The 141,647-nt window shown below is 32.7% G+C and overlaps 15 protein-coding genes, 3 long non-coding RNA genes and 1 pseudogene across 31 annotated transcripts; 8 read left to right on the forward strand and 11 right to left on the reverse strand.

The window, feature by feature from the left end:
* Positions 1-1,351: 1,351 nt before the first annotated feature.
* Positions 1,352-3,366, forward strand: LOC107947145 (dof zinc finger protein DOF4.6). 7 transcript variants are annotated; one of them, XM_041083600.1, is made up of 4 exons: positions 1,436-1,667; positions 2,055-2,844; positions 2,962-3,014; positions 3,096-3,366. In XM_041083600.1, exons 1-3 carry the CDS (start codon positions 1,644-1,646, stop codon positions 2,994-2,996), a joined length of 849 nt encoding a protein of 282 aa, XP_040939534.1. In that variant the 5' UTR covers positions 1,436-1,643; the 3' UTR covers positions 2,997-3,014; positions 3,096-3,366. The 7 variants fall into 7 exon arrangements, 5 of the variants coding, with proteins under 5 accessions (XP_040939532.1, XP_040939534.1, XP_040939535.1 ...); XM_041083601.1 differs by having other exon boundaries at positions 3,106-3,366; XM_041083599.1 differs by having other exon boundaries at positions 2,962-3,366.
* Positions 3,367-5,000: 1,634 nt separating this feature from the next.
* Positions 5,001-8,419, reverse strand: LOC107947144 (ORM1-like protein 2). Its single transcript, XM_016881711.2, has 3 exons — positions 7,702-8,419; positions 6,079-6,227; positions 5,001-5,364 (listed from the first exon to the last, which is right to left on the reverse strand). The coding sequence occupies exons 1-3, from the start codon at positions 7,876-7,878 to the stop codon at positions 5,226-5,228; spliced, it is 465 nt and encodes a 154-aa protein (XP_016737200.1). The 5' UTR covers positions 7,879-8,419; the 3' UTR covers positions 5,001-5,225.
* Positions 8,420-9,143: 724 nt separating this feature from the next.
* LOC107947146 (BTB/POZ domain-containing protein At3g05675) lies at positions 9,144-11,405 on the reverse strand. 3 transcript variants are annotated; one of them, XM_016881713.2, is made up of 2 exons: positions 11,145-11,405; positions 9,144-10,519 (listed from the first exon to the last, which is right to left on the reverse strand). In XM_016881713.2, the coding sequence occupies exons 1-2, from the start codon at positions 11,177-11,179 to the stop codon at positions 9,256-9,258; spliced, it is 1,299 nt and encodes a 432-aa protein (XP_016737202.1). In that variant the 5' UTR covers positions 11,180-11,405; the 3' UTR covers positions 9,144-9,255. The 3 variants fall into 3 exon arrangements, with proteins under 3 accessions (XP_016737202.1, XP_016737203.1, XP_016737204.1); XM_016881714.2 differs by having other exon boundaries at positions 9,144-10,597; positions 11,145-11,297; XM_016881715.2 differs by having other exon boundaries at positions 9,144-10,635; positions 11,145-11,281.
* A 972-nt stretch (positions 11,406-12,377) lies between these two features.
* Positions 12,378-14,973, forward strand: LOC107947150 (zinc finger HIT domain-containing protein 2). The gene is made up of 5 exons (XM_016881718.2): positions 12,378-12,701; positions 12,801-12,873; positions 12,991-13,150; positions 13,269-13,310; positions 13,865-14,973. Exons 1-5 carry the CDS (start codon positions 12,622-12,624, stop codon positions 14,722-14,724), a joined length of 1,215 nt encoding a protein of 404 aa, XP_016737207.1. The 5' UTR covers positions 12,378-12,621; the 3' UTR covers positions 14,725-14,973.
* Positions 14,974-15,375: 402 nt separating this feature from the next.
* Positions 15,376-18,466, forward strand: LOC107947148 (plant UBX domain-containing protein 10). The gene is made up of 4 exons (XM_041083603.1): positions 15,376-16,394; positions 17,197-17,367; positions 17,601-17,804; positions 17,978-18,466. The coding sequence occupies exons 1-4, from the start codon at positions 15,618-15,620 to the stop codon at positions 18,203-18,205; spliced, it is 1,380 nt and encodes a 459-aa protein (XP_040939537.1). The 5' UTR covers positions 15,376-15,617; the 3' UTR covers positions 18,206-18,466.
* Positions 18,467-27,187: 8,721 nt separating this feature from the next.
* On the forward strand, positions 27,188-30,906 carry LOC107947152 (serine/threonine-protein kinase WNK8). The gene is made up of 7 exons (XM_016881720.2): positions 27,188-27,853; positions 28,482-28,519; positions 28,620-28,847; positions 28,935-29,155; positions 29,270-29,427; positions 29,511-29,886; positions 29,982-30,906. The coding sequence occupies exons 1-7, from the start codon at positions 27,794-27,796 to the stop codon at positions 30,722-30,724; spliced, it is 1,824 nt and encodes a 607-aa protein (XP_016737209.1). The 5' UTR covers positions 27,188-27,793; the 3' UTR covers positions 30,725-30,906.
* A 1,181-nt stretch (positions 30,907-32,087) lies between these two features.
* LOC107947154 (protein yippee-like At4g27745) lies at positions 32,088-33,757 on the reverse strand. Of its 2 annotated transcripts, none has more exons than XM_016881724.2 (4): positions 33,604-33,757; positions 32,934-32,995; positions 32,709-32,834; positions 32,088-32,507 (listed from the first exon to the last, which is right to left on the reverse strand). In XM_016881724.2, the coding sequence occupies exons 3-4, from the start codon at positions 32,799-32,801 to the stop codon at positions 32,280-32,282; spliced, it is 321 nt and encodes a 106-aa protein (XP_016737213.1). In that variant the 5' UTR covers positions 32,802-32,834; positions 32,934-32,995; positions 33,604-33,757; the 3' UTR covers positions 32,088-32,279. The 2 variants fall into 2 exon arrangements, with proteins under 2 accessions (XP_016737213.1, XP_016737214.1); XM_016881725.2 differs by lacking the exon at positions 33,604-33,757 and adding an exon at positions 33,327-33,577.
* A 1,207-nt stretch (positions 33,758-34,964) lies between these two features.
* On the forward strand, positions 34,965-39,793 carry LOC107947151 (N6-adenosine-methyltransferase MT-A70-like). The gene is made up of 7 exons (XM_016881719.2): positions 34,965-36,095; positions 36,203-36,301; positions 36,588-36,671; positions 36,779-37,107; positions 38,599-38,815; positions 39,053-39,132; positions 39,346-39,793. The coding sequence occupies exons 1-7, from the start codon at positions 35,061-35,063 to the stop codon at positions 39,605-39,607; spliced, it is 2,106 nt and encodes a 701-aa protein (XP_016737208.1). The 5' UTR covers positions 34,965-35,060; the 3' UTR covers positions 39,608-39,793.
* A 1,254-nt stretch (positions 39,794-41,047) lies between these two features.
* Positions 41,048-43,602, reverse strand: LOC107947153 (MYG1 protein). The gene is made up of 7 exons (XM_016881723.2): positions 43,253-43,602; positions 42,820-42,966; positions 42,555-42,653; positions 42,197-42,388; positions 41,917-42,036; positions 41,542-41,613; positions 41,048-41,389 (listed from the first exon to the last, which is right to left on the reverse strand). The coding sequence occupies exons 1-7, from the start codon at positions 43,511-43,513 to the stop codon at positions 41,165-41,167; spliced, it is 1,116 nt and encodes a 371-aa protein (XP_016737212.2). The 5' UTR covers positions 43,514-43,602; the 3' UTR covers positions 41,048-41,164.
* Positions 43,603-51,186: 7,584 nt separating this feature from the next.
* Positions 51,187-52,734, forward strand: LOC121211162 (uncharacterized). Its single transcript, XM_041083604.1, has 3 exons — positions 51,187-51,673; positions 51,793-52,171; positions 52,300-52,734. Exons 1-3 carry the CDS (start codon positions 51,293-51,295, stop codon positions 52,500-52,502), a joined length of 963 nt encoding a protein of 320 aa, XP_040939538.1. The 5' UTR covers positions 51,187-51,292; the 3' UTR covers positions 52,503-52,734.
* A 35-nt stretch (positions 52,735-52,769) lies between these two features.
* On the reverse strand, positions 52,770-55,269 carry LOC121211161 (outer mitochondrial transmembrane helix translocase-like; annotated as a pseudogene).
* Positions 55,270-55,576: 307 nt separating this feature from the next.
* On the reverse strand, positions 55,577-63,202 carry LOC107947162 (serine/threonine-protein kinase BLUS1). 5 transcript variants are annotated; one of them, XR_005906525.1, is made up of 22 exons: positions 62,821-63,202; positions 61,087-61,341; positions 60,877-61,001; positions 60,743-60,787; positions 60,173-60,254; positions 59,977-60,045; positions 59,653-59,823; positions 59,496-59,561; positions 59,269-59,337; positions 59,065-59,136; positions 58,578-58,915; positions 57,991-58,124; positions 57,773-57,867; positions 57,666-57,704; positions 57,515-57,574; positions 56,944-57,045; positions 56,799-56,850; positions 56,651-56,706; positions 56,502-56,566; positions 56,352-56,403; positions 55,968-56,101; positions 55,577-55,872 (listed from the first exon to the last, which is right to left on the reverse strand). XR_005906525.1 is itself a non-coding variant. In XM_016881733.2 (21 exons), the coding sequence occupies exons 1-21, from the start codon at positions 62,980-62,982 to the stop codon at positions 56,054-56,056; spliced, it is 2,154 nt and encodes a 717-aa protein (XP_016737222.2). In that variant the 5' UTR covers positions 62,983-63,202; the 3' UTR covers positions 55,577-56,053. The 5 variants fall into 5 exon arrangements, 2 of the variants coding, with proteins under 2 accessions (XP_016737222.2, XP_016737221.2); XM_016881733.2 differs by having other exon boundaries at positions 55,577-56,101; positions 59,068-59,136; XM_016881732.2 differs by having other exon boundaries at positions 55,577-56,101.
* A 901-nt stretch (positions 63,203-64,103) lies between these two features.
* On the reverse strand, positions 64,104-64,856 carry LOC107947161 (uncharacterized). Its single transcript, XM_016881730.2, has one exon. The coding sequence runs from the start codon at positions 64,854-64,856 to the stop codon at positions 64,104-64,106; it is 753 nt and encodes a 250-aa protein (XP_016737219.2).
* A 1,172-nt stretch (positions 64,857-66,028) lies between these two features.
* Positions 66,029-70,492, reverse strand: LOC107947160 (rab GTPase-activating protein 22). Its single transcript, XM_016881729.2, has 5 exons — positions 69,654-70,492; positions 68,667-68,802; positions 68,476-68,525; positions 67,747-67,800; positions 66,029-67,604 (listed from the first exon to the last, which is right to left on the reverse strand). The coding sequence occupies exons 1-5, from the start codon at positions 69,863-69,865 to the stop codon at positions 66,341-66,343; spliced, it is 1,716 nt and encodes a 571-aa protein (XP_016737218.2). The 5' UTR covers positions 69,866-70,492; the 3' UTR covers positions 66,029-66,340.
* A 16,480-nt stretch (positions 70,493-86,972) lies between these two features.
* On the forward strand, positions 86,973-89,706 carry LOC121211163 (methionine gamma-lyase). Its single transcript, XM_041083605.1, has 3 exons — positions 86,973-87,610; positions 87,685-88,086; positions 89,043-89,706. Exons 1-3 carry the CDS (start codon positions 87,232-87,234, stop codon positions 89,618-89,620), a joined length of 1,359 nt encoding a protein of 452 aa, XP_040939539.1. The 5' UTR covers positions 86,973-87,231; the 3' UTR covers positions 89,621-89,706.
* Positions 89,707-95,930: 6,224 nt separating this feature from the next.
* Positions 95,931-96,913, reverse strand: LOC121211164 (uncharacterized). Its single transcript, XR_005906526.1, has 2 exons — positions 96,627-96,913; positions 95,931-96,460 (listed from the first exon to the last, which is right to left on the reverse strand). It is a non-coding gene; the product is annotated as an uncharacterized lncRNA (long non-coding RNA).
* A 3,682-nt stretch (positions 96,914-100,595) lies between these two features.
* On the forward strand, positions 100,596-101,438 carry LOC121211165 (uncharacterized). The gene is made up of 2 exons (XR_005906527.1): positions 100,596-100,775; positions 101,072-101,438. It is a non-coding gene; the product is annotated as an uncharacterized lncRNA (long non-coding RNA).
* A 17,720-nt stretch (positions 101,439-119,158) lies between these two features.
* Positions 119,159-120,116, reverse strand: LOC121211166 (uncharacterized). Its single transcript, XR_005906528.1, has 2 exons — positions 119,792-120,116; positions 119,159-119,487 (listed from the first exon to the last, which is right to left on the reverse strand). It is a non-coding gene; the product is annotated as an uncharacterized lncRNA (long non-coding RNA).
* Positions 120,117-132,788: 12,672 nt separating this feature from the next.
* On the reverse strand, positions 132,789-135,042 carry LOC107947155 (cytochrome P450 78A9). The gene is made up of 2 exons (XM_016881726.2): positions 133,994-135,042; positions 132,789-133,752 (listed from the first exon to the last, which is right to left on the reverse strand). Exons 1-2 carry the CDS (start codon positions 134,963-134,965, stop codon positions 133,132-133,134), a joined length of 1,593 nt encoding a protein of 530 aa, XP_016737215.2. The 5' UTR covers positions 134,966-135,042; the 3' UTR covers positions 132,789-133,131.
* Positions 135,043-141,647: the final 6,605 nt, after the last annotated feature.

The following is a 141,647-nucleotide window of genomic DNA, read 5'->3' on the forward strand; positions in this document are numbered from 1 at the left end:
TTTTAAATTTCGAATAAAATTTATTTGATACATTCATATTAGCACGCGGTTGATTAGAGTGTAGTAAAATATTAAAAATAAATAAATATTAAGAATATGGTCATGTAATTAATTAAGTTTTAATTCTATTAACATAAATATTATTATTTAATTTTTTTAATTTTTAAATAAAAAAACATACTTAAACCCAATTGAATCCATACCTCCATGATTATTACGGTGAATAATAAACAAAAAAAACTCTCTTTAAAATATATATATATAAATCATTTGTTGCTTGATTGTGTAAAAAAATATCCATACTTGGTAAGCAGCACAAATGTAGGTTAATTAATGAGGCAATAAAATTAGCAAAGTACATAAATTTGAATAGATGTAGGCATGGCCCTGTCGTTGGTGAGTGATGAAGCAAATTGGTGGTGCAAGAGCTAATTAACAACTCATATTAGCAATACCAATTACTAAGATTAGCACCAAAATTAATGTGGATCCTGACTCAGTTTTACGTGCATGCTAGCTAGCAACCTATATATCCACACACCCACATTGCTCAAATAAATTAAAAAGCTGCCCCTTATTTACATATTTATGCTTAAATTATTTACGTTTGGTACTCTTTCTCAACTAAAGTGGTGTCAATATTCCATTACAATGCATATTTTTAATGGACCAATCCTCCAAACTGCATTTAAATCAGTTCCTACCCAAATTTAGGTAAAAGAATTATAAAAATATTGTATTAATAATTATATTATATTTTATCTCTTTTATTTAAAATGGGCAGAGATGAATATTCGTTTTTGTATGCTTAGATCTGCTATTGAAAGTGAATAAATTAGTTTTTGTACGCTAGATTGAAGAACAAACTTTATACTGTTAAAAAATAACGTGACTAACGAAATAACTAGATAGTTACATATAGCATGTCACATATACCTTATACGGACTTATTAAGACCAAATTTTAATAATAAAATAGATAAATTTTTTAATAAAATATTATTCTAGTATATAAAAATTAATCCTTAATGATCTTTTAAATAACATCAATTTCAAAATTCGTAATTTAGTCGGAATTTTCATTTTCCTATTTCTTCACACAAAATCATTTCATTAAATATAGGCTTTTAAAGCTTTAACCTCAACCAGCAATAAATTCATCAACTTTCTGTTTGTCATTTGCTTTCATTTTCTTTCTTCCTATTTAGTCAAACCTAATTCAATGAGAACAAAAATAAATAAAGAAAACATTTAAGGATGAAATTATGTATATGATGATATGTAAAATTAACATGCACACATAAGCCACTCACCTTCTTTTATATATATAAAAATAAATAATGAATGTATTTGCAGAAACAAATATTCCCACTTAGTATAGTTTATACTTTATATTTTATTATACAAAACGTCCCATCTCTTGTTTCTCTTCTCTCTCTTATACACGCACAAGCCATAAAGCAAGGCGATATACATTGTACATATACATAGAAACCCCCTCAAAAAACCACCCAACATTTCATTTTCTCTGCTTTTCAAACCAGTTTCGAGACCAAAAACAGAAGCTGTCTCACTATTTTTTTTCCTCTTATATTGAAGATATAATACTGTTCATTTTTCTTTCCTCCTCTTTCAGTTTCATCCATGGATACTGCTCAATGGCCACAGGTAGAGAAAGATCTATCACCTGGCTAGCTTATCTGATCTTCTTCTTCTCTTTATCAAACTTTTTGGGCTTTTTTTTTTCTTGTTTTCTTTTCCTTTTTGTTTTCAAAGTTGCAAAAGATGGTTTTTCATGGCTATAGATAATCGTTGAAAGTCCCCACTCAAATTGGATTTAGTTTTTATCATTTGTTCTTCAACATTTTGCACTTTATCTTTCTCTTTTGCTGATATATCAATATGTAATAAAAAGTAAAGTAACCTTTTTTTTTTTATAAGTTTATCTCTGGCTTTGTTATAAACTTATAATCTTGGAAAGTGTAAATCAGTTAACTCCATTGGTTTTTTCCATTTGTCTGCTCATCTTCATCTTTGTTTGATTGATGTTTGTAGGAGATAGTGGTGAAACCAATAGAAGAGATAGTCACAAATACATGTCCAAAGCCAACAGGTTTAGAGAGGAAAATAAGACCTCAAAAAGAACAAGCTTTGAACTGTCCAAGGTGCAATTCAACAAACACCAAATTCTGCTACTACAACAATTACAGTCTCACTCAACCTAGGTACTTTTGCAAGACTTGTAGAAGGTATTGGACTGAAGGTGGTTCCCTTAGAAACATCCCTGTTGGTGGTGGTTCAAGGAAGAACAAGAGATCATCTTCGTCATCCTCTTCTTCTATTTCTACTTCTTTAACATCATCCAAAAAGCTACCTGGTTTGGTTACACCACCTAGCTTATCCCAGTGTTCTACTCAAAACCCTAAGATCCATGATGGTCAAGATCTCAACCTAGCTTTCCCTACAGCTAGTCAAGGCTATAGGAGTCTCTCTGAATTGGTTCAACTTCCCTTAGAAAACAATAATAAGAGCCAAATCCCTAGCTCTTCTTCTTCATCACCTACTACTTCTCAACTTTCAGCTTTGGAGTTGCTAACTGGAATCACTTCCAGGGGGTTTAATTCTTTCATCCCCATGCCTGTTCCAGATCCAAACACAGTGTATACACCTGGTAATTTTCCCATGCAAGATTTTAAACCAACACTGAATTTCTCCTTGGATGGACTTGGAAATGGATATGGGAGTCTCCATGGTGTTCAAGAGACAACTGGGAGGCTTTTGTTTCCATTTGAAGATCTGAAACAAGTTTCCACTACAACTGATATTGATCAACATAAAGACCAAGGTGATTCAACTGGTTATTGGACTGGTATGTTAGGTGGTGGATCATGGTAATTAAACAAGATGGAAAAAAATTAATATGGGTTTTTCTTTTTCTCTTTTTTACTGTTTTTTTGTTAAGGTGGGGGTGACTTGTTTGGATTTCTTCATTACTAACAGAAGATGAAATACATGGTTTTCCTTGATCTCTCTCTCTCTCTCTATATATATGATCACTTCTTTTTTTTTTAATTAATTATGGTGGGAAATTTGAAGCTTATTTTAGGTTGGCTTCACTGAGGGCATACTAGAAGAAGATATCAAGCTAAGCAAAGATCCTTTTTTAGGGTAAAAAAAGTGTAATGGTTCAAAAGAAAGCAGAAGGGCAACCCTATGAATCCATTGGTTGGCTTGGTACAAGTACAAAAAAAATGTATAATTTTCAAAGTTTGTAAGGGATTCCTGGCTAGAGCAAAAAAAGGACTCTTAATTTGTTCATAAAGTTTTTTTAATTTTGATTTTAGTAAACAAATTGTTGAGTCTCTCATATTTGATATTTGTTGCTGCAATGGTGACTTTAAATTCTCTCTCCCCCCATATCCCCTCTTTTATATCATATGTATATAGGAGAGAAGCTTAGAAAGATGAACTGTATATATATATGCCAGGTAAGAAATCTGATCCTCCCCACATGCCATTGTAAATTTTCGTGTTACCATGTAAAACTATATACATATAAACTTGCTTCAATCCAAACAAAAGCTTACCTACTGATATTCTATACGAAAAACCCACAAATTTTAGACCCATTTCCATCGTTGCTTCAATGCCACCCTCTTTCCCTTTCCTTTTTTTTTTTTTTGGAATTGAAAGATTGAGAAAGATCTGACAAAGCCTCCTTCCTTTCGGTCATGAAAATGGACCCACAAACATTCCCCTCGACAAGTGTGTCGAAGAATAATACACCCCCCACCTCCCCCACTAAGGTTTTCGATCAATCCAGATCTACACCACCCTTTTTTTATTATATAAATATATGTATGTATGTAGGTTCGATTTTGTTGTTTGCTGTAATCCACCTTTAAGTTTGTGTATAATATCTGACAGATAGTGTGTTTAAGTTAAAGCCTGTATCAACCACCCTTTTTGACTCTTGAGTTCAGTTTCTCTTTGTTTTCTCAAGTTAATGGCTTGTTCATCACGGGCTGTTTATGGAAACCATAATAATCATGTAGTCTTTTATATTAACATTTTAGTCTAAACAACAAGAATGCCTGATGAAAAAACATTTTTGCTTAAACAAGAAATGGGGAGCTTTCAGATTCAAATGGTTTCTTTACACACGGAAGCTATTTGTGGAAAACATCATGTGGCAAAAAAAATGTGCAAAAATGGTAAGATTATGAAAAAGGGTTTTGCAATTTAGACAAAACCCAGTTCTATTTTATGTATTAAAAATGGATATTCGAGTTCATGTAGTATAGCATAAATCAAGTGATTAAAATATCTAAAAATTTACTTGAATATTCTAAATCTAATGATCGACTTTAATTATAGAACCATTAAAATATTAAAGAGAAGTAGTACGATAATAGTGTTATTAAATTCGTGTATCATGTGTTTAACTTAACTTCATTGATCCATCCATGATGTCTGAACTAAAAGAACTTTTTTTTTTGGATTAAAAAAATGAAAACCTTTTTTTTCTGTAAATGTTTGCGTCTGGGAATGGGGAAAATTTAGAACATTAGGTGGGATGCAAACACATGGAAATTAACGTGTCGTGGAATTCGTTAAGTAATGGGGGTGGATTCCTTCAGACATGATCTACCCGAACCAGGAGTTTTTGCCTGTACTTATTTAGCTTGTGATTCAAGTTACTATGTGTTTCACTCAAAGGCCTTGGGTGGACTACGAAGTGACTGACCCACTGCCGACATGCGCATGTCTTTCAACTGTAAGCCTGATTGGAAATCTTTCCCTTTTTAAAAAATTTATTGTGAATGTTATAGTTTGAAGAATAATGAATCCGAAACTGATACCAACAAAACAAAAGTTCTTTGTCACTCTACCTGTAGTTCACAAAAATGGCCATATCTTGGTTTCCAACAAAGTTGGAGGCTAATAAAAAAGATTTATGGCTTAAGCTGAGAGCAATATAAGGCAAGAAGATGATCTATATAGCTTGCAAAGAGAGAAAGTAAATAGTATATATGAATGTATTTTTCCCTGGCTTAAAGGAAGGGAAGGTATATTTTCTTAACCTGATTAAAGAGAAATGAGAATGCCCTTTTCAGTTTTCATTATCTGTACAGGGATATTACATTTATATTTGGAAATTGGGATCACCCCAGAATAATGAAACTTAGTACTTGAAAAACCAGACATGAATTCCTTGGCAGTTGTTCAATGCTCACCATTGATTCCGAATATACGGACCTTGTGCATGTTGGGGAACTTTGCAACCACCAGCACAAATACGGCCAACGTATTGAAGAAGAGCATTGGGTTTTGATAATCTGTTGTATGTGAGGCGATAAGGTACCTGGAAAATAAAATGTAGGGTAAATACCAAGATAAAAGAAAATATTAGAGTTCTTGTATAATGTCTTGCGATGCATCACTTCGATATTACTCTTATCTAAGGTTTCAGAGTCCTAAAATGTCTCCATTTAAGAGCTGATTAATAAATATGGCAGCAGGAAACAGCTAGTTTAATATGCAGAAAAGTACTGTCTAGTTTAATGAATCAACTGCTGAATGATATGGAAAAGAATCCATAAGCAATTAGTAACAAACAGAAATTAGTAACTGTTTTTCTTCCATATAAACGTATGCATGTAGAAAAGCACATAATGTATAATTGGGTATAAGTGCGATACCCATGGAGATTCATCTTCTTCGCAGAAGGAAGTCATTGATAACAAGGAGGTGGATGACCCAGCTGGAAGGGTAGAATACGGTTTAAATCAATTGCATGTGAGGAAACTATCTTTTATTAACTGATTCTTTGAATAACGTAAATTGACTACATCCATAGGTCGTAACAAGAGGCATTCATGAGCGCGGCAAAGGTTGAATGCAACTCACTAAGTATCTAACAGAAGGCATGCACCTTAATCAAATAAAACATAACGGAGACCCACCTCGTTGCATCTTATACGCTTTAGTTAAGTGAATCATCCATGAATTAAAAAGCCGCCATATTTTTATTTCCAATATTCAGTATAGGTTTATATAGAAGAAAGTGAAAACTTACAGCACAACAGGTACAACAGTCAAAAACTTCCTGTTCCGTGTCAGTTGCTTGCCATTGTCTATTTGCTCCCACCAAGTCAAACCGTTGTAGATACCTTGGTCATCAGCAAACGGTGTTCCCTTCTTCCAGTGAAAGAAGTGATATGTGACCTGAGGCAAGAATATGCAAATCCATGCACAACATACTCATTAAGCATAGAATAAAGAGCTGAAAATTTGAATACTATACCATTTATTAGTGTTATAGTGAAGAGTAAAGAATAATCATTTCTTGACCCTGTCTTATGGTATAACAATAACAAGCAAATCTCTGACCGGATATCATAATTAGTAATCACCTGAAAATGTCTAACAAATTGTTTCACGTTGATAAACAGGAAATTGTTATTTAGACATCTAGTAATTAAACTCAAAGGAACGAACTCTGACCAACTGTATAGGTGATATCTGAGCCTTGCTTCACTCAAGGAAAAGAAACAAATAGAACTATCAAAGGGGGCATGCCAAACATTAACAAAAGCAGTAATCACAACTATACTAGTTTTAGCTCATTCTATTTGCTACCAAGCGAGTACATCATTAAGACCTAAAATTTTAGATTTCCATTCATTCATGCGTATCAAACCATCAAGAAAGCTAGAAAAATATTACAGCAGAATCATGAAAAGTGAAGACACTTAGCAACAGCACCAGATGTTGTCTAATCAAATCTCGGAGGGATGCCTTACTTTAAAAATGTAAAGGTCAATTAGCCCTTTAATACCAGCTAAAAAGGTTGACAAACAACCAATTTAGAATCAAGAATCCTAAGCATTCCAGTTTGAGAAAGTAGGCTATTATTCTCAACATTCTCACAACCACGTGGGCCTAGAATACCAAAGAAAAAACAGACAACAGTCCATCTGTTGTAGACATTTAATTTAGTATATGATATAGCATTTCAAGCCAATTTGATATAGTTGATACACTGAATTCCCAAAAGAAAATTCAGTTTATAAATTGAAAAGTGAGGGAAAAAGGGGCTTTAAAGAGTTCCAGACCCGCTTATTCGCTCATTCAGTTGTGGCTTGTGCTGAAAATTTTCACCTCCTTAACTAAGTTTAAACCTCCAAATCTTCAATAAGCTTAGAGATATAGCCTATATAGGCATCTAAAAGGCCAATAAACTGATGACAACAACGCATAATCAATTCACAAACACAAGAAACAGAAAGAATTAATACTATCAACATATTATTCAAGTAGTTGTAATCATAGACATAGATTTCGACCAAGCACTAGCACCAACAAACTCATAATTCAAGCTTTCTACAATTCATCTATACAAGAAGCTATTTGGGGAACCCGCCAAATCTATCTAGTCAAGCAATATAGCAAAGCTGGTCCAGAATAATAATCCCCAAAAATTTTAACCAACGCAGGGGAAAAAAAACTAATTTCGTCGTTGCTATAGCTAAAGCTCAAGAAATCATCAAACCCTTAATTCAATCCAAAACCCCCCATCAACAAAAAAACAATCCCAAAAGCCGATCAAATTAAAACCCAGATAGGAAACGCAACAAAAACCAAGAAAAATATAACTTTTATGAATCGAAATCAAAAGGGGGAAAAAAGGCGAGCTTACAAAGAAATGCGCGAGATGAACAATTGTCCAAGCGGTTCCAGCAGAGGTGCCAAAGAGAGATAAAACGAGGAGCCATGAAATGAAAACCATCAAGATATAAGTGGTCCAAACCCCTGGGTACGTGAACCACTCCGTATTCTTGTTCAGATCTGTCGTTGGCACCGCTCTCACGTACATATTTCACTTTTTTGCTCTTCTCTTCTTCTTCTTCTTGTTTCACAAGTTTTCCTTCTTTTCTTAAACAAGCAGAGGTTGATTCAAGGGTTTATTGTTACAACTTTGAATTTTCTTTGTTGTTGAACAAAGGAAGGCTTAATTTCAAGGCCAAGGATGATGATCGAGGGAGACGTAGGATGATGATTATGATGATGATGATATTGTCTTTATTGACGGTGCGGGTTTGGGTTTTTTTTTTCTTTTTTAACCTATTTATAAAGCTCCCTCGATCTGAACCATCCTTTGTATTTTCTACGGCCTAGCCTGGCTGCTTGTCGTTGTCGAATTATTTTGCTACATTACATATTTCGGAGGAATTTTCGGCAAATTTTCTTTTTGTAGATAATGTATAAATATACATTGTTGGTTTAATAAAATGTAGGCAAGGAATGTTCCATACATTTGTATTTTTTCCTATGAAAATATTAGTGCTCAGATGCAAGATTTAATGGTGAAGATGGCGGGTGGTGATTGATGATACATAGTGATGCTGTAAGTTAAGAATTTAAGAAGTTGGACAGAGTTTCGATATATATCTCAAAATTTACCGCTTTTTGGTAGTCGAACCGTAATAGAGAGACTTGATACAGGTCCTTTTTGCATAATTATCCATAAAAGTTGGGTTACTTTTAAAATTGAAAAAAACCAAAAGAAAAAACTTCATCCAAAGTATGGATAGAAGTGACATGATATGCCTTAAAAAATCGATTTTGAAATGGCGAGATGTGACATAATATGATTGCATCCGTTCGAGGGTCAATCTTGTCCAAGACGAGCTCCTTCGACCGTTATTGTAAATCAGTAAAAGAAACCCCTCTACGTTGTAATTTATGACCATAACAAGATGTTATGTGGTATGAAGTTCGATCATTTATGTGTTGAAAATCATTCTCGTTCTTCATACCAGAACGATCTACAATTAATATTGAACGAGTAAATGTCGGAACCACAGGCAAGGAAACACGATGAGTTGGATCATGCAGGTGGACGGTTGGTTGTTGGTGTTTGAACTTAGGAAGAAACAAGTTCTCTAAGCATAAAAAGATATGTCATATGTCGGTTCATCTAACCTCAGACAACAAACAAGAACATGGCACTATTTTCTTTGTAGTCTGGTAGTTGCCAAACCAATACCAACCGTCGATGATCTGTTTACTTTGCCCTGCAATGGCGGCGCAAGCACCTCAAAACTACATGGATATGATCATGTGAAGGGGGCAAAAAAATCAGATGAAATTAAGGATCATATAGAGCTTTTGATGGAGTCTGAGTTACATGAAATGGGGATTGTCACCATCTATTCATTTCACAAGTTCAAATCATACAAATTCTAAGAAATCAAAGGCTAATAGTGGTATTGCCAACTCTATCCAAGCCTTCCATTAATCTTCTCTTTGCTGACTTGGTTCTGTAACACCATACCTCGAATGCCTCGCTCAAGTCAGGATACTTAAGCTGCTCGGTTTTCATCCAATCCGTCAGAATATCTGCTTGATCGTTAGATGGCAATGCTAGCACTAACAAAACGATCGCCCCCTCGATACTTTGGCACAAGTCTTCATCCATCTTGTAAGGGAAATCCGTATCCTCGTCAGCTTTTGCGTCCAGGAGAGGCTTTATCTTCCTTATATAGGGTAGCCATGTCTTCAGCAATTGGACTCGACACGGTGCAGGGAGAATCACGTTTCCATAGCCAACAGCTTCCAGAACTTTCCCGGTCACTTCTATAAGCTTCACCTTCAAAACCCACATTGCATTATCAAGTTTCTTGTCTTCAACTATCTCCAAAATCTTTCTAGACATCCCACCCCAACTACAAACAAAGTCCTTCATTAAATCCATTTTGGGGAGTATGTTACACATCCACTCGACATCCGAAAGGCACTGTAAAATTCTAGTCTCAGCAATCTCGGCTGTGATGTCGGGAACAAGAAGAAAGGAAGACAACTCGTTTTCAAACAATGAACAAACTTGGGAAAGACCTGATTTTACTACTGATTTTACTTCATCATCTGCTGTAACTAATGGGGTGTCTTCATCTCCTCCAAGCATGAACTCCACTTGTTCCTGTGCAGATGTTTTAAGCTCGTCTCCAAAGGGTGGACAAGATCCACCTATTGATGTGGCGAACCGAACTGCAGAAATAAACACATTCTTGGTAGCACTTAAATCCACTGGTTGGATCCTTGCCAATATCGGCATTGCTACCGGCCCCAGTTCCGAGACTTCTTTTACAATTTGTTCCTCTTCCTTATCCTCCCAAGGAACAGCCTCCAAATACTGGATGCAGCAGTTTGTAACGTCTTCACAACGGAATGCAATTGCCAATCGTAGAACAGCGAGAGCAGATTGAACCGAGTCCAAGGAATCCAAAAGTGAATCGGTGGGGAGATACAGTAATCTCAAAAGGTTAACATGATGATCATAAGTGGAGTCCGAGCAATGAATCTCGATGCAGGAGCCCGAGCCAGGATTAGAGAGCTGATCCGCAAAGAACCTGCTTTTACTTACGAGAACAGATGAGTGGGAGTAGAACCATTCAGGCCTTCCTTCGCTGTTTCTCAAGCGTAAAACGACATCACTCGTACCTTTGTCACCGAAACTGCAAGGCTTGGCTACTGCAGTTAGGTCCATGTGCAGAGATAATGAAAATGATATTCATGCTTCACAATTCACACACCTGAAGAAAGCATTATTGGAACTTAAGTTCCGGAAGAACTGACACGAATTCCGGAAGTATGAGAATAGGTCTATCTTCCTCTATCAAAACATATGCTTCTTTGCCCCAACACAATACAAAATCATAGTATCCGACAGAGCACAACTAACAATAATCTAAACAGGAAATTATGAAACTGTTTGGTTCTTGAGACATTGACGCAAGAATTAATACCATAGCCTAGAAAGGAAACCAGTTCATCATTTTTTTAAAAAGAGAAATATAATAAATTTTAGGCTTTTTAGCTATCACTGAGAAGATGCAAAATTAGAAATTTAAGCATCATATTTAATCAATATCAGAACACAGAACATAGATTACTCTTTTCTTAATCCCCAAACCAATAAAACATAGAACATAACATTCAAAATCAATATTTTTCCTAGGAAACCAAGAATAAGACAATAGCAAATCAATAAGCAATTAAAAACATAATTAATATCACATTAATGGGGAAAAAAGCTTCATAAATGATAAAATCTGAATTAAGGGAAATAAAAAAACTGACCTTTTCAAACACCCATATTGCATTGAGAGCAGCATAAATTTATCCCAACTTCAACATAACAAATCTGGTGTTAAGTAAAGAACATAGAACAGCAGCTCTTTCTCTCCCTTTGGGTCTGGAAAGTGAGTTCTGATTCAGGTAATAAAATGAAAAAGCATGGACAAACCCAAAGCACCTTTTAAGACAAGTTTCTGAAATGACGCATCTAGCCTCGTGCTTTGCATTGTTAGAACTTGACAAGTGGCTGGTGGGTGATGGGGTACCTTACACTTTTGGGGGCATTGTAGTTTTAACAAACATATAAGGGCAAGAATGTAATATCATGGCACATTTAACTATGGTATGTGACAAATGATTGGTTGAGAGGTGATTTTTTTTTTTGTGGTTTGATGGATTAGATCTTAGACATTGAACATCAACAACATCATGGTAAAGTTAATATTTTTACATTTACGGATTTTTTTAATAGTAACATTATTTAGTTTAATATTTATAATGATTAAATACATAAAAAATTAATATTTTTAAATATTGTATTTAAATTTTGTGAATGAAAAATTAATAGTAGAAGAAATTTGTTTTTATTTATAAATTTAAATTCAATTTAACTTTAAATTTATCCGAATTCAACCTAAATTTAGTGAAGTAATTGTATGAATTTCCCAACATTACAAATTTATTATGATGATGATATTTCAGTTCAGTACCTTTTGGAAGAGGATAGGAGGATCAGATATCAAGATCCGATATATATTTTTTCATTAATTTTGTTGGCTCAACTTGTACAAGTTGCAAGTTTATGCACAATTATTTAATGCCATAGGCCAATTAACCATAAAAAAAAACTGAATAAAAGTAACATGAATAATACAAATTTTTAATCGGATTAGTTAATTATTAAAAATAATGTAATATAATATTTTTTTGAAAGGATATTTGTCTATCTTAGTGAAATTAAAGATTAGGAAGGCCACTTGCGCAAGTTGTAGCTATGATTAACCAATAGCAATCTAGAAAAGGAAAAAAGCTGCCTACATTCCAAAGTGAGTGTCACTGTGATTAAAACAAAAGCTAAAACCAAGTTATGTCTTGTCTTCACTCTTACATTTTGTTTCGCTGCAAATTCCACGAATATAGATAGATATTTTGGTCTCGCACTCAATATTTGTTATATGAATACGACCCGCCCAAATGTCAATAAATACCACCTCTGCCAGTCAAATGGCCTAAGGTTGCCAGTCAAATAACCATTGCAGTAAGGATTTGGAAACACATGATTGCATCACTTACTTTATGGGGCCTTTTGAGTGATGGTGGTGACGGGGGAAATGCATTGTGGGCTGGTATTTGAAATAGAGCCCAATCAAAACTTTCTGAATCTTTCTAGGGTTTTCGAGCCTTTTTTTTTTGTTTTATTCAGTTTATGCAAATAAATCAAAAGGGTTTCTGATTTGAATCAGTTTGGGTTATTTGAAAGATGGCGGAAACGATACGTACATCAGAAAAACCTTCTAATTCCTCCTCGTTGAATCCTCCTTCCCGTATCATCTGCCATGTGTATGTTCTTCTTCCTTTTATTCTTCATTTTTTTGTGAATTTCAGATTATTTGTCCAATATTTATTTATTTTTCTCAAGTTTCAACTGATTTTGCACAGTTGTCAGAAGCAATTCTCGCAATACACTTGCCCTCGATGTAACTCACGCTACTGCTCTCTTCCTTGTTACAAGGTAAGGCCTCAATTTCACGCTTTCTTCAATCAGAAATTGATTTTTTTTCTTTTTTTGTTTAGTTTGATCTGAAATGAAACAAAAAAGTTCTTTTTTGTGTGAATTTTTTTTTTACAGTCTCATAGCATTCGCTGTACCGAATCATTCATGCGAGAAAATGTAGTCGAGGAGCTGCGCCATCTTCAATCAGACGATCAAACTAAACGGAAAATGCTTGAAATTCTGAAACGTTTCCATTCCGAGGACGAAACCGAACCTTTAGATGAAGATGTTGATGGTATTTTCCTTGATTTTGAAGTACCTATATATATATTTGCTTTGTTTGTTTGCCTAATATAAGCCTTGATTGAATTACTGTATCAATGACAAATGTAATCTGATTTTTTTTATGGCAGACTCAATTCTTTCGGATGACACTATTCGGAAGATTTTGTCAGGTAATCTTTGGTTCAAATTCTATGTATTAATTACGGTGAAAGTACTTGTCAAGTCCCTCTATTATAGGGTTAGATCAAATTAGTCCACTTATTATTAAATGGATCAATTTAATCATTATACTATTAAGAAGAATTAAATAAGGCTCATTAGTGACATAGTTATCATTTAATGTTTAAAAAAATTGTCATGAAAATTATTTTTTCATTTGCAGCTCAACTCCAAATAGAAGATTCCCTTTTTAAAACCATAAGAAGATTTCAAAATCTTAACTCTTTTAAATTATACACGACATTTTTTAAGCTTTGAATGTTAACTTTGTTGAAATTTGGTTTTATTTGATTCTTTTTAGTAGTACAGGAACTAAATTGATCTGTTTAATAATAGAGGGATAAATTTGTTTAGGTCCCTTTAATAGAGGGACCTGCCAAGTACATTCCCCTTTCAATGACTTCGGTATGCCTTTCGTTCATCCAATGTTTACATTGATTTGTCTTATGAATTTTGTGTTATTATATGCTTGAACATAAATTTTTGTTGTTTCTTTTTTATGTAGGAGGTGAAGTTAATATCAATGATTTATCCCTTGAAGAGAAGAAACGGTTCCAAAGAGCTTTGGCAGCTGGAGAATTGAGTAAGATGATTGAGCCGTGGGATCCTTGGTGGTTAAAGCCTGCTGCCAGAACAATCTGTTTAAGCAAGGATGGAGCTCAACTTATACAACCTATGGCCAATCGAGAAGATCTTGAAAGCGACCAACCAAGCGATATTCCTTGTGGCCCCAAAACTCCACTTCCTTCGCTTCGTAAGCTCATTTCTACGGAACCATCTCCGCTCTTAGCTGTTCATTTGGTTGATATCATATATAGTTACTGCTTCACTCTTCGTGTCTACAATGGAGATTGGCAATCGGATGCTGTAGGTTCAGCAATGATGGTATTGAGTATATCATCTGTATTAGGTCAAGCTGGACAGCCTGAGACTGTGCAGGAAGCTCTGTGTTATTGCTTGGAGCAAACCTGCTCTCCGGCTTACCGGCACATTGGTGGTTTGCAATTTGGATTGGCACTTGTTGATGACATAACAAACCTACTTTCCCTTGGAAGTCCTGCATTGATCTGTATGCTTTGCGATCTACAAAGGATGATTATGGCTGCGGAAAGGGAGTTGAAATCCGAGAAACAAAGAAAGCTGAGGAAGTCCGAAACGAAAAGCAAGCTGAAACTTGCTGAGAGGAAGGTTTATTTCATAATGTGTTGGGTCCATGAGCAACCGAACAAAGCATTGTCTTCTTTGGCAGCCATTGTGAGTGCAGAAAAGAGTTCGTTGATGGAATATGGAGGCAATAAAAGTTTTCCCAGAACAGAGAAGAATGTAGCAGGAAACAAGGGCAAAGCCTTGATAGAGGAAATGTAAGGGTGTTAGTTGCTAAAATAACCCTTTTTTAACAATTTTCAATATGGGAATTTTGTTGTTGTACATGTACATGAACATTTCTGATGTATATTTAATTCATATCTTAGAGGGATACTAACTAAAACAGAGTATCAGTATCCATCCATGTAGGTGTTCCATAATGTGCTTTTAGCTTAGCATTCCCAATTGATATACTCTGTTTTAAAAATGCGATGGTAAATATATTAGAAAGTAATATAGATTGAAAAAGCCTATTTGTTGTTGCGCAATAAAAGGAAAGCAGCGAACGACGTCGTTGCGAAATCTATTAATTTCACGGCGCATTATTCATTTCAGGCGGTTTTAAAAGGTCTAATTCTGCCACCTAACCTTTTACTCTTCGGGTTTTAGAAATTTAGTCCTTGCCCCTGGTCTTTCATTCTTTGTACATTTTTCCAACTACCATCTGTTTTTAGCTTGTACCAACCAACCTTCGGACTCTCCCAATACAACACCATTTCATGCTTCAGTAGGATTCTGGCTTCCTTGAAGGTGAAAAAACTCCTTTTAAGTGTGCAAAATAACTAAAATTAAAAAGTCCAAAGAGTACAGGGACTAGATACAGAATTAAACCTTTTAAAAAGAATCAAAAGCCAATGGTAGTTACGTAATTTCGGACAAGTCTGTCGTCCGATTATCTGTTACGATCCCCTAAAGCATTTGAACCCGATCTTCTTCAATCCATAAACCCTTCGCTCTCTATTTTCCCCTTAAACCAACCATCCAAATAAATAGAAATTAAAAGAGAAAACCCGAAGAAAATTCCCTTGCCTCGGATTGTTTTTCGTCCTTCCTTTCTCTGTCAGAAAGAAAGGAAAAACCCTAATATTTTTCATCTTGTAAATTCTCGAGAAATGGTTGATGTAGCCGATAAATTGGCATGTTTTCAAGCGGTGACGGGCCTTGAAGATCCCGATTTGTGTACGGAAATCCTCCAGGCTCATGGTTGGGACCTCGAACTGGCTATCTCTTCTTTCACCTCTTCCAATCAATCCTCTGCTTCCACAATTACGTCCGATTCTGACCCTCGCGATTCTCTTGACCCCACCCAAACCGCATCCAGTTCGGGTCTCGTTCCCGCTCCCAACCCCAGCATAGCTTGGAAACTCGTTACATTGCCCTTCTCTGTGATATCCGGTAGCCTCGGGTTAGTCTCTGGAGCTGTCGGGCTTGGATTATGGGCCGCCGGCGGAGTTCTTTCGTATTCCCTTGGGATGATCGGCCTGGGACAGGGGCGGGGCGGGGAATCATCGGCACGATTGGTCTCTGTCTCAGCTGCGGCTTCTGAAGCTATGGAATTCGTGGCGGCATTTGAGAGAGACTACCCGACGACTAGGCCGAATTTCGTCGGTGAGGGTTTCATGGACGCCTTGCAGAGGTCAAGGAACTCCTTTAAGCTGTTGTTTGTGTACTTGCACTCGCCGGACCACCCGGATTCTCCTGTATTCTGTGAAAGGACCTTGTGTTCCGAGGCAGTGGCTGCCTTTGTGAATGAGAATTTTGTGGCGTGGGGCGCCGACATTAGGGCTAGTGAGGGTTTTAAAATGAGTAATAGCTTGAAGGCATCTAGGTTCCCATTTTGTGCCGTGGTTATGCCTACTACGAACCAGAGGATTGCACTCCTTCAACAGGTATCAACACTGTGATTCTGACTTCTATTTTGAATTGTTAATAATGCAATAAGTTAATGTTTTTGGGAACCCAAAATCAATTAGATATCCTTTTGGCAAAAGCAGAAACTGAAAATGACATATTATCGTTCATGCTTTAGATATTTTTTCGTAAATTTTTGTGCAGTGAACCACATGTTAAATGGGTAAAACTCAGGGATTTCATTCTAATTCTTTGTCATTGTGCTTCTGCTGAGCAGAAAGTTTAGATGTAAGCTCTTGCTAGTTTTGTTTTGCTTGTTGGTAAATGCCTTTGAATATGGATTTTTGGGTGGGCACTGAAGTTTTGACATGGCGAATAGCTAGGCGTATGAGTTCTTTTTTAAAGCCTGAAAATGCTGAATAAGTCATATTCTAAATGATTTATTAAACAAAAGCTTATCTGATTTTCAGTACGCCTACCAGTTCTTTATAGTTTGTTATAAGGCACTTGTGACTTATATCATGCTACAATTGGGCTTTGCCTTTTTAGTTTCTTTACATTAAGATGCAGCTTTTGCTCGAATTGTGCCTTCATTCCTGTTTCTCATATTAAATTCATTTGACTATTGTTTTTAGTGGATTGATTGGACTCTTTAATAGCACTCCTGTTTCTCATATTTTTAACTTTAGGTCAGCATAAAATAACGGAGCTAAACCGGCCAGTCAGACCAGTTCAACTGTGAACTGGTGGCCTATCTAGCCCAGTACATTATAACTTTTCTGAGCCAATAAAACCGGTTTAATTGGTGATCTTGCATGGTGATGCTCTCTTTCTTCACAGGTTGAGGGACCAACATCTCCAGAAGAAATGCTCACGATGCTGCAGAAAGTGCTTGAAGAAAGTTCTCCTGTTCTTGTTGCTGCAAGACTGGATGCAGAAGAGAGAAGAAACAACATGCGTTTGAGGGAGGAGCAAGATGCTGCTTACAGAGCAGCACTTGAAGCTGATCAAGTAGGCTGCTTTTAATTTTAAATTAGTGGCTTTAATACAGTTTACTACATATTTGGCTAGATGGCATACTCTAGTTTCTTTTTCCTCATTACTGCCATTATATTCCAAGAAGACTGAAAAAGGATAATAATAATCCCTTTTTTGCTTACTAAATGTATTTGTGCTTTAAAAAGCACCGTTGGAATGATAAAATAATAGCCTGACTAATCTTTTCATTTTATTCATGACATTAGGCTAGAGAACGCCAGAGGAGAGAGGAGCAAGAACGTCTGGAAAGGGAGGCCGCCGAAGCTGAGCAGAAACGGAAGGAAGAAGAAGAAGCTCATGAAAGAGCAGCACGTGAAGCTGCTGAAAAAGAGGCTGCCCGGGCTAGAATGCGAGAACAAAAAGCCTTATCACTTGGTGATGAACCTGAGAAAGGACCAAGTGTTACACAGGTAATTTCATTTTTCTTGCTTTCTTTATGGTTTAGGCACTTTTATTATCTCACTTCTAATGATCATTCATTCTTCATCATCCTTGCATTTTCCACTTTTCTCCATTGGCATGCCTAATACTTATCCGTTGCCAAATTAAAATTAAACATATGCATGTTGTGTTGGGAAAACAGGTATTGGTACGGTTTCCCACGGGTGAACGCAAAGAAAGGAGATTTCACAGCACGGCAACAATCCAATCAGTTTATGACTATGTTGATTCATTGGGTTGCTTAGAAGTTGAGGATTACAGCCTTGTGTCCAACTTTCCTAGAGTTACATATGGTCGAGATAAGCAATCCTTGAGCTTGAAAGAAGCAGGATTACATCCTCAGGCCAGCCTTTTTGTGGAGCTAAACTAGTCTGAACTGAATTAGGGTTGATACTTGTCATGTTGTATGATCTTAAAAGTTTTCTGCAATTACTGAAGTAAATATTTTTAATATGCTTCTTGTTTCTAGTTTCAACATAATCAGCGAACCATAATTTGAGATAAAGATAGCAGGGACTCTGAATTCTATAAGATTCGCTCGATCAACCAAATGGCCAAATTTTTCATTTCAATCCACCACTAGTATGTAGAATTATTAAAAGTTTAAAGAAATGTTCATGTATTTTTATTTATTTAGTTTTTGATTTTTTAGATTTCAATTAAACATGCAGTGCTTTACCTAATTCCATTTATCAAATAATTATTTTTTTATTATGTCGTTTTATTTATTTTTATAAGATTTATTTGTTCTAAAATTACTTATAACATTTATGTTCTTGTAACAATCTCAGATATTAAGTTTGTAGCTCATTTTCTATATCTCAAGTTAGTTAACTTATCGTCTTTTTAAAAATATATATATGTATCTTTATTGAGAAGTCACAATTCCTTTAAATACAAAATGAGAAATGTAAAAGCATTAGAAATCGATCAATAAAATCGTTGCGAGTGTTCCCGCCTGTAATCCAGGTGACGCGGGTTCGATCCCCGGAAACGGCGTATTTTGCCGAAATTATGGACCTTTTATTATTTCTAGAAATTTGCACATCCGTTATTATGAGGGAAACAAAATTGAAAATATGAAACGCCTCTAAATAAAATAATAATAATAAAGCAAATAAAATTATGATGGTCAAAGAAAGTCATTGAGAGAGCAAGCAAATATAATTATGATTTGTCATACACTAAATATAAAAAAGTAATTACGAGAGCAAATAAAATTAGAATGCATTGGGCTGTTGATATCTCCATAACGTGTATAAACAATTTCAGTCGGTTTTCATCTGACAAGATAATTTCTATTTTCACATTAAAAAAAATTATTTTTAATTTTGTGCTTTGATTCGAATCGTTAGATCTACACTGGAACCAGTTCATGATACGTGACTAGCGAAGAAAATCGTTTGGTTGAAAGTTAGAAATGATAAAGATCCATCTATCCAAAAACAAATGTATGAATTTAGTCTAGGATTTATTACTATAAATATTACAAATTGGGTCGATTTTTAAAATTTTAATTTTCTACTATACAAGAAATTTGTTTTTGAACCGGATTTTTTTCCAATAACTTGAATATACATCACACATAACTTGAATATACATCACACATTCAAAAATACTAAAATGAGTTATATTTTGCTCTTGACCAAAAATCAATTGTAATGAGGAGTATTTATCATAACTTATTGATATGATGCGTACAAGTATCGATTCATATAAAATATTATATCCTTATACAAAAAATTTTGTTCTCAAAAGATATGGTTTACTACTAATTAGAGGCATTTAATTATTAATTATGCTAAACCATATATATGTATAAACAACGGACTTTTGCAATCATTGAAAGCCTAAGCAATAAACTCACAAACATTAGCAAAAATTGTCTCTATTATATAATCTAAAAGTTTTATTCTTAGACAAATTATTAAACAATTGCACAATTTGATAACTCACGTATGTTCAATTTGGAGATGCATCTATTAAAATAATAGCAAAACATCCACTTTTTTTTTTATAATGGACCCATATTTCTTTCAGAAAGACTAGAGATTTAATCTCAACATTTATTAGTGAGGTTCTAATAATTCATATCTTTTTAAAATCAGTCACAATTAATCATTAATTAAAATTAATAAAAAAATATTAGTCAAATATGAAATATTAAAAAAATAAACTATATATAAAATTTGTAACACCCCCTAACCCCAAACCGTTACAGGAACGAGGTTATGAGACATTACCAGACATATCAGAAAACTTACGAATAATTTACAATTAATATAACTTTCATAGTATAATATAATAATTAAGTCCCTATCTTGAACTCTCGAAGTTCAAACACGTATTAAAAGTAGAACGGGACTTGTTCGAGTATTCCAAATTTTTTTATAAAAATTTCGGCAGCATTTCTGCTTATTTTTACTTAAACCTCCTGCAAATTCAAACCAAAACAACCAACACCAATATTTCACATTCATATACTAATATTTATATTATTAACAAAATTTTAATTTAATAACTATTATAACATCATTCAAAATTGATTAAAAACTTCATTCATTTAACAACTTGATGTTCATGTATCAAAATATCATGTACTTTCCTTACCCTTTCATTTAACCATCTAAATTTTATAATTCATCCTTCACTACCCAAAGTAATATACATATTCAAGTGACTAAATAACACCTATGTACATGCCACCTTTACCCAAAAGAAAAATATACATCACCAAGTTTGTGTTGGAGTCGGGATTGTTCTGGATGCTGAGCCGGGACACTTGACTTCTACTAACCTGTGCACGGAAACAACCGTACGCTGAGTATGGATATACTCAGTGGTATTACTATAATCCAAGACTATTTAACATTAATAAATTACAAACATCAATTATTTACCCTGTTAACAAATAATCTCATTTTCAAAATTTCATTTCAATTATTTACCCTATTAACAAAGCTCGGACTATGAAAGATACGCGGATTTCCACCCAAACACACCAGAATATCCAACCCAAACACACCCGGAATATTGTAAATCTTCCATAACACACCAGTATAATATATCCTCCCAAACACACCAATAAGGCATTAAATGCCTATTCGGATAAACCGAAGAATATAATAACAGAAACATCTTCTCGGCCGAACTACAATCTCTTCATCACATCACAAATCCAATGGCATGCCATTTGTATCGAATCTAGTCCGACAAGTTAATAGGGTATTATTTTACTTTTTCTAATTTCAATTTCACATACTTACCTCAAGTCTTATTTACCATGCATAACAATTAAAATTTCAGCAATCAATAATAATTAAAATTCGAATTATAGTAATACACACCATAATTCTCCCGTTTTAGTCCTCGATGACTTTCTCCTTTCCTTTCGATGCTGATGCTTCAGGTTATTTGTTGGCTACGAAAATAATAATTTATAATCATCAATACAACATGATTCAATTTAATTCATGAGCCTAAACATGCAAATTTAACCATTTTTAATGTATATATATAATTTCACCATTAAGCTGTCTACTTGAGTCATTGTTACTAAATTATTTATATCTTGAGCTACAAAACTCCAAATTAATATCCGTAAATTTTCCTTAAAACTAGACTCATATATCTTCTAACCATAAAATTTCCAGAATTTTTGGTCTAGCCATTTAGTACAGTTTATTCATTAAATACTCCCCTGTTATTTCATTTGACAGTTCTGACCTCTTTCTACTAAAAATAAATTATCTCATTGTACAGAACTCGAATAAGGTTCTTGTTTATTTATTTTGAAACTAGATTCATTAAGGAGTTCACATATATAAATTACACTCAATAATAATTTTTGTACAATTTTTAATGATTTTCCAAAGTTAAAACAGGGCATCTCGAAATCACCCCGAACCAGTATTACAAAATTTCAAATATCTCTTGATTCATCAATTAATTGCTTACACTGTTTCTACTATAAGAAACTAGACTCAATAAGCTTTTATTCCATTTTTTGTTCATCCTCTAGTTCAATTTATAAAATTTTTAGTGAATTTTCAAAGTCAGACCATTGCTACTTCCCAAAACTGTTTTGATGTAAAATGTTAATAACCAAATTTATAACACCAATTCACACCTTATTCCTATTCAAATTTCATTTAAACTCAAATTTAACTATTAAATTTTCAACATGTTTTCTTAATTCTGAATTTTCCTCAATTTAGTCCCTAAAACACAAAACTTATAGCTTACTTTGCAATTCAATCCTTATATCTGTTCTAACTTGAATTTCATTCAATTAAACCCCTATTTCATCATTTTATCCAACATGAACTTTGTTTAAAAACCTAAGAACTTCCAAACTAACAACTTAATTTCATCAAAAACTTGTTTTAAGACTTCTAAAATATCAAAATTATGAGAAAAGGACTTGATTGAGCTTACCAATTAACTCCAAGCTTCATAAACCCTATTTCCCCTTTTCTTTCTTCTTTCTCCCCTGTTTCTTCTCTGTTTTCGTTTTCATTTCCTTTTCTTTTAACTTATTTGTTTCTTTTATATATAATAATATAATATAATATAATATACTTAATTATTAAATAAATATATATATTTTAATCAATAAAATCTTTGATATATTCCACGTTAAACCGCCTCAGTTATAGGAAATGGTTTAATTTCCTCTTAAGTCCTTCTAATTTTTCTTTAATCTATAATTAAACTTTTACCCTTATTCAATTTAATCCTTTTTACTAATTACTCTAAATTAAGCTAAATTTACTTAATTAAAACCTAATTAAACACACTACTAGACTCATAAATATTTTTAATAATTATTTTCGAACTTATTTCACTAAGACGGAGGCCCGGTAACACACTTTTCTGGTGCCCACGGATTTTAGGTCGTTACAAAATTTGCATATTGATATTTAAGATTTTGGATGAAAAATCGAGAATAAATTTAATTGTCGATTTGAGAAGGCAATCACTTTTTTTTTTTTGTGAAAAAGGATGCAATCACTTTTAAACAAGATAAACGATATTTTATATAGAGTTGTTATAAAATATAATTTAAAATTCTTGGAACAGTTAAATCGTTAAAAGTGAAGATAGCAAGTGAAAGTTATTGGTTTAAATACCTTAACTTGCATTAATATTTTCTTTTTCCTCTTTGGCGCTGCCAATTGGTTTTATAATTTTTTTCGCATGTGATATCAAATATTGTGGATTAGACGAGCGACAAGATGTTGAGGTTGGCTTCTAAGTAATCAAGTTTGATCCTTTTTGAGGCTTCTTATAGAGAATTTCTTTTACTTCTTTTGCCTAGTTTTGGAGTGATTTATTGAGAAAATTAAAAAATGGTTAAAAATAGGACGGATTAAGAAATGGCTTAAAATAATGATGGAACGTGTGAAAAAGGAACTCGAGTATTGTGCTGATAATGTGTTATGAAATAAATATCAAAGAATGTAAAAGAATAAAGAAATTGAGAGAGTAAAAGAGAATGTATTTTTATCGATCAATCAAGTTTTTTATAATATTTCTTCAAATTCTATATTTATAGATATAAAAAGTATAAACAAAATAAATTTCTACTTTTAATGAATTAAAGTCGTAAAATACATCAAACTTATATTGATCTTGATGGATATCCACTTACTGATAAGATATTCATAACAATAATTTATTTATTTATATTTTTTTCTATTTTTGCTTAATTTTTTTAGGCTTAATCTATAAGTTGGTATATAAACTATACAATTTTTTCCTTGTTAGTATTTAAACTTTTTTTGTCGCAAGTGGTACCTAAACTATCTTTTTTCCTAAATTGGTACCTCAATTAGTCAAACTGTTAAGTCTATTTTAAAAGAGGCTTAACTCACAAATTGGTATCTAAACTATGCCTTGTTTTTTTCCATTTCGGTACCTAAACATTTTTTTTGTCACAAGCGATAACTAAACTATTTTTTTTTCTAAATTGGTACCTCTGTTAGTTTAATTGTTAGTTAAACTGTTAAATTTTAAGAAAAAAGATAATCGATTAAAAATTGATGTAACAAGAAAGATAAAAAAAATTCTTATATATATATATCTTTTATTTTTTCAAAATTAAACCAATGATTGAACCAATCAAGCCACCAATTATTGGTTTGATCAGTTCGCCCAGTTTAGTTAAATAAATTATTAAAGATTTGTAAAATATTAAAAAATAAAAAAAGAGAAAATTAGTTCAATTGCTTTTTTTAGCTTGGTTCAATCGATTTGTGTCGATTCACAAGTCAATCGATTCAATCTCGATATGTTCTCTATCTAACTTTTCGACCTCTTCAAGTAGAACAAGCAAACAATGAAGTTCAAAATAGAATAAATTGCTAATGCCTCTACTTCAAAAGGGAAATTTTCGAGCATTGTTAGATAATATAAAAGATGAAGAAAGAAAGAAAAAAGAAAAGAAAGGAGAGATAATGTAAAATACAAAAAGGAAAATAAAAAAAAATTAAAAGTAGTTTTTTAGGTTTATATATATCACGATTATTTATTGATTGTAATTTTTGTAAAGGAAATTAAATTTGGTATAAAAATAAATAATAAAAAAATAATTTAGATATCGAATTTAAAAAAAAATTAAATATTAATGAGTGGGTTAAGCTCTTTTTGAAATCGATTAAATGGTTGACTAACGAATGTATTTTCTTTTTTAAGTACAGAGAATTTGGTTAAGTTTAAAAATATGGACCCGTGACGGTGATCGACAAAGCGCAGTAAAGCAAAGCAAGAACAATTGATGCCAAAAAAGGTAGAAGAAAAAGAAAAAAACTCAGATTTCCAACTGGGTGGAGCGGGGGATCCTTTTTCTACTTTCTTTCAAAAACCGAACTTTATGGTTTGCCACGCGCGCAATCTCACTCGTTTCACGGGCCTTTCGCTTTTGCCTTTTTAACCATATGCACCAGTAACCGCCATTGTCTTTTCTTTTTCTTTTTCATATAAAAATTATTAAAAAAGATAAAACTTATTAACAATTTATTTAAAATATTAAAAATATAGAAAATTATTTAAAGGTTTGGAGCCTTTGATTCCGGTAACAAGAAAATAAAAAGTCTGAAGTATATGAAGGAAATTGATGTTTTATTATATTTACAAGTATTCTATATTTTTATAAAATTGTAGAAATTTTTAAAATTTATTTAAGCTTTTAAAAATAATTTGAATATTATAAATAATTCTAAAAAATTTTAAATATTACTCCTTCTATATTTTTAAAATTTACAAGTTTTTATCATTGTAATAATTCTTATATAACTTTCTAACAGTTTTAAATATTTTTAATAAATTTTCTATAATTTCTAAAAAATATATAATATTTTTTTATTTTTTTCCTATATTTTTTATAATTTTCTAAATTTTTATAATGCTTTAATTTTTAACCTTAAATGCTGAAAAATCCTCATAAAATAATTATAAAATCAATAAAATTAGCACATCATCATTTTTTTCATGTCAAACGCTATGTTATCCTGTCACATTATTATTTTCTCTCATTAGCCATCATATTATCATTTAACGATCATAATAATTTTAATAAAAAATTATATTTCAATAACTTGATTGATTACTAATTTTCGATTAAAATAATAATTTTCAATTAAAAATTTAATTAATTTTTAATTATTTGACAAGAGTTTTTTAAACATTTAAACCTTTTAAAAAAAGATATAATCACTTTTAATTATATATTGGTTAAAATGAATTTATATGATTATTTAATTAAATTGATATTGGACTAAAAGCAGTAAATAACCCTACTACTTATTAATTAATTTAGATTAATAGTCTACATAATGTATATAAAAGTAAAATAAAAAATAAAAATCACTTAAGCTTAAATAAATTTTTAGACTTATAATTTAAATCGGGTTTAAATAAGTATAGAATATATTAATATCATGTTTAAGTCTAGTTTAATTTTGACTAAACTCAACTTATGAATACCTTTAACTGTAAACATTATATAGTAGTAGTATGATACTATCTGCGAGGCAAATCAAAGGAACAAACCCCTTCGCAGCCTCCTATGCCAAGTTAGCTAGATGATTTGCATGTTTGTTGCCTTCTCTAAGAACATAACTCACTTCAACAATTCAACTCGCATGCTAATCAACAATGAGTCATGGGATTCCAAGATTCTTGGCCAACCTTAACCTAACAACACCTTCAAAACTCCTAAAAAATTAATTTTAAATGTTGTATTTTTTATTAAACCTGAAATTAAAATTTGTATTTATGTTAAATTATACTTTTTATTATGATTTAAATTATTTAATTTTAAATTACATTTTTATCGATAATTCAATAATATAAAATTAATATACATTAATATTCAACATTTAAATATATTCATTCAATTAAAAATTAAACAGATAAATCATATATAGTACATGTAAATTTAAAAATTAATAAATATAAAATGAAAATACATTAAAATTTTACTTATATCTATAAGTCTCATAACTAAATAAAATTTTTATTTGAAAAGCAACAAATCATGAGTGTATTTTTTGTAAATATTTTATAAAATCACAAAAAAAAACCTCAAAACGAATCTACAAATGGTAAAACTTGAACCTAGAACATTAAATTCTCAAAATTTTAATTTTATCATTTCAATTAAAATTTTATTTGTAAATTATATATTTATACATTTTTTTTCACGCACATCGTGTCAACTTCTCATAATTTAATTTATATGAAAATCTATAGATAAAAGTATTAGAGAAGCCTATACTTAGGGGTGGATTGCATTTCGATTCCTCTATTAAAAAATAGGTAAATTAGCCCTTATATATATATATTATTTTTTAAGGTATCTACGGAGCGAGTCTAATAACTAATGGGAGAAGACGTTGGTCATGAGTTTTAAAACTGTTCCATACCTAGGGCGAAGATCAAACCCTCACTATAACTAAAATATCATTTTGATTTCTTAAAAATTTTCTTAACAATAATTCTAATAAAATTAAATTTATATTTTTTAACTAGGCAAAAAATATAAAAAAAGTTACATTTTTAAATTAATTAACTACAGGGAATTCCTGATGCGTTTAGCAAATCTATAATTCTATATATATTTTACTTTAATTTAAAAAATTAAGGAAAATATTCCTTGGTAACAAAGAATTCTATATATCTCCTGCAACTTGCAACTTGGTGTATAGCAATTAAAATCCCGTGAAACGGAAAAATTAGTAGTAATTGATTCCTTTTAAAAAACTTCAACCTCAGACACACGCTCCTAAATATGCGCGTGTGATTCTTCTACTTCCTTATCCCTACATGCCGTTGCCGATAATGATACATCCGTTTATGTCCTTTTAAATTAAATTACTTCCCTAGGCCTTTTTCTTTTCTCTCTCTCTCTCTCTCTCTCTCTCTCTCTCTTTTTGATAAAACTCATCTCTTTTAATCCTTAGGACTCCAAATTTCCCAGTGATTAGGATTCTTGGTGTCTCAGAAAAATTCAGAAATCTCTTGAAACCTAAAGCAATTAGGTAATAATTACAATGCGGATAGCATTATGCGGGGAGAATTTGGGATTGGTATAAAAATGAAGAGAAAATCGAATCCAGGGAGAAATAGCTTTATGGAATTGGAATATCCGGAGACTGAAGAAGATATGTGTTTGTTCGTTGCCTTCGGATGCCGGTTCCGATTCCGATCGGCATTCGATTCCTACTCTGTGGCTTGTGAAGCGTTCTCTGAAAAACGACAGCAGATTCTCTCCTCTTCTTCTTCTTTGCATCTAATCGGTGTCAAGCTTCATCTCGAATAGCGTTTTCTGCAATTTTTTTTTTCTTTTGGAGTTTTTCTTGTTTTTCTTTTTTTTTCGAGGGTCTTCTTTTTGGCTGTTGTTGTTGGAATTATCGATCGGGTTGCGGCGGCGGTTGGTTCTTTGTACATAGAAACAATGGAGGTGGCTGATGACTGTGATTTCGCTGAGAAAGATCCGTCGGGTCGGTATGTGAGGGTATGTTTTCTGGCTCCGAATCCTGTTTATATATATTGTTCGGTTTCTCTTTGTTAGGGTTAGTATCTGTTTGGTTGGCAAGAAACTTGGAAGGGAGCTATTAAACTTATATTTCTCGAATTCTAATAGAAATTGTGGGACTTTTTAATATAATAATCAAATACTGCGTGCTGTTTAGGCGTAATTTAGTAAAAATATTGTCAAATTGCGGTCCAAGGTGAGATTGTCATCAATTTCTTAGCAACCAAACAGCGTCAAGTTTGAGTAATGGAATCAATTGTCTAGAATTTAACCAACTTTGGTTATAGCTTAGCTTCTACTTAGCTAATAATTTGTAAATATTTCTTCTTTAGCTATTTTTACCGCTCTTGTAAGATTACTTTTTCTTGCTCTAGTCATTGTTGAGAAAAAAGGGAATTAATTGCTTGTTGTACTCCCATTTCAGTGAACAATATTAAGCATGATATTTATGCATGATCAACCAAAATGCCGATGTTATTCAAGATATTCTGAAATTATTTATATTTTCTAAAATAGTTTGTTTCATTACAACGTAAATTAGTTTGCACTTTTGAACCTAGTGTTACAATTTTCATTTTTTTCATTTGCTTTATTTTTATTTCCTCAGTATGATGAGGTCCTAGGGAGGGGAGCATTCAAGACTGTGTATGGTTCCAACACCTATCTTCTTTGAATTTGAATAACTTCGATAGGACTGTCTGTTTGATTGTTTTTCCTGGTTTGGCTGCTACATTGTTGTTTGTAGTTACAAGGGATTTGATGAGGCTGATGGAATAGAGGTTGCATGGAACCAAATCAATGTTGAAGATGTGTTGCAGAAGCCTGAGCAGCTGGAAAGACTATATTCAGAGGTTCATCTTCTGAAGTCACTGAAGCATGTAAACATTATCAAGTTCTACGATTCCTGGGTGGATGATAAAAACAAGACCATCAACATGATAACTGAGTTGTTCACTTCGGGGAGTTTGAGGCAGTGAGTTTTGTGAATTTTTCTTTTCCCATTCTTTTCTGCTTGGTGTTGTCATTCATCTCTGATATGCTGAGATTTGCTTTCCTTTAGATACCGTAAGAAGCATAAGAATGTTGAGGTGAAGGCTATTAAGAGCTGGGCACGGCAAATCCTTAGAGGCTTACACTATCTGCATAGTCACAATCCTCCAATCATTCATAGAGATTTAAAATGCGATAATATATTTGTTAATGGAAATAATGGAGAAGTGAAGATTGGAGATCTTGGATTGGCAACTGTCTTGCAGCAGCCCACCGCCCGAAGTGTAATTGGTACTTCATTTTCCCAAAAATTAGTAACAGTGACTTCATCTAAAACCATTTTGGCCTTAGCGGGGAGAAAAACCAATTTTGGTTGAAACTTGTAATGCTTTGTTATTTGTGCAGGCACTCCTGAATTCATGGCTCCAGAGCTTTATGATGAGGAGTATAATGAGCTTGTCGACATATATTCTTTTGGTCTGTGCATATTGGAGATGGTTACTTGTGAATATCCATATAATGAATGCAAAAATCCAGCACAAATATACAAGAAAGTTACCTCTGTAAGACAACCATCTTCAATACTTAACTTCTCCATAATCCTTTCAAGCGGTCATTTAACCTCTCTCAATGTCATTCACTGCAGGGTATTAAACCCGCTTCCCTTGGTAGAGTGAATGATCCACAAATTAAGCAGTTTATTGAGAAGTGTCTTCTTCCAGCATCTATGAGATTGCCAGCTGCGGAACTCTTGAAAGATCCATTCCTTTTGGCTGAAACTCCCAAGGAGCCTGCGAGTGGTCCACCAGTGAACTTGATCCAGACTGAACCTCATCTGATGGAAATAGATCTCAACTGCAAAATGCTTATGGTCAAACCTTCTACTGAAAGCATCAAAGAAACTCCTCGGTTCTCAGCTCTGGAGCTACAGTCTTTCACTCAGAATAATGAATTTAGGTTGAAAGGGGAGAAGAATGACGATAATACAATTTCATTGACCTTGCGCATTGCTGATCAATGTGGTAAGAAATCTGCTATATAAAGTGTCTTACTCTCTTCTTTTTGTTTGGAAAAAATAAAATAAAAAAGAATTATGTATCGGTTTGTCTTTGAACAGGTCGAGCAAGGAATATCCACTTTTCATTTTATCTGGATTCAGATACTGCTATTTCAATTGCTGAGGAGATGGTTCAACAACTTGATTTGTCAAATGAAGATGTAACTGTCATTGCAGAGTTGATTGATAGCATGATCGTGAAGCTTGTTCCCTGCTGGAAACCTTCAGTTGGAAGCATTTCATGCCTACAAGATTGCTTATGCTACCCAAGTCAGGCCACTATTAAGACGGTTGGTGAACAAGAAGTTTTCCCACGGTTGGCTGTTCTTAACTGTCAAGACACCGAAGAATCTTTTGGTTCAGATATATCAGCTGAATCTAATGGAATGGTGGCCTCAGATGGGAGTAACAACAAACCAATGGGATCTTCTGATCACAGTTATGTTGAGTGCCATAACGGTTTGAACGCATATGATTTTGGTTTAGATATTGGGGCTTATAACCATAAAGATACCAGTGACGAGAAAAACCTTGGGGAATATATAGCGATAAAACATTCCGCAAAGAACTCTGACACGTCCTTAATGGATTCTTGTTCATTTGCTTCACAAGACATTAGCTTGTCAAGCATCGGCTCTCTATCCCTTGCAGACAAGGACAAGTTGGAAGAGATGAAATCGGAGCTTGATGCAATAGATTCACAGTACCAGCAATGTTTCCAAGAGCTCTTAAGGATGAGAGAAGAAGCAATGGAAAGCGCCAGGAAGAGGTGGATATCAAAGAAGAAAGTATCTGTGATGTGATGTACAATATCTTTTACTTGCTAACCATCAAGTTTTTTCTCCTCTTCCCTTAGCTTATGATAGTTGCTTTTTTTTTTTCGGCTGTTGTTTGCATTGGAAGATCATTTTCTTTGACAAAATTTCATTTATTTGGTTTATTTTCAGATATGGGATTGAATCTATGATTTTAGTTCATTGGTTAACCATAGTGGTTCCTCTTTTGATCATTATTGAGACTTTTGACTCTAATTGGCCTTTAAGTTTTATGGATAAAGACTAAAATGTGCACACTTTTTTTACTTGATTGAATGATGCTTCCATGTGATATGCAGTTGCCAAATTTCAATCTATTTTTTCTCTAAAAAACAATGAAAAAAGACAGAACGACCGACAGCCATTGACTGGGAAAATTTAGGCCCCTTCTGTTACAAGATAAAAACGACAAATCATGGTGCTCTGGTCCTCATTGAAAGGGAACTACTATTTAAATGTGAAGCACACCATTGCAGAGTTCATTGATCGTTATTATCCAAGAAGTAAATAATTTTGCCTCGTAATTATATATGTTCTCATGATGGACAGAATTATTGCCTATTTCCCATTTTCCCTATTTTTTCTCAATTATTGAGCTTCAATTATGAGATTGTTCTGTACCAAAATAGTGCTCTAATTTCTCAATCTTCCAAATATTTTAGCAGATTTTTTAAAGGACATAGCTATAGTCAATATCCTATCCCACCCTCAAAACCAGAGACAGTAGGGACAAACAACAGATTGACCACACTTTTGGATCTTCCATACAATACAAAATACAAGAACACCAGGGTAAACCACCAGCCACCATATAATGCTTATCTTCCGCTCTGTAATCTTTCATCTCAAGATCAATGCTCCATTAACTGAATCACTTCTTCCACTTTTATTACTAAACTAGAGATTTATCATTAATATTCATATTAACCGAAAAGTTCGAACCTCAGATACTTCGAGAATCTATATATACACTTCAGAACATTTAAAGCACCACTGAAAACAAGTAAACATCAATGTTTGAGCAAGTCAATCTTGATGGCAGACACTTTAATATTCGATTGACAGTTTCTTTCTACAGTAGATGATATCTCACCGGTTACAGTAATCAGCTATATCGGATCAGTTATTTCGCATGCATTCACGTTTCCATGTTTGGACAAAGAAATATATCCTAGTCCCTAGAGGGTTGTACAAAAATGGTGACAACTGCGAATAGTCTGGCAAAATCATATAAGACATCCTGTTGAAAAGCGACTTGCAGATAAATCAGAAGAACAAACGGTATGTTAATCCATGATCCAAATATGTTAGAAATGCAGATTCAATCGTGTCCCGATATACAAGCACGTAATAAGAGAATCCATTCACAATTTATTAACAAAATGAATAACATCCGGTACGATATCCACACAAGGCACACAACAAGAATGCACAGGAAGAGCAATACGTGAAGAGCGTTCAACCAGGAATAGAAGAAAAACACAGAAAGCCATCCATTTACTTGCTAGATCAGAAGAAATTGTTCGGAAATTTTACATTGGTACTACCAGTTCTCTTTGACAATTTTCGACTTCTCAAGAATGAATTTCCCTTCCTTGTACTTCTGAGTTTCCTCATAAGCCCGCTCGTATTTCCAACCCAATACCTCTCGACAATCGCGACAGTAAACATCAGCCACTGTGTGAAGACCAGTCATCAGTTGTCTATCCTCCTTAGGACCCACCATCACGTTCATTGCGTGGGAGAATAAAAAAGCTCGACCGTTTCTCCCCTGAAATTCACATTGTTAACGAACCTTTTGGAACATATATCTATAGAATGCTTTCAGCAAAACAAATATTAATGAACCTAAAGCAACATATAGTCGCAACATCGAAATGACAGAAAACACAGTTAATCAAACATTTAAAAGGTAAATGATATCATAAGCATTTATCAATAAATCCAGCAACATTAGCATCAAAATCCCAACCTGAAAAGACTTGGATATAACATCGTCGTGAAGGGCAACTTGGTTTCTGCAATTGCAGCAACTGTACAACCTTGGTCCAACTATTTCCGTCATAGTGGCAATAACTTATCGAAACTCAACTTGTTGCTACTCATCACAAATCATAGGAAGAGAATAAAAAATCAATGTTCAATCTAAAGCCAATAAATATCACAAGAAAGATAGCAAAATTAATCAAAAGCTTACCTTGAGTATACCAATAAACAATATAATATACACTGCCAATCAACTTTTGTTTGAGAAAACAACTGCATCATAGCCAAAACAGAGTACTTGAAATATCAAACGAAGCAATATTCAGAATCCAATAATGAAAACAAGTCAAGCTGACCAAAGAAAAGCTCATATTCAAAGAACAAGTAAAAAACTGTTGAACCCTGTAATTGGAAAGAGCAAAAAGATGAGAAGAAGACCATGAAAAGATCAACTAAACAAAATAATGAAAACCCAGTAATCCAAAGAAAGCTAAATAATTTGTAGACAATGAGATGATGTAATGCAAGCAGTGAAAGAAGAACAAAAAAAAGGGATCAAGAGAAAGGGTAATTAAAACCAATAATCGAAACAAGTTAAGCTCACCAAAGAAAAGCCCAGATATTCACAAGTAAAAAGAAGATAAACCCTGTAATTGAAAGAACTAAAAGAAGAGAATTGCATAAAAAAGATCAACGAAAACAAAATATAAAAGAAAACCCAGTTATCAGAAGAAATGAAAAGAAAACCCCGTTAGTTTAAGACAACGAATAGTGTAATGCAATCAGTGAAAAAAGCAAGAAACAAGGAGACAGGCGTTGGTATTTCTTTTATTATTATGTTTTTTTTTTGTTTTTAATTATAAAGTGTTGGGTTCTCAAACCTGGATAGAGTTCCATGATTTTATGTATTGATGGTTGTCTCAGAAGCAGAGAGTTGAGGTTTTTCCTGAGTTTGGTGGGTTTATTAGCACTTTTCTATGAATAGAAGACGACAAATAACAATGGAGGTTTCGGTAATTCGGTTCATCAATTGACATGGGACTGTCCTAAATTACTAATCTGCCATTTCCATTTTCTTGTCTACCAAACACTTAACTACAGTAATTTACAATACCAAAGTCATTAGGTTCTAAACTAATATTATGTAGAAGAAAGAAGAGGAAAATTTATATCTTACATTTTATTTTTAATTTTTAAGCATTTTATCTCATTTATGCAAAAGTCAATTTTTAAATGTAAATTTTTTATAAGATAATATAATATTAAAATAAATAAAATCAAATTAATTAAAAATATTCCATGTTAAGTGATAAGTAGTTATTATCTACTTATCATATTTCAAATTTTTTTATAAAAAAAATTATATCGAATTGTTTTTATTTTGCATTATCAAACATGTATAAAATTTTAAATCATTGAAATTTTTAATTTTTTATTTTGTTAACCATTTATCAAACAAAATCTCAGTTAGAAAAAGACTAAAATATTTCTTTATTGTCTATGCTAATATTAAACCCTTTGATTGAGTTGTTTTCATGAGTACTCATTTGGAAAAATATTAAAATACATCTTTATGTAAAAAGCAAGTTATTTATACTAATATTAAGCCCTTGATTAAATTAGTATCACGGAATACTAACTCAATTGAGAAAAAAATTAAAATATCTCTTCATATACAAAATAAATTATAATATTATGAGAGTATTTTTATCTTTTTACATTTTATAAATTAATAAAAATTCAATCTTAGTAAAATTTAAGCTCATGATATTATACCTTTCAAACATTTAATTTTATCATTTTTTTTAACTGAAGTAGTATTTAATATTTATATAAACTTTTAATAAGTATATCTATGAAATGATTTATTTTTAAGTGTGCAATATATAAATAATATGAAATAAATAATAAAAAGAGAAAATAACAAAAAAAATAGGAAAACATACTAAATAAGTTAATTAATTATTCAAATATGTATGGTTTTAAATATATGTGTTTTAATATGGAATTAGTTATATTATAACAATATTTTAATTTGACACGTTTAATTATTTAATTTAATTCAAATAATTTCATTTCACTCGACTCGATTCGAAAAAATTTCAAATCAAATTAGAATAATAAAATAATAGTATCAACTTGAATTTTTTTACTTAAATCAATTTCATTAAATCACCTAAACATAATATTTTGTTATAGAGTATATCAATTTAATCCTAATATTAAAAAATTTCAGTGGTAAACCGGTAAACAAGTGCCCAACATCCTAAAATCCCCGGCCCGACCGCTTTACACATTTAAACCCCAACCAGCACTAAAAAAACACACAAATATAGCCATGGAGAGCAACTCAGGCGGCGAAGACACCGTAGCAACCATCAAATCAATTCGGACCCAACTCGAAACCCGAATCCAAGACCAACATGCCACCCACCTCGACCTCCTTGCCTCCCTCCAAACTCTGGATCCTAACATCGTTCCCACCCTCGATCTTTCCCTCCGTTTCGTCTCCGCCTTCAACCGCCGCTCTTTCTCTCCCACTCCTCCACTCCCCACGCCTAAAAAGATCTCCCACCCGCCCCAACACCCGCCCACCCACTCTGTACCCGATCCGAAACAGCTCGCCCTTGTTAAACCTGAAGGAGGCGACAAGTTCGCTGACGAGAGCGGCAACCCATTGTTGATGATGAGAGCCATGGTGGCTGAGTGTTTACTTCAGAGAGTACCGTTTAAAGCGATCGATTCGTCTACGGTTTTGAGGAAGTTAGAGAACGACGAGAATATAACTACGGCGGAGAAGGCTGCGATGCGTGAACTGGGAGGCGATTCTGGGGCCATTCTCGCGGTGGAAATGGCTTTGAGGTCAATGGCAGAGGATAACGGCGGCCTTGAGATCGAAGAGTTTGTGGTCGGCGGCAAAAGCAGAGTTATGGTACTTAGCATCGACCGAACACGGTTAGTTCGAGAATTACCCGAAGAACCTCAAAATCATCAAAAAAGAGAAAGGATAAACAACGTTAACGAAAGTGAGAACTTGAAAATGAATAGTAACAGCAATAACGAGTGGCTAGCACCGAGACCAATGAGTGAAATTTGGATGGGAGGGGGAGACCCTGGCATGATGTATCCGCCGGGTGGCCCAATGGCAGGCCCTAGAGGTTGGGGAATGGGGATGATGGGAAGGCCACCGATGGCACCAAACAGTGGCCTTTTGCCGTCACAGAGACAGAGTACTGAGGAAGATGATTTGAAGGATTTGGAAGCCTTGTTGAATAAGAAATCGTTTAAGGAAATGCAGAAATCAAAGACGGGTGAGGAGATTTTGAATATAATTAATCGCCCAACTGCTAGGGAAACAGCTGTGGCTGCTAAGGTACATTACATTGAAGTTCGTCAATATATATATATATACACTTTTTAAAGTTTTCATTTTCTTCTTGTTTGTTTGGTTGATGATTGTGTTCAAATAACTGGGTATAGTTTAAAAGCAAAGGAGGTTCTCAAGTGAGGGAATATTGTTCAGCTTTAACCAAGGAGGATTGTCGAAGACAATCTGGCTCATTTCTTGCCTGTAAGAAGGTATTAAAGCAACAATTTAAACTGCATCATACACTTCCATATATCTTGACAGTTTAGCAATGTCCTTTGATATATTCATTAGCTTGAAAGGTTGCATCATTGAGCTTTAACCTATAGTGTTATTGTTGGTTTCATGGTAATGGTTGTTGCTGTATATAGCTATGTTTTATGTGGTGCTATCATTTGAACTTCCACAAATCATTTGTAGCTTTTAGAAGTATCCTTTTAGTATTCCTGATTTGCCTATTTGCAATGTTGTTTTACTGGCTTTTATAACTTTTTTCAGGTGCATTTTAAGCGGATAATTGCTCCTCATACAGACATCAGTTTAGGGGATTGTTCATTTCTAGATACCTGCCGGCATATGAAGGTAATTTTTCTATAATAAATAGATCAATCTTTTACTACCTTTCTTTCTGTTGTCATCTTATTACAACTAGTACTTGAGAGTAATGCCAATTCAATCATGTTTGATAGACATGCAAATATGTCCACTACGAGCTTGACCAAACACAAGATGATCTTGGTCCTGAGAAACCTTTGAAGCCTCCACGTGCTGAGTATTGTTCGGAAGTGGAATTAGGTGAACCACAATGGATTAATTGTGATATCAGGAATTTTAGAATGGACATTTTGGGGCAGTTCGGTGTTATTATGGCAGATCCACCATGGGATATTCATATGGAGTTACCTTATGGAACAATGGCTGATGATGAGATGCGCAACCTTAACGTTCCTGCATTGCAGACTGATGGTCTGATATTTCTTTGGGTCACTGGGCGTGCAATGGAGCTAGGACGGGAATGGTGCGTGCTTTATTTTGAATGTTAATTAATTAAAGGGTAAATTACACCAACAGTCACTCAACTTTAGGGTAACTAACAAAATAGTGACCTAGATTTCATTTCAGTCACTAAACATTTGAAAAATAACAAAACAATCACTAACGTTATAAAAAAGTGACAAAACAGTCACTGACTAATGGTTTCCGTTAGTGTCTTAACAGAACCGCTGATGTGGCAAGTTAACTAGCTGACGTGGCCAGTTAACTAGCTGATGTGGCCAGTTAACTTGCCACATGGGATAAAGAAGTTAAAAAAAAACCTAGAAAAATCCCTTTAACAGAGAAGAAGAAGCAGCAGCAGCAGAAGAAGATTAAAGAGCTAAGTGAAAGTCTTCAAGTCATTGCAAAAGAGAAAGATGATTTTGCTTTCATTGTAAATCTAAGTCAGGAATGATGATATAGAGCCTGAAAGACCTAAAACCACATGTTTTGTTGATGCATCTGAAATACGTGGTCGAGACCAAGATAAAAACACCATTACCAGCATGTTGCTAAGCGAAAATGGTCAAGAAAGGGGAATCCATATAATCTCCATCGTGGGGATGGGAGGGATAGGGAAAACAACTTTAGCCCAAATAGTTTACAACGATAGAGCCTATTTTCAGAAGAAACTATGGGCGTGTGTTTCAGATCCCTTTGATGAGACAAGGATTGCAAAAGCAATTCTTGAAGCTCTAACGGGTATTCCGTTGGGTTTGCGTGAGTTGAACACTGTACTAGAGAAAATCCATGAATCTATTGTGGGAAAAAGGTTCCTACTTGTTCTTGATGATGTCTGGACAGAAGATGAGAGGAAGTGGCAATCATTGAAATGCTGTCTTAAAAGTAGTGCCTCCCCAGGAAGCAAAATCTTGGTCACCACACGCATGTTGCTACTGTAATGGGTTGTACCCGATTATTCAATTTGGGGAAGTTGTCTGAAGAGTGTTGGTCCTTATTCAGTCAGGTAGCATTTTCTGGATGGAATCACAGAGCGCGTCAGATTTTGGCAGACATTGGTAAGAAAATTGCAGATAAGTGCAACGGTTTGCCTCTTGCAGCAAAAACACTCGGAGGTCTCTTAGGAAAGTTTCTTCTTCTTCTGCTGCTGCTGCTTTTTCTTCTTCTTCTTCTCTGTTAAAAGGGGGTTTTTTTAGGTTTTTTTTTCAATTTTTTCATCCAACGTGGCAAGTTAACTGGCCACGTCAGCTAGTTAACTTGCCACATCAGCGGTTCAGTTAACACACTAACGGAAACCGTTAGTTAGTGACTGTTTTGTCACTTTTTTATAACGTTAGTGACTGTTTTGTTATTTTTCAAAAGTTGGGTGACTAAAATGAAACTTAGTTGACTATTTTGTTAGCTACCCTAAAGTAGTTGAGTGACTGTTGGTGTAATTTACCTTTAATTAAAATTATGTAATAACTGAAAGTTTTTTATTCATATATGTTAAAAGTAATCATGCTTCTTGCAGTTTGGAACAATGGGGTTACAAGCGGTGTGAGGAGATTATTTGGGTGAAAACAAATCAACTTCAGCGAATAATTAGAACAGGAAGAACAGGTCATTGGTTAAATCATAGTAAGGAGCATTGCCTTGTAGGAATCAAGGGAAATCCAGAAATAAATAAGAACATTGATACCGATGTCATTGTTGCCGAGGTTCGAGAGACTAGTCGCAAGCCAGATGAGGTTTGTGGACAATTTGGCTACCCCATTTTACATCTATCTGTTTACACTTTTTGATGTCAGAAATGTTAGCTTAAGGATGCTGATGGCCATGCATTCTGATTTTGAAATTTTTTATGTTGTTGCTTCTTTCATTATCATTTCAGTACATAAAAGGTCTCTCTTCATTGCTTTATGTTTTTGCAATGTCCCTGTCATGTATTTCAAGAACTTATCTTAACTGGAAACTTAACTATGCAGATGTACCCGATGCTGGAGAGGATCAGTCCAAGGACAAGGAAGCTTGAACTATTTGCTCGCATGCATAATACTCATGCAGGGTATGGTATTTTGAACCATTTTTCATACTTCAAAATTGTTCTCATATATTATCATCTCAAAATAGATGAAGGACCTTGACGGTCTCTAAGCTTAAATAAATTTTACATTTGTTATTGTCAGTACCTAATGTTGAATTCCCTTATTTAATATATTCTTGGGAATCCACAATTTTCTACTGCTAAGCAATCTCCTTTATCCTTATTTTCCATCAGATGGATATCGCTTGGGAATCAGTTAAATGGGGTTAGACTGGTTGATGAAGGCCTAAGAGCAAGGTACAAGGCTGCCTACCCACATGTAGAAGTACAACCTCTCTCTCCTCCCAAAGCTTCTGCCATGGAACTAGACTCTACTTCTGCTAGAAGTCCCTTTGCAACAGAGTCAAGATCACAATTTGCGGATCCAGCTGCTCCCGATGCTGGCCATGCTCCCGAAGAGAGGGCAATGGCTGTAGATACTGATATGACCACCTGAAAACCTGACCTACCTTGGTTAATTCCCAGATACTAGTTCAAGGGCCGATGTACCATTACTTAATAGTTCTTTTGTTTCTTTTGTAATGATTCTACTGTATCAGTCCCATTTTACTGTTTTTAGTTAATTTTTGACTCGGGTTCATTTGTAATGATTTTCTGGTAAAACATCGAATTATTAGTTTCAGTCTATTGTAATGTTTTTATCTGACTTGATATGATATCTACCCTCGAATAATTGAAACTCGCGTATGGTTAATCCATGTAAGAGGTGGCTGAAAACAAAATCAAGCTTAACATTCGTCTTAAAAAATGGATTGAAATAGAGGCTGAACCCACTTTCGACATTAGACTTCTGATGTCTGCAATCAAAAGAGGCACCAATAAGGTAAAGCTAAGAAAAAATTACCAAATTTTGTACTTCAAACCAGACTCATTATCCTCTTCCCCGTTCTCATCAGACCTTGCTGTCCAGCTAATCTTGAACTTTCTATTTTCTAACATCCTCCAAAGCTGCATTTCTAAACCCGCCCAATATCAATGTCGCCGGAAGCCATCTGATGCCAGATCCTTCCGTGCTCCTCAGGCATTTTGATACCAACCAAGAAGGCTCCACCACGGTAACGGACTAAAGCACTCATCTTCCACCATTCTTTAACATCTCCCTAACCTTCTTATGACCCAAGTCCCACAAGTAGCCCAATTAGCACTTAAATTCAGCGGCTTGAATATAGTTAACCTCATCGATGACAGCGACCTCTTCAAGTTTTTCTTTCCCCATTTTTTAGACCCCATTAATTGTCTCTACTTAGCGCATTACAAACAAATCATTCATGAAATTACCTAAATTGCGTTCGTTGATTCCGTAGTCAGAAGTTCTCACCACCATCTGAGCATATACACAGATTCCGTCAGGAGGGAAATGGCAATCAAACAATGCTACAGAAGATTCAAGAGGTGGATTCCTCCAGGGCCATGTTCCATGCTGATGATTACAAAGTCGTAGCCAGAGTGCGATCTTGGCCATAGCTGGGGAGGAGAGGAAGAAGATATTTGCGAAGAAGGGATTTGAGAGAGGATGAGGAGGGAAAAGAAGGATTAAGGGAGCTTTTGGGAGGGCAGAGGGTGGGGAATTTGGAGGATAGGAAAGAAACTTGTTTCCAAGGGAAAGATTGGGGGTAGCACTGGCAGCGGAGGCAGCAGTGTATGTTATGTTGGCCATGGGCCACAGTGGTGGGGAGCTTCGGGGTTGATGAAAAACGTTTTTCTGTTTAACCTTTATAGAAGTTTAAAGTTCGTAGTGGTAAGAAACATACGAGAGTGGGATTTCCTTTGGCTCACTCATTTATAGGAAAATAAAGGAAGAAAAACCTTCAGGTTTCATGACATCCTAAAAGTTTTAATTTTTTTCTAAAGACAAACTAAAAATGCAGTCGTCACATGAATCAAATAGCACTTAATAGAAACAAAAAACTTGGGAAATGATCCAAATCCTGTGTTATAGAATGATGTAAAAGATACAAAGTCAAATGAAAGAAATAGAAGCAATCTCCCAAGATTACATCTTTAGAGAAGTTCTTGCCATCACTAGAGCACCCTCATCAGTTTGATTTCCACCGATAAACCCACTCATGTGGACAAAGACACAGCCGGAAATTCTTGTCTCCTTTGAGAGCTCATCGTCCCTCAAACCTCGCCACTGTGCTGGGAGGGGCTTCCGGCTCTCAAAACTATCAGGAGATACTGATACTGCCTGCACTCGCCATTGTTTGCCCCGTTCATCCTGTGTCATGATTACAATAAGAATCTATCTCAAACTCTAGAAAAGAGGAACAATAACTGCGACATATCCATTTGCCTGACACTAGTATCCAATCTAGGGCTAACACATTAGAAAAATTGTTTGAAAGGAAGATTGGTCTACTAAATGCATACCTCATAAAGAACATATTTAATAAGAGGCTCAACCTTCAGCTCTGCCTCAAGCTCAAATAAGTGAAGCTTCCACTGTTGGATGTGAAATGAAATCAGACTTAGTTGTAAATAAAATGATGTACGATGGTAAGTCAACAATAAGCTGCAGTCATTTGCAACAATATATTCATCTCGCAAACTAATGAAAGTAGCAAAGGTTATTTGATGAAAGTTCAAACCAATTGAATAAACCAAAATGAGTATATTTATAAACTAGCAATTCTTTCCTCTTGAGAAGAGTTGCATAAACAAAAAAATCTATAACATACACTTCGGCAGGGCTAGTTGAAGAAGAACATAACAGTAAGAAGAGAGTAAATTAGAAAATCTACTTACAGGGCAAAACCTTTTCAAAACCATAATTTCACCACTAGGATCTATGTCAAATCTCTCCGCAATGCACTCCATTACAATTGACCTTGCTGGTAGCCATGATCTTGCATGAAATTGGACACTCTGAGAATTGAAGAAGGCCATCAGAATATTAAAATACGAAGAATGATACAGTACATACTTTAATAAATTCGCAAGGAAATGACCAAAAAACAGAAATCCATATCGAAGACCATACTAATAATTGTATATTTAGGTATGTTTAATTTTGACAGAGCCTTACCTCTAAGAACTCACTACCAGCTAGAGCCATTGCTCGTTGGAAAGCCTCATTCTCCTTCTCAGGTGATTGATCAGGATCTGTCCAGTCTAGATTTAATCTTCCAACTCTAGAAGATAAGTGTGTATTGTTCACATATTTAGGTGGCTTATCAGTATCAAACTGGTTGATTCCATTGTCAATCGCATCAATTGCCTGGTAGAAGCAAAAAAAGAATTGAACATCCAAGTTATAATCCCTTAACTAAAGCATAGGAAAAGGAAAACCAAGAAAATAGCAGTTCCTAGTCTACTTCCATGCAAGCTCAGGAAGTCGTGGAACTCGAACCCTTTTAAAACATAAGAACCAAAGTTGTAAGTACCTCCACGAAGCTTTTGTAAATGGCCAGAAATAATCTATGCACATCCGGGTGGTCTTCTCCAAGCTGAAGCTCTTTAGCTATTATCTCCTTGCCAAAATGCTAAATACAGGGAAAACCGCTAATAAGGAAGAAATAGAATAACCTACCAAAACACGTCATTGCTCATATTATACTCTGCCAACTTGTATCAGGCCACAATACACAAAAGGCAAAAGGAGAGAACTATAAGAAGAATCTTCAATTGCCCTATAGAATAAATGAATACCTTATAAACAAGTCCAGCACTGCTAAGCTTTGTATTAAATCCATGTCCAAAAACCTCCTCAAACCCCTTCTGGTGATGATCATACCGGTCATGATTAGGATCATAGACGCCTCCAACATCAAGCACAGCATCAAGCCCCTCCAATACCTGAAAAGTCAGATAAATCTTATAAACAATCTTCAAAGAGGAATCATTAAGACCAAACGAGAACAAATAAACTACACGAATCCCATAATAAACCACCTACATCTCCAATCGGTTCTAGATTTCAAGCTTTCTAATTTATAGCCAACGCTTGCAGCAAACAACGATAAAGCTAACTTTATAAAGAAGCACATATTTAGACCCAAAGAAAACCCATTTCATAATTTCCATTTCTTCTAACTTTGCTATAATATTAAGCAATCACACAAAAAAAGGGGGGGGAACTAACCTTGGGATCTCGGGTACGGATAATCTCGGAGTTGGAGAACTTGTCAGTGAGACGAATCATGAAGCAGCCGAGGGCCTCGTCGCAGTGGAAGCTGCCATTGTGAGTGCCGACGCGCTTAAAAGGAGCGTGGTTAGGGGAGGAAGTGGAGTAAGAAGGAGAAGAAACCCTAATAACGTTATAGGTAGCCATGAGAGGGCGAGAGAGGGTTTTGGGCAAGTTGAAAATTTTCTGGTTAAACCCTCCCCTTGTAATTGCCCACATGCCTTTAACTGCCCATTTTTCTCCAATACCTCCTTTAGTTTATACACTCTGACAAAAACGGCACCATTTCCACGGATTCCTATTCCCATTATATATTTTGGATTTTCAGTGTTTTTTTTTTCTAATATAATTTGGACTACACTTAAGCGTGAATTTAGATGATTAGTATAAAAATAATAGTGAAAATGATATTAGATATTATAATAATATTTTAACATAAGATAAAAAAATAAGTTAAATACATTGTACTTAATTACTCCTCCAGACCCACTTTGAATAAGGTTTCAATTTGAAATTTTACTGAAAGGATAATGATTTTTTTGGGTACAAAAGATGATTCAAAATTAAATTAATTTTGAAGAAGATAAAAGGGTTTAGAGACATCCAACTCTTTTACTGCTGGATGTGATTTTACAAACTTAAATAATCATTAAGTTAACCATATATTTAAATAAAAAATATAAACTATATAAATAGTTACTAAATTATACTCGTGATCTTGTTTTAGTCTTTTTAACTTTAAAAATTTTCAATTTAAATACTAACATTTGAGTTCTTTCATATTTTGATCACTCATCATTAAATTGGTATCGAAAATCTTTTTTAACTCGTATGATAACACATTTATTTCTCAATACTTACATATTTTATCAATTTGATCATAATTCTAAATAATTTAATAAATTTAATCATTCACATTTATAAATTCTATTAATTTGCTCCTCAAATTTCCTAACAAAGCTTCCAGCTTTTAAAACAGATACATTTTACATTTATAGATTATAAACCCCCAAAAAAAACAACATTTCATTGATATACATCTAGCCTGTGCAGTTTATTCTACTAATTGAATATATCAATTAATTGATGCACAAATTTAATTGTATATATCAATTAATATATATTGTATGATTTTTTATAAATTTTATAATTGATATTATAATTAAGTTTAAATCATTTTATATATTTGTAATTCAATATCTTATTTGATAAAATTAATATCTTAAATCATTATTATATGTTTATGGTATATATAATTTCCTAGATTAACCATATATAAAAAAATGTTTATAAAATCTATTAATTTTTTATTTATGAGATCTATTTGTAATAAATATTTTTTTTGAAAAAGTGTTTCTAATTTTTTTTTACTTTCTTTTAGAAACTTTTTTAGTTTTTTTCTAAGTTTAATTTTTATGAATCTAGTTTGAAAATATTTTGTTTACCTATTTTAAATTTTAAATTCAAGTATGGTACTTAAAAATTAAATTATTTTTTGAGAATAATAGTTGGATGGGTATTAGCCTGCTTTATTCATTAAAAAAAATTTAAAATCCACATTTATAAACTACAAAATAATTATATATTTTTTGATCAATGCATGTATCTAGTCCGTGCATTGCATGAGTATATTTTATTACATGAGATATAAAAAGGTATCTTTGTTTTTTTGATGTCCATTGTATTGCTTACAAATCATATACCTTGGGTTAAGTGATAAAAAAAAAATTTAAGTTCGAGTATGGTAAATTAGTTGGATATGTAATGCCTCTGTTTTAAAAACTGAAAGCTTTGGTTAGGAAGTTTAAGGAAGTTTTAAAAACTGAAAGCTTTGGTTAGGAAGTTTAAGGATCAAATTGATAAAATTTTTAAATGTGAAGAATTAAATTTATTAAATTATTTAAAATTAGGAACAAATTGATAGAATATGTAAGTAATGAATACTAAATATATTATTATGTCAATTAGAAGAAGACTTTTTGTTATCAATTTAACGGCGATAATTAAAATAGGGACGAATTCAAACATTAGTGCCTAAGTTAAAATTTTTTAAAGTTGAGTGACTAAAACAGGAATATAGACATAGTTGGGTAACTATCTATTTATATAGTTTACCCTAAATAAAAAAAATTATGAATGAAATGTAAAGTTAGACGACCACAACTTATTCTGGATCGGGTTTGAGTTTAAAATTTTTAATCTCGATGTAACGCCCCCTTACCCGAGACCGTCGCCGGAGTCGAGCACAAGGCATTACTAAACTTATTTGAGCACTTAAACAAATTCGGACAAGCTGTCCAATTGCGTCATAGTTGCTTAAAAATTCATATCTCGAGTTCCGAAACTCGGAATCAAATTCCGTAAATTTTTCCTTAAACTAGACTCATATATCTATCTACTAATTTTTTTCTAGAATTTTTGGTCAGGCCAATTAGTACAGTTTATTAGTTAAAGTCTCCCCTGTTTTAGGGTTCGACTGCTCTGACCTCTGTGTATTACGAATCAGATATCTCCCTATACAGAGTTTCAATAACTATTCCGTTTGTTTCTAATAAAACTAGACTCAATAAGGAATCTGTACATATAAAGCATAACTTCTAATTATCTTTGTACAATTTATGGTGAATTTCCAAAGTCAGAACAGGGGATCCAGAAATCGCTCTGGCCCTGTTTCAGAAAAATTTAAACTTCTCATAAAATATAACTCATATACCTGTTTTGTTCCATCCATATGAAAATAGACTAATAATTCTTCAATTCTATATTTTATTCATCATCTAATTGTATCTCTACTATTTTAATGATTTTTCAAACTCACATTTGAATCTATTTTATGGTAAATTTTGCCTATTTCATGGTTTCCATGGATTAGCTAGCAATTTAGCATACATAACACCAAATATGATCATGATTAGCCATTCCAATGGCTAATCATTACCAAGCATTTCCATACCACTCAATATCCATATCATAAGACCATATATACAAAATGATTGTAACGCTATACATGTCATACTCAAAATATACAAGCCATTATGCCAAGATGGTATACGGATAGTGTGAGTGGGCCTCCGACCGTTCCCGATTTCCGAGCTGGCTTGTCAAAACTATAAGGAATGAAAAGGAGGGAGTGAGCATAAATGCTTAGTAAGTCCATATGAAATTAATAAGCAATTACCAACATGCTTTTAAGATAAAACACCACAATTGTACAATTATACATACTCAACTTAAACTGTTTTATCGAGATACATTTACTAAATAATTTATTTCTGGAGCTACGAAACTTCAAATTAAGTTCTGTTAATTTTCGTTGAAACTAGATTCATATACCTTTCTCCCATAAAATTTCCAGAATTTTTGGTTTAGCCATTTAGTACAGTTTATTCATTAAAGTTTCCTCTGTTTCGCTGTCCAACAGTTCTGATCTCTCTTCACTAAAAATTATTTATCTCATAATTCGGGACTTGGATGATGTTCCAGTCTATCCCTCTTGAAAATAGACTCGATAAGGATTTTAAATATATAAATTAAAACTCATAATTATTTTTTTACAATTTCTAATGATTTTCTAAAATCAGAACAGGGGATCTCGAAGTCATTCAAACTCTGTCTCACAACAATTTAAATATCTTATAACATAAAATCCAATTGCATGCACCGTTTCCTCTATATGAAACTAGACTCATCAGGATTTAATCTCATATTTTATTCAGCCCTTAACTCAATTTCCACAATTTATGGTGAATTTCAAAAGATACACTACTGCAGTAACCCAAAACTGCCAAGGCCATATTTATCCATTCACCGCTATTATTCACTAAATACATACAATATCATTTCATCCATCATGGTAAGAACACATAATTATGCTTCATAAACATAGATCCATAATCTCAATGTCATCAAGTATCAAGAACTTATTCCAAATCGTGTCATTTTCATAGTATTCACCAATTCTTAATCTTTTCGGGCCATTTTACATTTTCGTTCATAATCAAATTAGGGAACGATTATGGAATTGAGTACCTCATTATCACAATGCCATAGTAAAACTATGGTCTTGCACATAGTCACATATCACATACCGAGGCCATAGCCCAGCTATGGTCTTACACGGATCACATATCACACTGATGCCATATCCCAGATATGGTCTTATACAGTAGCACATATCACACCGATGCCATATCCCGGATATGGTCTTATACGGAAGCACATATCACATTTCTCCGAAGCCATAGCCTAGCTATGGTCTTATACGAAAATCACATTTCACATGCTGCCATGGTCCAACCATGGTCTTTTCCGTCAATTCGTCTTAGCCACTGAATGAAAGTACTCAAGTCCGTTGTTCCATTTAATTTGTACTTTTATTCAAATATCATTTTACAATTATCACAGTTTAATGACATTTTATATGCAATAATATACTATATCATTCATGAAATTTTCATTTCAAAACATTAAATTACACATTGCATTATTAAAAATCATATGAACTTACCTCGATATAAAATATTAGCAATCGAGCCTATTCCTCGTAAACTTTATTTTTCCCTCGATCACGACTTGAATCTCGTTTCTCTTGATCTATAATATAAATTATTTCTACTCATTAGTATTTATTTGATTTCTATTTCACTTCACAATTTATGCTGTTCAAATTTCAAAATTGCACTTTTACCCTAAAATTTACAGTTTTTACAATTTAGTCCCTGCTCAATTCATCCATCAATTGAACTAATTTTTTTCTCAATTAACACTTTTATTTTATCATTATAAACTAATTCACAACCTTTGATATTCTGAATTTCAACATCAACATCTAATTCACAACTTTTCACAATTAGGTCCTAAATACCATTTTCTATCAAAATGACTTAATAAAACAACCTTAATATGAAATTTGAACTTAAATTTCATAATAATTCATCATATACTGCCCTTACTCAGCCAGGGTAACTTCCAATTTCACCCACCAAATCAAAAACTAATGAATTAGATGATTGGACCTAATTGCAAAAGTCTTAAAAATACAAAAAAATAAGAAAAGGGCAAGAAATAGACTCACATGCAATGAAATTGTGCAAAACCAGCTTAAAAGCTCTCTCCCATGGCTGTCTGGCCGAAATTATGAGAAGAATGGCCTAGAAATCTCTTTCAATTTCAATTTATTTGTTTAATTTTGTAAAATTTACCATTTTACCCTTAGCTCACCTGATTCCAGATTTTTTTTCCTTGCTTATGCCGCCTCATCCTTTCCCTTTTGGCTAATTTTCCTTTTAAGTCCTCCCTCATTTAACACTTGAGCTATTTAATCATTTTATCAAGTTTTGTACCTTTTTCAATTTAGTCATTTTTAATTAATTGACTATCCAAACGTTAAAATTTTCTAACGAAACTTTAATACTAACTTATTTACACTCCATAAATATTTTTAAAAATATTTATGGCTCGAATTATGCATTCGAGGTCTTGATACCTCGTTTTAGACCCAATTTACTTATTAAATTCTTTTCTCTCTCTTTTTTTTAACACAAAGTTCACTAATTCAAAATTCTTCTAAATTCACACTTGACTCATAATTATTAATTTATTAAATTTTCAAACATACTTGTCGGATTTAGTGATCTCAAATCACTGTTCCGATATCACTGAAATTTGGGCCGTTACACTCGATCCAACTAATTTTATTGTTTTAAAAAATAATTTTATATTAATAATTATACAATTAAATTTAAATAAAAAATATATACTATCTCTTAAATAATATAATAGGTCATTTAAGTAGATTGGTCCAGCTCGAATCCAAGTCCAAAAGTTTATTTAGAATTAAGTATCAACTCAGCCCATAAATACCATCAATAAAAAAGTAATCTACAAGTCTTTGTATCATAGAGTGAAATGTATTTAATATTTATATTTTTAAAATGAGAAAAGATCCTTGAAGACGAATAAAATTATAATTATTTTAATAGGATAAAAATATTAATGTTATGAAATAGATTAAATGGTGTGATATTAAATTTAAAATATAACGTTTAATTTACTGTACTTTAAAATATTTGTTGCATTTAATAACACTAGTTTTTATTATTTACATTTTTGTCAAATTAGTCCATATTTTTTAGTTAAATTTTGGTTCTTAGCCTTTATAGAATAGTCAATTTTTTTTAATAAAGATATTGACTAAAACATTAAATTTTTAAACATGACAGCCCGCATGGCAATCGACATGTACTCCGTACTAATATTTTTTAATTACTTTTTAAGAATATTTTTATAATTTTAAAATTATTTATTGACGTAATATATCAAATAGTGCCGTGTTACAGGAAGTACATGTGGATTACTACATAGGTTCCCATACCAAAATCACTAAAATGTTGGTGTTTTAATCAACTTTTTCATATAAAAAATAATTTAACTCTTTCTGAAAGGTTAGTGACCAAATTTTGTTAAAAAATAAATAAATATCAAATTGATAAAAGATGTGAATCAATGATAATGTATGAAATTGGGCTGACTTAAATGTAATGGTACAAACTTTTTAATCAATAATGGGTAGGGTGAACATTACATGTCATATAAAAATATCATATCACATTTTAAATTAATGTCCCGTCATACAATTTTTCATTTTAAATTATGTCGCATAAAGTCTGAGCATTATTTTATCAATTAAATTAATAATTTTAGAAATGAAAAAAGAATTTATCTATGTGATCTTGACAGTTTAAAAGTGCAATTGTAATGTTTTAAAGTTTGAAGATTAATTTTGAACGAGAATCATAATTGGAGGATGCTCAATACAATTAATGTTAGGCATAATGAAAAAATTACTCTTAATGTTTACATCTTTTGTCAAATTGACCATTATTTTTTTGAGCTAAATTTGACCCTCAACCATTTAAAAAGAGTCAAATTTGACCATCAACCTTTTAAAAAAAAGTCAAATTGCTATTTTAAAAAAAATAAAAAAATTAAATTTTCAAATGTGACAACTCACATGACAATCCATATATACTTCATATATATATTTTTAATTTTTATGATTTTTTATACTTTATATTTTATATTTTTTTGAATTTTAAAATTTTAAATATTTTATAATTTTTAAATTATTTGTTGGTGGCATATAAAACAAATAATGCCATGCCAACATGAAATATACATGGACTACCACACGGGTTTCCACACTAACATAGTTAAAAAAATAATGTTTTAATTTGTATTTTCGTTAAAAAAATGATTTAACTCTTTTTGAAAGGTTAATGGTCAAATTTAGCTCAAAAAAAGAATAAGGGTCAAATTGATAAAAGATGAAAATATTGAGAGCTAAATGTTTGGGTTTGTAATTGCTTTGTTTGGATAAATAATTGTGTTACAAAAAAACTGGTTAATGAAAATTTAAAAATTAACAAGTAATTACCAAAGAAGAGTAATTATATTAAAAATAAATAATATAAAAAATAATATGGATATAATTATATTTGTAAAATAATATAAACATTTTTAATAAAATATTTTTTTAAATATATATTACACTTAAATAAAAATAATTTTGAAGTTTAAGCTTTTATTTTGCAGTGGAATCATATGTATTAAATAAAATAAAATTAGATTGGTTTTGAAAAAAATTAAACTATTAAAATTCCCTCTTAAAATTACTCATAAATATTAAAAAATTCAAGATATTTACTTAAACAAATAAATTATTTTCTTAAATTTTGAAAACCTTAATACAAATTTTCCAAGTTTTTCACTCACACACACCCTAAAAGCACAGCTACCCCCCCCCCCAAAGGATCATAATGCAATCTGTATTAGAATATAGGGACCTGTAAAGTATTTTTACCGAAAATAAGTGATTAAAACATCAATAGGAACCGCAAAAAAAAAAAATCAGGGGCCAGAACCGGAGGCCCGAAGGGTGAGAGGGAAAGGATAACAATCGCATTTGCACAGAATCCAGGCGCTGCAATCCCTGCATCAATGCCCTCAGCAATCACCTCCACTTTGCTTCTCTCTTCAAAACCCATATTCCTATTCAAAAATCCCTTCTACTTAGCACCTTCAACATGTCCAAAAGGCCCCATTTCTCCTCAGCTAAAGCCTCTCACGTTGAAATGCAGCGGTAACTCGGAGGAGCAAGAAACAAGCAATGGCTTGAAGGATGCCCTTTCTGGTATCCTTGGCAAGCAGGTTGAGGAACTCTTGAACCGAGAAGAGAATAAGGGTTTGCTTGATGGATTGGAGAAGGCTTCAGAGAGAGTAGAGATTGCTAAGAGACAACTTGCAGAGATTGAAAAACAAGAACTTGAAGCTCGGTTATTGAGAAATTACATTGACCAATTAGAATCCAGGGCCTCCGAGGTGAGCTTCTTCTCTAATTATGGGAAACTTTTCATATGATTATCTAATTAACTCATAGGGATATTTTCCATGATGGGACTATGTAACTATTGATGAGTAAATTCTGGTGAAAATTCAAGATTGCAGAAACTCAGCAGGAGATTTCACAAGCACGGGCCATGATTGAAGAAGCAGAACGCTCACTTGGACCTAATGAAGCTAATTATGGAGATGGAAACGCTTTCAGCAGCCAAGAAGATGGTGAAGAAGGAATTGATACTGATAAAGAGAGAGTAGAGTCATTAAAAGCAGCTTTGATATCTGCAATTGTTGGCACCCTTGCTGGATTCCCCATCTCCCTAACCCAAGTTTCCAGCACCACTCAGCTGCTGCTCCCTTTATCACTCAATTTCATCAGCTGTGCATTGTTTGGGGTCACTTTTCGCTATGCAGTTAGGAGGGACTTGGACAATTTTCAGCTCAAGACCGGCACATATGCAGCTTTCGGTTTTGTGAAAGGTATATATAACTGCAATCAGGTGCTGCTAGACACAAATCTTTATGCGTATAGTCCGTAGAATAGGATATATGCAAACATAGAGCACATTGTTCAGGTTTGATATGTAAAGTAATAATTGAAAATGCAGGTCTTGGTACATTGGGAGGAGGGACTCCTCTGGAACTGGATCCTGGAAGCTTCTTGTCTCATGCTGTTGATGGTGCAGTTTATGTATCCCAGAATCATCTCGTTTTTTTATTTGCTGCTGTTGGCTTGGATTTTTGCATTAAGATGAGGATTTTAAGTCCTTTTCCCATGAAAAGATCAGCTCCGAGGACGGATACAAGGTGATCAGAAATTTCAAATGGATGAGAATCAGTATTTATGGCTCATTTTGACTGCATTCTATATCATACTTGGATTACAATCCCCCCCCCCCCAACCCCCAATGGGAACATGAGATAGTTCATTATTAGCTATACTTGTAATAAACTTAACATAGTGGCTGCCGAAGTGTATGGTAAACCTAATCGATTGTTTACATAAAGAGTTTCAAGATGCTGGTTAATTCAAAACCATTCAATTCAGGGGTCTTTGCTCCCATGGTGACATCTCCTATTCCATTTAAGATCTCATGCTTTTATATAAAATGTATTCTTCTGTTCAATTCCAAATATGGCCACAGTGGAACACTCCTCCACACCCACAAACATTTCAGAACAATGAATCCAAGTCAAGTATCAAGTTTATAAGCCTAGTACATTTCTGAATTTTCTATTCACTGAATAACACTATAACTTAAACAGCGAGGAGTGGCTTAGGCTCTTACTCAAGGTTAGTATTCAAGAATATCAAAATTTGCATGTGCTCCATCACAACTCAATCCAGTAACCAATTGATTGCATTCAACTTATGTTGATGAACAAGAGCTATACCCATTGTGCTCATCAACACCGATGCTTGTTTTCATGGAAGCAGATAAAGCTTTCTCAAAGTCCAACTGCGACAATGGTCTTGGTGCCTGTAACTACACACCAAAAACACCAGCTAGTTAAGACAGATTGCTATTGCACAAGTCGCAACGAAACATGAAAGAGCATACTGCTAATCTTCTAAAGTAAAGATCTTATGTGAATTTAACAAGCAACTTTCACCAAAAGAAACCCAATGATTTGGTGATTAACTGATAAAGATTCTCATATCTATAAAGAGTAAAACAAGTGATTTATCTGTACTTACTTGACGTGTCTTTTTAGCCTTCTCCTCATTTAAGAGATCCCTGAGAGGAATATATGCTGCTTGTTTGCAGAGCTCAAATAAATCAGAACCAGTGTAACCTTCACATAATCTAGCTATGAGGTACAAATCAATAGCGTCCTCCACTCTTTCATTCTTCAATATCACCTTCAATATCTTTTCTCGATCATCACAGTCAGGCTTTCCAATTTCAAAAACCTGGGAGAAACGCCTAAGAATTGCCTCATCAAGCTCTGCTGGACGATTAGTTGCACCAAGTACCATAACTCGAGCATTCTCTGAATGCAAGTTAATAGAAAATTCAACTTCATAGCTATATACAAAAGTTAGAATGCTGAATATCAACATACACTAATTATTTAAAGCTATACTACTACATGCCCATATCTTTTCCAAACTGATTGATCACTTCTGTATGAAGAACACAAGAAACGTCACTATATAACAGTGTTAAACAGTTTTAAAATATAAATCTGACAAAACACCCCACTTGATGTGACACACATGCTTTTCTAATACCTAAGAAATTGATTTAAATACGTAATGACGCTAAAAATCAAGGTATGAGGCAAAAGGAAAACCATCTTGAATTAAAATGTAAAAACCATTCTTCTAATATTGTAGTTTTGACAGTACAATGTATATGTTAATTCAATGGTTAGCTACACGGTAGGAAAGTGTATATAACACCTGACCATTGGATTAACAAATTTTGTATCCTTAACCCTTCTAATTCAATCGTGTTTTATACCGATAATGTAAGTTAGAAAAGGACATTTAATTTGTCGTACATTCACAGATTAAAAGTTAGTTCATAATTAAGGTAATAACAAAGAATACTCACGATCGGTGGTAAAACCATCCCACAAGGCCATGAACTCAGTTTTCATAATAGCCATTGCCTCATGGTCCGTGGCTCGTCGTTGCCCCAGAAAACTATCCACTTCGTCGATAAATATAATAGCCGGTTGCAGCTTATAAGCCAAACTAAAGACAGCAGCCACTGCAATAATATAACATAATGGCATTAATATAATCTTAGAAGTTAGAAATGTGTCTAACAAGGATTAAACGAAATCCCACTGTTCATACCTAGTTTTTGGGCGTCACCGAACCATTTACTCATCAAATTAGAAACTCTGACATTAATAAAAACAGCCTCAGATTCTTTTGCAATGGCTTTGGCAAGCATGGTTTTCCCGGTCCCTGGTGGTCCGTACAAAAGCACCCCTTTTTGGGGACCCAAAAGTTTGCCATAAGCAAAAAGCTCAGGCCTCTTAAGAGGAAGAATAACCAACTCATATAGTGCTTTTTTTATTCTATCAACCCACCAACAGAGTCGAATTCTACGTCTATGTGATCTGGGTTCACCACATCACCCACTATCACATCCTGCATTTTATGGGGAAAAAACAATGACTTCGAGAATATAAAAGGGGTTTTGCCCAATCTATATGTAATTATAAACGATGATTTTGTTTTTTTTTTCTTTTTGAAGTACCTCGTAAGGGTCAGTGTGGATGAGGGGGCGACCAAGGCGTTTGGAGATGGCATTTTTGTTCGCAATCGATTTCTTAGAGGCATCACGATTTGGGTTTAGTTGTTTGAGGCCGGCGAGGACCAGGCAACAGAAAGCGATGCTGGCTGCATATAAGAGTAGGTCTTGTAACAAGCTTCTATCCGAACGACGGCCGGGGGCCATGGTTGTTGCTTGCCCCTCTGTAGGCCACCGCCAAAATTGTTGGAAATTGTGAAGGGAAATGTAGAGGAAGGGAAGAAGCGTTGCCGTTATGTCCGTTTGCAGTGCACAACAACGCCGATGGTGAAATGGGTTAATGAATGTTGGAACTGTTTGGCGCGCTACTATAGGGCACAGGGACCAATTGTCTCATTGGGCTGTGGCCCTACAACTTTCTGTAGTCATTAAAATCTGGGTCAATGTTCAGCTCTTTAGAGTCTTTATATAGGCTGATGAAAATTTCCTTTTAAAAGAGACACGTTTCAAGGATCAAAATAGCCCCGGCCCTAAAATAGCCATCTCAGTGACTGTCAAAGGAGATCATATTAGATATTTCTTTTCTTTTTTTAATTTTATATTGTTTGAAAAAGAGAGAAGATAACACTGACTGAAAAAATAAATCTTTAAAAAATGTTGGCAATGGCATTCATAGTCCTAAAAATTACAATGTCGAAATATATTATAAATATAGAAAAAGATATACTATACTGGTTCAACATCCCATGATAGCTTCGAATAAACACCAACTTGGTTGTTCAAATAACTTAATATGAAACTCAGCTTTTTCTGGACACAACCAAAACTCATAAATCTAACCTTTCTATGCTACTTCCATGATTCTGGCTCTGGAACTGGAACATCATTTTTTTTTACATGAAATATTCAAGTACAAGCATCCTCATGCACCCATAATATTTGCTTATTTGTCATTGAAGAAGCTGAAATCTGCAAAGGGATGTATCAGATCAAAGCCTTCTACTGTTCTAAGGTTGTCGATGGCTCATAGGCATTAGGCAAACAATGGCGGAATACAACTTCACCTGCCTACTTTACATCTTTTGCCCAATTATACATTGGGAGTTCACTGTACAGTGGTTGTCACAGCGTTCTTGGATAACCTTCCCTTCTAATCCCACTCTTCCCCACCAGACATCAACCTAAGTTGTTGTTGCAACTGCATAATGATAATGAAACTATCAGAGCCGATGGATAGCTTTTCCTTCTTCGCATTTTCGATTATTAACGAAAATATTGAGAAAGAACAGATGAATCAAGTTTCGAGCAATGGAAAGGGGTGGAATGCTTAAACTAGGTCCAGAATCAACATCAGATCTTGAGTGTATCCTACTCGCACACGACCATGAAATAAAGAAGAGGCAACATAAAGCCTGAAAATGTAATTAGGTATCCATCATGCAACTCACTTGATCGTATTTTAACTTTTCAGCAGTCAATTCATCAGTCAAACTCATCATTCTGCAACAAGTGTTCAAGGAAGAGAGTATCAGAAGAAACTTGTATACGTAGGAGGGAAAGAATGGCTTCCACTTGGTAACAGATTGCCAACAACTAACCTCGACTGTAGCTCTGAGATCTTGCCAAGCAGTAAACGCTCCCTCTCAGAGGCTGCTGTTTTCACCTATTCACAAAGAAGACCAGATAAGGAAGGAAGAATAACCTGCTAGATATTAGTCATAATTAAGAATAGATAAAAGGTTCTTACATTTCCATTGCTCTCAGAACAACGAGGTAGAGGAGGCAACTTTCCATTTTGAGCGGCTGGGAAAACAAAAAGAGAAACGTATTAACACTACAAGCAGTGTAATTCCTAATTTAATCATGTAACTGTGATAGACCAATCTTTCACTGACCATCTACAAACTCAGCTGGCTGCAATGTATTCAACAAATTCACAATAAGATCCTAGCATTCCAAAACAACTTTTAGTGAGAACATTGTCTTTAAGGCAAGAAAGTATGTATCAGCGAAATGATTGTCCCAACTCCAAATCTTTACCTGTTGAGCAGAGGTTTGCTGGAGAAGATTCTGAAGGTGAGTCATAACAATTGAGGTGGGCATGTTACCATTGGTCAAATCCTTGGGGGAATGATTGTTAGGCTGAAAAACAGGGAGGGGTGGGGTGGGGTAACTGTAAGCAGACAAATTAATGACATAGTGCAGCAGCATAATAAGCAGCTAAACATGTTCCACCACCAGAATGTTTGAGCCACGTAAAAGATTAAATGAATTTACACTGAAGTGTAGTTATTACCCCCTATTAATGTGAAACAACATATATACTTCTTCTTGCTACTATATACCTCATTATAATATAAATCGTAGAAAACAAAATCAGTTGAGTGAGGCTAGTATTTTGTGAGCCTTTCAGAAGGCATGCGCCTCAATAAAGGTGTATCCAATGGAAGGCACTTTCTCTAATTTGTGCCAACCTTATTACCTAGGCACATGCCTTAACAATGGCTCCTCCATTTATAACACATCCTTAAGCTTCAAGATGGAAGATGTTAAAATAAACAGTGCATAATTTACATTAAACCATGTTGAGGAGAAGATCTAGTGCACGAACCGCTTGTTTGTATTCAGGTATCCAGTCACCCACACTAGCAGACTTTCTGAGAGGTGAAGTCTGAAACCCAAGAGGAAAGAGAGCAACCAGTAAGAAGTGGACAATTAATAGTGTTAATAGAAGGATATTTAAGCAAAGACCACTAACCAACCTGTGACGATCGGCGCGAAACTGAACTTAGAGGAATATCCTATAGAACATTATTTGATTAGTGAAGTTGCAAAAGAGAACTAATATAGCATTAAAATTGAACCTTACCTTTACAAGATATAAATTTTCAGATGTTACTGAAAATCGACCTTTTATTTGCACCAGATTAGCCTTTGACTTGTCATCCAGAGAATCCCTAAACCCTGTCAAAGGAGGAAAATAATGATACTACATATATTTAAATCCCAGTGTCCAAATATTAGTAGCACTGATGGTGATGCTGGTGACACAAAAAAAAAAAATTCTAAATGCCATGAATTTATTACCTCCAGATGATTTAATTGGAGCTGATAAACTGTTTGCAGATGCTCGAGTAGGAAGCATCAACGGACCACTAAAGCTTGGTGCTTTACGAACTAGGCAAACTCTCTCATTCACTTGTGAAATTTCATTTTCAAACCTAATCATCAGCAAGCATTAACTCCACATCCTACAGTTTCTCTTCTATTTTAAAAGATTTATAAATTATTTTCTTAAATTAAATTAGACAAGAGTTTGTCACACATGTAAACGCAGTTAATGTAACATTAAGTTAGACAAGACCAAAGCACTAATACAAGCAACTATATTAAAATTTACGCTTACAAGCAACTATATTAAAATTTACGCTTATACAAGTATGCAATCAATGCTATGCTGAATCAACTCAAACATTTGAATCAGAGAGAGAGAGATCCCTAATATGCTATAAGAAAACTAAAATTAGAACCAATTGTGCTACATGTTAATGCATAAACATCATCAGATAACAATTAATTGGAGAAAAGGAAAAGGTTGAGATCACTTCTTAAATAATAATAATAATAAGATAAATCAAATGGATAAGCAAGCCTAAATATGAACTATCACCAACCTTTCTGAGTTATGAACCCGCTCAGAAGATGAATGATTAAGAATAGCACCAGGTGTGAGTGGCCCACTTTGGGTTTGCCTAGGTTTCACTGATTTAGCCCCGGTCATGACCACTTCCTTTTCTGAAGTTGATGCCGTAATATCAATGCCTAAACCATTTTTCCTCAAACCCTTCTCGTGCAGGCCAGCCTCAACCATATCACATTCTGGGTTCTTTCCCTTTTCATTCAAGCAATCAGACTGTAATAAGTCAATGGTCATTGGTTCTCCAAATTCAGACTGAGATACTTCCCCATTTAAATTCAATGTTCCCAAACCAGATCCACGGTAAGCTTCAGCCTGTCAGCAACACCAGGAACCCGTTAACATATTTTGCAATAAGGGACAAATAAGGAGAAAAAAACAATTTCAAGGTGCATAAGTAAAAAAAGAAATACCACTTTAATCATGTATCACAAATCACCGAGGGGGGGGGGGAACTACACAACTACCTTATGACCAAAGCTTGATTTCAGGCTTTCATAATCATCTTTGCACTCATGAATATCATCATCACGCACCTTAGCATGTTAAAGTAGAAAAATTATTATAAATTGAATAACTGATATAACTGACAGAGAAATTACTTCTCACATTATATGTCTGCATTAAAATCTTTAGTATTAAAGAGTAAAACTAAATATGTGGCCTACCAGAGATGCTTGCGCTTTCAAATCCTCAATATCAAAATTCCAGGCACTAACTCCTCTTTGGTACTCGCTCTGACAAGCAGAAGAAAAGATAACACCCCAAGCAGTAAAAAAGCACAAATGTCCCCAAGTGGACAACCCAATAGTTAAAACTTTCACGGATATGTTATGAGAAGAAAAAAATCTGATTTATCTAAGACAATAATGACTTCTGATTGATGACTGCTAACCTGTGATATAGCTTCTTGTTCTGCAGAAGGCATTTTCTTTAGAGCTAGTTGTGCAGCATCTTTAAGCTGTAAAATTTCAAGCAAAAAAGAAAAGCATTAAACAAATATGACGGCAAAAGAAGCAAAATACCTGCATTGTGGCAGTGTGATCACTAACCTGAAGGGATTTCACACGATTCCAAAGTGGTGGCAGACCAGCAAATAATTTCTTCACAGAGAGCTCAGGAGGCTTTGCATGCTTGAAAAAGGAGTGTTTTAATAATTTCTCTGCAGTCGGCCTCTTTGTTTGATCTTTCACCAGGCACATTGCAACCATTTCTTTGAAAGACTGATCACAGCTGGAAGTCCTTTAATTAGAAATTTGCTATGACAAGTAAGCAATTGCAAAACACCACTGAAGGCACCAACCAATGTTTTACATTCATAATGACAAATAACATGTCTATCATTGTTATGGTGTAGCCGGAAAGAACAGCAGTACCTTAGAGAACTTCTTATCACGATCATAATCAAGTCCTGGAGGAGCATTTTGTATTGTCATCAAGAGAACCTGTTAATGTTGGATAAAAAAAAGGTTGTGAACATATATAAAGGTTGATTAAAAACTCATGATAGCGAACGCTCACTGTGCAGCACTCATATAAATTCTTGTTATATTTTCAATGGAGATTTGATACCTTCATTGGGGGATATTTTGAGAAAGGTGCATGACCATGAGCCAACTCCAATGCTGTTATACCAAAAGACCATATATCAGCCCTGTGCCAGGAAAAAAAAAGCAATTAATGAATTACAGAATTAACGTGGAATAAAAATGTACCATTTCCTTAAAGGTACCAAGAAATGCATCAACATAGCATGCAACTGAGCAAAATTCAATGCAACCCAAGCATACGAACCATTAGCCATATAAACTTTAGCCAGACTCCCACAATACCATTTGAAGATTCAGAATACAGATTACAATTTACATGCAAAAGTGGTAACTTTGAGGCACGTAAGTGCTTTCATAGAAAGCCCAGATGTGTGGATAAAGTGAAGTTTTGCATTTTCAGAACAAATGTCGCTCAGACCAAATTCACGAGTCCTTGTAGGTTCAAACTCATGAGTCATGACCACCCCTTGCCACACTGAAGCAGAAAATACTTGTGTACACTAAGATGTCGTGCTTATGCAACATTGTAAGGTGACAATGGATTTAAGTGAAATTCTAAGACCTTAACTTTATGTGAAGACTGAACACTCACTTGGAGTTATATCCACTTCCAGGCTGCAAGACCTCTGGTGCCATCCTGAAAGAAAGGATAAATAGGAATATCAGCGTACATGAGGAGCTGAAGAGAAGGGAAATAGTTGGACAGATTTGACAAAGATAGCTCACCAGCAAGGAGTCCCAACAAAGGTATTTCTAGAACGTTGTCTATCTCCTGCATCAAACATGCAAGCTGAAACACCAAAGTCAGCAAGCTTTACTGTGCCATTGTTATCAAGCAGTATATTTCCAGCCTGTAATGCCAATTAAATAGAACTTAAATAAAATAATGGTGAATCCAATCAGATAACATAATGCCAACTTCCGTGAGGCACTGACCTTAACATCCCGATGAATATGTCCTTGTTGATGAAGATAATACAGAGCTTTAAGAGTTTCTTTCAGAACAGAACCAATAGCAGGCTCTTCGAAACCATCTGGATATGCTGACTTCATGAGGTGCAAACAGGAACCCTCTGACATGAAAGGCATGACTACCCAAAGATTATGGTCAACCACAAAAGAACAATATGCCCGAATAACATTTGGGTGATCAATCAAACTCATTGTTTGAGCTTCCCGGCGTATATCATCCTGCAAAACAGCATTAAGAAAGCCCATTAAGAGCCAATAGATCACATGAAGAGCAGAAAATATGGATCTAAATATACTACTCATGATACTACCAATTATTAAAGCCTCTAAACAATATCACAAAAGATCCCAATAGCCAAAAAAGATTTTTGGTACACATACTTGAGTGATTGTATTACTACCAAAAGTAGAAAATTCCCATAGAATGATCAATAGTAATGAAACAAGCAAGCATGCAAGATGTTTGGTACACATGAACTGGATCTAAGGCCTGGCCTGGATTGAGAGGAAACTAGGGAAAGGAAAAGGAAGGTTTCTAGTGTAGTACTGTGTCCCTTATTTAGAGAACATTTTAACATGATAAAATCCCACCACAAGCAAGTCCAAACTTTTAATCTCTTATTATACTTGGAATGGAATCCTCCTGATCTCTCAATACTTCCTCAAGTTGAGTAGCAAAAATTCTATGAAAACAAGATCATATCTCTTTTTTTTTTTTGAAAGTAAGATTATATCCTTGAATATCAAGTAGACAATAATTCTATTCCTCTATGCAAGTATTCCAGATTTACACAATTTAAAAACAAAAGAAAGAAAATATCAGGGATTCAGGATGACACATTTTGAAGTAATCTCAGCTTTAAGTAACCATTTAATGTTGATAGACCACTTTAAGAGCACACAGTAGCAAAAGCAGTTCAGCACTAAAATGCCTAATCTAAACCAATGGCGTAGATGCTAAAAGAAAGATAACTCTAATTTGAATGAAATATTTCGGATAACACTATTAAATATTATTTCTTTGCTTCCTTAGAAATAATTAATGATAGACGATAAAAAGAAAAAGTTTCAACTTTACACAAGCTCAAAAGGAACAAAAACCAAGCACCATATGAAGTGATAGAAACAAGCACATACAAAGTATTAAAGTTATGTGACCCAAATCCCATTTGATCCAACTTGAAAAGTTCCAAATGCAACTCTCTTATTAAAGATCCACCACTAAACTCGACTAGGGGTGCGACCGGAGGTGCGCCCCCACGGTACGGGTCATGACGCGCAAGTTGAATCCGTATATGACTATACTTTCTTCTATTAGACATTGATTATAGCAGGGATGTTTAACTTCCAAGTAAAATCTGTGTGTTCTTATTATTATTATTTTTTTCTTTCTTATTGCTTTGGGATCATTACTATCGCCATTATCGACATATAGGATAATATAAAGCTTCAATTCGATCATGTTCAAGGTATAACAAACTCCGAAAAAATTCAAAGAAACGAGCTTCAATAAGAAAAGTAAGAATATCATAATTCCGTTCAACTCGACCAAAAACAATCACTGAAATCCACAATCAAATCAAATTCAATCGAACGAGATCTCTATCCAAAACTAACTAAAATCAAATCAAGTACGCTCATTCATTTGACTAGAGACAGTTAAACTAAAAGAAAAGTTCGAGAAAAAAAAACACAAACCAGATTACTGTTGCAACGATCGAGATCCAAGCATTTCACAGCTACGATGTCGTTAGTAGGAAGGAAGATCGCTCTATAAACAGTAGCACTGGCGCCATAACCAACCTCTTCTAGAAGCTTGTAATCGCTAGGATTCGCTGAGTAACTCCGATTTCCTCCCATTCTCCGCAAAACCTAAAGCATTAAACCGCCTTTTGGAAAAAGAACTAAATCACTAGCAGTCGAGTAATGGACGTTGAACGCCGGCGGCGGAGTAATTAAAGTAAAAGAATCGTAGTGAAAATTAAAAAGGCAGCTTCTTCTTTTTTAATTATTGGTTGGTGAAGTGGTTATTTGATCCGTTGACCGCCATGAGTAGCGATATGGGGGGGGGGGCTGATTTGAGGGAGAAGAGAGATAACCGGGGTGGGTGCTGACGTGGCGTTTATGTTAGGTGATTAGGATTTTGACACGTGGACTTGATGGTTTCATCACTTCCGTGTACTGTTTGATCATTTTAATATTTTTCTATCTTTTTTCTTTTTCTTTTAATTTTCTATCCGAATAAGGAATAATATAAAATTTTGATTAGGTGATATTCATGAATAAATTATAAATCATAGTTATGTAAACTGTATTGATTATAACCATAATTTTGTCTTTAATATATATATAACATTATATAAAAACTATTAAATTGGATGATGTGAATCAATAGAAGACGAAAGATAGAAAACTACACCAAAGCAAATAAAACCCGATTATAGAAGTCCAGGGTTATGGTCATATCAAAGATAAGTTCAAGCATCATCTTATACATGCACCTAAATGAACATTCTCAATCATCTAAAGCCTCATATCTGCACCAGAGACGCTTGGATTCAGAATCCATGGCCATCGGCATCTGAAAGTTTCATGTTCTTGACCCAAAGTCCTAATCAAATCACCATTTAATATTATTAAACCATAAATAGGAAATGTTTTCCGTGATTCTCTCTCAATAAAATTCATTCAAAACTTACTAAACCCTGTAAGTTGGACTTACTCTTAGACCAAATGCCAAATTTGGGAAGCATTTCAGTTTTCTTGGGTTGATTTATTGCCAATTGCAGCTTAGCCAAGCCTCATTTATGTCATTAAAAAAAGCAAGTATTTTGGCAAGTACTTTTTCCCCAATAATTCGTTTGTTACAATAAATCACTCGAATTGGAGTTTCACAAAATTTCTAAATTTGGGTAACAAATAAAAGATTAACACAACCTTAGAATATAAATTCCCCAAGGTAAATTTTTTTTTTAACACTGTCAAAGTAATCGCATGCGCCTCAAGCTTTTGGCAGTGGCTTTAGAAACAAAATATCCAACCCCGAAGCAAATGATCCAAATGCCCACATCAAAGGCCCAGCTTACACCCGCCGCTTCTATATCCACCTCTTCTCCCCCACTATCCGCTTCTCCACAACTGCAACAGAATCCACCGTCCCTTTCACTTTCTCCTTCTCTCTCCTCTGGAATATCCTCCAGCTGATCGAACCCCATCCTCCTGTTCTTTCTACACTTCCTCACTACCATCTCCACCCTCTCCCCCATCGCCAGGTCTCCCTCCACCGCCACGCAAACATCCGCAACCGCCGCTTTACCGCCTATCATTTCGGTATTGTCACTCTCCAGCGCGCACTTGCATTCCATTTTCCACTTTTCTTCTTCTCTCCTTAAAACCCCGTTCAACACCTTTTCCTCTCTCGAGTAAACCTCGAACCGGACCCCATCCCCGGCCCGAATCCGCTCCCTGCTCCCATATATCGCCTCTCCGTCCCTCGTCTTCAATTTCACCAATCGATGGAGTGTCACGAACGCGGGAGAACCGGGTCGGGTAATGGAGCCGGAAATTTCTAGCCGCGCCGTGTCATTGATTCTTGGTGGGAAGAGTAGAGTGAGCGAATCGGATAACGGGTCGGCACATGAATCGAAATCCGAAAATCGAACGAAGAAAGCTTTGATCTTCAGAAGACTTTGATCGCCGGAGCGAAAGTCGTAATAATCCACAGATCTGCACATAATTTTGTAGTTCCTTTGAGAATGAAGATGACTTTTAATGGGTTCATATTCATATATGAATATAGAAATGGGATTTAGTCGGCGCCGCCGGAAGAGGAGACGTCGGTTTTGGAGAGGGAAACGAGTGGAAAGCACACGGTATTTGGTGGTGACGTGGAGAAGAAGACAAAAAGATCCGCGGCTTGTCGGATTAGACTAGAGTTGCAGATCTGACTTTTGGTGGAGTTAAATATCTAGTACTTCGCGCAGTAGAGAAAGAAAATGGTTGTGCTATGGTTTGATGAGAATGGACGGTCAATGATCTCGTTCTGTTAATTAGGTTGGCTTTTTTTAGTATCAAATAATAATCATTTTCATTCCACAAGTGAAGTGATCACGGTCAAACGAGGACGAATTTATCGTAAAAACAAAGTTTAATAAAGTCATAAATCCAGTCACACAAAACGAAGAGGACGGTCGAAGACTTCAATTCAATACAAGATAAAACGTGAAAGGTAAGTAAAATTGTAAAACCCGAAGAGAAAAAAAAATTAATTATTAGTATATTTATATTTTAGTTATTTAATTTTAAAAAATTATAAAATAATTATTTTATTATTTAAAATTTTTCATTTAAATCATTTAATTATGTAAAAAAATTTATTTAAATTATTGAGCTATTAAGTTTTAAACGAATAATTTATCTTGATTCGTATATTTATGATGTTTAAAATTATTTCATAAAAAATTTAATAAAAAAACTAAATAAGAAGTGAAAATTTTCCAATTGATGTAAATAGTATAAATAGTGTAAATAGAGATTAGATAACAGTATTTTTAATAATTCTATAACTTAAACAAAAATTTTCAATTAATTCAATAGTTATTTTGTAACATTTTGGACTAACTTGGTATAATTTACCCTTACTTAAATTAAGTCTCCTCCCAATATTATTCAAAAAAAAGAAAAATTCTCTCCACCGATAGCTGAGGCAAAGACTCCATACGTTCTCACAACGTTTTCAGCCATGGAATTTAGTTCGACTGCGGAATAGTTTGAATGCGAATGGAGTCCTATGTGATTAAAGAAAAATTTCACATCACAAAGAAGTTATAAAAAAAGTCGAAATTTTATTCTTTAATTAACATACTAGTGATTATTTTTGCAAATAAACTGAACAATGGGAAAGAACTGACACATAATGGCAAATTTCTGTCATTTCAATAATTGCAAGCAAACAAAGCTAAAAACATTTTAAATAGCTGATTTCTCAGCGTTTGCCACCATCACCCAGATGAAGTATCGAGTGCGGGCAATATAACATAGTAGATGTAAATCCCATAATTTACTTGGTTCAGGGTATTCGCCTATCAAAACACTTTGTTTCAGGCTGAAATGTCAAATAACTTGGATCCCTTCTTTAGTTTAGGGTTCCATAAATGTAGCGAGGAGTTGAGTTGGGGAAAAATCAGTGAAAAAAAAGGGCAGGCAGAGTGGTTTGGTCTTAAATCTTGTCATGTAGGTTGACCACTAAATCATGGGCATCGTCGAGAAGTTTCCAGACATCCAGATGCCCGGCCATACTATTGCATTCTCTCATTATCTCATCCATGCTGCTATACTTTTCTATGATTAGCTTCCTCCTTTGCAAAACACATGCTGCTATTGCATAAAGCAGGAGATCATCGGTAGGGGGAGCACGAAGTCTCATCCTCCCCCAAGCAGACCTTGCAATGCCGGCACGGATAGCTGCTTGGTCTGCCCACATCACTTCCCAGAGGCAAAGTGTCTGCTCAAAGTTCAATTCCCTCCTGAAAAGTACTATAACCATCCTATACACAAAAAAGCAGTCTTCAGCTTGAAGCTTCTCGAGGTGTCTATATAGATGATTATCCTTACACTTGATAATCTTGGAGACAATGTTTAACTGTCTTCTAATCCCCACCTCATCAAGTCGGAAATTGTGACGAGCTCTTTTCATGAAACCTGCAAAGCACCAGAAGGCCTCAGAGTCATCCTCTACCACTGAGATGATTGGAGAGAGCAGATCACTCATTCCTTGGCAGTAACCTATCTCGGGATCGTAAAGGGCATAAGCCTCGAGAATAGAAACCAGGCGAGCTGCATGAAAAATCCTGCATGGCTCTAAATCATCATAATCTTTCAACCCAACACTCTCAGCTAACCTTCGTGCTTCCATTGTGGATACTGAGGCCTGAGATGGAGAGTAAATGATCCAGTCATCATTTGCCCTCACTGCATCAAGGAGGATAATTCTCCGCCATGTGGCAAAATCTTCATCAGTGGGGGTTGCAGACCTGCCTTCTATCTGGGAGGGAGAGGAACTATCATTATCATCTTTATGAATATCATTTTCCTCGATTATTTCAGAGGAAAGGAGAGGTGTGTTTTCATCTTCTTCAGAAGAGTCAGAATCAGATGATTCTGTCTCACCAGTACAGGCATCTTGACTAATGACTACTCTCTTATCAACCTCTCCCTCCAGAAATGAATCAGAAGATAAAGAGCTTGGATGACTATGATCACAGATGCGGTGATCAGAATCATCAAACACAGGGCTTCCTCCCTCGGTGGAGTGGGACTTCCTACCACTAACCACATCCTCCAAGCCTGGAGAATCAAAAACTTGACTGAAACACTCATTGTCTTCATTGCAGACGTTTCCAGCAGTTCCCTTCAACTTAACACTCTTCTCAGTACGTTTAAGGATTTGGCGGCACCGCTTACGCAATCTTTCATACTCTTTTCTGCATCAGAAATACGTAAACAAACAGACCTTCAATGAAAGAAAAAAGATGGGGAGAAGGGGAAAACAAATATGGTAAAGTAACAAAGCATTGGCAATTAATCTGTGTGTAAAAGAAGCACGAGAAAGAAAATAAATGATACCGTTTCTGGCTTCTCAAGGAATCTCTTTCTTCCTTTGAACTGTTGAAGTCGTATCTGTTAAGCATGCAGATATCACAGTCAGGTGGTGTAACAGGTCATTTATGATCCACTTCTCAAATGCATAAGAAAACATCTCCTCAAAAATTGTGTTTTCCAGATAAATAAGTAATAAAAAAATTATTACAAATGAAGAAAAACTCGAGCAGCAAGGAAAAGAACTTAAAATGGATGCTTGAAGAATATATAATGCAAATGAATACAATAAATACTCCATTTCCCCTAAAATGGATGCTTGAAAAACTCGAGCAGCAAGGAGAAGAACTTAAAATGGATGCTTGAAGAATATATAATGCAAATGAATACAATAAATACTCCATTTCCCCTAAAATGGATGCTTGAAAAACTCGAGCAGCAAGGAAAAGAACTTAAAATGGATGCTTGCAGAATATATAATGCAAATAGCAACTCGCAAGATAAATTTCTTCTAACTCAGGCTTTCCATCCATTAAAGAATCATTGAGACATAAACAGTCAGAAAATCACCAAAATATGGTAAAAAAAATGATACAATGATGTATTAGAAAAAGGAACCAGGCAACCAGACAGTGATTTGAAAGGAGTAAGCTCATAGAGAGGTTATAGAAGTAAGAACTAAATAGTTCAAAGAAAGGGAAGTTTACTTGAATCAGAGTATAAAATGGTACATAAATAAAAGTATAAGAATCTTACATTCCGAGGAGGAATGGCCACACCTCTGCTCTAATACTTGGATCAACACCCTGCATTAAAGGTGCAAAGAATGAATTCTCGAGAAGCAACAAAATATCCACTAAAAAAAGAAAAAAGAAGAAGAAATACAATGTCTAAGAAAATAATATGAAGGTAAAGTCAAATAAGTCTAAAGCAAGTTTAAAACATACTCCACTTCGAATTTTCTTCAGAAACTTGACACCACCATCAATGAGTTTCCCATCAGCAGTGAACAAATTCTTCCATTGTTTAGGTAGAAGGGCATGTTTTCTTCTCCTGTGGGACCAAGGTGATTTTAGGCTACCCCTGCCGCAAAAGAAACAAATTAATGAATCTTCTATCAAGATATAAGTTTGAATTAAGTTGACAAAACAAAAGCATAGTTTTTTTGGGTTTATGCATGGTTCGTGAAAGATACAGTTTATGAGCTTAAATACTTCCAAAATTGCAATGCATCATATGTGGAAACAAAGCTTTTGGAACACTAAACTACTAATGCTAAAAGCTAAGCAGATACATGGAAGAGTCAAGACAAGTATGGGAAAAAAATTAGCTAGTTCTGCAAATAGAAACCCATTGCAAGAGTAATTACGATCACTAAGAGAGACCTTAATGAAGATGGAAACAAAGAAAAACAACTCCAAAGCAACAACTAAAGAATCCAAATTAATAGTAAACATCTATCATGAAGTACTACAAAATCGAGATTTCAATGGCTTTTAATCATGTTTCGGCTAATGAATTAGATTCCGAAAGTGACTACTCCTCCTCCCCAGCAGTTAGAGGAATCACAACACCTTGACTAGTTTGACCAACATAAGTGTTGAAACAGTTGAGGCTTTCAAAAATACTTTGAAACTAAGTTGAAAAACGAACCGAATAATAATCAGATTCAGAACCTTCGGAGAGACGAAGAAACAGATAGACTGGAATCGAACTCTTATTAACAACCTAAGGAACATGATGTTGATGGAATTGATTCGACTACTTTCAGATCGGGGATTCAAGTAAGGAATAAGAATTTTTAATTTATACAAAAATAGAAAATTGGGAATCTAACATATCCAGGCAAAAATAAGCAGAAATCTTTACTTAAAATAAATAGGGGGAAATAAGGAAAGTAGTAGTTTAAGTGGACGAGGAAAAAGGAAACCCACCGATCAGTCGGAATTTGTTGGGAAGAAGATGAGGAAGATGACGATGAAGAGGAAGAAGCAACGACTAATAAAACCGATCGCAAATGAATCCACGACGACGATGAAGAAGATGAAGTATTTGACGACGATGAGGAGGACGATGACGTTGATTGCGATGAAGATGTGTGACTTCGCCGCAAAGCTCGCATTAATGGTTTCTGTTCCGTAAGCATATCGATTTCTATGTGTCTTACTTTACCTAATTAATATCCAAAATCAATCTAAGCTCCATATGCTGCGGTAATGATGGAAGTGATTTTAAATGAGAATGAACCTTCTTTTTTTTTTGTAGAATCTTTTTTTCTTTCTTTTCCTTTTCTTTTTTATCTACAAGAGTAGACGACGATTGCGGCGACGGCGATGCCAGCTACGGCAGTGACGGAGATCGCTATACCGAAGTTGAAACCACCGAATTAGAAGACCAGAAACCGCCGCCACCTGTGCCAGTGCTAGCTCGCCCAAATAAGATCCATTTACCAAAATCAGCAGTAACGCCGTCACCGGATGAGAAAAAGAGCATCAAAACAGCGATGTAAGCTAAAATGACGGGTAAACCCAAGCCCAAATCCCGATTTGACTTTCGGTTTGGCTTCAGTTTCTGCTACTTCGTCTTCTGGTAGGTAACAAAGAAGAGAGCACTAACCATCAACAAACGGAGGATCCGCTTTGGGTTTTCATTATTATTTTGATTTTTTACTTCTTTTTTCCCAATTCAAAGCTTTAAGCTCTCTTTTGATGAAAGGCAGTAACTATAAACTATCTCTCTACCAATTATAATACTTTAACTAATATTTTATTCATCTTCATATAACTAACTATAATATACAATTATATATCTTTATTGGATATTTCCCTTTATTTTTATTAGTGAAAGAGAGTGATGAGAGTGACCGAGTGTCATGGAAAAAAAAGTAAAAACGTCTATAGATGAATTTGTTTTCTTGAAAAAATTATTTAAGAAAAATGCTTCTTTTTTCGATTTATTAGAAAATAAACTTTTTTGGGGGGGAGCTTTTCAATATGAGTAACACGAAATTTTAAATAAAAAATATCTTGAACTAAGGATTACTGTATTAAAATCATTAATGTAATTTATTACTTTGATAAATTTATTTAATATTAAAATTTTTATTTCAATAAATAATTTTACTTTTAACTTTTAAATACTGTTACTATTTTATTAAAACTATTTTATTTAATATGAATATTTTTATATATAAATATTTATTTAAATTTCCGCTAATTTCACTTATCTTTTCTAATCCGACGGTGTTATTATTTACTCTCGTAAATGTAAATTTTAATTATGCGTTGGTTCTTATTTAATTTATATAAGATAAATTTGGTTTGTCTTTCATAATATTTGTAATAAATATAATTTATGTTATATTTACTTCAAATTTTAGTCAGACTTGTCTAACAACAAAAAATGTTTCGCCCAATCATTGAAATTTTCCTAAAAAAATAATTTTATTTTCCAAAAATTAATTTTTCATAAGTTATTTTTAGTGAAATAAACACATATTTAATCACATATCATGTATTAAAATTATGGTCGAAATTTTAAATTGATCTCGAACTTTAGAACTTTGTAACTAATTCTTAAATTATCATTATCATATCAATCATGTTATTCTATCAGCTTAACCTTTAACTTTGATATTAAATGTTTATTAAAAATGGCGTGAATTATATTCAAATACATAAATTAAACTGTAACTAAATGTGGATCTATTACATGAACCGTTTAGATATGACGTATTAATAATAATAATCCTCCTAACATTCCATTGACAATTTTTTTTTCTTTCAATGTCATATCCCTGTTGCAAATACTAATATGTTTACAATTTAGTCCATTATTTTAAATATGCTCCACATTATATCCTAATTAACATGTAATGACTAAATTGATTGTTAGGCTGTCAGATTTTATTAGTACAATTCTAATACTTTTAGGATTTATTATAATATTTCAAAGTTTAAAGATCAATTTAGAAATTATTTAATAATTTAGGGACGTTACACAAAATTAACCAAAGGAACGTCTCCCATTGTGGACGATAGTTGGTTGGGTCTATTAGCTCCGCCCAGTTTTCGGTTTTCCTTAATTTTACGGAAATTCATTTTGTCAGGACAATAAATCTACCTTGATTTGTTTTCTTTGTGTCCTTTAATTTATACTACATCGATTAATATGTTTATAGAGTTCTTAATTTTTATTTATGGATGTTAAAATAATAAATTTAGTCCCTGATATTTATATTTTTTATTAAATTAAATTTTATTTTTTTAAAGTTAAATATGTTCTTCAACCTTTTAAAAAAAATTAAATTTATCTATTAAATTTTTAGAAAAAGTCAAATTTGATCATCTACATTTCAAAAATAGTTGATTTTTTGTTTGCAAAAAAAATATTGACTAAAATGTTAAATTTTTAAACATTAAAGCTTATATGGTAATCTATGTAAACTTCATGCTATTTTTTAAATTTTTTTAATATTCTAATAAATTTAAATTATTTGTTGATGTGGATAAATAATGTTATATTAGCATAAAATGCATGTGGACTACACAGATTGCCATGCCAACATTGTTAAAAAAACAATATATTAGTTAGCATTTCAATTAAAATAAAAATAATTTGACTTTTTTCAATTATTTTAGAATTGGACCAACGGTTAAATTGGTTAGGTCCACTGTTCACTGTTCCAACTGATTTGATAAAAAATAAAAAATTTGATTCAATTAATTCAAAACTTTTGTTTGAAACAATGCTCGATCCAATGTACCTGATTAATTGGTCCAATCAAATTTTAAACAATTTACCTTCTTTTTAAAGATTAATGACCAAGATATATGTTGAGGGCTAAAATTATTGTTATGCAATTATTATTATTTTTTTCCAATTTAGCAGTTATAATAAATAATGAATATTTCATTTTTATGATTATTTTCCAATTTCATAGAAAATCCAAAACTACCGTTCGTGCAAATGAATGTGAAAACACGTAAAAACGCTTCACTTAAAGACATGCGACAAAGCCATGTCTTAAATATATCAGGCATTCACTTGTGTGTTTCAACAAACATTCAAAGTCTCATCAACCTCCACTTTCACCCTTCAAAACACACCAATTAAAAAATATGCAGCAAACGACGGTTAAAATTAAAAACCAAAAAGAACCCCCCCAAAAAGAAAAAGATTTAAAACAATTTGTATTCATATACTTTGCTTGTTGCGGTTGTATTTAGGATTTTTAATGAAATCGAAACGATAAAAATTAAAATAAATTTAAAAGTTAATTCTATTAAATAATCACATTAATTCTTAAATTTTAAAATATTTTAATTACATCTTTAAATTATTGACGTTATATCAATAAAATCTTTCTGTTACTAGGATCGAAATGAAACATTGATCTTAAGTAACATAATTTAAAATAAATACTTTAAAGAAAAACTAATATTGTAAAGATCTTAATTTTAAAGTTTTTGAAACTTTTATAATAACTATCATTCATTCTCTTTTTCTTTCAATTTTACTTCATATTTAAGTTTTTAATTTTAAAAATTATGTGAAAGCATTTTAATTTTCTTTAAAATTTTTATTTTAAATTATCTCACATAAATATCATTTAATAATTAAATTAATAATTTCAACAATAAAAGAACCGAATTGATATAACATCGATAATTTACAATGAAATTAAAAATTTTTAAAATTTAGAGACCAATCTAAAATAAAAACCATAATTCCGAGATGTATGATACAATTAATTCTAAATTTAAAATTACAATGAAATCAACATGTCATTAATATTTTCCATATGTGTTTGATAAGTGAGTATAGATGTGAAAGTGATGTTTACTCTACGTATAACAAATATAACTACAGATTCTATGACAACATTAAGAAGAAATATTTCACTTGGTTTAAAAATTTACGATGTTCTCTTAAGATGATTGAAATAAAAAATCTATAAAATAATATTGATCTCAAATATAATTCCTATTATGACTAAATGTAATTAACTTCTTTTATCTAAAAAACCAGAAATAATGAAGGTAGGTTAAAGACGTGGAGGCAGGGTTAGTGAATAGCATGGGCCATGGGAGACAAAGGCCACATTTATGCCGCGTCACATGCCATTTGCTTCGCCTTCCACTACTATCTAAAACTTATGTCGCATCGTACTCTTTTTCTTTACGTTATTTTATCATCATGATGTTTTTTTTTTCTTACTGTAATATAAAAAAAGACACTCTAATCAAGTTAAATAAGAATTAATAAATATATTATAAAAAAATAAGATAAAAAATAAGTGTTTTTTAATTAGATTTGTAGTCATTGTTTTTCGATTCAACTTGTTTAAAATAAATAATTTATATAATTTTTTTAAATATTGAAGAGATAAAATTCGATTCAATTAATTTATATTAATTTATGAATTCATTAAATTTTTTGTTTTGTTCCGAATCGATATATTAACAAGCGTGAAATTATAGAAAAAGTATTAAATTTTATTTTTTTTAATCCCATTTAATAGTTTATGTGATATTCTTGGAGTTTTTTTTTTCTCCAAGAAAGCAACTTCTAATGTTTAAATTTCGGTATTTGCATTTTATTTTCCTATTCTGTTGTAGCAAATTTTTTTTATACTCAAAGTATTGTTTTTTTTTGTTTTTTTAAATCTGCACGAGTCCCTTCTATTTCCTAACATTTAACTTTTATTATAAACTAAAAAAAAGTAAACAAGAGACTGATTAGGTTTTAGTTTAATTGTCACTGTTGTTATTGCAACAGTTTTGAACATGTGACTTTAACGAGGATTAAGTATGCAATATGGAATAAGGGGTTGTGAATATTTTAGTTACTCTATTAAAATATATTGCTACAATGATAAATTTAGTCTTCAATATTTATATATATTTTTATCAATTTAGTTATATTTTTTTAATTAAATCTTGCCCTCAACCTTTTAAAAAAGTTAAATTTGATTATGAACTTTTTAAAAAAGGCTGAATTATCATTTTTAATGAGAATATTGATTAAAATGTTAAAATTATAAACATGGTAACCCGCATTGCAATCCATACATAATTTACGTTAATTTTTTGAGTGTTTTATAATTTTTAAATTATTTTTTGATGTGACATATAAGAAAATTAATGTTTTGTTAACATGAAATACATGTAAACTGATGTGGAGGTTAACATGCTAACATTGTTGAAAAAATAATATTTTAATCAATATTTCTATTAAAAAATGATTTAACTCTTTTTAAAAGATTAATAGTAAAATTCAAATAAAAGTAATAAAATTTAAATTCAAAAAAAATAAAAATTGAATGATAAATTTATGAATTCCATATAAAAAATTGATCAAACTACATGGATTAGCAGTGCATTTTGAGAATAATATTAATTCCTCAGAGTTCTCAAAGTTGGGATGACGAGGAATAGGGCATTATTTCCCGTAAAAGGAGCGGATGCCATGATCAGGCAAAGGGTCCATCGATAAGATGTGGGCTAGGCCTTCAATGGAATCACGATGCTTTTGGTAAGCGATATTAGATCCAGTGATCACTTAACCAACGAAAATCATGGAACTCTGTCACTTGTTCATTTGACACTCCAAACCCTCTGGACCCCAAAAGATAATCCTAAAATAATCTAGCCTTAAAAAAGCAATTATACATTTTCCAACAACCCATTTATTTTTTGTATTGACTGATTTTCAAACTCTTTTAGAAACAAGTCCATAAAGTCTCTAATTCAAATCGTAGTAATTTTATCCTTGTAAGTTTTCATAGATGAGTTTTGATTCAACAATGTATAATGCACATGATTTGTGTTCTCTTACTCTATCTTCATGCACACAGAAATTTCAATAGAATAGAGACATCACTAAGCTTATTGATAAATTTATTGACTAAATCAACAACACTTTGCAAACTTTCATAAGTAAAAATCCTTCAACAATTAGATCTAATAACACAGTGTTAATAACAAAAATTTTTAATATTTTTAAGTTCTCAATTCTAAAATAAAATTAAAAAATACATTAGTAATTTTATGGTAAAATTTATTGTTTTTAAAATTAATTTTTCCTAAACAAATTGCTATTTAATTAACTAATCAAGCAAACCCGATTAACAAATTAAAAAAAGAAAACGCCATTACAAAGGAATAAAAGTCCGTAGTTTATGTTGAATCAAGCGTAAAATTAATATAAATTTCGGTTAAAAATTTGAACAACACTCCATTTTCAGTTAAACTCTATTATCAAATCAATTTGATTAATTTTAAATTTATATGGTTAAATTTTACTATTAATTTTATATTATACATAAATTATAGATTTAATCCATGTTTTTCGATCGTATCATTCTTAGTCTTTATGTTTTTTGAAATTAGAATTTCGGTCTTGATACAACCGACAACCCATTAAATCAATTAATCGAATTTTTTAATAATATGAGGAAATAATATAGTTTTGACATGTTTTAAAAATAAATAACTTAATAAATTTAATAACTATATTTTGTGGTTTTTAAATTTTTAAAATTTGAAAGGTACAAAGATTGAAAATAATCAAACTAAAATATAAGTACTAAATCTATAACTTTCACATAGTATAAGTACTAATAGAAGAATTTAACCCTCCATTTTATCTTCATTTTTTTTAAAGGAGGTAAATTTATTGTGAGAAAACATGTGAAGGGCAATGGAGTTAGCACTCGGTTTTGGAGTCAAGTCGAAAGGGGGAAAAGCAAAGGGTGTAAGTATTGTGGTTTTGAGTGGGCGACGTTGTGGTGATAATTCATATATGCCCACTTACCATTCCCCAGGTAATATTTTCTTGCTGCTTTGCAATCAGAACAGTTTTGGAAAATTGGGTTTTCTTATAATTGTTTTAAGAAAAAGGAGCTGCTATTGATTTGATTATTACAATGGCACTGGCATATATTCAGTTTTGTTGAGTGGAACATGTTGGGGGGCAGCTATTTTGAATGCTGTTGGTTGATCACTTGGTGCAAATATTCCCATTTGATATCTTGGTCAGGTGAGATTGCAACAGAGATGTCCACATCTGTTCATCTTTGTTTCAAGCTGGACTTTCCTGACCCATTTGTTTGGGTTGGGCTCTTGTACTTCACCATTTTAGTTGTCTATATATTTGTTTTCAAGAAGGGTTCGGACCTGTCGGGCTTAAAGTGGTTTTAATGTATGGTGTATTTGATTAGGTAAGTCTAAAATCATTTAGAATATGGATTTGTTCCTAATGTAAACGTGTGGCCTAAGATTTTGTCTTTGTTAATAAGGTTAAAAGATTCTATAGGAAAAGTGGAGAAGGCGAAATTTGATTTGACTTGGGCCATTCTGTCAAAATCATGTTCAACTTGATGTTTAGAATGAACTTGGATGGGTTTCCAATCTAATGTTCAATCTAAACCAGAAAAACTAATGTGTATGAATGCAAATGAAAGAGTGTAACATCGTCAAAATTGTTGGTATAAGAACCATGACTACAACCAGGCGTTAAAGCTGGGATTATAGATTCCACAACCATTTTAGAAGCAAATTGACTGAACCATGATGTGTGTTTGGTTTGGGTCATATGGGATAATGGAGAATCTTTGGGGTCCCCCAAGATATTAAGCTAATTTATAAAAATAAAAATAAAAAGCCTTAAAAGAACGCAATGGATAAAGATGGACGATGGATGATGGAAGATGGAAGATTGGCAGTGCTTACTGATCATATTCATGCGCCTGATGTCAGTGCCACGTCCTTCCTCCTGCATAATCCAAATTTAGTAACACGTAATAATTAAATGATTAATATGTACTATTTTAATTTTCTTTTTAAAAGGAAAATTAAATTCGAATATATACGAAAAAAGAAGCATAGTAATTTTTTTGGTCTTTTAATTTTATCAAATCACTTTAAAAAATAGATAAAAAAAATATTAATTTTAACTAATATAATATATATATATATGGATTATGACGAGAACAACACGAAAAAAGAAGCAACACACGTGATTGTAATGTATAATCGGTTTATTTGCTTTGTTTTCTAAATACGCATGTACCAACCACGTGGCCTTAGCTTTCACCGTATTAACTTTTGCTTTCATTCTTGAAACTTCCGAGTCATTTTCACTTAATAGTAATCTACCACCAATCGCTGTAAAGAGATATTGGAGAAATAACAGGATGAAAGAGAACAAAGTCAAATGGTCAAAGCTTTTTTCTTTTCTTATATTTTTATTATTTCATTTTGGGTAAACTTGCTTTTCTTTTTTGAATTTGGTTACTTATAGTTAAATTTATATATTTTCTTTTAACACTATTAGGCTGGCAATAATACGATATTCATGATCAATAACACGACTAGTTTCAAAATATTATTAATACAAGAAGGATAGGCATTGGTCCAAACTCCAAACCATCATGAGCTACGAGACTAAGTCTGCCTAATCCGTGAGCAGCCTTGTCTTGGACTGAATTGCAGTGCACAACTGAAAAACATGTATCTTCAACGTACATAATACTACATAGGGGGTCGTCACATAAGACAATGAGCAATTGGCGCTTGTCTTCTTCGTGGACATGGTTGGTTTCTAAACACCAAAGTGGTGGGTCTTAGCTTTGCTGCATCCATTTCCTTATTGTTTGGAATTATGTATTTGTTTGGTTTCTTTTCTCCCAAATTCTTCCACATCAACAGACCCACTTTTGTTTCTTGTTCTTTATATAATCTCAATCCACCACTCTTTACTGCAGTTCCCTCATGTTTGGAGGTCACAATCAATACTAATACCTTTTTATACTTTGGGGTTAAAAAAACACCCTTGTATTCCTCATTTCTTTAATATATCATCTTTAGGTTAAAGCCTTCTTTCTCATAGTATATTATATCTGCCCAAATGTCCAAATATACAAAAACAGGTAGATTAGGAAAATATTATATAATAATATCTGTCCATTACCAATAGCTAAAATTAGTATACTTCAAAAGCTATCTAAAACATGACATATATTATTTAACTATATACATGCACCATTTAATAATAATGATAAGGAGGAGGAGGAAAAGGACAAAGGCATGAGATGTTGGAGTGTTGGGTGATAGGATAAGATTTGAGTTATGAGCAAAGTTTAAGTGCTCACGGCTTTTTAGTTATCCATATTGTGGCCGACGTGGCGGAAAAAACATTTGATTTCATGGATCCACTTGAGTTTGATGTGTCTACATTTTGACGAGGAAGAGGATGCCAGGTCATGCCCACATCAAGACAAAACCAGAACCATAAATGAAAGGAAAACAAAATCATATTGGCTTTATACAATACAAGTTGGAAATGGATATTCGATTGAGAATTTCAATTTTAATTATTTTTTAACAAACTTAATAACTGATTTAATTATTTATTCATACTTAATATATTTTAACTTTTTTTCTTTATTAATGTATTTTAATTTTGAACTTTAGAATTTTAAAATTTACATTTATTTTTAAATATTAATGTATTACATTTTTTATAGGGGAAAAGAATTTAATCACAAATTTCTCGAAATGAATTGGATTAATTTAGCTTTTAAATCTTATAGATTATTCGGGTTTATATTTTTTTAAAGGTATTTCTCATCCGTTTTATCGTCTATGTTCAGGGTACATATTTGCTCCTCTACAAAATGCAATATTCAAGGTTTAAATTTGTGTCTCCCATTAAAAATGTAATGTGTCTTACCATTATACTTAAAACATGTTGGTTCATCTAAGTTTAATTTAACACATTTTTTATTTTGAATCAAATAATTTTATATTCAAGTTATTTGTATTTTTAAATGTAATAAATTATTTTACTAAGTTAAATAAATTATTTAATTGATTTAAATTTATTATAAAATTAATAATTATAAAAAATAAGTTTGGAAAATAAGATTTAATAACTTATTCTGCATTTAGATTAATTAATCTATAATATACCGAAGTCTTTCGAACAAACGAAAATAATTATTATGATTCAATTTTTATTTAAAATATCATTATAAATATTTTTATCGTTGTCGGAACCATTTTTAATTTGAAAAACGGGAGTCGACTTAAAACCAAAAATAGAGTCACCACCGATCTTTTTCGAGGTGTGATCGGGATCACCTTGAGATTGATCATTTTAATAAAACATTTTAATTTATTAAAACAATGATTTTGGGTCTACGAAATTCGAGAAAAAGGGTTTGGGAGTCGGTTACGCACGAGGAAGGGTTAGCACCCTCGTAACGCCCAAAATTGGTACCTAATTGATTAATTAATTTCCTTACGTCTAAAATAAATAAAAAAAATTTGAAATGCAATTTCTTTTAAAACATTTGAATAAATCAAATTGAACATTAAAATTCTCTTGTTTTGAAGGAATATAATATCACATCCAGTACGTTAGGACATGATTCTTTAGACCTTTGAAACCACGATCAATTCTTGATTTCCAAAAGCTCATACATTTGAAAATTACAAAAGGATATTCAATTATTTGGTCCAACGAAAAATCGAAACCCAACACGTTAGGGCACGATTTCTCGGATTTCCAAACATAGAACATTGCGTTTATTTTTTAGAAATTCTTATCTCGAGATACAAAATGTTATATCCAGTGAGTTAGGACACAACACCTCGAATTCCTGAGAATAACCTTTTATTTGAAACTTATGGGTTTTGATTGAAAAATGGGTTCTCGGTTACTTAAATCCAACGAGAAAAATTGGAACCCAGTAAGTTAGGACACAATATTCTCAAAGGTGCCAAAAGTATTGCCTTATTTTGAAAACTTTTGAATAAAATGATTTTAAAACTTAAACAATATTAAAACACGACCTTTTAATCGAATAAAGTACGATGGAATAATAATGTATAACGCAAAGTAATAATTCATAAACAAAATGTTATAATAATGAATCACAAATAACAAATAAATACAAAATAAGAAAATCTAAAATAAAATACAAAACAATTCTAAGCAAATGATACAGAAAAAGAATTTAAAATAGATGTTATAAAAGCGATCTAAAGTATATAAAATAATTTTTAAAAAAAATTAGTATCTATTCAAGATAAACTAATATATAAAACTCTTTAAAAATAATATATAAACAATTCAAAATATATAATGTGTAAAAAAAAAGTTTGAAATACATAATATATGAAAATATTAAAATAAATAATGTATAAAAATTTGAAATTAGCGTTATATAAAAAGTTAAAATAGATAATAACAAAAAAATGTAAAATAAATAAATAAATAAATAAATAGAATGTTAATAACAAAAGTAAAAACATATATAAGAAAAATAATAATGAAAATAATATTAATATATAAATAGAAATAAAAATATAATAAATAGAAATATAATAATAGTAGAAATATAAATAGATAAATAAAAATTAAATAAATAATAATATTATTAGAATAAAAAAATAAATATAAATAGAAACATAATAATAATAGCAATAATATATTAAATTAGTTAATTTGATAATAAAATAGCGAAAATAAAAAAAAGATTAAATCGAACCTTAAAGCAAAATTTTGGAGCAAATAAAAAATAAATAAAATGAAATGGACCAATTTGAACATGCAAATAACAAGGAGGGACCAAAAGGGAAATAATCCTCACCCTCCAAAACGCACAGCTTCAAGGAGGACCAAAATGCAGTCAAAAAAAATTTTAGGGTAAAAAAAAATGAAAACTTAATTGCAAAACAATAAAAAAACGAAAAGGCTAAAAATAATTGGACGAATTTAGAAAAAAACTAATAAATTAAAATGAAATGGACAAAATTCCCACATAATTGAAACAGAAAAGAAAATAATTCAATTCCAATAGAAATAGGAAAAGAGTGAATAATCTAATTCCAAATTGAAGTAGGAATACCAAAGTCCTCAAAGTCTCCCCCTTTCAAAAATCAAAATACCCCTATTTATATGCATGGGATTTACTAAAAATAGTCTAAATAATTTAATAATAAAATAAAATAAAATAAAAACAAAAAAATCATATCTTCCTATTTTTAGCCTTTTATTAAGTCAACAAATTTTGAACTCATAAGCTTTCTCCATCTTTTTGATTTAGCCATAATTTAATAATTGTCTTTCAATTTGGCCCTTTTTAGCTCGTTTTTGACCGATTGCATCTTTTGACTTTATTTATTCGATTATTATTTTTTGGAGCCCAGGCCAAAATTAGCCTATTACAATCGTTAATAACATTTATTTAATTAAAATATTAATTTTTAATAACATTTACCTATTCTAATTTTTTGAATCAGCATAAATTAATGAGTTTTCATCTATCTTTGATAATCAATGAAAATCAAAATTATTTGATCCTCTTCATCATCATCATCTACTACTATAATAATAATAATTATTATTATTATTATTATTGGAGATTCAAGGAAAAGGAATCAACCTTTGATTTATAATAAAAAAATCAATATTTAATCTTATTTTTTTATTTTTTTATATATGTTTAACATTTATCTAATGAGCAAAAACCAATGATATGTTTGAATTAAACAAATATTTAATTTAAGTTTAGCTTAAACCTATTTATTCAAGTTATTTTCGATTTATATTATGTCGGGTTGAACTATTTTAGATTTTAATTAATTTTAAATTGAATTAATTTCGAGTTTAAATCAATTTAAGTTTAAGTTACAGTATAAATATAAATTTACTCAACATGATTTTTATTTTGAAAAACAAAACTAGAATCATCTCTACTTCAAATAAAAATATATTCAAATCATATATAGGACGTTAATTATTTACATTGGGCCTCGATTTTTAAGTGTTGCTCACATAAAAGTCAAACATTTTTTAAAATGTTTAAATAAAACTCAATGTAATGACCCGAATTTTACAATTATCAAAAAAGTGCATTTTCGGGTCTTTGTTTCTGAAAAATAGATTCGTAAATATTTATTAAAAATATTTACGAAGTTAAGTGAGTGATTAATTTAAAGTTTAATGAAGTGAATTAACTTAAATTAAGGATAATTAGATAAAAAGGATTAAATTGAATGAAGAGTGAAAGTTTAATTATAGAATAAAAAAAGTAAAGCAAATAAGCCAAAAAGGGATGACAAATGTATGGTTAAAATAAGTTAAATGTGTACAAATATAAATGGTACACATGTATTATACATGTGTATTTACTTATTATATAAGTAAAATAATAATAATTAAAGTTTATTATATTAATATTATTTTATATTAAATAAATAAATAAATAAAAGTTGTGACAAGTGTGAGGTGATAAATGAATACATGTGTATTAATAAATATACACATGTATAAATAATAAATATTATAATAGTTTAATTAAAAAAAAACAAAGAAATAAATAAATAAAAGAAATGAAAAAGAGAAACAAAGAAAACGAAATAGAGAAGAACAGGGGAGAAAGAAAGGGAAGAAAGGGAGAAAAGGGAAAATCAAGGTTTTGAAGCTTGAACTTTAATAGGTAAGTCAATTTAGCCTTTTTTACATCGTTTTGATGTTTTAAAAGTTTTAGAACAAAGTTTTGATGAAATTACGTTGATATTTTGAAAGTTATTAGATTTCTAGGTAATGTTCATGTTGAGTAAAATGATGAAATAAGGGTTAAATTGATAGAAATTCAAGTTAGAAATGAAATAAGGATTGAATTGTAAACTAATTCATAAATTTTATGTTGTAGGGACTAAATTGATGAAATTTCGAAATTAGGAAATATGTTGGAAAATCAATAGTTGAGTATGAGTTTGAACAAAATTTGAATAGAAACGAAGTATGAATTAAGATAGAAAAAGTAAGTGAATTTAGTTAAGATTAAATTGAGATTAAAGTAGAAATTGAATAGAAATTGTATTAATTAGATATAAATTAGTAGTGAATTAATGAATATGAATTGTTTTAATTCCCGTAGCTAATGTTGTCTTGGGAAATCTCGGCTAAGCAAGGAAAAATGACAAAGACAATGGGAGTTAGCTCGAGAAAATATGGTTTGTATTTCTATAAACCGAATTTAATAATTATTTGTTGAATTTATTATTTATATGAATGGTAAGTATTATTATTATTATTATGGTATTAAATTGAATAAAAATTCATAAATTATTAGTGATTATTGATATTGAATAGAATATGTGAATATTGAATGAAGAATTGAAAAATGTATATTGTATTGAAATTGAATTACATGTGAATTGATATGGAAAGGTATTGAAATGAAGAGTAAGTAAATTAAGAATGGAAAGTGGAAATTGAAAATTGACTGGATACCCTATTAATAATGTCGGGTTAGTCGGATATAGTTAGCATGCCATAGGATCAGAGGAGTTAGGGATATTCCGACTGTGTTAGGGATATTCCGACTGTGTGTCGATGAGACATTATATGTGTCGACTATTGTGACTGTTCCGGATTCGTTCTGAAGAGGTACTCTATACCTGACTGTTACTGTTTCGAATTTGTTCGGATGAGGTACTTTGTGTACCGTTACTGTTACTGTTACCGATACGGTGTATTCCGGCTTCGGCCGATGAAACACCGTGAAATATCCCAGGTGTGTGGGTTGGATTTAAGTCCGTGTATTCGTCGGGTCCGAGTCATGTTAATAGGGATAATCAAGGATATCAAAGAATGAATGTTATTAATTTATTATTCATTAACTGTTATGCCTATAAAGGCTGCTTGATTATATAACAAATGAAGATCACTGTATAGTAATGAAAGTATATTGAAGATCGATTAATAAGGTTTTAAAGCTAAATAATGAAGAGTAAATGGTTGAAGTATTAAGATTCTAAAGTAATGCTTAAAGTTTAAGAATACATGAATGTTGACTGCTAATGAAAGGTATAAATGGACAATAAAGGTAGACCGAATCAAATGGTAAGGTTTATATGTTATGAAATTAAGTTATATGACTAAAGTATAGAGACTATGAAGTTAAAGCTTAAAGCTCGAATGTATATATGAATGACGGGTATTATTATTTAGTGATTTACAAGTTTATTATGATTAATATATGACTTAATTAAATGTTAAATTTCTTACACTATTCAGTACTTCTGTTTATAGAAATACCACTGAGTTTATACTCAGCATACGGTTTGTTTCCGTGCGCAGGTTAGGTTAAAGAAAGATCGTCGAATCAGCATCCTAAGCCGATCCCGGACTCAACAAGGTAAAATATGTTAATTGTTGATAATGGCATGTACCTAGGCTATTAAGTTAATAGAGTAAAAATGTTCAAGAATGGTTTAAAGATATTAGGTCTTAAAATGAAATATACATGCTTGAAAGTTAATATAAGTAAGTTGTTTAAGATTGTAAACAAAATTTTAAGTTAATCTAGACTGTGGTACCATTGAGAGAACATTGGTTGAATGTTTTATTGTCAAGTTGGGTTAGCATTAAATATGTTTAATTGAGTTTTAATCATGTTGAGAGTCGGTAAAAAAAATGTTATCTTAAAGCTTACGTTTTTACAAGGTTAGTAACTTGCAAAACGAAGCTCATCATAAGTCCACACGGCCAGGTCACACGGGCGTGTCATCAGATCATGTAAGACACATGGCTCACGCACGGGTGTGCGCTTTGGCCGTGCAAAATTAACAGATTCTAAAGAAAAACAACACGGTGTTTCCACACGGACGTGTAAGAAGGGTACACGGGCGTGTCTCCTAGGTCACACGGGCGTGTGACACTATTCACAAAAGGAAAATTTTAAGTTTTCATGAAAATTTTTATAAGCTTCCGGTCGAACCCCGGTTGGATTCAAATGTTTATAGTAATCAATATAGGCCCATTTAAGATACAAAATGACATAATTTTAATTTATGTATCATAATTATCCCCGTCTAATGTATAAAAGTATTGTAAAGACTGGTAATGCTCCGTAATCCTGTTCCGGCGACGGGACAAGGTTAAGGGGGTATTACACTCAACCTATTCGAAATTGTTCAAATAAAGGCTTCTCAAGTTTTAAATTATGTATCCATTATTTTCGTTGACTAGTTAAGAAGTTCAAATAAAGCGCATGAATGTTACTAGTTAAGAAGTTTACTTTTCGTTGACTCCCAAAAATTCAATAAAAAAGTTCAAGAACAAAAGGTCTTAGATGTACATTATATTGGCATTTTGGGCTCAATGCACGAATCCACCCTCTCAACTTGGTTCTTATTAGTTCATTGGAGTACAATGGCTTATAAAAAATGGGTCTCAGGGTCTTTCTTTCAGGAACTTGGATTTGATTCTTTTGAAATATCTTAAGTGTTGTTTCATAAGTTGAGAAATTAAGTATTGAAAATTTAACTATTGAAATTTAAGTTATAAAATTGTTTGACATATTACTTAAATTAATTATGGAATACAATTAGATTGTTTGATAAATATAAAATTTAAATTATAAAAAATAAATTTCACATTTATCCTTAATTTCTAAACATTTCACCTTATTCTAAACAAAAATAAAAAAATTAAACCTAAAATTTTTATAGAATAATATAATATTAAAATAAATAAAATAAAATAGAATTAATTAAAAATATTCTCGTAGTTCTTATTTACTTATTAATTTCCATAATTTTTTATAAAAAAACTCTATTATATTATTTTTATTTTGGATTATTAAACATGTGGAAAAAATAAATCATTAAAACTATTTTTTTAATCTCTACAAAATCAATGTAAATAAATGAATGATATTATCAGTGTAAATTATAAATGTTAAATGCACATATTTGGAGTTAATTGGCCTACACGTTAACAATTTGGGGGTAAAAGACGGTCAAACACAAGTTAGGTTACAATTCTTGGGTTAAACTAAAAAAATGCAAGATTATGCCTTTGAGACATGCTTTCCTTGTTTCGTGATTTTGACTTTAAAATTTAAAACCATATTTATACATTTTTAGCTTATTCATTTCATAAATTCTTTAAATAATATATATATTTATATGTGTATATATGTTACAAAGTTTTATCTAAAATACGAAATTTTTAGCAATGTTTACATTTATCCTTTTTGGCTTATTTGTGTTATAATTTCTTTAAATTATATATATTAAAAGATTTTAGCTAAAAAAAATAGCTATAATCACCTTATACAATTTTTATATTTGGTATTAAACTAAATTGTGACATGTTTATACCCTTTTTGGCTTATAAATTTTAAAAAATAATATATATATTACCTTACAAGAATTTATTTGAAAAAGGAAAGTTTTAGTCATGTTCACATTTAATTTAGGTAACGCTTCATACTTTGTTTTGCAAAATTAATTAAATTGTAACAAACCCACCTTATTTGTTCAATTCCCTGCTTTATATATACCTTCAAATCCCCTCCCCATCTCCTGGCAAGCCCCTTTTTAATTCCATCATTAGTTCTCCAGTAACCAACAAAGGTCCCCCACATAAAAAACAAAAAAAAAAAAAAGAGGAAGAAGAAGAAGAAGAAGAAGAGGAGATTTAACTATGGCAGAAACCCAGAGCCGTGGCCTTGTTTTCGCCGGGAAGAAGAGAGGAACAGGAACCGATGACTTTGACGGGGATGATATTTTCGTGGCTAAGAAATCAATGTTGCCCACAATGGCATCGGAAAGCGACCCTGCCGCTGCATTAGCCAACGCTCGCCATGAATTCGGTGAACATGGTGGTGTTAACATGTCCATTGAAGCCTCCGCCACCTTCACCGTCATGGAACCTGAGACCATGCGCCGTATGTTCGCCGGTGAACTCGGTCCTGATCGTGATTTCTTCATCTATAGCCGTCATTTTAACCCCACCGTCTTAAATCTTGGCCGTCTCATGGCAGCCCTGGAAGGAACCGAAGCTGCTTATTGCACCGCTAGCGGTAATTAAAATTTTGTCACATAAAAAAATGTAATTTTTTTGTGGTTAATAATTAATTTGATTTCGTGATGACAGGTATGTCTGCAATATCATCCGTGCTGTTGCAACTCTGCAGCAGCGGCGGACACGTAGTGGCATCGAGGACCTTATACGGCGGCACCCATGCACTCTTAACACATTTCTTTCCCAGAGCCTGTAATATCACGACCACGTTTGTGGACATCGGCGATCTCGAAGCTGTGAAAAATGCCATCGTCGAAGGAAAGACCAAAGTGTTATACTTCGAGTCGATGTCGAATCCCACGCTCACCGTAGCCAACATTCCGGCACTAAGCAGAATCGGGCACGAGAAAGGAACGACGGTGGTCGTGGACAACACGTTCGCCCCCATGGTTCTTTCTCCGGCTCGGCTGGGTGCTGATGTGGTTCTCCATAGTATCTCTAAGTTCATAAGCGGTGGGGCCGATGTTATAGCAGGTTCGTTTGTCGTATGTTTCTCTTATCCGTACACGTGTCGGACACAAATCTCCGTTGTTTTGTTTAGGGAGTCGTGTCGTCAATCACGTGGGATCCTGTGATTGATTCAGTAATAAGGCCAATTCAATTCAAAGCCAAATTTTAGCCTCGTCAAAACCAGTCTTGGCGAAATATATTATGCCAAACAGGTCAAATTTATTATTAGATTTAATTTATAAATTAATTTAGTGGCTATTTCATTTAAAATACATGCAATTATTTATGTTACATGATAAGTGGAAGAGATTTGTTTGGAAGAAAAAAAAATCCATAATGGGGTTAATTATTTGAAGAAATTAAGGGAATAATAGTGGCGGATTTTAGACTAATTTTTGGGACACTATTAAAATTTTAGGAGTTTAAAGAGATTTTTTTTAATAAAAAATTAGAGATCTAATTAAAATTTTTAAATTTTTTGTGAGATTAATTTGAATTTACAAATATTTCAAAAGAGCTTATTAAAATTTTCAGAAAAAAATAAAAAAAAAGGTTTAATGATATTTTTAAAAAATTTAAAGAAAAATTTTCTCAAAATTTTGCCCCCCAAAGCCCTTGGCACCATTACAATCCGTACTCAAAATTAGAAAACTGGATTACTAATTATTTTTCTCTCGTGTAAATATGGAAAAGTGTGGTTTTCAGGCAAGCTTTTATGGGTGATATGATCATGAATTTCGTCAACATGCATGTGAGTGAGGTGTGCGTTTCAATCTTCCTTTTCTTGTCGTTATCATGGATAAGCTTTCATGTGATGTTTTTTGTCTTTTTTTTCTTCTGATAAATTGTTTTGTTATTTTAAAGACCTTTTATTTGACATTTTTAGTTGAAAAGTACACAAGTATTTTGTTCTTCTAATTGTTATCTTTAGTTTAGTTTATTAATTAATTACTACAAGATGTATTTGCTGTAAAATTCAGGTGCTGTTTGTGGCCCTGCAAGCCTGGTGAACTCAATGATGGATCTTCATCAAGGTGCGTTGATGCTTCTAGGCCCAACCATGAACGCCAAAGTTGCCTTCGAACTCTCCGAGAGGATTCCTCACTTGGGCCTGAGAATGAAGGAGCATTGCCGAAGAGCCATGGAATATGCCATTAGAATGAAGAAATTGGGGCTCAAGGTCATATACCCAGGCCTCGAGGATCACCCCCAGCATGAGCTATTGAAGTCCATGGCCAACAAGGAATATGGGTATGGTGGGCTTCTTTGTGTTGACATGGAAACCGAAGAAAGAGCCAATAGGCTGATGCACCACTTGCAAAACTATACTCAGTTTGGGTTCATGGCGGTTAGCTTGGGTTACTACGAGACTCTCATGTCTTGTTCCGGAAGTAGCACCAGCAGTGAAATGAATGCCGAAGAGAAGGAACTTGCCGGCATTTCACCGGGGCTGGTGAGGATGTCCATCGGATATATCGGAACACTAGAGCAGAAGTGGAGCCAATTAGAAAAGGCACTGTCTAGGATGCAAGATGGCACCTTGTTGATTAAAAACTAATGTTTGCCTTGGGTGTATAGAGTCTTGTTTATGTTGTTTCAGTTGAACTGGAGCGTTTGCATAAATATAACGCTTTTTTCTTTTAAGATCTTTATCCTTTAACGTTGGACAAACATAAAATAAATTATTTAACTCAAGATTTATACACACACAATAGTTATGGCCCTTACAATGTTTTAGCTTTGGGCTTGAAACAAAAAGAAATTAAGCTAATCGAATGCTTCATACAAACATAGCAGGGTCCAGATTTTAATATGATGAAGTAGCACATTGTATGCTTGAAATGACAGAGTAAAACAGAGTTCATTTCTTCCAAATGTTATTTCTAGTATCCCATATAATTTTGATTCAACTATTTGTTACATTAAAATTCAAATGCCAACAATTCAATTTTATAAAAAAAAATCATTTTAGTTATTTATTAATTTTTTTAACTTTTAAATTTATATTTTTTATCAACCCACCTTAAAATTAATGAAAAAATTAATTGTTTTTAACTTTATTGACGTTACATAAGTGTGGATGGCACATCCACACTTAATTAATTTATTACAATTTAAAAATTCAAAAAAATTATAAAAGCTATTTAAAAAATAAAAATTCTAAAAATTATTTTGTTAATATTTTAATTAAATGCTGACATGTTATCTATTTGTCAATCCACATATATGTTATGTTAGTCAAATATTAATTTTTCCATCTATTTTGAGGTGATTTGATAAAAAAATACAAGTTTAAAGATAAAAAAGATGAAAAATTAAATAGAGAATTAAACTATTTTTTTGTTTTATAAAGGACCAAAAAATCATTTTACCTATATAGAATAGTCTCACCGTATACGTTATATCTGGACACGAACAGATTTATGCATACACATGTTATGATATATCTTTTAAGAATATTTAAATATATTATATATCTCTCTTATTCCTACGTGACTACTGATGTATAAATATTATGTATACTTTTGAGGTCTATCAATAGGATTGAAAGGGATTACCCTATTTTTGTCATGGTATCAAGAGCTTAGGTTCCCCTTTTATTTATTTATTTTTCTTCTCCAAGCCATTTGCTTCTTATGTTTTGTTTTGCCTGGTGGCGCAACGATGTCAATCTCCAGGCTAGCTATCACTTGCCTTTTATCATAATTTTTTTTCATCGTTCTCAATGGTTGGTGGCAATTCTACTTTTCTACCACCACATAAAATTGAACCTAACTCTCTGTTTTTTTTGGGTCCTCAAGATTGACCCGGTGATTTTATTACTCGTATTCAATTAAAGCTCAACAACTTCGATGATTGGGCTTATGATATTTGTGTCCCACTATCTTTGTGGCTTTTGAATGCATTAAATGATGAATTGGTTAGTATGTATTATCCACGGACCGCTAAAAAAGTGGTTGTCGCAGGAAGGGTAAAGGATGCAATAAGGAATCAATGTGTGCCTCAGATTACCCTTTGATTTGGTAATTTGATTTTTGTTGTTTTCATGCCTCATTTGAGTAAAAGGGTTGTGGTGGTAGATATGTTTTCTCATTCTTCTACTGAGGTTGAGTATAGGTATATGGCTTCCATCACTTGTAAGCTTAAGTGGCTGAATGTAACACCCCTTACCCGTATCCAACACCGGAATAGGGTACGAGGCATTACCAAAACACATACACTTGTAAACGTATTTAACCGAGTTATAAAATTTCATCAAAATTAAAACTTTCAAAATAATTAACATGTTTCTATAACTTTTCACAATATATCCTCAAAATATTATAATCATAATAATTAGGGCCTGCGAGACCCGATACATACTCATGCAATTTAATGCTTCATTTCCATTTCATTCAATTCGCAATTTCTCATGCTCATAATTTAAATCATATCACTAGCAATTTCCATTTAATTCACGTGCAATTCAATGACATCAAATTCAAAACTAATACGTATTTACCATTTAACTCAATGTTTATTGATTATACCATTCAATAACACATTTATGAAATTCTCAATTTAGCAATGAAAATATCACTTTAGTTTGAATAACAACATCGTCCTGATATAAATACACTACCACTTATCCATTTACTTTAATTCTTTTGGGCCCATTTGTCACTTACCATCCTTAATCAAATTAGGGAACGGTCACGGAAAATTGAGTACTTCACTTTCACTTTGCCATAGTATAACTATGGTCTTACGTATGATCACTTATCACTTGTCCCTGATCAGATAAGTGTAGCCACCTATCACTTTGTTTCTTGATCAGATAAGTGTAGCCACTTATCACTTTGTTTCTTGATCAGATAAGTGTAGCCACTTATCACTTTGTCTCTTGATCAGATAAGTGTAGCTAAAGCTATCACTTATCACTTTGTCTCTTGATCAGATAAGTATAGCCGAAGCTATCACTTATCACTTTTCACTTGTCACTTGATCAGATAAGTGTAGCCGAAGCTATCACTTATCACTTTGTCACTTGATCAGATAAGTATAGCCGAAGCTATTACTTATCACTTTCCACTTGTCACTTGATCAGATAAGTGTAGCTAAAGCTACCACTTATCACTTTGTCACTTGATCAGAAGTACTCAAATCCGGCGTTCCGCTCAATTTGATCATTTATTCATATATCAGGCTTACCAACATGTGTTAATTCATAAACCATTCATGGTATTATTTCATGCCAAATCATATACTGAATATACCATACACACATACTATGAAACTTTATTTTCACACATGAGCTTAAACCATGACCAATAATGCACAAAAATAAGCATCATTCATATTTCATCGTTTATGAGTTATAATCAAACATATGACCATTTATACACGAATCATTCATATATTTCCCAATTTTCCTCCTCCTCCTCTCCATTCCACATCCTTAATGTGTATAACACACTTAAACAACATTAACCATAATTTCAATATTCACTAACATGTATATTCAAAGCTGTTTATCCGAGTCAGAGTCACTAAATTATTTTTATCCGGAGCTACAGAGCTCCAAATTAAGATCCGTTAATTTTCCCTGAAACTAGACTCACATATCTTCATACCATAAAATTTTCATAATTTTTGGTTCAGCCAAATAGTACAGTTTATTCTTTAAAGTTTCCCCTGTTTCGCTGTCTGACAGTTCCGACCACTCTTCACTAAAAATTAATTATCTCATTGTACAGAATTCAGATGATGTTTTAGCTTGTTTCTTCTAAAAATAGACTCATTAAGGATTCTAACCATATAAACTATAACTCATAATCATTTTTGTACAATTTTTAATGATTTTCCAAAGTCAGAACAGGGGAACCCGAATTCATTCTGACCTTGTCTCACAAAATCTATTATATCTCATGATTTACAATTCCATTGCTCACATCATTTCTTTTATAAGAAACTAGACTCAATAAGCTTTAGTTTCATATTTTATTCATCCTCTAATTCAATCTCTACAATTTTTGGTGATTTTTCAAAGTTACACTACTGCTGCTGTCCAAAACTGCTTTAGTGCAAAATGTTGATTTCATTTTGCCCCAAATTTCACAGTTTATACAATTCGGTCCTTTCTCAATTAACCCCTCAATTAATCTAATTTTCTCAATTAGTACTTTACTAGACATTATAAGTTGTTACACAACTATTGAAATTCAGAATTTCCACATATAACTCTATCTTCAAACTCTTTTACTATTAGGTCCCAAACATTCACTTTCTATTCAATTCTTTCAATAAAATCAGCATATGAACAATTTAAAGCTCTAATTTCATGCTAAATCATCATATACTTCCAGCACATATTCATATCAACTTTCAACTTCTTTCATAAAATCAAAAACTAATGGATTTAACAAGTGGGCCTAGTTGTAAAAGTCATAAAAATACAAAAATTTCAAGAAATAGTCAAGAATTGAACTTACTTGTAATAAAAATATGAAGAACCAGCTTGAAGAAGCCCTTCCATGGTGTTTTAGCTGATGAGAATTCAGAAAAATGAAGAGAAATCTAGATAATTCCACTTGGGTCCTAACTTTATTAAGCAAATTTTGCAATTTTCCAATTTTGCCCTTAATTCTCCTTACTTTCTTGCTGATTTCATGCCTCTGCCGTCCAGCCCAAATAGACCTTGGGTCTATTTGCCTTTAAAGCCCTCTTCCTTTTATCATTTAAGCTATTTAATCATTTCCCAAAATTTTGCATTTGTTACAATTTAGTCCTTTTTGTTCAATTAATTATCGGAACTTTAAAATTTCTTAACGAAACTTTAATACTAACTTTTTAACACTCCATGAATATTTATAAAAATATTTATGGCTCAGTTTAAAATCCCCGAGGTCTTGATACCTCATTTCGATTCTAATTATTTTAATATTTATTTCTAGTGCACTATTCACTATTTCAAAAATTTTCCTAACTTCATATTTAACTTATACTTACTAAATTAATAATATTTTCTACTCATTTTTCGAATTTAGTGATCTCGAATCACCGTTCCGACACCTCTGAAAATTCAAGCCATTACATTTTTTTTTTCGTCGGATTTGTGGTCCCGAAACCACTGTTCCGACTAAGCCTAAAATCGGGCTATTACACTGAAGGCCTTGCTATTGAGCTTAGGTGTTTATCATCGTAAAGCTATTTCCTTTTCTTTCTTTTTATTTTTTTTATGATAGTCAATTTGTGTTATATATTGCAATTAAAGTGGATTGTCGCTTTGTTAGGGATGCAATCCAAGATGCATTTATTGCATATTCTTTTGTTCCAACCTCCATTCAGTTGGCTGATATTTTTACAAAGGTGCTTGGTAAACCACAATTTGAATATATTCTCAGTAAGTTGGGCATTTATAATCTGCAAGCTCCAACTTGAGAGGGTATTAGGATATTATTATGGTATATTATCTTTTAGGAATATCTAAATATATTATATATCTTTCCTATTCTTACGTGATATAAATATTATGAATACTCTGGAGGTCTATTAATAAAATTAAAAGAAATTACCCTATTCTTATCAACATGAGACTTCCCATTATATATGCATAGGAATTTTCTCCATCTCTTTCCTCTCTATATTCATGTATGATTATCAGAGTAAATTAAATTTATCACCTCTTTCCGTGCACATATTGCATGCACTTTTTGTGATAATCCTAATCTATTTTAGGTCTGATTCCTATGAATTTGTATACCCAGATGCCTCACCAAGATTTTTAGACAGAAGTAATTAGTTTTCAGTTGAAAAATTAGGCAAAGCTACCTAATCATTTTCAGCTACGAATATTAACAAACTCCTTTTCAAACATGATTCCCAAGTTTTGATCACTTGCACAATATTCACCATCCGCAACATTTCTTCTCCAATTTCTTTTCATTAGGTTTGTATGGTTTAGTGAAATTGTAAAAATATATAAAAATTTAAAAAATTGAAAAATTCGAAGTGGTCGTAAAATATTTTAAAAATAATCATTTTTAACCCACACTTCATAATATTGGTTATTTAATCCTTCAACAACAACAATCAAATAATTGGAAAATTTATGAAACACATCTATGATAATCCTAAATCCTTAAAATTGCAAAATCCAAAATAAAAACGATGGACTATTATATAGAAAAAAATAATCATAGATGCACTTCAAAATAAATAATAATAAAAATTCAAATTCGAAGTTGTCATAAAAAAAATCATAAATAATAAATTTTAACCCAAAATTCATAAGATTAGATGTTTAATCTTTCAACAACAGCAATCAAATTGTTGGAAATTTTGAAGCACATTTATGATAATCCTTAAAATTGCAAAAACCAAAACAAAACTAAAGAACTATTAAACACTCCAAATCACATATAATTATTTGATAAAATGTAGATTCGCAGGTTTCAATCCAAATCATCATTAACCAATCTTTAGTAAATCAATAGGATGTAAAGAAATGCTTTAATTCATTGGAGAAGCTATTGACTCACTTCCCAAAATCACTTCACTACAATTGCGATTGAGGTTACCAGACTTTTGAGTATTTAAATTTAAATCTAATCATTCTAAATTTATTTTTATTAAATTTCATTATGTGTCGGTTCTCTCTAAAGTTATTTTAATTTGACTTCAAATAGATTTCGATATTTGATTCAATTGTAATTTAAAAAAAAAAAGCCTAATCATTATTTTAATAATAATGATGTGTCAATCGATGAGGATGTCCACTTGTTACAATTTTAAGCTTTCATATAAGATTGTTTCCTAGAATGCTTGTGCACCTTACTAACATTATATATTAAAGATTTAAAAATCAAAATCATATATGAACTTTAATTTAATGTGCACTTTGATACACGAACTTTAATTTTGGTTCAAATATATATACAATTTTGATTTTGATTCAATTCTATACATTTAAAGAAATAAATACATCAATTTATTTTTATATTAAAAAAGTATAATTACCGTTGTAAGTACCCAAATTTACCCGGGCCCAAACTATTAACCAGCCCAAACAATTAAAAAACATAAAAAAAACCAAATAATTAATAGTCCATCATCAAAATCCAAATTATATAACCTAAATTAAAAACCCAAAACTAATAAAACCCTAAGCCCAAAAAGGCCCAAAACCTAAACCATGTTTGCAGCAAACCCTAACCCTAGCAGCAACTGCGCCACCAGCAGCCTCCGTACGCGCCAGCTACCCCCGCCACGTTGCCTCCGTACCTGTAAAAGAAGACAAGCAACGGACGGACACAGCAGAAAGAGCAAAAACCAAGCAGAAACTTTGTATTTTTTCTCTTTTGTTGTGGCTATAAAAAGCCAAGAAATATCAATGTATCCTCTTCTTTCTTTATGCACACTGAGAGAAGCATATTGAAAAGAAAAATTCAAAAGCAATTTAAAAGGTGATTTCTGTTTTTAAGTCTCTGGATCTTTTGCCTTTTTTATCTGCTTCCTTCATTTTTATGTGCATTTTTGTTTTTTTATTTGCATTTAAAAACAAAAAAGGGAAGGGGAGTGCTTACCTTCGCAAATAGGCCATTGGAATCTTCATCTCCTTTGTCGAAATCAAAGGTCAAGATGAGATTTCAAGGGCTGAGATTGGTAATCTTTGAACCAAGGTTCTAAGTGTGATCCGTGCATGTCGATAACCACCTATTACAGTGGTGGCGATTGATTTGCTCAAAGTTTTAGGGGTTAGCCGAATGGGGTAATGGCTTTGAAATTTTTTACTCTATTTTTTTAGAAAAGGGAAGGAAATTGTGGCTTTGCTTCATTAGGGTTTCCTTTTTTTTTTCTTTTTAAAGGACATGAAGTGACAACGTTTTGTGCCAATATTAAAGGCTTTGAAATGGCACCATTTGGTCCTTGAGGGTTAATTGTATGGAAAGTCCCTCCCCTTTGCGCTGGTTTCTAATTAACTTTTATTTCTATTTTATTTGTTTTAAATTTTTCCTAAAATTTGTGTGTTGTTGCGATTTAGACCGCGCTTGAGCACAATGTTTTAAGATCTGGAATATTTCCAGATTTGGTCCTCATGCATTTGCATGCGTGGCGCATTAGTCCTCAATTTAATTTCAAGAATTTATAAAATTTCCCTTTTATTTTAATTTTATTTCAATTAAGTTCTTTTCATTATTTTTAAAATTCGTTTCACATCCATTTTTTTAAATTTTGGTTTGATAATTTGATATTTTAAGCTACTTGGATAATTGTGTTTTGTTTTAAAGTTATTATTATTTTTAATATCTCATTTAAATATTTTTGTATATTCGTACATATATTATTTTAGTGGAGTTTTCTATTTAAAATTTACTTAATGCTTTTATGTATATAGGAAGCTATTTTAGAAACTGCATTTTTCGTGTTTATAAAATTATTATTTCAAGATGCTTCTTTATATTATATTATTCTAATATTTTATAGTATCTGATTTGTATAATGGCACATATATAATTTATAGCAAAATTAATTTAATCTTATACGCATATTATTCCCAAGCTTTTTTTTTTACATGTAATTGCTTCTAAATTCGTTTATATATACATATGTTTTTAAATCTATTGTGTGCATAATTATTTTCTAAGATCATATTTTATCATGTATTTTTACTATCCTTTTATATTTTGTGTATCATTTAAATTCTCCTCCATTGTATTGTCAATTTTTTTGTAAATATATATATATTTTAATATTTGGCATATTATTTGATTTAAATGTTTTCTTTTTGCAACATCAATTTAAAAAAAAAAATACGTGTTCTTTATATCTCTCATAGATTATTTCAAGTCCTAACACGTGTTATTTGCACATCAATGCATCATTCTTTAGAAGTTGTTTTGTATCATATTTGTCGAAACCATCTTTTTATTTAAAAATTTTGAATTTAATGAAAAAACGGGGAATCGACTTTTTTGAAAATAAAATGCGGAGTCGCCACCGATCTTTTTGTTTTGACGTGATCGGGTCACCTAAGAATTTGGTTATTTTAATAAAACATTTTGGTCTACTAAAACAACAATTTTGGTCTACGAATTTTTTAGAAAACAGGTTCGGGAGTCGGTTACGCATGAGGAAGGATTAGCACCCTCACTGCGCCCAAAATTGGTACCAAATCGATTAAATACTGTCCTTATGTCTAAAATTAAAAAATATTTTTTTTGAAATGTGGTTCCCTTTTGATAACGTTTGAATAACCCGAGTTGATAGCCAAAAATCTTCTTGTTTCGACTTCCGAAAGTTTATAATTTGAAAATTACAAAAGGATGCTCAACTATTTAGTCTAACGAAAAACCGAAACCCAGCACAGTAGGGCATGATTCCTCGAATTTCCAAACATTGAACATTGCCTCGCCTTAGAAAATACGAGTGAAATCCCGAAGGGATATTCGATTAATTTGAACAAACGGGAGATTGCAACCCAGCACGATAGGGCACTATTTCCCGAATTGCCAAACATCGAACATTTCCCTCGTTTTAAAGAGTTTTTAGAAAACGTGAGTGAAATTCTGAAGGAATCTTCGATTGTTTTGAACAAATGAAAAAGCGCAACCCAGCACGATAGGACACGATTCTCAAATCACCAAACATCGAACATTTCCTTCGTTTCAAAGAGTTTTTAAGAACCATGAGTGAAATTCTAAAGGGACGTTCGATTACTTTGAGCAAACGAGGAATTGCAACCTAGCACGATAGGGCACGATTCCGCGGATTGTCAAACATCAAATGTCACCTTCGTTTTGAAAGGTTTTTAAATGAATAATTATAAAAAATAACTTAAAACGCGTAATGCGACTCGGAATAAGACGAAATTAATCATAAAAAATTAGATTTTATAAAACCACATTTCACAAACCAAGTGAAAAACGATGATAAGGGGTAATATGTGTACGCATAAAATATGACAATGGAATAGTAGAGGCAATACAATTTATTTAACCAACTAACAAACACTTACAACTAAGTATAACTAACTTGGAAATATAGCTCAATCTCAATCATGCATGGAGAATAATTAACACGACAATATAAAACAAAGAATAAATAATATGCACCGATAACATGCATGGCATAATGTAATATGACTAACACTAGATACACAAAACAAAATGTAAATCAAAGAAGTAATATGGTATACAACTATTATAAAATAACGACGAATAAATGGACACATAAAATGTAGGTTGACAAATTTGTATATAAAAAAAACTAGGGATAGATATATAATTTTTTGAAACAGATATTTTAGAATGAAAGTTTGAATCAAATTGCATGAAAAATATTTTAAACACAAATATATTTAAAAGTTGACAAACTACATGCTAACTTTAATAGTATATAATGCAAAAGAATAATAAGGATACAAGACGAGACATAACACAAAAATAGATTTAAAAGACATATGTACATGTAAATCTATTGTAAAAACATGAGATTAATAATAGTATATATGAAAATCTTAAGTTAGTCTAAAAATTATACACATACCCTTATGTCCAAAATATTTAAATAAGAAGCTATATAAAACACATAAGTAATATAATATAAAGAAATATTCAAAAATAATAATTTTATAATTACGAAGATGAAGTTTCTAAAAATAATTTCATACATACATAAAGAGAATACTTGATAGATCATAAAGCAAAAAGTATTTTAAATAAAAAATCTATTAAAGTAATAAGTGTATTAATATATATATATAAATAAATTTAAAAGTGAGTACATGTAAATTTATATAGAAATGATAATATGTATAGGTTTAATAATATATATAAACCAAATATGTGTACTAATATAAGCAAGTAGAAAAATAATTTTGTGCAAAAACATATATACCAAACATATTATCATAGCAAAAATATATGCTAAAATACATGGTTAGAATAAAAAAACATTATATGCATGAAAATACGTTAACTTTGTTATAAAATATGTATATGTATAATAATATAAAGGAGATAAACATTCAAAGTATACAAAGTATGATAATAACATTTCAAAAACGAATTTACAACAATGAAAAAAACAATTACCAAAGTTGCTTAAAAATTAAAATAATTAATTAAGAACCAAAAGGACTATAAACTAAAAGGATTTAATTAGAATCAATCCAAAACAAAAGGGATAATTTGAAAACAAAACAATAAAAAAAGGGGACCAATGCGCGATGCGCGCAAATGCAGAAGGATCTAAACTGGAAATATACCAGTCCTCACAACGCAGCATTAAAACGGGACTAATTTGCAAACATGCGTAGATTGACGAGCTAATTTAAGAAAACTAAGTGAAACAGAAAGGGCGCGATTGAATGCGCACGCGAAAGGGGAGGACTTTTCACGTAAATATCCCCTCACCACGAAAACATGCGGGTCCCAGGGGTAAAAGGGACGGATCGGGTCGGGCATAATCACACGGCACCGTTTTGGAGCCATTGAAAAGGGTCCAAACGGTGCCGTTTTTGATTCTATAAAAGCCTCAATCCATGCCATATTCAGCCGAATCAAGAACCCTAGCCTCTCTTCTTAATCGTCGGCCTCAAACTCTCTCTTTCTAGCGCCGATTCATCTTCGACAGATGGGATCCTTCGCGCCTAGAGGAATTTCAGCCCGAAATCCCTCCTCCACTTCAATTTTGAGGAGGAAAGGAGGAGAAATCCACGGCTTGCTCGCACGGTAAGGCTCCTCTGTCACCGTTTTTTTGTTTATTTTTTTTAAAACAAATATGATGAATGACCCAAACTGGAAACTAAACGATGCATAGAAAACTAAAAGGATTCCAGGAAGAAAGAAGTCACCTCTGCTTTTTTTGTATTCTTTGTGCGTATATTTTCGTTCGTAAAACATTACAAGGATTAAAATCTCGGCTTTATAGCCGAAAAAGAGAGAAAAGAAAATTATAATATAATAATACAATATTTTTCTTTTGTTTGTATTTCTGTTGTTGCTTGTTTGTTTCTTTGCAAGTGCAGGTGTGCTGACGCTCGGGTATGGGCTGTGCTGGCGCGGACGTGACTGCTGGACGGTACGGAGCATACGGAATGTGGGCGTGGCGCGATGTGGTTAGGCTGCTCGTGAGGACTGCGGCGCAAGGAGGGAGGGGTGACCTAAGGTTTTTCGTGTTTCTAATATGTTTTGGGCCATTTGGGCCTTAGATATTTGGGTCCAGATTTGGGCTTGGGCATTAGTTTAGGTATTGGGTCACTGTAACAATTCTGGGCTTTGAACTGTAAATGGACATTAATTATTGGGTTTTATTATTATTATTGTTTTTATTTTGGTTTCAAAAGGGCCGGGCAAATTGGCCTGTTTACAATATTAATTTTATGTTGTTTGGTATCTCATGGGTTAGTCATTTTTGTATTACTTCATGTATATTTGTCGTATTGTTGTTCTCCATCCATGCTTAGAAGTTCGATTACATTTGTCTTAGATTAGTTATACTCAATTATTAGTTTTGTTAATTTGTTAATTATTGGTTGGTTAATTGGCATTATATTTCATGAGTGCATGTTACCCCATGTTTTTATTTTTTCCTTTAGTCTACAAATGTTGCATTATAATTTTCAACTTTTTTTTAAAAGAAAATTATTATTCCATCTTATTTCAAATAAAATTAATACGTTTTGAGCTAGTTCTACAATTGTTTATTTGAAGATTCACTAAAACAAAGGTAATAGTTGATGTTTGGGAACTCGAGGAATTGTGCCCAACCGTGTTGGGTTTCGATTTTCTGTTCGCCCAAATAATCAAACATTCATTTGAAATTTTATCCGTATTTTGAAAATTCCTTAAAACGAAGGCAATGTTTGATGTTTGGAAATTCGGGGAATCGTGCCCTATCGTGCTGGGTTGCAATTTCCCGTTTGTTCGAAATAATAGAATATTCCTTTAGAATTTCACTCATGTTTTCTAAATTTTAAAACAAGGCAATTTCAATGTTTAGAAATTCGAGGAATCGTACCCTACTGTGTTGGGTTTCGATTTTTTGTTGGACTAAATAATTGGGCATCCTTTTGTAATTTTCAACATATAAACTTTTGGAAGTCAAAATTTATCGTGTTTTCGAGGGTATAAAGGATCGTGTCCTATCGTGCTGGATGTGATGCTGTATTCCTCTGAAACAAGAGAATTTTGACGACCAACTTGAGCCATTCAAATGCTTCCAAAGAAACCATATTTCAAAAATAGCTTTAAAACTTAGACATAAGGACAGTACTTAATCAATTTGGTACCAATTTTGGGCGTAGTGAGGGTGCTAATCCTTCCTCATACGTAACCGGCTCCCGAACTCGTTTTCTTAAATTTACGTAGGCCAAAATTGATTTAAATGGAATAAAATATTTTATTAGGTGATCTAATCCCACATAAACAAAAAGGATTGGTGGCGACTCCACACTTTGTTTTAAAAAAGTCGATCCCCGTTATTTTCAAAAAAATTGTTTCGACAGCTTGGCGACTCCACTAGGGATTGAACAAGAGAGTCAAGCCATAAAATTGATTTTTTTTTTGTCCTTTTGTCTAAAATTGAGAATTTGATTTGAAAATCATGATTCTTTGTTGCATTCGTTTGCATGATTGTTAATTCGAGCCTTGTATTGTACTTTTGCATTGCATTGCATGACCGTTGTGGTTATACCTTTAAGTGGGAGTAAGAAACTATGCTTTCGTAAGTTTTCCACCTCCGCATGGGCTAGTGGACTGCTTCCGGGATACATCTGTACCTATGATTTCGTGAGATTTTCATCTCAGCATGGAAATAGGGAAATGTATTCCCCTGAACCGAACTCGATCCATGTGAGCCTATACTGGGTGAGGATTGAGGAATCTGCTGGTTCAGGCACCTTCTCTTTAGAACCCAGCCACATATAGTGAACCTTGAGAGTCCACCTTAGGTAGAACCTTGCCCAAATTTAGTGGTCACCCGAATAGGCACTTTATTTGTTATTTATTTCTCTACTAACGTGTTTTGTTTTTGTTTGTTTATTACTGCATTGAATTACATCATCATAGAAAGGAGGTGTTGATTCATATTTGATTGCTAAATAGAACAATTTGTCATAAGAAAATAAATTTCTTGATAAAATGGATTACAATACAGTTGTCTGAATATGGTCTAAGTAAACACGACAGAAGAAGGCTGACAGTTCGCGAAGGAAAACAAGACTTTACCTAAAGGTTCAAGCCGATAAAGATTATTCAAGAGCCATCGCGTCCTAACTTTTTTAAAGGAGCTAATCAACATTGCGAGGATATAAGTCGTGGCCTGGATCAAGCAAAAATGAGCTAGTAGAGGCATTTATTGGAAGCTTGCGAGATTTGACTTTCACAAAGAAAAGGGATCAGTATATTCGCTTGGAACATGAAAGCAATGCCGTATACGTAATCCGTTTTATGTAAAGGAATTTGTTTTCTAGAAAAGTTGTTCTAATGGAATTGAATTCAAAATCAACGCCTTTCTTTCCTTTGCATTCATCCCGTGCATTTTGCATTGCATTGCATCATTGCATCACTTGCATTAGATTTTTATGAAAGGGTCCTTAATTAGTTAAAATCATTTTAGTTAATTTGGAACTGATAAAAACTTACTAACCAAGCATCTTTAAGATACACGAAAAAAGATTAAAGATATGGATTAAAGGCTGGAAAGACTCAAACAACTTTAGAGAGAGATGCAAGACAAGCTACAAAAATAGATGCAAGAGCAGCTAACTAAAATCCTGCAAGGTATGAGAGACCAAGTGCTAGAGTCTCAAAGGAATATGATGGATTGGTTGTCCCAATTACTAACTAAGGGTCTAGGAAAAGGGAAAAGCTCTACGATCAATGCTGGGGAGGACAATGAGGAGCCTCTCTACCCTCCGGGTTTTACCTCGATGGATGTTCAGACATGTCCGCAGGGTGTACCTATTGCTATAAGATCTCAGCAATATCAGGCTGGTACCTCGGCACCAATGAATTACCCGATAGGCTCAAGCTTCAATCCAGGGAACAATCCAACCACTTCCGTAGTTCCTAACCTGGATAAAATGGAAAAAGCAAAGATAGAACTACCAAAACAGCTCGAGGATCGGTATGGTGGTTGAAAGAAAAATTTAAGGCAATGGAGAATGTTGACTTCTACTGTAACGACCCAAAATCCGTGGGCACCAGAAAAGTGTGTTATCGGGCCTCCGTCTTAGTGAAATAAGTTCGAAAATAATTATTAAAAATATTTATGAGTCTAGTAGTGTGTTTAATTAGGTTTTAATTAAGTAAATTTAGCTTAATTTAGAGTAATTAGTAAAAAGGATTAAATTGAATAAGGGTAAAAGTTTAATTATAGATTAAAGAAAAATTAGGACTTAAGAGGAAATTAAACCATTTCCTATAGCTGAGGCGGTTTAACGTGGAAAATATCAAAGATTTTATTGATTAAAAAATATATATTTATTTAATAATTAAGTATATTATATTATATTATATTATATTATATTATATTATATTATTATATATATAAAAGAAACAAATAAGTTAAAAGAAAAGGAAATGAAAACGAAAACAGAGAAGAAACAGGGGAGAAAGAAGAAAGAAAAGGGGAAATAGGGTTTATGAAGCTTGGAGTTAATTGGTAAGCTCAATCAAGTCCTTTTCTCATAATTTTGATATTTTAGAAGTCTTAAAACAAGTTTTTGATGAAATTAAGTTGTTAGTTTGGAAGTTCTTAGGTTTTTAAACAAAGTTCATGTTGGATAAAATGATGAAATAGGGGTTTAATTGAATGAAATTCAAGTTAGAATAGATATAAGGATTGAATTGCAAAGTAAGCTATAAGTTTTGTGTTTTAGGGACTAAATTGAGGAAAATTCAGAATTAAGAAAATATGTTGAAAATTTAATAGTTAAATTTGAGTTTAAATGAAATTTGAATAGGAATAAGGTGTGAATTGGTGTTATAAATTTGGTTATTAACATTTTACATCAAAACAGTTTTGGGAAGTAGCAATGGTTTGACTTTGAAAATTCACTAAAAAATTTATAAATTGAACTAGAGGATGAACAAAATATGGAATTAAAGCTTATTGAGTCTAGTTTCTTATAGTAGAAACAGTGTAAGCAATTAATTGATGAATCAAGAGATATTTGAAATTTTGTAATACTGGTTCGGGGTGATTTTGAGATGCCCTGTTTTAACTTTGGAAAATCATTAAAAATTGTACAAAAATTATTATGGAGTGTAATTTATATATGTGAACTCCTTAATGAATCTAGTTTCAAAATAAATAAACAAGAACCTTATTCGAGTTCTGTACAATGAGATAATTTAGTTTTAGTAGAGAGAGGTCAGAACTGTCAAATAAAATAACAGGGGAGTATTTAACGAATAAACTGTACTAAATGGCTGGACGAAAAATTCTGGAAATTTTATGGTTAGAAGATATATGATCTGGTTTTAAGGAAAATTTACGGATATAATTTGGATTTTCGTAGCTCAAGATATAAATAATTTAGTAACAATGACTCAAGTAGACAGCTTAATGGTGAAATTATATATATACATTAAAAATGGTTAAATTTGCATGTTTAGGCTCATGAATTAAATTGAATCATGCTGTATTGATGATTATAAATTATTATTTTCGTAGCCAACAAAGAACCTGAAGCATCAGCATCGAAAGGAAAGGAGAAAGTCATCGAGGACTAAAACGGGAGAATTACGGTGTGTATTACTATAATTCAAATTTTAATTATTATTGATTGCTGAAATTTTAGTTGTTATGTATGGTAAATAAGACTTGAGGTAAGTATGTGAAATTGAAATTAGAAAAAGTAAAATAATACCCTATTAACTCGTCGGACTAGATTCGATACAAATGGCATGCCATTGGATTTGTGATGTGATGAAGAGATTGTAGTTCGGCCGAGAAGATGTTTCTGTTATTATATACTTCGGTTTATTCGAATAGGCATTTAATGCCTTATTGGTGTGTTTGGGAGGATATATTATACCGGTGTGTTATGGAGGATTTACAATATTCCGGGTGTGTTTGGGTTGGATATTCTGGTGTGTTTGGGTGGAAATCCGCGTATCTGTCATAGTCCGAGCTTTGTTAATAGGGTAAATAATTGAAATGAAATTTTGAAAATGAGATTATTTGTTAATAGGGTAAATAATTGAAATGAAATTTTGAAAATGAGATTATTTGTTAATAGGGTAAATAATTGATGTTTGTAATTTATTAAAGTTAAATAGTCTTGGATTATAGTAATACCACTGAGTATATCCATACTCAGCGTACGGTTGTTTCCGTGCGCAGGTTAGTAGAAGTCAAGTGTCCCGGCTCAGCATCCAGAACAATCTCGACTCCAACACAAACTTGGTGATGTATATTTTTCTTTTGGGTAAAGGTGGCATGTACATAGGTGTTATTTAGTCACTTGAATATGTATATTACTTTGGGTAGTGAAGGATGAATTATAAAATTTAGATGGTTAAATGAAATGGTAAGGAAAGTACATGATATTTTGATACCTGAACATCAAGTTGTTAAATGAATGAAGTTTTTAATCAATTTTGAATGATGCTATAATAGTTATTAAATTAAAATTTTGTTAATAATATAAATATTAGTATATGAATGTGAAATATTGGTGTTGGTTGTTTTGGTTTGAATTTGCAAGAGGTTTAGGTAAAAATAAGCAGAAATGCTGTCGAAATTTTTATAAAAAAATTTGGAATACTCGAACAAGTCCCGTTCTACTTTTAATACGTGTTTGAACTTCGAGAGTTCAAGATAGAGACTTAATTATTATATTATACTATGAAAGTTATATTAATTGTAAATTATTCGTAAGTTGTCTGATATGTCCGGTAATGTTTCATAACCTCGTTCCGGTAACGGTTTGGGGTTAGGGGGTGTTACAATTATTGGTATCAGAGCTATCAGGTTTAGTCGATTCTCGGGCTAAATTGGGCTCGGAAGTGAGTTTAGAAGTACATGCCACTGTCGAGTCGAAATTGAGTCGGGATTTTTGGATGCTAATGTATTTATTTGATTTTGTTTTATAGATAAAATGTCAGATGAAAGAATGGATAATGTTGAACAGGAAATGTATACTGGAAGTCGAGAATTAGAAGAAACTGAATCTGTTACACCTGGTGTGAATCCGTTAAATAATCAATCTCCTAACGTAGGGAGAGAAAGAAATACCTCACAAGTGTTAAGAGATATAGCTGATGCATTACAGCATATACTGAGAGCTATACCTGCTACTACATTTGTACCCGCTGTCAGACAGGCCCCAATTAAAGAGTTACGAAAATATGGTGCCACGGAATTTCAGGGATTAAAAGGAGCTGATCCATCCATTGCTGAAAATTGGATAGAAACAACAAAAAGAGTTTTGCAACAATTAGACTGCACCCCTCGAGAGAGTCTGATATATGCTGTATCACTGTTACAAGGAGAAGCGTATCTCTGGTGGGAATCTGTGGTTAGACATTTGCCGGATGATCAGGTAACTTGGGACTTGTTTCAAAAAGAATTTCAGAAGAAGTATATTGGGGAATTGTACATCGAAGAGAAAAAGCAAGAGTTTTTAGTGTTGAAACTGGGGAATATGTCAGTACTGGATTTTGAGCGAGAGTTCTCTAGATTGAGCAGGTATGCTTTAGAATATGTTCCAACCGAGGCTGATAGTTGTAAACGATTTATACGGGGACTGCGAGATGAAATCAAGATTCAATTGGTAAGTCTCAGAATTACTGAACTTGTTGATCTGGTTGAGCGAGCAAAATGATAGAACAAGTACTGGGTCTGGATAAAAAATCAGAAATTGGTAAATCAGCTGGGAAACGTATGGGAACTACTAGTTTTAATCCATTACCGAAGAGATTCAGAGAATCAAGAAGTGACTGGAGATCCAGTTTTAGTTCAGACAGAGGTGGTAGAAGCAGAGGTAAACAGATGACAGTATATACTAGTAGTGTGAGAGGTCCATCCCGAAGTATAGAAATTCCAGACTGTGAGCACTGCGGAAAGAAACATTTAGGTGAATGTTAGAGGATAACTCGACGATGTTTTCGATGTGGGGCTACAGATCATTTCATCCGAGATTGTTCGAAAGGTGAAAGTGCCACACCTACTGTTCGTGACAGAGGATCTAGTAGGGGTGGTTCGGGTTCTGTGTCTAGAGGTGGAGGTGTTAGAAGAAACAGCGATATAGTTACACAACAGTCAGAGGCCAGAGCGCCAGCCAGAGCGTACGTAGTCCGGACCCGTGAGGAGGGCGATGCACATGATGTTGTTACAGGTACAACACCAATTTCTATACCTTCGTATCGAATGTCGCCCACTGAGTTAAAAGAGTTGAAGGTGCAGTTACAAGATTTACTAGATCGTGGATTTATTAGACCAAGCATTTCACCCTGGGGAGCTCCAGTATTGTTTGTTAAAAAGAAAGATGGCTCTATGCGACTTTGTATTGATTACCGACAGTTGAACAAGGTAACAATTAAAAATAAGTACCTGTTGCCTCGCATTGATGATTTATTTGATCAGTTGAGAGGAGCTTCTGTGTTTTTGAAGATTGACTTAAGGTCGGGTTACTATCAGTTGAAGGTAAAAGGAAGTGATGTACCGAAGACAGCTTTTCGTACGAGGTATGGCCATTATGAGTTCTTGGTAATGCCATTTGGGTTAACAAATGCCCCAGCTGCTTTTATGGATCTCATGAATCGTATCTTTTAGTCGTATTTAGATCAGTTTGTGGTGGTTTTCATTGATGATATATTGGTATATTCGAAGACAGATGCAGAACATGATCAGCATCTTCGAATAATTCTACAAATTTTGCGAGAGAAACAGTTGTATGGAAAGCTTAGTAAATGTGAATTCTGGTTATCAGAGGTTGTATTTTTAGGACATGTAGTATCTGGTGACGGGATTAGAGTTGATCCAAAGAAGATCGAAGCATTTGTTCAGTGGAAGGCGCCAAAGAATATATCGGAGGTACGCAGTTTTCTCGGTTTAGCTGGGTATTATCGGAGGTTTGTAAATGGATTCTCGAAGATAGCACTACCAATGACTAAACTACTGCAGAAGAATGTTCCTTTTATTTGGGATGATCAGTGTCAGAAAAGTTTTGAAACATTGAAGCGAATGTTAACCGAGGCACCAGTTTTGACATTGCCAGAATCGGGTAAAGATTTTGTAGTGTATAGTTATGCTTCTTTGAGTGGTTTGGGTTGTGTATTGATGCAGGATGGGAAGGTAATAGCCTATGCATCTCGTCAATTGAAACCACATGAAAGGAATTATCCTACTCATGATCTTGAGTTAGCAGCTGTGATTTTTGCATTGAAAATTTGGAGACATTATCTTTATGGTGAAAAATGTTACATCTATACTGATCATAAGAGTTTGAAGTATCTTCTTTCTCAGAAGGAATTGAATTTGAGACAAAGGCATTGGATCGAGCTTCTGAAAGATTATGATTGTGTTATAGACTATCATCCGGGAAGAGCTAATACTGTAGCTGATGCATTAAGCAGAAAAGCTGTAATTGAATTAAGGGCAATGTTTGCACGACTTAGTATCACTGATGATGGGAGTCTTTTGGCTGAATTAAGAGTAAAACCGGTAATGTTTGATCAGATTAGATCAGCTCAGTTGGAAGATAACAAATTATTGAAGAAAAGAGAGATGGTACAGAATGGTACAGCAGAAAATTTTAGTATCGATGATTGTGGATGCTTGAGGTTTCGAAATCGGATTTGTATTCCAAATACTTCTGAGCTTAAAGAGTTAATTCTAAGGGAAGCTCATGATAGTTTGTTTGCTATGCACCCCGGAGGCACGAAAATGTATCGAGATTTACGAGAATTGTACTGGTGGCCTGGGACGAAAAAAGAGATAGTTGAATATGTTAGTAAATAGAAATGGGAATGGGATCGTGTTACGATGGATTTCATTACGGGATTGCCATTGTCTGCAAGTAAGAAAAATGCTATATGGGTAATAGTTTATCGACTCACAAAATCGGCTCATTTTATAGCTGTCAGAATGGATTGGTCATTTCAGAAACTTGCAGAGGTCTATATTTGGGAAATTATAAGGTTGCATGGTATACCGGCTTCTATAATTTCTGATCGAGATCCTCGGTTTACATCGAGATTCTGGAAACAGTTACATGAGTCTTTGGGTACTAAACTTAATTTCAATACAGCATTTCATCCACAGACTGATGGGCAATCTGAGCGAGTAATTCAAATTTTGGAAGATATGCTTCGAGCTTGTGTTATTGAATTTGAATGTAGTTGGGAACGTTACTTGCCGTTAGCTGAATTTGTTTATAATAACAGTTATCAGTCCAGTATTCAGATGGCTCCGTATGAAGCTCTATATGGTAGAAAATGTCGATCACCTGTATGTTGGACAGAATTAAATGAAAAGAAGATAATTGGACCTGAATTAATTCGTGAAACAGAAGAAACAGTCAAGAAGATTCAACAGAGATTAAAAGCAACTTTTCACAGACAAAAATCTTATGCTGATCCGAAACGTCGAGACATTGAATACTTAGTCGGGGATAAAGTGTTTCTCAAAGTTTCTCCTTGGAAGAAAGTATTAAGATTTGGCCGAAAAGGAAAGTTAAGTCCTCAGTTTATCGGACCATATGAAGTTATGGAGAGAGTTGGACCAGTTGCTTACCGATTAGCTTTACCTCCGGAATTACAACAAATTCATGATGTTTTTCATGTTTCCATGTTACGAAGGTATCGATCGGATCCATCTCATATTATCTCTACTGAAAACATTGATATTAGACCAGATTTGTCATATAAAGAGGAACCAGTTCAAATACTAGCTCGAGAAGTGAAAGAATTAAGAAACAAACGAGTCCCTCTAGTAAAAGTACTGTGGAGAAGCCATAGTGTAGAAGAAGCAACGCGGGAGCCAGAGGAAACTATGAGATCACAGTATCCTCACTTATTTTCAGGTAAAATTTCGAGGACGAAATTTTTTTAAGGGGGGAGGAAATGTAACGATCCAAAATCCGTGGGCACCAGAAAAATGTGTTATCGGGCCTCCGTCTTAGTGAAATAAGTTCGAAAATAATTATTAAAAATATTTATGAGTCTAGTAGTGTATTTAATTAGGTTTTAATTAAGTAAATTTAGCTTAATTTAGAGTAATTAGTAAAAAAGGATTAAATTGAATAAGGGTAAAAGTTTAATTATAGATTAAAGAAAAATTAGAAGGACTTAAGAGGAAATTAAACCATTTCCTATAGCTGAGGCGGTTTAACGTAGAAAATATCAAAGATTTTATTGATTAAAAAAATATATATTTATTTAATAATTAAGTATATTATATTGTATTATATTATATTATATTATTATATATATAAAAGAAACAAATATGTTAAAAGAAAAGGAAATGAAAACGAAAACAGAGAAGAAACAGGGGAGAAAGAAGAAAGAAAAGGGGAAATAGGGTTTATGAAGCTTGGAGTTAATTGGTAAGCTCAATCAAGTCCTTTTCTCATAATTTTGATATTTTAGAAGTCTTAAAACAAGTTTTTGATGAAATTAAGTTGTTAGTTTGGAAGTTCTTAGGTTTTTAAACAAAGTTCATGTTGAATAAAATGATGAAATAGGGGTTTAATTGAATGAAATTCAAGTTAGAATAGATATAAGGATTGAATTGCAAAGTAAGCTATAAGTTTTGTGTTTTAGGGACTAAATTGAGGAAAATTCGAAATTAAGAAAATATGTTGAAAATTTAATATTTAAATTTGAGTTTAACTGAAATTTGAATAGGAATAAGGTGTGAATTGGTGTTATAAATTTGGTTATTAACATTTTACATCAAAACAGTTTTGGGAAGTAGCAATGGTCTGACTTTGAAAATTCACTAAAAAATTTATAAATTGAACTAGAGGATGAACAAAATATGGAATTAAAGCTTATTTAGTCTAGTTTCTTATAGTAGAAACAGTGTAAGCAATTAATTGATGAATCAAGAGATATTTGAAATTTTGTAATACTGGTTCGGGGTGATTTCGAGATGCCCTGTTTTAACTTTGGAAAATCATTAAAAATTGTACAAAAATTATTATGGAGTGTAATTTATATATGTGAACTCCTTAATGAATCTAGTTTCAAAATAAATAAACAAGAACCTTATTCAAGTTCTGTACAATGAGATAATTTATTTTTAGTAGAGAGAGGTTAGAACTGTCAAATGAAATAACAGGGGAGTATTTAACGAATAAACTATACTAAATGGCTGGACGAAAAATTCTGGAAATTTTATGGTTAGAAGATATATGATCTAGTTTTAAGGAAAATTTACGAATATTAATTTGGATTTTCGTAGCTCAAGATATAAATAATTTAGTAACAATGACTCAAGTAGACAGCTTAATGGTGAAATTATATATATACATTAAAAATGGTTAAATTTGCATGTTTAGGCTCATGAATTAAATTGAATCATGTTGTATTGATGATTATAAATTATTATTTTCGTAGCCAACAAAGAACCTGAAGCATCAGCATCGAAAAGAAAGGAGAAAGTCATCGAGGACTAAAACGGGAGAATTACTGTGTGTATTACTATAATTCGAATTTTAATTATTATTGATTGCTGAAATTTTAGTTGTTATGTATGGTAAATAAGACTTGAGGTAAGTATGTGAAATTGAAATTAGAAAAAGTAAAATAATACCCTATTAACTCGTCGGACTAGATTCGATACAAATGGCATGCCATTGGATTTGTGATGTGATGAAGAGATTGTAGTTCAGCCGAGAAGATGTTTCTGTTATTATATACTTCGGTTTATTCGAATAGGCATTTAATGCCTTATTGGTGTGTTTGGGAGGATATATTATACCGGTGTGTTATGGAGGATTTACAATATTTCGGGTGTGTTTGGGTTGGATATTCTGGTGTGTTTGGGTGGAAATCCGCGTATCTGTCATAGTCCGAGCTTTGTTAATAGGGTAAATAATTGAAATGAAATTTTGAAAATGAGATTATTTGTTAATAGGGTAAATAATTGAAATGAAATTTTGAAAATGAGATTATTTGTTAATAGGGTAAATAATTGATGTTTGTAATTTATTAAAGTTAAATAGTCTTGGATTATAGTAATACCACTGAGTATATCCATACTCAGCGTACGGTTGTTTCCGTGCGCAGGTTAGTAGAAGTCAAGTGTCCCGGCTCAGCATCCAGAACAATCTCGACTTCAACACAAACTTGGTGATGTATATTTTTCTTTTGGGTAAAGGTGGCATGTACATAGGTGTTATTTAGTCACTTGAATATGTATATTACTTTGGGTAGTGAAGGATGAATTATATAATTTAGATGGTTAAATGAAATGGTAAGGAAAGTACATGATATTTTGATACCTGAACATCAAGTTGTTAAATGAATGAAGTTTTTAATCAATTTTGAATGATGCTATAATAGTTATTAAATTAAAATTTTGTTAATAATATAAATATTAGTATATGAATGTGAAATATTGGTGTTGGTTGTTTTGGTTTGAATTTGCAAGAGGTTTAGGTAAAAATAAGCAGAAATACTGCTGAAATTTTTATAAAAAAATTTGGAATACTCGAACAAGTCCCGTTCAACTTTTAATACGTGTTTGAACTTCGAGAGTTCAAGATAGAGACTTAATTATTATATTATACTATGAAAGTTATATTGATTGTAAATTATTCGTAAGTTGTCTGATATGTCCGGTAATGCTTCATAACCTCGTTTCGGTAACGGTTTGCGGTTAGGGGGTGTTACATCTACTGTGGAGTTAACGCCAAGGATTTGAGTTTGGTCCCCGATCAAGTACTCCGGCCAAAATTTAAGGTTCCAGAGTTTGAAAAGTACAATGGGACTAGTTGTCCTGAAGCTCACATTACAATGTTCTGTCGAAGGATGACAGGATATGTTAATAACGATCAACTATTAATCCATTGCTTCCAAGACAGTCTGATCGGGTCAGCAGCTAAATGGTACAATCAATTGAGTCGTGTTAAAATCAATTCATGGAAAGACTTAGCACAAGCTTTTATGAAGTAGTATAGTCATGTAACAGACATGACACCCAATAGAATTACCTTGCAGAATATGGAAAAGAAGCAAAATGAGAGCTTCAGGCAATATGCCCAAAGATGGAGAGAGGTAGCTACACAAGTCCAGCCGCCTCTTCTGGAAAAGGAGACCACGATGCTTTTCATCAATACTCTGAAAGCCCCGTTCATTAATTATATGTTTGGAAGCACTACTCTGAGCTTTTCAGATATAGTAATGTCTGATGAGATGATCGAAAATACAGTAAGAAGTGGGCAAATAGATGCAGGAGAAAGTGCTAAAAGGTCAACCTCGAGGAATAAGGAAAATGAAGTGAACATCGTGAGCATGCCTTCCAAATTTGTCAATGTAGACCAGCCGGGGGCTGTAACTATTAGCTATCCAGACTCTTCAAGTCAAGAATCCAACTCAAGGTCACATACAGAAAGGCTCCGGTTTACACCCATTCCGATGTCATATAAGGAATTGTATCAGAATCTTTTTGATGTGCATGTTGTGTCTCCGTTCTATTCAGAACCTGTACAACTTCCATTCCCAAAATGGTATAATGAGAATGCTCAATGCGTGTACCACACGGGAATAACGGGGCACTCAATTGAAAACTGCACTACATTTAAAAAGTTGGTCGAAAGGTTTATTGAAATCAGAATTGTGAATTTTGACGATTCTTCAGAACCTAATTGCTCTGACAATGAAGTAAATGCAATATTTGAAAGTAAAGGCAAGAGAGTTGCGATGCCTTGAATAAGTCAAAAGCCTGGAAGGAATATTGGGGAATCCGAATGACATATCCGAAAAGGGAACTGGGGAGTAAAAGTTTCCAAACCCTTGCATACTTGGGAATATTTAAATAGGTCTGTGGAATAAATTCCTATATTTTTAGAACTAATCTAGAGTAATATTCAAAATAATCTTGTTTCTTTAAGCCTAGAAGCAATAGGAATCCTTTTGTGAAATAGGCTTGTGTCCAGAATCTTTATTTCAATAAAATGCATCTTTTTGAGCAAATATTCTTTCTATTTATATATTCTATTGTTCTTTGAATTTTCTTTCGAACTTTCTTTCATTTTTCATTGATGATCATACCATACAAGTAATGATCCTTAGAATCATTTGGAGCTTGCCTTCGTACTTACAACAGGCCCGCAGATGTCAATGACATGAGCAACGTTGTAACTGACTCCCTTTTGTGGTGAGATATGTGTTTAAGTGGACCTCAGGACTTTGAAGATGACAGAGATCGTAACTTATCTCCTGATTTGTTAAGGATGGTGAAATAAGAGCTTACTCTAAAGAGTCAGTAGACATTGTGAGCAAGAGGCAAAGATCAGAGCCTGAGTCACTCCGAAGACAAAGCGAATCGTCATTGAGTTATTCCAAAAATTCAAAGATGTTTTCGCATAATCCTGTCAAGATGTACCTGGGATATTAAGACTTGTGGACGCTGAAAAATGTCTATACGGTGTCAAAAAGACACATGTTGATGGTTTTACGGTAGACACGTTAATCATGAGGTTCGGGTACTGTTGATCTACCATGAAAGGAGATTGTATCAGTTAGGTCGTATTTAGGGAAACAAGATTCATGTGCCTCATTCATTTCTTCACAAACTTTCTCTATATGGACCATGGGTGTTATAAGGCCATTCTCATACATCGATTAATCTCGGTATTTGTCGATTACTTCATGAAGAGGGTGAAGGTCACTTCATATGCCAATATTACAAAGTCGACAGTCATCAAACCCCCCCCAAAAAAAGAGAAAAAAATTAGATGTCGACAAGGAATGACAGAGAGGATCATACAACTGCACAATGTCAAAAAATTATGGTCTGTTCAAAGATGAGACATCATATCATAGTGCAGCAAAGGCAGCCAAAAAGAATAATAAAAACATTCAAAAAAATCAAGAAGAGAAGAAAGAAAAAGGAGAGGTCAAGGCGAAAACCCGCAAAGGGCGTCTTGAGACCAAAGGGGATTTGAGTTGAAAACTCGCAAAGGGCGGCTCAAATTTGGATCAAAGTGGGGCACACAGTAGTCTTGCTATGCTTGAATTAAAAATAAAGAAGTATGCTACGACTTGGGGCATCGATAAAGTACTTTGGACCCCCTAAACACAGATTGAGCTCAAAATGGTCATCAAGAAGTTGGTACAGAGAAGCTCAAGCTGCGATAACTGGGGCACCTAGTTTTCCATTTTATCTATTTTTGAATTTGCTATATTTGATTACCCTATTCTGTTCAAAATGCTTATAATAAATTTCTTTTTTAATATCATTTGCTATATTAGATTAACGTGTTTGTTTCAAGTTATGCTCTCAATTTATTCCTTTATTGTCCATGATTATGATCTTTTTCAAGCATTTCGCATTGAAATAACGATTAGTGGTTTCATAAAAGGAGTTTCGCATATTACTTTAGAAGTTTCTAAATAATACAAGAACCTGAAATGGGACTATTGTTTAAAACACACCAAGCACGAGGGTTGGAAATATTTAAGCCCAAATTAAGATTATCTCATTGGATTTTCTACGAAAAACTTTGTTTGAACTAAAATGAAATTACATTGGTGTTGTAATCCCAACGAAGAGCGAGCAATTAGATTCTTCTCGAGAAGAGGAAAAATGGTATTCTTTATTCATGTTGATATCAGGCATATACATCTAGTCATTACACCCAGGGAATGGTGTAACGGATCAAATTGATTGAAGATAATGCGAATCCTATACTTCTAAATTGCAACAGGATGGATAGAAGAACCAAATGTTATTCCCCTGAAGTTGCAGTGGGAAGTACAACCTTTATGCTCTAGAAAGTACAGGGGAAGGGGCTCTGAAATTATAGCGGGGCAAGCTTGCTGAGCAGAATATGATTGTTTCTTTAGGTTTTCTGTCAAGAATGCCAGCTGAACAAGATGGCAACATAATACGTCAATGATAAGGCTCTGATGAACAATGAGCAATGATACATTAAGCCTTAAAAAAAAAGGATCATTTTCATTTCTGCATTCATAACACATCTAGTTAGGAGCATTTGATTCATGTCGATCATAGCATCCTAATTATTTGACATAAGCATCACATCTAGTTAGGAGCATTTGATTCATTTCGATCTTAACATCCTAATTATTTGGCATAAGCATAGATACATAAAACCGATTCTACAGATCATGTCACTAAAGGACGACGTAGCAACATCGGTGAATTCACAACCTTATCTCTCTGAGGTAGCAAAAGAGCAGGTTGAAGAGTGGAGTCTTATCTTCCTAATGTAGCAAGGAAGCAGACCGAGGATGGACCATCCTATTTCCCTAAGCAGTAGTGGAGTAGGCTGAAGATTGCAGATCTTGCCTTCCTGAAGTTGTAATGGAGCAGATCAAAGACTATGAGCCTTAACCCCCTAAGCAGTAGGGTAACAGGCTGAAAATTATAGATCTTGTCTCCCTAAACAGTAGCAGAACAGATCGGGGACAGTGAGCCTTAACCCCCTAAGTAGTAAGTAACAGGCTGGAAATTTCAGATCTTATCTCCCTAAGTAGTAGTGGAGTGGATCGAAGACAGTGAGCATTAACCCCTTAAGTAGTAGGGTAACACGCAAGAGATTGTAGATCTTGTCTCCCTAAGCAGTAGTGGAGCGGATCGAAGACAGTGAGCCTTAACCCCCTAAGTAGTAGGGTAACAGGTCGAAGATTGTAGATATTGTCTCCCTAAGCAGTAGTGGAGCAAATTAAAGATAGTGAGCTTTAACCCCCTAAGTAGTAGGGTAACAGGCCGAAGATTGTAGATCTTGTCTCCCTCAGCAGTAATAGGGCAAATCGAAGACGGTGAGCCTTAACCCCCTAAGCAGTAGGGTAATAGGCTGGAAATTTCAGATTTTATCTTCCTAAGCAGTAGTGGAGCGGATCGAAGACGGCGAATCTTGTCTCCTTAGCTAGTAGTGGAGCAGATTTAAGCCACCATCCTATCTTCCTAAGCAATAGTGGAGTAGGCTAAAGATTGCAGATCTTGTCTTCCTGAAGTTGCAGTGGAATAGATCGAAGACGGTGAATCTTGTCTCCCTAAGCAGTAGTGGAGCGGATCGAAGATAGTGACCCTTAACCCCATAAGTAGTAGGGTAACAAGACGAAGATTGTAGATCTTGTCTCCCTAAGCAGTAGTGGAGCAAATCAAAGACAGTGAGCCTTAACCCCCTAAGTAGTAGGGTAACAGGCCGAAGATTGTAGATCTTGTCTCCCTCAGCAGTAATGGAGCAAATCGAAGACGGTGAGCCTTAACCCCCTAAGCAGTAGGGTAACAGGCTGGAAATTTTAGATCTTATCTCCCTAAGCAGTAGTGGAGTGGATCGAAGACGGTGAATCTTGTCTCCCTAGCTGGTAGTGGAATAGATTTAAGCCACCATCCTATCTCCCTAAGCAGTAGTGGAGTAGGTTGAAGATTGTAGATCTTGTCTCCCTGAAGTTGCAGTGGGACAGATCGAAGACGGCGAATCTTGTCTCCCTAACCAGTAGTGGAGCAGATTTAAGCCATCATCCTATCTCCTTAAGCAGTAGTGGAGTAGGCCGAAGATTGCAAATCTCGTATCTCCTTGAAGTTTCGGCGGAGTAGATCGAAGCTACAAATCTCTTCTCCCTGAAATGGTGTTGAAGCGGCTCGAAGCCACAGTTCGTATCTGCTCGAAGTTCCAGTGGAGTAGATTGAAGTTACAAGTCTTATCTCCCTGAAGTTGTAGTGGAGCAGACTAAAGATAGCGAATCTTCTCCTAGGAATTTCAATGGAACAAATTGAAGCCACAAACCTTATCCCCCTGAAGTTGCAGTGGGGTAGGTCGAAGTTACAAATCTTTTCTCCCTAAAGTTGCAGTGGAGTAGATTGAAGCTATAATTCACAAATCCAACCCCTAAAGTTGTAGTGGAACACATTGAGGATACTTGAAGAAAAGAAGCGCCAAGAGAAGTCGAGACTCGGCAGGTCTCGGTAAATTTGACCCTTTTATGGTCTTTGCTCTATTCTCATTACACGACAATAAGCAAAGAAGGGCAGCTGTAAGTACCCAAATTTGCTCGGGCCCAAACTATTAACCAGCCCAAACAATTAAAAAACATAAAAAAACCAAATAATTAATAGTCCATTATCAAAATCCAAATTACATAACCTAAGTTTAAAACCCAAAACTAATAAAACCCTAAGCCCAAAAAGGCCTAAAACGTAAACCATGTTTGCAGCAAACCCTAGCCCTAGCAGCAGCTGCGCCACCAGCAGCCTCCGAACTTGCCAGCTACCCCCGCCACGTTGCCTCTGTACCTATAAAAGAAGACAAGCAAAGGACGGACACAGTAGCAAGAGCAAAAACCAAGCAGAAACTTTGTATTTTTTCTCTTTTGTTGTGGCTATAAATAGCCAAGAAATATCAATGTATCCTCTTCTCTCTTTATGCACACTGAGAGAAGCATATTGAAAAGAAAAATTCAAAAGCAATTTAAAAGGTGATTTCTGTTTTAGATCTCTGGATCTTTTGCGTTTTTTATCTGCTTCCTTCATTTTTTATGTGAAATTTTCGTTTTTTTTATTTGCATTTAAAAACAAAAAAGGGAAGGGGAGTGCTTACCTTTGCGAATAGGCCATCAGAATCTTCATCTCCTTTGTTGAAATCAAAGGTCAAGATGAGATTTCAAGGATTGAGATTGGTAATCTTTAAACCAAGGTTCTAAGTGTGATGCGTGCATGTCGATAACCACCTATTACAGTGGTGGCGATTGATTTGCTCAAAATTTTGGGGGTTAGCCGAATGGGGTAATGGCTTTGAGATTTTTTACTCTATTTTTTTAGAAAAGGGAAGGAAATGGTGGCTTTGCTTCATTAGGGTTTTTTTTTTTTTACTTTTTAAAGGACATGAAGTGACAACGTTTTGAGCCAATATTAATGGCTTTGAAATGTCACCATTTGGTCCTTGAGGGTTAATTATATGGCAAGTTCCTCCCCTTTGCGCTGGTTTCCAATTAACTTTTATTTCTATTTTATTTGTTTTAATTTTTTTCTAAAATTTGTGTGTTGTTGCAATTTAGACCGCGCCTGAGCACAATGTTTTAAAATTTGGAATATTTCTAGATTTGGTCCTCGTGCATTTGCATGCGTGGCGTATTAGTCCTCAATTTGATTTCAAGTTTTTATAAATTTTCCCTCTTATTTTAATTTTATTTCAATTAAGTTCTTTTCATTATTTTTAAAATTCGTTTCACATTCATTTTTTTTAATTTTGGTTTGATAATTTGATATTTTAAGCTACTTGGAAATTGTGTTTTGTTTTAAAGTTATTATTATTTTTAATATCTCATTTAAATATTTTTGTATATTCGTACATATATTATTTTGGTGGAGTTTTCTATTTAAAATTTACTTAATGCTTTTATGTATATAGGAAGCTATTTTAGAAACTGCATTTTTCGTGTTTATAAAATTATTATTTCAAGATACTTCTTTATATTATATTATTCTAATACTTTATAGTATCTCATTTAAATGCTTTTATGTATAATGGCACATATATAATTTATAGCAAAATTAATTTAATCTTATACGCATATTATTCCCAAGCCTTTTTTTTTTACATTTAATTGCTTCTAAATTCGTTTATATATACATATGTTTTTAAATTTATTGTGTGCAAAATTATTTTCTAAGATCATATTTTATCATGTATTTTTACTATCCTTTTATATTTTGTGTATCATTTAAATTCTCCTCCATTGTGTATATTGTCAATCTTTTCGTAAATATATATATATTTTTAATATTTGGCATATTATTTGATTTAAATGTTTTCTTTTTGCAACATCAATTTAAAAAAAAATAGATACGTGTTCTTTATTTCTCTCATAGATTATTTCAAGTCCTAAGACGTGTTATTTGCACATCAATGCATCATTCTTTAGAAGTTGTTTTGTATCATATTAATTTTATGTTGTTTGGTATCTCATGGGTTAGTCATTTTTGTATTATTTCATGTATATTTGTCGTATTGTTGTTCTCCATCCATGCTTAGAAGTTTGATTACATTTGTCTTAGATTAGTTATACTCAATTATTAGTTTTGTTAATTTGTTAATTATTGGTTGGTTAATTGGCATTATATTTCATGAGTGCATGTTACCCCATTTTTTATTTTTTCCTTTAGTCTACAAATGTTGCATTATAATTTTCAACTTTTTTTAAAAGAAAATTATTATTCCATCTTATTTCAAATAAAATTAATACGTTTTGAGCTAGTTCTACAATTGTTTATTTGAAGATTCACTAAAACAAAGGTAATAGTTGATGTTTGGGAACTCGAGGAATCGTGCCCAACCGTGCTGGGTTTCGATTTTCTGTTCGCCCAAATAATCAAACATTCATTTGAAATTTTATCCGTATTTTGAAAATTCCTTAAAACGAATGCAATGTTTGATGTTTGGAAATTCGGGGAATCGTGCCCTATCGTGCTGGGTTGCAATTTCCCGTTTGTTTGAAATAATCAAATATTCCTTTAGAATTTCACTCATGTTTTCTAAATTTTAAAACAAGGCAATGTTCAATGTTTAGAAATTCGAGGAATCGTGCCCTACTGTGCTGGGTTTCGGTTTTTTGTTGGACTAAATAATTGGGCATCCTTTTGTAATTTTCAACATATAAACTTTTGGAAGTCAAAATTTATCGTGTTTTCGAGGGTATAAAGGATCGTGTCCTATCGTGCTGGATGTGATGCTGTATTCCTCTGAAACAAGAGAATTTTGACGACCAACTTGAGCCATTCAAATGCTTCCAAAGAAACCATATTTCAAAAATAGCTTTAAAACTTAGACATAAGGACAGTACTTAATCAATTTGGTACCAATTTTGGGCGTAGTGAGGGTGCTAATCCTTCCTCATACGTAACCGGCTCCCGAACTCGTTTTCTTAAATTTACGTAGGCCAAAATTGATTTAAATGGAATAAAATATTTTATTAGGTGATCTAATCCCACCTAAACAAAAAGGATTGGTGGCGACTCCACACTTTGTTTTAAAAAAGTCGATCCCCGTTATTTTCAAAAAAATGGTTTCGACAACCGTGATGTAATATGCAAATGCAAAATAGTGTCATATCAATAATGATGTTTGTTTTTTTACAAAAATTGAATTAATTCAAAAGTTTATGTATAAAATTATACAAAATCAAAATTTATTTATATCTTTACACATTACACCATAATTCATGTAAAATTTTAGGATTTATCTTTATATTAAATAAGGTAACTGCATGAACAAATGGGTTAAAACCCAAGCTTATTTCTAAGACTTTTTGATGTAAACACGGTCCTTTAATTTTCCTCCAATAAAAAAATTAATTACAATAATCGTTTTTAGATTGTGATTCAATTTTGAATTGATTTGTAAGCTTCAAATGTTTAATTGAATTATTAGAACACTAATATTATATCAACCATTTCCATTTATAAGCTTAATATTAATTTGAGTGTTAAGTATTAGCTTAAATTTGACATAGAGTATATTTAAATTTTAAATATGCATGTATCTATCATTTATATAACTTGGACTCGACTAATTAAGAAAATAAAACGGTGTTTATAAAATATAAGAGAACTGTTTCTTCTTTTTTTCCCTTTTTTAACAAGACACATTTAAAATATGATAACACATATTTTAAATATACATGTTAAATCTGAGCTTAAATTAATAACTAAATTAAGAACAAAACTAAGTAATATGATATTATTACTTTAAAAATTCAATTAAAATAGCATTAATAAAATCATATCTTATAAATTTATACTTATGTATATAAAGTGTTTCTCCATCATGATTTAAGGATAATAATTTCTAAAGTGATACCATTAACAATCCTCCATCTTTCAAATGTTAATTGCCTGTAAAATTGACTACAAATTTACCCACACAAAACACTTTCCACACTCTAATTATAGACCTAAAAAGTTTGTTGAGTAGGTAGCTAATTAGGGCTTATATATGATTTTGGAACCTATAACATCATAAACCCTACTTATATCCCAACAAATAGCCCTGCCGGTTATAGCACCAACACCAATATTTTTTGGTTAATTAAGAAATAATCATTAGAATTAAGGTTGAAAGCGATGTCCAGCAAATTTTCTACTAATAAAGTGCATCACTATTCCCAGGATTTTACATCATTAATCATTATTCAGCAAAAAAGCTTGTGTTGAATGCTCCATTTAAAACTTAGTCGGTTGGCTATGGCTTTTTCAGTGCGCATGATTACCCACAAACCCCGAATATTTTCTAGGTCAATGCTCTTTATCCCACTGTTTGTATAATTTATTTAATCATCGTTTCATTCTTATGGACGTCGTGCCTTTCAACTTGAATATCACCATGTTCTTCATGGGTAAATCCTAATATAATATTTTTATGGATGTCTGGCTCAAGCAGGATTTGGAGTTAGATTGGATTTATAAAAAAATGTTAAAATTAACGTCTATAATGATAATGATAATATAGAACGATCGCAAAGTAAAAAGAAAAGAAAAATAAAATATATAGATTTTACGTGAAAATCTTTTCGAGAAAAAAATCACGAGTAGAGGAGGAGAAATTCACTAATGTTGAAAACTGAACGATATAATACGAGTTTCGACTACATCTATTTAAAAGTTGAAAACCATTATTCTAATCAATATCAAATAAAAGAAGTGTAGTTCTATACAAGAGGAGTTTCGACACTAGACCTTAAATCCTACAAAGATCCCTTATTTTACCGTTGTATTTATTTAATAAGAATTTGGGTCACACAACTTTAATAAAATAATATATTTAATATTTAGATATACTGAATGGATAGTTTAATCAGTAAACAGATATGAATTTAATTTATTTAGACCATAAATTCTCAAATTCCCTACTTCAATCACAATGTTTGCCATTTCTCGTTATCACAATTTAAAATATAAGATATATGCATAAAAAAATTGCATTCAATTAATCACTTATTGATCAACGAACAAATAATAATATATATGTATAAGTGATAATCAAATGGCAGACCATAGCTTTAAATTCTTCCAAAATAGGTAGTAAAAATAATAATTAGTTTGCGAAACAAGGACGCGAGCATCTAGGCTTTTACAACAACATACTCTCATTTCATCATCATTCATAATCATATATATAAAATTGGATGGTATGTGATAATTTAAACAAATGGAGACTTTAAAAAAAAAAACTCATAATAATAGTAATTATATTTCATAAACAAAGTTTTGTTATTGTTTAATACAGAGTTAATTAATATAATTATTTTAAGAAAAATATTATCTTAAAAAGGAATGAACATGGTGTGAGCCAAAAAATAAAAAATAAAACAAGAGGACAAATGATGGGACTTATTAAGAAGGACAATCCGTGTGAAAAATGACAGCAAAGTATGAGCTATACATATGGAAGCATTCGACATTATTCAGCTCAATAGTGTTCATTTTGTCACTATGTTTTTTTTTTCTTTTTTCTTTTGAATGGGTATCTCGCTTTAGGTACATTAACAATAAGTTTTACATGTGTATATATATTTGTACGTACGACAATCCTACCCCACATAAATCATGGTTGGATACATGTGTACTAGGGTCTCATTTTACAACCACAACCAAGCTTAGGTCTAGTGGAATAACGACGAATCAAATCAATCAAAAGATTTTCATGCATGGGAATGGCCCTTATGGTAGAGACACCAGCATGTGTCCATTATAAATGAGTGTGTCCCGTAAGCATTTGCTAAATAGATTAATTTGTTGTATGTTATTTGTGAGAACAAACGGTGAGAATAAATTCAAAAATAAAGATAATTGTTTGGGCACTTGGATATCAAATTTACATTTGGGGGCCTTGCTCATATATGAATTTATTATTGAGAAATAATTCAAATGTTTTTGTATTAACAAAATGTTATTAAATTCGAACAATCATATGGGCCAACAACATATAAAAATAGTGATTAAATCCTTTGTTGGCACCCGAGATACTAAGGTTCAAAGTTAATGTTATCATTCCTTTGTAATTTGTAATATGCAAAAAAAAAAGGCTTTCCCATTTGCGTTGGCTGGTGTTAATTGGTCGCAAGTGTTTAAAGCTTGGTGGTGATATCTTGTCTTGTTAGTTGTTTTCTTGTGGTTGCGACTGTGTTCTTGACTGTTGTAATTTTCTATTTTAATTACTGTTCTGTTTTGTCTCTAACAATACAACAGTTCAAATGAAGCAAAAAAAAAAAAAACCATTATCATCCCCTATATGTAGCTTGGATCTTCCCTTCATAGAAGCCTTTTCAATATCATGAACTCTCATATTTTTAACTTTGGTTTATATTATAAACCAAGTTAAAAACTGCCGCCACATGACATCCTCAAACAAACTATTGTTAAAAAATTGTTAAAATACCTTTTTTCACCTTCATTCTATTCAACAACTGATTCATCTTTATTGTATATTATTTATCTCGATTCATAATTATTTGAAATTTTGGATTCATGAAATCGAATAAAAAATAAAATTAGATTTTAATGCTAAAAATATCATATAACAATGTTTTAAGAATATATACATAAATAAATGAATATTAAAAAGTTTTTTAATGAAAAAGGAATATTGATAGTTTAATAACTCAAGAGCATTGTTTGTAGCTTTGGGTATTAGGAGTTTACAAAAAAAAATATTTATACTTTCGGTTAAAATTAAAGGCTAACATACAATTCAGCTCTTCAGCTATACTTCATCCCACACTGTGGTAAAAAGAAACTCAGGTATTTATAGTTTCATGCCCCATCCAACACTTTATCCTACATCATTACAAAAGCTGACGTGGCACTGCTTGGCTAGTCAAAATAAGACATATGGCACATTATTTTGGAAGATGAAATTGAAAAATATCATAAATTTGTGAAGTTCCAAAGACCCATAGGTCACCTTTCTTTCCTTCTTTATTCTTTTTAAGTTTTTCCCTTATACATTTTCGACTCAAGCCGATAAAATTTTCCTTCTCTTCAAGACGAAAACCCTGCCATTGCCAAAGCTATTGAAGCCATCACTGTTTGGTCCTTTTCTTTTGGATTTGTGCTCTTAGTGCTATCATTTCGTAATTTTATATGTAATTTTTGAATTAATTTAAAAAAATAAATTTTTACATAATTATTTAATTATATTTTTTTATGTTTGTCTTCAATAGATTTTGCATAAAAAGCAAAATGTATAAGCGAATATTAACTCTTTGATTACCTAAGGTGTACACATAAATTATGAGTCTAATATTGACTTGAAAAATAGGAGTCAAATTATGTTCATAACTTTGAAAAGAGTCAACTCTCTAGACTTCTTGATTAGAAAGAAAATTGTATTAATTCTTCTCTTCAATTGAGCTTTGAATCAAAGGACTTTGGTCTTGGAAAGATGTGTTTTGCTTCAAGTGTCATAGTGACTTGCTCTTGAACCAATGATGTCTGCTTCAAAGGTCGTCGAGGCTTGAACTTGAAAACGAGTTTGGACCTCTTTTCTTTAATTGTATTGGATTGAAATGAGGCTTTCTATAGAAATGGCTTTTGGCTTCCTCTTCTTGGTTAAACTAGACTGGAAGGTGGCTTTTCTTCAAAATAGGTATGACATTTGTTAGAATTTCTTCAGAGTTTTTTGAACTTCATAATGTTTAACTAATGATAAGTTGCATTATAAGAACAAATTATAATGCAAGAAAGACAAGTTATATTAGTAGGTAATCTAAATAGCCCATAGTCTACAAGAATCAAATTGAGCTATTGATTCAAAATAAATAGGGGACTATTATGTTGTTTATAAGTCCAACTGAGAAGATGTTTTGTCTTTGCTATCGGAGCAGTTGACTCTCAGAAATAAAGAAATAGATATGGTTGTCAAGACTAATAATACATTGGCTAGACCCAAGTTGAATTTATTCTAGTTCTATATGGATTTATTCATTTGTAACGTTTATGGTGTGATTTACCTCAATCCAAAAGCAAGTGTCTGACCATGTGTACAAAAATAATGTACTTTGATATGTTGAAAACCTGATCTTTCATGGTAATGAGTCGAAAATTGGTATATTGGGTACATGACTTATCTATAGCATGATTTCACTCATAATAGTGGAGTTCATAACTCGAGCAAATAGTAAATGATTTCCTTTTAATGGCATTATATGATTATGAAAATGAAATATGGTCACAAGTCTTTTGTCTAGTACAAATGACTAATCAATACTGTTTGTAAGTAATAATAATTTTCATCACGAAAGATATAATCGTAACCATGAGATAAAATGGATTGTATTAGGTGACAAATTTAACCTAAAGAGGCCAATGATATCCTACGAAGGCAACAAACATATGATAAGGTTATTGGACAAAAGCATATATAACGCATGTTGTTTTCATAATGGTATATAATACGAAGATCAAACACTGTACTTTTAGTAGATTGACTTCATGATTAAATAATTTGTAATTAAGTTGGAACTTAATTACAAATTATGTAAGCCCTAGTTATATATGTTTTATTGGTCCCTCTGTTAGCTCAACACAACTCAATATGGATCGCATAATATGAATTGATTGAATGAATGAATCACAAAACTGAATGAGAAATAGATTGCATCAATTACTATTTGCAATAAATGTATTTTCTTGAGATGACTTGGAAACAAATTTAATTTATTTGAGGTTTATTTAATTGTATGGAATTAAATAATTGAATCCAAAGAGTGAATTAAATTAATTAGTCATCATAGCTATACTTTAATAGGATAATTAAATCAGTTTACGCATAAATTCTAGTACTTTAAAGTCATCGTTATTTTAACGCATAAGTTCTTATCAAAGGGCAATAGACTTTTGACCCGGCATCGCGCATGTGGGATAAAACAATGAATTTATAAAACAATTTTTAAAGCATGATTTTATTGCAAGCATACAGGTCAGTTGTAATATTTATAGTGTTACAATGAAACATTGAAGTATTCCAAGGATCTAACCTAAGGGAGATGGCGGTTGAGCGATAGCTACCATACATTATAGAGTCTAAGAGGCTACTAATATGATCTTATAGTACAACAATTCATATTAAGAAAAGATTGCAAGAAAATTAAATATGCTACTCTAATAACTAAATTGCAAAGAATATAAAACTAAGGGAATATTCAGTAAATAACTAATGATGGTTGGTTGATTTCGATATGGTTCATCGATCCTTGAACAATGGACTTAAATCGTGTAAATTACTAAGTGACTCGATTTTATCTTCCGATATCAATTTTATCAACTTACACAAATTAGCTCCGACTTATCTTTCGATCTCACTGGTTAATCCAAAACTAGTGGACGGGTGCGCGACAATATTACCTTTCGGTCTCACTTGCCATGATATTTCCTTAGGGGCATCACTTCCTAAGTTTTTAGGTCTATTCGATTTAGTCCTTTGTCCAAAGAGTTCAGTCCATCTACCAACCCTCTTTGAGGTTTAGCTATTCATGCTAAAATTAAAAGAAATGAATATGGAGATGCAAAATAAAACAACCATGAAAGTAAAACTTAAGAAAAATATGAAAGTTGAGATTTTTATACAAGAAAACTTAAATAACATGAAACTAAAAGTATTTAACAAGAAAATCTAAAGCAATAAAGCTTTAATAGATTTAAAGTAAAAGAAATCGAAATACATTAAACTAAAGCTTAAAGTGTCTTGAAACTAAGGTACAGGAACTAAAAGTGTAAATAAATCTTAGTTACAATGATAACTAACTTAACTAACACTAAGAACATCAAGAACAAGAAATAAATGCAGAAGTGTAGAAAACTAAGGAATAAGAAGAAAAAAATGAAAACCCTAAACAAAGTGTAGAAAACTAAGAGAAAACTAAACCTAAAACTAAGCTAAAGTGTGTGTCTCTCCTCCTCATCCAATTTTGGCTGTTTTAAGCTGTCATCTGATGCTTTTTCATTGCCAAAAATGTCTCTACACGGCCCTTAGGTGATTGGTGGACCGACTAGACAAAGACTATCCTTTTTGTCCAAGTTTGTCCCCTGACAAAGGCGGTGTTGTGATACCCAAAAGTGGATATTATGACACCTCAGGCAGTGCCGAGCCTTGGGTTCGCCTTAGAATGGTGGATATTGCGATACTCAAAGAGGATATTGCAATACCACTAAAGGGAGTCTTTTCTCTTCCATACTATTGGAGATATCACGATTCCAATGTGTGGATATCGCGATACCCTTTCCCTTGATGCCGTTCTCGCTCGTTTTTTTACTTTCAACATGTCCTTACACCACTCAATCACACATTAGGCCTCCCAATGACACTATTGGCCAAATTGGGTCACAAAATAGGTAAAAACAGGACATTTTCATTTATTAACTAAAAATCTAAAAATAACAAAAAAACTATATAAAAGACGCTATTCTACTCGAGAAAAATCCCCTTAAGTATGTCGGAAGAGCCTGATTTGCCACATCAATTTGTGACAGATTAACATTACAGCTTAAAGACTAATAAGGTGATCACTAGTCGAGATGTTTGATTTGATGAGAAGGCAATCGACTTATTCTTCACCAAATTCTCCATCTTTAACAAGTTTTTCGTCTTCACCAAGTTTTAACTCTTCATCATCTAGCCCTATTCCAAGAAAAATGAGGAGTTTAAGTGATGCTTATGCTAGATGCAATTGTTGTATAGTAGAATTATAAAGATTTGAAAATAACAAGACATGGGAGTTGGATAAAAAGTCGAATGAAAAAGAATCTATTAACTTGAAATGGGTGTACAAGGTAAAGCACAATCCAAATGGTTCGATCCAAAAGAAAAAGTTTGATTAATGGTAAAAGGCTTTGCAAAATTGGATGGTATTGATTATCATAAGACTTTTCTCTACTTGCTTGCCTGAACAAAATTAGAGCAAATATCACATTGGCAACATCAAAAGGTTGGAATGTATACCAACTTATTGTGGAATCAACATTTTTAAATGGATGATTAAAAGAAATGGTGTAAGTGCAACAACTTCAAAGTTTTGTGATTAAAGGCCAAAAAGATAAGGTGTACAAATGGAAGAAAGCTCTATATCAAGAGCACGGTACACTGAGATTGACAACTATTTCATTGAGCAAGGATTCCAAAGAAGCAAAAGTGAGCCTATTTTTTATGTGAAGTATCAAGGAATAGTTTATATTCTTCTTGTTGCACTTTATGTTGAAAGCTAGTTTATTTTGGTAATAATGAATAAATGAGCTTTAGCCATTACAAAAAATATTTGATGAGTGATTTTGGATTATTACACCATTTTCTTGATATTTAAATTTATCAAGATGATCATGGTGTTTTTATTTATTGAAAGAAATATGTTGAAAATATCTTGAAGAAGTTCGACATATGCTTGGTTGCAAATATGTTGATAGTTCATTGGTGGTGAATGATTAGAAGAAAAAAGGATGATGGGAAAATGGTAGATGCAAATATATATAGAAGCTTGATTGGAAATTTTTTTTCTAACAATTATGAAGTTGATTTGATGTTTGTAGCTAGTTTACTTTCAATATTGAAAAATTGTAGATGCAAACATGTATAAAAGCTTGACTGAAAGTTTGTTTTATCTAACAACTACCAGGCTTGATTTCATGTTTGCGACTAGTTTACTTTCAAGATTCATGAGTAAACCCAATTATTTCCATCTTAGAGTAGCAAAAATAGTGTTAAGGTATGTGATGGACGCCATAAAGTACGAGATTCTATTTGACAAATATTCAACATTAAGATTAAAAGGATATTATGTGATAGTGATTGAATCGTATGTAATCATGATATGAGGAGCACTTTAGGTTATGTGTCTTCTCTTAGAATTAATATGATTTCTTAGTGTTCAATGAAGCAACACATAATGCCCCAATCATTTGCAAAAACAGAGTAACTAGCAGTTAGATTAGTGACACAAGTAATTGAGAAGAATTACAGAAGAGACTGGAGAGAAGTAAAAGGAAGATTTTCAACTTCATTTGACAAGAAGTCAACCATTGCTATGTCAAAGAATTCAATTTATCATATCCAAATTAGACACATCAACATTAAACATCATGTCATTCGAGAAGTAATAGAAGCAAAAGAGATCCAACTAGTGTTATGTCCTTTACTGGAGCAACTAGTAGATATTTTCACCAAAACACTTTCAAGAACAAGACTCCAACTATTCAAAAAAGCTTTGAGAGTCAAAGAATATACTTTAAGGGGAGTATGTCAAATAATGTGTGGTTATTAAGTTTGTATTTAATTGATATGACTAGAATGGGTGAAATCAGAATATTTAATAGTCACTTGACAAGAATGCATGAATATAGCATATCAAAGAGTCACATATTTGTTACTTAATTATAATTAATGAATGTATAGAACCTAAATGTCACTTGGGTTGTAAATTATAAATTCATTAAGCCAATGTCAATCAATAATTTCATCTTTCATACTCTTCTCTTTTTCATCTTTAGATTATTTTCAATATCACGATGTATAATTTAAAGGTTGAATCGTATATTAATTTTCGATTTTTATGAATAAAAAAAAGTATAATGGTTTACTTGAACAAAGCATGTTAACTTATAAGTTTTTTTTTAATATATTAGCCATAACGATGTGTATTTTTAATATGGTTTTAACCCACTCAATCCAACCTACTATTCCTCTTGCAAGACAGGACTCTTATGCATTGAAGTTTCTTTTTTTATCACATAGGGCAAATGCCGGAGAAAGACCCCAACTGAAGGTTACCCCTTAATCGAGGTAGGTTTAGGGTTTGAAACAAGTGGATTAAGATTTGACAAGAAATGGGTGTTAACGTAACAGACAGGGAAGATCACAATCAATGTCTGGGGGCGGACAATAGACAAAAGATGTTTAATGTGAAACTACTTTTTTCTGGCAAAGTACCAATAGTGCCTTTCGATCCATGTGCATTTCACGTTCCATCCACTAGTTGGCTCATATGCGATAAACCTTATTCAAGGGGTAGAGAGCATCGGCAATGTCCCCCAACCCCATGTTTAGATGATGAAAGAATCCTCTCAGACAAAAAGGCAATGTCGTTTCTCATTTAAAATGATGGCAATTGTTCGGTAGTTGCATAAAAGACCCTGCCCCTTTTTTCCCCAAAGTGAAAAGGAAATCTTCTCTAGCTTCTTCTCGACTCTTGCCATTCTTTTTTTTTTTTAATGAAAAATTCTTCGTAACAGACACATTTTCGATAATTATTCTCAATCAATTGCAATGAATATCATCGTTGTGATTGAGCTGGAAAAGCTTAAAAACTTTTTTAGTAATGAAGTGATAATTTTCTTTATAATTGGCAGCCTACAGTACAGAAGTACAAATAAAAAAAAATAATGTCCGTTTTTTACACTGATTTGTCACCATATATTATTATACTTGCATCTTGAAATGCACATATTGTCCACTTTCTCTTCTACTTGGAATTCCCATAGACGGTTTAAAATGAAAGTGTTCTGTACAGAAATTGAATTGCAACAAGAAAACCATACAGTGAAATCGTGATGTCTGCATCAAAATCATAGCCCACTGCTATACATATATTATTTCATATAATGAAATTTTATAAGCTGGCAAAAATATCAAAACCAAATTGCAGTCAAATAGTTACAATTTACAAACTGCTAGCACTAGCTAGCTTATTGCTAGGATAGCTATCTACATAAGGAGCGAGCAATACTGTAGGTTAAGAGATCAAAACACGGGGGGGGGGGGCATTGGGATTTGTAGAGACAAAACACTGATATTTTTACATATATTTTTAAAGTCCAGCATAATTAACAGGTAGCTAATTTAGGATAATGGCGTTTGCTGAGATTTTGAGGTGATTTGACTCCATTTTCATGATTATTTTATCTGCGCCTAGGTTGCACTTTGACCTTGAGTGGGTTAGCCATTTCACAGGAGAGCTTAAGGACTTCACTGAGATCAACTGGATTATCATCTGATGCCACCCACTTGAACTCATGCAATAAGGTGCCGACCCAAAAGGTAACAGTGGCTAAACCCAGTGTCTTTCCAGGGCAGCTCCTACGGCCAGACCCGAATGGGGATAGCCTGAGGTCAGACCCCAACACCGAGAACTCCACATCAGCACTCTCCTTGGATACGAATCTCTCTGGATTGAACTTAAGTGGGTCCACCCAAAAATCTGGGTCCCTAGTGATGGCCCACATGTTAACCATGGCTGTTGTCCCAGCAGGCACGTGATATCCATCGACAGTAGTGTCTGTGATTGCTAAACGGGCCCACGATAGAAGTGGACCAGGGGGGTGTAGCCTGAGGACCTCCTTCACCACCGCCGGCAGGTAAACCATCGACTGAATGTCTGATTCCAGCAACGCCCATGATTTCCCAACGACTTGATCAAGTTCGGCCTGGACCCTTGATTGGATTTCAGGGTGAAGCACCATTCTCGCTAGTATCCACTCTATTAAAACCGCCACAGTATCGGTTCCTCTAAATATCATCTCCTATAGCATGATTAGAAAAAGGAAAAGCAATCAACTTTTAGTAATTAATCAAAGGGAACATTGGTACGTTTGGTTGTGCTAACAAGTCCTTGCAAAAGCTAAGAAATTTTATAGTATATTTGAGGAATCTAATCAACAAATTGATCCTCCAAATCATTATCAAGATTCCACCTTTGATTCTTTACTTCATGCAAGAGAAAACAATAGCATGCATATTAAAATGAAAGAATTGCTTGCTTACCCAAAGAATAGCAATCATATCGTTGTCCGAGAGTCTATCAGGTCCATTGAGAGAAAGTAAAACGTCGACAAAATCAGGGGTTCTTGATCCTGTTTTGAGTATATGTTCCTGAATGATTTTGTTCACGAACTTGTTCACTCTGGGGACAAGTTCCGAGCATCGAAGCCGGATATTTTGAAGGTCTAAACAAGCAAGCCATGGAAGATGATCGGACCAATTGAGATTTCCGAGTAGGTCGTAACCTTCTTCGACGAGTTGGCCGAGCTCTTCAGTTTCAGTATTTGACGATTCCAGTTGATATTTAGTGCCGAACACCGAGCACATCATGTTGTTAAGAGAAGCTTTCTTGAGCATATTGCGTATGGTGAACTCCCCACGACGACATGCAATTATAGACACCATTTGAGAAGCGATATCCAACCTCTGTGCCTCGGTGGAGCTAATTTGTTTAGGGCAGAACAGATGCGTAGCAGCGATTCTTCTCAGTGTTCGCCAGTAAACCCCATAAGGAGCGAAACCAATCGCTCTGTTGAACATTAAACTATAAGCAGACTCTTTCACTGGACGATCAGCGAAAACAGAACTGTTAAGGATCTCTTTGGCTACATCAGGGTTGCATGTAATGATAACCCGAGTATCACCCAAGCTAAACGCCATGAGCCGCCTAGCACGAAAACAGTTAGCTGCAGTTGAAAGCTTACGGTGAGCCAGGTTAACCATGAGATTCATGCTTCCAACAATTGGAAACCCTCGTGGTCCTGGAATGGTGTTTTTGGCTTTTGAGGCAGCTCGCTTGGTCAGCCAATTATACTTACCCCAAGCAGGGCCTCCAGGGTAAAACCAGAAGCACAAGGTCATGGCAAACGAAGCCATGCACAGAAAAAGAAGAAGCAAAATCGAATTTTGGGTGGAAAAAGATTTGCATTTGGATGCAAGAAACAAAAACCAGAAGCAATCAGAGTGTGTTTCCATGGAGAAGGAAAATTTTGTTTGATGTTTGTTTCTAATCAGTAATGGTTTCCGTTTTTGGGTTAAACCAAGAAATGGGATGTTTGGCTTATATAGAGATTTGAAGTATTATGAAATGCTTATACGTACATAAATAATTGATTTTTGAATATAATAAAAGAATTCGTTTTATTTCCCAAAATAATTTTATAAATCATTAAAAGAATTTAAAACTAATTTTTTTTATCATGTTATTTATTTATTTATTTATAATTAATTCATCTGAAAAGTAATTACGTATCGTTATAGTTGTACGTAGCATTCACATAAAAGTAACGGTTAAAGAGGGCGTTATATTATAAGCATTTATAACGGAAATAAACAAAATCAAAAGTTAAAATCAAGGTGCGCCGCCACTACCATAACGGAAATTAAGATTGGAGGAGTTCATGCCCACGCTAATTGAACAATATAGGCCAATAGGCCCATAGCCATTAACCAAGTTGCACTAATTTAAAAATTTTATAAAATACCAAATACCAATCATACCACTAATTCACTGCTCAATTTCTTTTTCTTCTTTTTTTTTTCTTTTATCATTTATTAGAATGGTCACGTGATTCAATTTTAAAAATTTTCAATTTATGTATTAACGTTTGAATTTGTTCTTATTTTAGTCATCCGTCGTTAAATTGATAATGGAAAATCTTTTTCTAACTGGTATAGTAACACATTTAGTCCTCAATACTTACATATTCTATCAATTTGATCCTAATTCTAAATAATTCAATAAATTTAACCATTCACATTTACGAATTCTGTCAATTTGATTCTCAAACTTCTTAATAAAAGCTTTCAGCTTTTAAAATAGAAGCATTAATATCTATAAATTTTGTAAAACCCAAAAAAGAACAAAATTCTCTCAACTAATAAGCCAGTTTCCGAGCCAATTCTTGATACCAATGAGTTTATTTTGAAACTTTATTTCTTTTTTTTCATTAATTTTTTTATGAATATAATATTTTATAACCTTTTGGTTGATAAAATTTGGCTAAATAAAATGGAAAAACGTTTGAAAAAATACTTTAGATTTACTCTTATTGTTAACATTATGATATTTCCTTCAAGGTACATAGAAATAGTACTCGGACTTAAAAATTAAATCCAAAGTTAAAAATATGGATTTGAAAAATCCAATTGTTCGATAAATAATTATATAAGAAAAAATTATGAACATTTAAATTTTCCATAAAAATGTGAAATAATTAATTGACTTTCCTTTTGTTACATTGATAATGATTTTTTTTATTTTATAAATTGATTAAGAGATTATTATGTTTTCTATTAATTTTTAATTATTTTTTTAATTTTTAAATACACAATAAGCAATACATATCATTAATAATATGATTTAGTGTCAAATTATTGACCAAATTAATTAAAAACTAAAATTATGCTAGTCAATATGAATTTTTTTTTACAAATATTAAAATATTTATATAATTTTATTATATATTACATTTTTAAAATTTATATTTTCTATTATTTTTAATGATGTTTAGTTAATTTCTAACACTAACTTGTTAAAAATATAAACAATTAATAGATGTGGAATGCCTCTATTTTAAAAGTTGAAAGCTTTGGTTAGGAAATTTGAGGATCAAAATGATAGGATTTGTAAATGTGAAGGGTTAAATTTATTAAATTATTTAAAATTAAGATCAAAATGATAGAATATATTTGTATTAAGGATTAAATATGTTATTGTGCCAGTTAGAAAAGTGCTTTCTATAATCAATTTAATAGCGGGTGACCAAAACAAGAATAAATTAAAAACATGAGTGTCAAATTAAAATATTTTACAATTAGGTGACAGGGACAACAACAAGCGCATAGTTGAATGAGTATAGGTATATTTAAATTTATTTTTATATAATAAAATAAGTTTTCAAATTCAAATCACGCAAGAAAAGCGATGAATTTGTGAAGAAAATCATATCTAATTCGTTTTCAGTTTGCTAAATCGTTAAAACAATTAGTAGTGGTATTTTCATTAGCATTTAATAGATGGAAGTTGATTCAATCTAGGCCGTTTATATATAAAAGTTTTCACTTATTATACATTAATTATAATTCGACTCTTTAGTTAAAAAATAGCAAATTACAATATCCTAATAAAGACTAATATAAAGTGAATTATTAGAGATTTACTCTTTAATAGTAATTTCAATACCATCTCGATCTGTTCTTCACAATCCAAAATATTCAATTCTTTATCCAAACCAATTCAATATTTAAACAAAGTTGTTTTAAATGGATTGATCTTCAAAGTTGAGCTTGCATATATCCAAAATGTTAATATTATTCAATGCCCAAAAAGTTTCAGGCTATCGTAAGGATAATAAAGATGACCACTTTCGATTGACATTTAGTCGATCACTTCAAAATTTTATTTTAATAAATATGATTCGTAATTATTGTAGAGTGGATGTGATTTCTTTCCGTGACTTAAAAGGATGAAAGGAAATTAACCGTTGAACTTCAAATCTTGTTGAATGAGAATATAAAACTTCAAAACAAAATCTTGGAGCTGAAAAAACATACGAATTGAAAAGACTTTTTACTGATTTAGGTGTTGTTTGGTAAATTAAAAACATATGTGTTGAAAAATTAAATATTGAATACAAGTTATAAAATTGTTTGATAAATTAGTTTGTTTAGTAAATATATTGTAATAGGCCCAATTTGCCCGGGCCCATAAAAAACCCAAAAATAACCAAAAATAATAAAATAATAAACCAAATTATTTATGGGTCCAACGTCCATTTACAAATTTTCGGACCTAAATTAAAATAAACCCAAACCTATTGATTTAGACCTAACCCAATTACATAGAACAGCCTAAAAATCGAAACCCCCAATTAAAACCTAACCCAATTACAAAACTGGCCCAAATGACTGAAACTTTGGTTTTAGAAGCCGAAACCCTAGCCATCTCCTCTCGCACCGCAACCAGCAGTTCGTACTGGTCTCCAGCACCACACGTGCTGTAATAACCCGAAATTCACAGGCACCGGAAAAGTGAGTTATAGGGCCTCCGTCTTAGTGAAATAAGTTCGAAAATAATTATTAAAAATATTTATGAGCCTAGTGGTGTGTCTAATTAGGATCTAATTAGGTGAATTTAGCTTAATTTAGAGTAAGTAATAAAAATGATTAAATTGAATAAAGGATAAAAGTTTAATTATAAAGCAATAGAAAATAAAAAGGATTAAAATGGCAGTTAAGTCATTGACTACAAATGAGGCGGCATATTGGTGAAATAAAATCAAAGATTTTTTTTAGGTTTTATATATTATAATGATTATTATTATGGTTTTATATTAAATTATTATAATTATTAATTAACATTATGGTTTTATATTAGATTATTATTATTAGCATTATTATTAAATAAATTAAATAGAAGACAATTGTATGGTAATAAAATATACATGTGTAAGAATTGTATTGGTACAATTGTAATTTAAATATTTAATTACTTATAATTTAAGTATAAAGATATTTTATAATTATTAATTGTATTAATTAAATCATGAGATTTTTATTTGATAAGCAAATTAGATAATGACATTTGTAATAATATAAATATGTACACTTGTTATATAATTATTAATTTATTTAATATTAAAGTAAAAGATATTTTAATATATGATATTAATATTATATTATGTTAATAAAATAATAAAGCATAAAAAGAATTAAGGAAACAAAGAAACAAAACAAAAGAAACAGAAACGAAGCAGGGAACAAAACGAAAACAGGGGAAGAAAAAGGGAAAGAAAATAAAAAGGGAAATTGAGATTTTAAAGCTTCAAGTTTAATTGGTAAGCTTAATTAAGTCCTTTTCTCTTAATTTTGATATTTTAGAAGCTTTAAAACAAGTTTTGATGAAATTAAGTTGATAATTCAAGAGTTTATATGTTTCCAAATATGGTTCATGTTGGATAAATTATGGAATTAGGGATTTAATTGAATGAATTCTAAGTTAGAATTGATTAAGGGATTAAATTGTAAACTAGGCTATAAGTTTTATGTTGAAGGGATTAAATTGAATAAATTTCGAAATTAGGGAAATATGCTGGAAATTTTATAGTTAAATATAAGTTTAGACAAAATTTGAATAGAAAAAGAGAGTGAATTGGATTAAGAAAATAATTAAGTTTAGTTAGGATTAAATTGGGAATAAGGTAGGAATTGTTTAGAAATTTAATTATTTATTATAATTAATGCTGTAAATAATAATATAAATTACTATTATTTTCGTAGCCAACAAAGAACCTGAAACGCCAGCATCGAAAGGAAAGGAGAAAGTCATTGAGGACTAAAACGGGAGAATTACGGTGTGTATTACTATAACTCAAATTTTAATTATTATTGATTGCTGAAATTTTAATTGTTATGTATGGTAAGTAAGACTTGAGGTAAGTATGTGATTATTTGAAAAGTGTATTGATTGAAAAATAAATAAATGGTGACAATTGTATGGTTTTGATGGTATACACTTGTGTGAAAATTAATTTGTATATGAATTAAGATAATAGATATTTGAATTGAATGAGTATTGAAAATTTTTGTGTAAATTAAATTGAAATTAGAAAAAGTAAAATAATATCCTATTAACTTGTCGGACTATATTTGATACAAATGGCATGCCATTGGATTTGTGATGTGATGAGGAGATTGTAGTTCGGCCGAGAAGATGTTTCTGTTATTATATACTTCGATTTATCCGAAGAGGCACTTAATGCCTTACTGGTGTGTTATGGAGGATTTAAAATATTTTGGGTGTGTTTGGGTTGGACATTCTGGTGTGTTTGGGTGGAAATCCGCGTATCTGTCATAGTCCGAGCTTTGTTAATAGGGTAAATAATTGAAATGAATTTTTGAAAATGAGATTATTTGTTTTAGCACTATTGAAAAGTACGAGAAAGAATGTATGAACTAAATTATGAATTGAGTTAGTATGAGAAAAATTAATTATGAATTTAAGATTTATGAAGTAAAATAATTATATATAAAAGTAGTTTAAATAATTATAAAATTTATGGTTGATGTTTGTAATTTATTAATGTTAAATAGTCTTGATTTATAGTAATACCACTGAGTATATCCATACTCAACGTACGGTTGTTTCCGTGTGCACGTTAGTAGAAGTCAAGTGTCCCGGCTCAGCATCCAGAACAATCCCGACTCCAACACAAACTTGGTGATGTATATTTTTCTTTTGGGTAAAGGTGGCATGTACATAGGTGTTGTTTAGTCACTTGAATATGTATATTACTTTGAGTAGTGAAGGATGAATTATAAGATTTAGATGGTTAAATGAAATGGTAAGGAAAGTACATGATATTTTGATACATGAACATTAAGTTGTTAAATGAATGAAGTTTATAATCAATTTTGAATGATGGTATGATAGTTATTAAGCTAAAATTATGTTAATGATATAAATATTAGTTATATGAATGTGAAACATTGGTGTTGGTGATTTTGGTTTGAATTTGCAGGAGGTTTAAGTAAAAATAAGCAGAAATGCTGCCGAAATTTTTTATAAAAAAAAAAAATTGGAATACTCGAACAAGTCTCGTTCTACTTTTAATACGTGTTTGAACTTCGAGAGTCCAAGATAGGGACTTAATTATTATATTATACTATGAAAGTTATATTAATTGTAAATTATTCGTAAGTTGTCTGATAAGTCCGGCAATACCTCATAACCTCATTCCGGCGACAGTTTGGGGTTAGGGGGTGTTACACATGCGCCACCAGTCCTTCACACGTGCCCCCACTCGTGCCTCTGTACGGCCATTCCTGCAGTAGAACACATGAGAAGAAACAGACTAACAGAATACACAGCAAATGACAGCAGGAAAATAGATTTTTTATTTTTTATTAATTCTATAAATTCGGCTATAAAAAGCCATCGTTTGTACTGTCAATCCTTACGCATACTAAATACAACAAAATCAAATTGAAAATTATTGAAAAGGTGATTCTCGATCTTATTATTTATGCATTGTTCTTCTTTGAGTTTGCATGTGGTTTGAATATAAGAAAATAGAAGAAGGGGAGTGTTTACCTTCGCGACTAGGCCATCGGAATCTTTATCTCCTTCGCCGAAATCGAAGTTTGAGATGAGATTTCTAGGGCTGAAATCGGCAATCCTTGAGCCAAGGCTCCAGATGAGGTGTGCGCATGTCGATATCCACCAATTGCAGTGGTGGCGATTGATCTGTTCGAGTTTTTGGGGTCAGCCGAATAGTGGTAATAGACTTTAGGTCTTCTTTTACTTTGATTTCTTTAGAAAAGGAAGGAAATGGAGTATATGTTTCATTTAGGGTTTTATTTTTATCTTTTAAAGTGTATGGAGCGACGTCGTTTTGAGCCAATCTCAATGGCTTTAAAACGGCACCGTCTGGGAGCCACAAACCCGATGACCCGACTCGTGCAAGGTTGAGATCCGCGCACTTGGTCCTTGAGGGTTAATTGTGCGTTTAGTCCTCCCTTTCACGTTGTTTTTCAATTGTACATTATTTGCTTTACTTTGCTTTTTTTAAAATTTATCCCTATTGTAACACCCCTCGCTCGTATCCGACGCCGGAACAGGGTTCAAGGTGCTACCTGAATTAAACAATAATAAACG

Source organism: Gossypium hirsutum, chromosome A12, assembly GCF_007990345.1.
Source record: "Gossypium hirsutum isolate 1008001.06 chromosome A12, Gossypium_hirsutum_v2.1, whole genome shotgun sequence".
Classification (NCBI taxonomy): Eukaryota; Viridiplantae; Streptophyta; class Magnoliopsida; order Malvales; family Malvaceae; genus Gossypium; species Gossypium hirsutum.

What these genes read in the sequence shown, in the direction of transcription:
- LOC107947148 (XM_041083603.1), top strand. Translation starts at nt 15,618, where the DNA reads ATGGTTGATGTAGCCGATAAATTGGCATGTTTTCAAGCGGTGACGGGC. An exon ending in GGATTGCACTCCTTCAACAG is followed by an intron (nt 16,395 to 17,196) that starts GTATCAACACTG and finishes CTTTCTTCACAG; the next exon opens with GTTGAGGGACCAACATCTCC. An exon ending in CAGCACTTGAAGCTGATCAA is followed by an intron (nt 17,368 to 17,600) that starts GTAGGCTGCTTT and finishes TCATGACATTAG; the next exon opens with GCTAGAGAACGCCAGAGGAG.
- LOC107947162 (XM_016881732.2), bottom strand. Translation starts at nt 62,982, where the DNA reads ATGGGAGGAAATCGGAGTTACTCAGCGAATCCTAGCGATTACAAGCTT. An exon ending in ATCGTTGCAACAGTAATCTG is followed by an intron (nt 61,342 to 62,820) that starts GTTTGTGTTTTT and finishes GCTGTTTTGCAG; the next exon opens with GATGATATACGCCGGGAAGC. An exon ending in GGAAGTGGATATAACTCCAA is followed by an intron (nt 60,255 to 60,742) that starts GTGAGTGTTCAG and finishes TTCCTGGCACAG; the next exon opens with GGCTGATATATGGTCTTTTG.
- LOC107947152 (XM_016881720.2), top strand. Translation starts at nt 27,794, where the DNA reads ATGGAGGTGGCTGATGACTGTGATTTCGCTGAGAAAGATCCGTCGGGT. An exon ending in ACTTCGGGGAGTTTGAGGCA is followed by an intron (nt 28,848 to 28,934) that starts GTGAGTTTTGTG and finishes GCTTTCCTTTAG; the next exon opens with ATACCGTAAGAAGCATAAGA. An exon ending in TATACAAGAAAGTTACCTCT is followed by an intron (nt 29,428 to 29,510) that starts GTAAGACAACCA and finishes CATTCACTGCAG; the next exon opens with GGTATTAAACCCGCTTCCCT.
- LOC107947145 (XM_041083598.1), top strand. Translation starts at nt 1,644, where the DNA reads ATGGATACTGCTCAATGGCCACAG. An exon ending in ATACTGCTCAATGGCCACAG is followed by an intron (nt 1,668 to 2,054) that starts GTAGAGAAAGAT and finishes TGATGTTTGTAG; the next exon opens with GAGATAGTGGTGAAACCAAT.
- LOC107947153 (XM_016881723.2), bottom strand. Translation starts at nt 43,513, where the DNA reads ATGTGGGCAATTACAAGGGGAGGGTTTAACCAGAAAATTTTCAACTTG. An exon ending in TCCGTACCCGAGATCCCAAG is followed by an intron (nt 42,967 to 43,252) that starts GTTAGTTCCCCC and finishes CTGACTTTTCAG; the next exon opens with GTATTGGAGGGGCTTGATGC. An exon ending in GTGCTGGACTTGTTTATAAG is followed by an intron (nt 42,654 to 42,819) that starts GTATTCATTTAT and finishes CCCTGTATTTAG; the next exon opens with CATTTTGGCAAGGAGATAAT.
- LOC107947160 (XM_016881729.2), bottom strand. Translation starts at nt 69,865, where the DNA reads ATGCTTACGGAACAGAAACCATTAATGCGAGCTTTGCGGCGAAGTCAC. An exon ending in TGAAGAAAATTCGAAGTGGA is followed by an intron (nt 68,526 to 68,666) that starts GTATGTTTTAAA and finishes CCTTTAATGCAG; the next exon opens with GGTGTTGATCCAAGTATTAG. An exon ending in TGGCCATTCCTCCTCGGAAT is followed by an intron (nt 67,801 to 68,475) that starts GTAAGATTCTTA and finishes CATGCTTAACAG; the next exon opens with ATACGACTTCAACAGTTCAA.
- LOC107947155 (XM_016881726.2), bottom strand. Translation starts at nt 134,965, where the DNA reads ATGGAAACACACTCTGATTGCTTCTGGTTTTTGTTTCTTGCATCCAAA. An exon ending in ATATGATTGCTATTCTTTGG is followed by an intron (nt 133,753 to 133,993) that starts GTAAGCAAGCAA and finishes ATCATGCTATAG; the next exon opens with GAGATGATATTTAGAGGAAC.
- LOC107947154 (XM_016881724.2), bottom strand. Translation starts at nt 32,801, where the DNA reads ATGACGGAAATAGTTGGACCAAGGTTGTACAGTTGCTGCAATTGCAGA. An exon ending in TTATATCCAAGTCTTTTCAG is followed by an intron (nt 32,508 to 32,708) that starts GTTGGGATTTTG and finishes TGTGAATTTCAG; the next exon opens with GGGAGAAACGGTCGAGCTTT.
- LOC107947161 (XM_016881730.2), bottom strand. Translation starts at nt 64,856, where the DNA reads ATGTGCAGATCTGTGGATTATTACGACTTTCGCTCCGGCGATCAAAGT.
- LOC121211162 (XM_041083604.1), top strand. Translation starts at nt 51,293, where the DNA reads ATGCCCTCAGCAATCACCTCCACTTTGCTTCTCTCTTCAAAACCCATA. An exon ending in TAGAATCCAGGGCCTCCGAG is followed by an intron (nt 51,674 to 51,792) that starts GTGAGCTTCTTC and finishes TGAAAATTCAAG; the next exon opens with ATTGCAGAAACTCAGCAGGA. An exon ending in AGCTTTCGGTTTTGTGAAAG is followed by an intron (nt 52,172 to 52,299) that starts GTATATATAACT and finishes TTGAAAATGCAG; the next exon opens with GTCTTGGTACATTGGGAGGA.
- LOC107947150 (XM_016881718.2), top strand. Translation starts at nt 12,622, where the DNA reads ATGGCGGAAACGATACGTACATCAGAAAAACCTTCTAATTCCTCCTCG. An exon ending in GCTCTCTTCCTTGTTACAAG is followed by an intron (nt 12,874 to 12,990) that starts GTAAGGCCTCAA and finishes TTTTTTTTACAG; the next exon opens with TCTCATAGCATTCGCTGTAC. An exon ending in TATTCGGAAGATTTTGTCAG is followed by an intron (nt 13,311 to 13,864) that starts GTAATCTTTGGT and finishes TTTTTTATGTAG; the next exon opens with GAGGTGAAGTTAATATCAAT.
- LOC121211163 (XM_041083605.1), top strand. Translation starts at nt 87,232, where the DNA reads ATGGCAGAAACCCAGAGCCGTGGCCTTGTTTTCGCCGGGAAGAAGAGA. An exon ending in TGCTTATTGCACCGCTAGCG is followed by an intron (nt 87,611 to 87,684) that starts GTAATTAAAATT and finishes TCGTGATGACAG; the next exon opens with GTATGTCTGCAATATCATCC. An exon ending in TGGGGCCGATGTTATAGCAG is followed by an intron (nt 88,087 to 89,042) that starts GTTCGTTTGTCG and finishes TGTAAAATTCAG; the next exon opens with GTGCTGTTTGTGGCCCTGCA.
- LOC107947146 (XM_016881713.2), bottom strand. Translation starts at nt 11,179, where the DNA reads ATGCTGCTCTCAATGCAATATGGGTGTTTGAAAAG. An exon ending in CAATATGGGTGTTTGAAAAG is followed by an intron (nt 10,520 to 11,144) that starts GTCAGTTTTTTT and finishes CAAGCCTTGCAG; the next exon opens with TTTCGGTGACAAAGGTACGA.
- LOC107947151 (XM_016881719.2), top strand. Translation starts at nt 35,061, where the DNA reads ATGGAGAGCAACTCAGGCGGCGAAGACACCGTAGCAACCATCAAATCA. An exon ending in AAACAGCTGTGGCTGCTAAG is followed by an intron (nt 36,096 to 36,202) that starts GTACATTACATT and finishes AACTGGGTATAG; the next exon opens with TTTAAAAGCAAAGGAGGTTC. An exon ending in CATTTCTTGCCTGTAAGAAG is followed by an intron (nt 36,302 to 36,587) that starts GTATTAAAGCAA and finishes AACTTTTTTCAG; the next exon opens with GTGCATTTTAAGCGGATAAT.
- LOC107947144 (XM_016881711.2), bottom strand. Translation starts at nt 7,878, where the DNA reads ATGTACGTGAGAGCGGTGCCAACGACAGATCTGAACAAGAATACGGAG. An exon ending in TTCATCTCGCGCATTTCTTT is followed by an intron (nt 6,228 to 7,701) that starts GTAAGCTCGCCT and finishes TTCTTGCCTCAG; the next exon opens with GTCACATATCACTTCTTTCA. An exon ending in ACTGTTGTACCTGTTGTGCT is followed by an intron (nt 5,365 to 6,078) that starts GTAAGTTTTCAC and finishes TTTATTTTCCAG; the next exon opens with GTACCTTATCGCCTCACATA.